The 144,179-nt window shown below is 37.9% G+C and overlaps 1 protein-coding gene across 6 annotated transcripts; it reads left to right on the top strand.

The window, feature by feature from the left end:
• Positions 1 to 42,583: 42,583 nt before the first annotated feature.
• On the top strand, positions 42,584 to 128,236 carry ZNF638 (zinc finger protein 638). Of its 6 annotated transcripts, none has more exons than XM_040223969.1 (29): positions 42,584 to 42,709; positions 55,413 to 56,928; positions 61,359 to 61,420; positions 68,542 to 68,580; positions 69,312 to 69,604; positions 70,694 to 70,971; positions 72,213 to 72,359; positions 73,276 to 73,398; positions 91,858 to 91,916; positions 92,136 to 92,188; positions 96,649 to 96,699; positions 98,372 to 98,443; positions 99,229 to 99,315; positions 99,759 to 99,827; positions 100,355 to 100,392; positions 102,216 to 102,347; positions 104,213 to 104,341; positions 105,519 to 105,560; positions 106,079 to 106,213; positions 108,728 to 108,853; positions 111,356 to 111,393; positions 116,742 to 117,960; positions 118,541 to 118,606; positions 120,464 to 121,418; positions 122,224 to 122,328; positions 124,154 to 124,210; positions 125,549 to 125,638; positions 126,362 to 126,480; positions 127,916 to 128,236. In XM_040223969.1, the coding sequence occupies exons 2-29, from the start codon at positions 55,615 to 55,617 to the stop codon at positions 127,979 to 127,981; spliced, it is 5,964 nt and encodes a 1,987-aa protein (XP_040079903.1). In that variant the 5' UTR covers positions 42,584 to 42,709; positions 55,413 to 55,614; the 3' UTR covers positions 127,982 to 128,236. The 6 variants fall into 6 exon arrangements, with proteins under 6 accessions (XP_040079903.1, XP_040079905.1, XP_040079904.1 ...); XM_040223970.1 differs by having other exon boundaries at positions 42,609 to 42,719; XM_040223971.1 differs by lacking the exon at positions 68,542 to 68,580.
• The last annotated feature ends 15,943 nt before the right edge of the window (positions 128,237 to 144,179 follow it).

The following is a 144,179-nucleotide window of genomic DNA, read 5'->3' as shown; positions in this document are numbered from 1 at the left end:
ATAGTAGTTTGTATCTGTTAATCCCATTCTTGTAAATTTGTTTTCTATGTCTGTCTGTTTCTACTTTGTATATAGATGCATTTGTATTACTTGCACATATAAGTGATATATAGTATTTGTGTTTCTCTGTCTGATTTATTTTACTACACATAATATTCTCTAGGTCCATCCATGTTGCTGCAAATGGCAACATTCATTCTCTTTTATGGCTGAATGATATTCCATTGTGTAAGCCAAGAGTTTGTTGATGGGCACTTAGGTTGCTACACCAATTTATATTGGTGTAAATTAGTGTAAATATAAATTGCTACACCAATTTATATTCCCATGAACAGTGTACAAGGGTTCCCTTTTCTCTACATTCTCGCCAAGATTTATTTGTATGTTAACTTTTGAGGATAGTCATTCTGACCTATGTGAGGTGATAGCTCATTGTGGTTTTGATTTGCATTTCTCTGATAACATTATTGAGCATCTTTTCATGTGCACTTGGTTATTATAAATAATGCTACTGTGAATATTGTTTGTTTTGAATTGGAATTTTCTTTTATCTTCTGGATACGTGCTCAGGAGTGAAATTGCTAAATCATATGGGAGTTCAGTTTTTGGGAATTTATTTATTTTTGGCTGCGCTAGGTCTTTGTTGCTTGTCATGAACTTTCTCTGGTTGCAGTGAGTCGGGGCTAGTCTCCGTCGTGGTGCCCAGCTTCTCACTGAGGTGGTTCTCTTGCTGCAGAGCACAGGCTTTAGGCGCATAGGTTTCAGTAGTCGCAGCACCCGGCTCAGTAGTTGTGAAACAGGCTCACTTGTTGTGGGGCACAGGCACTAGAGCACAGGGTCAGGCAGTAGTTGCAGCACACAAGCTTGGTTGCTCTGAGGCATGTGGAATCTTCCCAGACCCAGGAATCGAACATGTGTCTCCTGCTTCAGCGGGCGGAGTCTTATCTACTGTGCTACCAGGGGAGTTCTATTTTTATAGACCCTAGCTCTAACCTCATACCTTTTGTAAAGGACCTCCATACTGTTTTTGTTAGTGGCTACATCAATTTATATTCCCATGAACAGTGTACAAGGATTCCCTTTTCTCTACATTCTCGCCAAGATTTATTTGTATGTTAACTTTTTGATGATAGTCATTCTGACCTGTGTGAGGTGGTAGCTCATTGTGGTTTTGATTTGCATTTCTCTGATAATTAACATTATTGAGCATCTTTTCATGTGCTTGTTAGCATATCTTCTTTGGAAAAATGTCTTTGTATTATTTTTTTGCCCATTTTCCACTATTTTTTTAAATTGAGTTGTATGAGGTGTTTATGTATTTTGGATATTAACCTCATGTTAGTCCCATTGTTTGCAAATGTTTTCTCCCATTCTGTAGATTGTCTTTTCGTTTTTTTTTGTCTTAATGATTAGGTCCCATATGTTTATTTTTGCCTTTATTTCTTATGCTTTTGGGAGACTGATCTATGAAAATACTGCAGTGGTTTATGTCAGCTATGTTTCATCTGTGGCTTCCCAGGTGGCTAAGCAGTAAAGAGTCTGCCTGCCAATGCAGGAGGCTTGGATTAGCCTCTGGTCAGGAAGATCCCCTGGAGAAGGAAATGCCAATCCACTCCAGTATAATCCCATGGACAGAGGAGCCTAGTGGGCTACAGTCCATGGGATCTCAAAAGAGTCAGAAACGACTTAGCAATTAAATGACAACAACAGTGTTTTACCTGTGTTCTCCTCTAGGAGTTTTATGGTGTCATATCTTACATTTAGTTCTTTAAACCATTTTGAGTTTATTTTTGTATATGAGAAAATGTTCTAGTTTCATTGTTTTACATATAGCTGTACAGCTTTCCCAATACTACTTGTTAAAGAGACTCTCTTTTCTCCAGTGTATATTCTTTGTTATAGATTAATTGAGCATGGGCTTATTTCTGGGCTCTCTATTCTGTTTCATTGATCTATGTTTATGTTTTTTGTAACAGTACCCTGCTGTTTTGATTACTGTAGCTTTGTAGTGTACTCTGAGGTCTGGAAAAGTTGTACCTCCAGCTTTTTCCCTTTTTCTCAGGTTTTCTTTGGCAACTCTGGATCTTTTATGGTTCCATATAAATTTTAGAATTATTTGTTCTAGCTCTATGGAAAATGCCATGGGTGTTTTGATAGGGATTGATTGCATTAAATCTTTGGATTCTATGGTCATTTTAATGATATTAATTATTTCAATCCAGAAGCATGGGATATTTTTCCATTTCTTTAAATCATCTTTAGTTTCTTTTATCAGTGTTTTATAGTTTTTGATGTATAGATCTTTTACATCCTTGGTTAACTTTATTACTAGTTTTTTTTTTTTAATGTGATTTTAAGTGGGTTTTTTTTTTTTGCTTTCTCCCTCTGATATTTCATCATTGGTGTATAGAAAGGCAACAAATTTCTGTGTATTAATCTTGTATCTTACTACCTTGCTAAAATCATTTATTAGTTTCTGTGTGGAGGCTTTAGGGATAGAGTATCATATCATTTGTAGTGAGTTTTACCTCTTCCCTTCCAATTTGGATATCTTTTCTTTCTTCCTTCCTTCCTTCATCCTTCTGTCCCTTCCTCCCTCTTTCCTCCCTTCCTTCCTTCCTTTAATACTGTGTTAAATAAAAGCAGTAAGAGTGAGCATCTTTATTTTGCTCCTGAATTTAGCAGGGAGGCTTACAGCTTTTCACCATTGAGTATTATGTTGGCTGTGAGTTTGTCATAAATGACCTTTATTATGTTGAGATATATTCCCTCTGTACCCCCTCTGATGAAAGTTTTTATCATGAATGGATGTTGAATTTTGTCAAGTGCATTTTCTGTGTTTATTAAGATAATCATATGGTTTTTGTCTTTCCCTTTCCCTTTCTCATTCTTCGTACTCTAATCTGGTCTGGTTCTAGGTCTACACCAACCTATAGATTAGGATTTTTAAAGAGATGAGAAAGGAGATTGACCCATAAAATAAGAATTGGATGCTATGAGGGGACTTCCTGGCAGTCCAGTGGTTAAGACGCGCTTCCAATGCAGGAGGTTGGGGTCTGATCCCTGGTCGGGGAACCCAAATGTCTCACAGTGTGGGCAAAAGAAAAAAATGGAATTGGATGCTATGAAAGAAAGCAATCAGAGAAGGGGAAAGTGCTCTATAAAATTAAATATATAATAGCCAAGATGGAATTCTGAACAAAAGGGAGAAGATACAGTTCTCTTGGTTTGGTGCACAGCTGGGACTTTCCTTCTTGTCTCTCCTAGTTTGGATCGTTTGTTACATAGATCCTGGGTTGCTTTACTCAGTCACTTTGGTGAAAGACTTAGTCCAATTACTTTCTAAGAAAGGATAAAATTTCTAAGTCCTTGTGTGCCTCAGAAATGCCTTTATTTTACTCTTACACTTGATTCTCAGGTACGCTTCTTCTGGTGCTCTTCTTTCTGGTATTCTGAAATTTTATGCTTACATCACCTTACTAAGGTTCTTTTTTTCATTTATTGGGCTTTGACGCTTTCAACCTTTTTTCCCCCTAGTCTGCTGAAATTTATTTTGCAAATTCTTTCTTTCTATTTAAAATGTTCTCTTTTTTCTGGCCACAATTCATGAGTTGAGGGATCTCAGTTCCCTGACCAGGGCTTGAACCCGGGCCATGGCAGTGAAAGCTCAGAAGTAATCACCAGGCCACCAGGAAACTCCCTGTTCTCTCTTTTTCTTTGGTGTTTTAGACCTCCTGAATTGATCCTTTAGTTTTCTTCTCTCTTCTGTTTTTTTTTTAATCCTTCTCTCTGTCTTTTTTTGTCAACTTCTCAAGGAAATTTTTTTCAACTCAATCTTCTAGCACTTTTATTTATTATTAAATTTCGATTATCGTATTTTTAACTTTAACCTTTTTCTCTAATTGCTTCTTTTCATGCATCTGCTCTTACTTTATAGATGTATTTTCTTATCTTTTTAAAGATATTAGTTATAGTTTTATTTTTGGAGTTTTCTTTTGCTTTTTTCACTGTTTCTGCCCATTGTGGTCCTTTCTCTTGTTTGTTTGGCTTTTCTGTTTCTCCAGGGAGAAGCCTCCAGTACTCTGTAGTGTGGGAATAATCCTTGGTGTTGACATTCTGGGAGCAGGGCCAGTGAAGGGGAATATGTCAAGATTACCTGAGACTATCCCCGGGAGTTCCTGGGTGGTCCAGTGGCTAAGACTCTGCACTCCGAATGCAAGGGACCTGGCTTCATTACTAGTCAAGGCATAGATCTCATGTGCTACAACTAAGACCTGGTGCAGCCAGATTTAAAAAAAGGCTACCCCCAAAGTTCAGTGATCTGCTAAGAGGACCTCAGCATGTAGACATACTTGTGTGTGTGTATGCTCTGACACTTTGAGACCTCATGACCACCGTGCTCCTCTGTCCATGGGCTTTTGGAGGCAAGGATACTGGAGTGGGTTGCCATTTCCTCCTCTAGGGTATCTTCCCTACCAGGGGATTGAACTTGCATCTCCTGCATTGGCAGCTGGACTGAGCCACCTGGAAGCTGTGATTTAATACAGTGAGAGGATACAGCATAAAATTGGCAAAGGGAAAAGGTAGGTGAGGCAAAGTCCAGAGGAAAGTAGGCACAAACCTCCAGAATCCTCTCCCACTGGAATGACTCAGGCTGTGCTGAATTGCCCCAGCACTGAACTGTAGCAACACGTGTGAAGTGTTGTCTATCAGGGGAGCTCATTTGCGACTCAGTACCCAGGGTTTTTACTGGATGCTGCTCACGTAGGTACCCTCTGCCTAGCACACACCAAAATTCCAGACTCCCAGAAGGAAAGCAAGTCTTCTGCACAAATCACATTGTTTGTGTTTCAGTTCAATTCAGTTCAGTCGCTCAGTCGTGTCCGACTCTTTGTGACCCCATGAACCACAGCACACCAGGCCTCCCTGTCCATCACCAACTCCCGGAGTCCACCTAAACCCATGTCCATCGAGTCGGTGATGCCATCCAACCATCTCATCCTCTGTTGTCCCCTTTTCTTCCTGCCCTCAATCTTTCCCAGCATCAGGGTCTTTTCAAATGAGTCAGCTCTTTGCATCAGATGGCCAAAGTATTGGAGTTCCAGCTTCAACATCAGCTTTTGTTTGTTGTTAGGTGCATTAAACCACTCTTATCAGTTAGGGGATGGTGGGAACCTTGAAATCAGAGTTTTGCCATACAATGGCTAGCCTTGCAAACAGGCCTTTCAAAAGGATAGCAGTCATAGGCCTACTATGTGAGTTCTTTCCTGCATAGGAATTGAGGGCCCCACAGTTTAACATACAGTTGACATTTGGACAGTGTGGGATTGGACTGTGCAGGTCCACTTGTACCTGAATTGTTTTCAGTAAATATATTGGAAAAATGGAGATTTATGACAATTTGAGAAACTGGCAGAATGAATATCATATATGGAGATATTGTGCCTATCCTTAGATAAGCATAAGGTGAGTGATATTTAATATAAAATGAATAATGTGTTACTTTTTTTTTTTTACTGTTTTATAACTTCAGTTTCAAAGAATTACATTACCCATTACAGTATTGTATGCCTGTCTCTTCCTTTCGCCTAATTGAATCAGCCTATTATCACAGGTAAGTGGTTTCTTTGGAGTAGGAAAATGGCAACCCAGTCCAGTATTCCTGCCTGGAAACTTCCATGGACAGAAGAGGCTGGCGGGCTTCAGTCCACGGGGTTGCAAAGAGTCAGACAGGACTGAGTGACTGAGCACACACACAGGTGTTTTTGGGGAACAGATAGCAATGTTTCTAATATTGTATTATGAATATGACTATAATATTGTATGCCATAAAATTTTATAATGACTTATTCATTAGTGGATAGGCTAACTGTAAAGCAATAGCATTGATTACACTGGGCTACCATAGACAATCATGTTGCTTCTTTGTCATTACTAATGCATGAATGGTTATACCTATAAATATACATTTCTTTTTCACATTATCTTTTCATTTTTGATGTCTAGTATTAGTAATACATTAGATGTCTGCTGTGTTTTGTATCTTATAAGACAATATGATGTAGGTATATACTTTAAACAGGTATATACTTAAAATATCAATAAATACAATATAGTGTTATAAATGTATTTTCCCTTCCTTATAATTTTCTTTTTTTAATGTATTTTTAAAATTTTTGGTTGGAGGATAATTGCTTTACAATGTTGTGTTGGTTTCTGCCATACAACAAGGTGAAGCAGCCATAATTGAGCACGTATCCCTTCTCCATCCCACCCCTTTAGGTGGTTGCAGAGCACCAGGCTGAGCTCCCTGTCTTACACAGCAACTTCCCACTAGCTATCTGTGTTACACATTGTAACGTGTGTATTTCAATGCTATTTTCTCAATTCACCCCACTGTCTTCTTCCTCCCCCACCGTGTTCACGAGTCTGTTCTCTAGGTCTGTGTCTCTGTTCCTGCCCTGCCAGTTGGTTCATTAGTACCATTTTTCTACATTTTCATATATATGTGTTAATATACAATATTTTTCTCTTTCTGATTGACTTCACTCTGTATGACAGTCTCTAGGTTTGTCTACCTCAGTTCAACTGACTCAAATTACTTAATTTTCTTAATACCATTTTCTTTTCTCTAGCTACTTTATTATAAAAGTACAGTACATAATCCATAAAACATAAAAAAAGTGTTAATCAACTGTTTGTGTTATTGGTAAGGCTTGCAGTCACAGTAAGCCATTAGTAGTTAAGTTTTGTGGGAGTCAAAAGTGGTAGGTGGATTTTTCACTGCGTGGGGATAGGGGTCAGTGTCCCTAACCCCACATTGTTTTAAGAAGTAACTGCACAGGGTTTCTCTTAACCTCCTTGTCTTCTGCCTAGTGGCCTATCCTTGTCCTCTACTGGTGACCTGGGGGCTGGAGCCTTTCACCTACTGTAGGGCTGACAGTCACCTGTTTGAAACAGGGTAAGAGAGTGGCTCTGAGTGAGTGAATAGCCAACATTTTGCTGTTGACTTGTCCTATAACTAAGACCACTAATATGGTCTCGGTGTTCTTGAGATCCTTTTCATACTAACGCTTACATGATGTTTGCCTTTTTCTTACAAGCATACAATGGAGTTTTTTAGAGGCCTATAGTGTTATAATATATCGAATGCAGAAATATAAAGCAATGCCACTCTTCTCACTAATTTATTTTTTGTTTTGGAAAATATAGTTATTTTTCCTTAAAAATCATGAGGTTATTTTTAAATGGACTAAAGTTCTTAAATAATTTAAATTTCTCAGTTTTTTCTTAAGATAATAAATCTAATAGCTACATATAACCCACATAAACAAAAGTTCTTTGGAGTATCAGTGCTTTTTAATTATGTAGATCCTTGGACCAAAAAGCTTGAGAAACCTACATATCGCATTTTTCTGAGTCTTGCAATTTGTCCTTTTGCTAGTTGTCTATCTCAACCTGTGTTGTCCAGTTTGGTAGCCACTAGCCACATATTTAACTTTTAAATGTAAGTTAATTAAAATGAAATAAAATAACAATTCTGTTTCAGTCTTACCAAATTTGAAGTGGTCGATAACCACATGTGGGTAGTGGCTACTAAAATGGATGACAGATCCAGAGCATTTTTATCACTGCAGAAATTTCTGTTAGACCCCACTGATCAAAGCTGTTCACATGTAGAAGCTGTTCTTATTTCTTCCCCTTATGCTTTTCTACTCTCACGCTCTTTGCTTACATCATGATAGCTGAGCACATAAACATATATTATTGGTTCATAAAACATTTCATCATCATCAGATGATGGGACAGGCTTTCTTAGTGCACACACCCATATGAAATTATGTAACTCACCATGTCCCATGGCTGGGACATGAACCTAGCCAAAACTCATGGTCTTTTAACTGAGATCACATACCTGGTTTCAGGACTTAATGGGGCTCAGGTTTTTGATTTCTTATCACAGAAAGAATTCAGTGAGAGACAAAGTGATAGGTAAGAAATAGATTTATTTAGACAGAAAACACACTCCACAGACAGAGTGTGGGCCATCTCAGAAGGCAGAGGCCTCAGGATATGGGGTTGTCAGTTTTTATAGGGGTGGGTAATTTCATAGTCTAATGAGTGAGGGGTATTCTAGGCATTGCGGGGAGCGGATGGGGATTTCCAGGAACTGGGCCACTGTTCACTTTTTGACCTTGGATGGCCAGCCTTGGTGCTGTCATGGCACCTATGGCTGTGTGTATGTCATTTATCCTGCTGATGTGTTTCAGTGAGCATATACTGAAGCTCAAGGTTTAGTGGAAGCTGACTTGTCTGCCATCTTGAACCTATTTGGTTCTAGATGTCATGTCCTTGGGCTATGTCATTCTTTTAAATGTTGTGCCCTTACTCTTTCCCCTCTGCTACAGTTGTAACATCTTTTATTTTTTTGTTTATTTTTGGCTGTGCTGGGCCTTCACTGCTGGGAAGGCTAGTTGTGGTGAGTGGGGACTACTGCTCTTGTTGTGGAGCATGAGCTTCAGTCGCTGGGGGCACGCAGTTGTGGCTCCTGGGCTCTAGAGCACAGGATCAATAGTTGTAGCACATGGGCCTAGTTGCTCCATGGCATGTGGGACCCTCCTGGATCAGGGATTGAACCATGTCTTCTGCATTGACAGGTGGGTTCTTTACCGCTGAGCCGCCAGGGAAGCCCAGCTGTAACATCTTAATGATTCCCTCATTTAATTAGTGACTTAAATAAAATGTGTTCATTTTATATCTGTATGCAAATCATGGTTTTACTCATTTTTGAAAAATTTCCTCCAACAGGACATATATCTAGGACAAGAGGGATGGATTGAGTGACCTTACCCAAAGTTTTAAAAAAGCACAGCCTATAGAATTACACAATTCAACTCCTGGCTCTTTGAGGCACTCGGGGCCGCTGCACTGTGCACCTCCGTTGGGAACCATGCACATTGCAGCCTTTGTGAATGTGTTTCACTGCGTACATGGAAGCAGCATCTCCACTTCACAAGCATGCGTGTGGAACTGGAGGGGAGACATTAAAGTGTTAGATGATGAGTCGTGTCTGACTCTTTGCGAGTCCATGGACTGTAGCCCACCAGGCTCCTCTGTCCATGGCATTCTTCAGGCCAGAATACTGGAGGAGTGGGTTGCCATTTCTTTCTCCAGCGGATCTTCCCAACCCAGGGATCAAACCCAGGTCTCCTACATTGTAGGTGGATTCTTTACTGTCTGAGTCACCAGGGGATACTGGATGGAAGTAGATAGGGCATAACCTTTGAAAGAATGATGCAGCCTGCAGACATGACATAACCTGATTAGAAGCAAATGGGTCCAAGACAAGTTGACTTCCACTAGACCTTGAGCCTTAGTATATGCTCATTTTAACACATCAGCAGGCTAAATGACACACGTACAGGCCCCATGCAGTTCCAAGGCCGACCATAAAAGATCAAAAAGTAGGCGATGGCTCAATTTCTGGAAATCCCTGCTTTTCCAGAATAGTTGGAACAATCCTCCCAGTCATTAGCCTATGAAATTACCCAGCCCCTAAAAACTAACCACACCATATTTCCAGGCTGCTCTCTCCTTCTGAGATGGCCCACACTCTGTGGAGTGTGTTTCTCTCTAAATAAATCCACTTCTTACCTATCACTTTGTCTCTCTCTGATTTCTTTATGTGATGAGACATCAAGAACCTGAGCTTCATTAAGTCCTGAACCTGGGTGTATGATCTCAGTTAAGAAACCATGGGTTGAAGTCCCAATCTGGGTTTTGGCTGGGTTGGAGTCCTGGCACATGGGTTCAAGTCCCAACTGGAGTTGCACAGTGTCACAAGGAGTTTAAAGGAAGAGTTCATAGAATGTACACATTTACAGATGAAGACTGTCGGAATGAACATGCAGACAAAGTCTGAACTGGCCTCTTCGACAGTAGAGGGAAATCAGCTGAACCTCTCCCAGTCAGAGTTCACATGCCTAGACACAAGAATTACTTTCCACCACTATCAGTTTTCTTCAGTAGAAACTGAAGAAATAGCTCAACAGCAATCAAAGGCTGCTAAGTTGCTTCAGTCGTGTCCGACTCTGTGCGACCCCATAGACAGCAGCCCACCAGTCTCCCCCGTTCCTGGGATTCTCCAGGCAAGAACACTGGAGTGGGTCGCCATTTCCTTCTCCAATGCATGAAAGTGAAAAGTGAAAGGGAAGTTGCTCAGTCATGTCTGACTCAGTGACCCCATGGACTGCAGCCTACCAGGCTCCTCCATCCATGGGATTTTCCAGGCAGGAGTACTGGAGTGGGGTGCCATTGCCTTCTCTGAATCAAAGGCTAGAATCAGATAATCTGGTAGAGTGTGATCCCAATGCAGCATAGTTTTCCAAAGAAGCACACGTTTTTCTCTTACAAAACTCATCCAGTGAAGTTTGGATTTTAATTTGCCTACCTATGTAAAATTGCTGCAGGGAAGAACCAATTCTGACTCCATGTTGGATCTGTTTCTTTGACTTTATTTACCCTTTGTTTTTTCTTGCCTTTTTTTATTGCAGTCATACATAATGGCCTGCCTCAGGGAACCCTGCCCTGCTACCTGACTGTTGAAGTGCTTTTATTAGAGACAGTCTGAGCTGGCCTACCTGTGAATGGCTGCAGACAAGAAGAAATTAACACATCCCCTCTTATTTTGCAAGATAGATAGAATTTTTTACTTTACTTCCTCACCTCTTCTCCCTCTCTGTTCTATAAAAGAACTTGATATCCAGACCCTGATAAGTTGATATTTGGAGACATTGTTGTTATTGTTCAGTCACTAGCTAAGTCATGTCCAACTCTTTGAGACCCCATGAATTGCAGCATGCCAGGCTTCCCTGTCGGAGAAGGCCATGGCACCCCACTCCAGTACTCTTGCCTGGAAAATCCCATGGATGGAAGAGCCTGGTAGGTTGCAGTCCATGGGGTCACTAAGAGTCGGACACGACTGAGTGACTTCACTTTCACTTTTCGCTTTCATGCATTAGAGAAGGAAATGGCAACCTACTCCAGTGTTCTTGCCTGGAGTATCCCAGGGGTGGGGGAGCCTGGTGGGCTGCCGTCTATGGGGTCACACAGAGTCAGACACAACTGAAGTGACTTAGCAGCAGCAGCAGCAGCAAGCTTCCCTCTCCTTGACTATCTCCCAGAGTTTGCTCAAATTCATGTCCATTGAGTCAGTGAGGTCCTCCAACCATCTCATCCTCTGTCGCCCCCTTCTCTTGCCCTCAGTCTTTCTCAGCATTAGGGTCTTTTCCAATGAGTCAACTCTTCAGCTTCGGCATCAGTCGTTCCAATGAAGATTTGGGGTTGACTTCCTTTAGGATTGACAGGTTTTACCTCCTTGCTGTCCTAGGAACTCTCAAGAGTCTTCTCCAGGACCACAATTCGAAAGCATCAATTCTTTGGTGCTCAGTCTTCTTTATGGTCCAACTCTCACATCCGTAGGTTTGGAGACATTAGTCTGCCATCTTCTTGGGTCAGCCACCTTTCTAAATAAAGTCATATTCCTTGCCTCAACACTTCGCCTCTTGGTTAATTGGTCTGTCATGTGGTGAGCAGAGCAAGCTTGGACCTGGTAACAAAATTATCTATGTGAAAATTCTGGTTGACAAGAGAGGTTACATCTAACATTGAAATGAGTAAATTTGTATTCTGGGTTCATTTTGTTTCCTAGGTTACTTGCTGGTTTTAAGCAAGTTGTTTAGGTTTATAAGGCAAATCAGTGATGAGCTAAGTAGATAATTTAGCTTCTCACTTTGTTCCCAGACTGGTTTCCCTACCAGTGCTGAGAGTGACTGGCAACTTTTAAAAATTCAACACTGCCTGGAGCTTGGAGGACATAATAAGCCTCAGTCCTGTATTTTCACTAGAGAGACAGCCTTTTACATAGTGAACCATTATACAGTGTGATAGGTACTGTCCCAGAGGTGGGAAGGTGTGATTTAGAATCACAAACAAGGAAGCAGTGAAATTTGGCTGGAGAGTTAACATTTTGTCAGGGCTTTGAGGACAACTAGATTAACCAGAATGATTTTTCTATTCATACAAATATGAGAACTTCCAATTGTACTTCTAAGTAAAAAGCCAGTCTCCTAGTTGATCCCCAGATTTAGCCTCCCAGTATTCACATATTGTATAAGGATTGCTCTGTATACCTGTATACATAGTGATGGAAGTGGCCGTGTATAGAGTCTAAGATTTGGTCATAAAAGACTTTGCTGCTTCCATGTGGTCTCTTGGCGTACTTGCTCTGAGTGTAACTGACTGTTGTGTTGTGGGAACACTTAAGCAGCCTGGTGAAGAGGCTCATATGGGAAGAAATCAAGTTTACTCTGGGCCAGTGGCCACCCAGCCAAAGAGTATTTCCTAGCTTCCCTGGAACCTAGGTTTACCTTTGTGACTAAGTTCTTGAGAGCAGAAGAGATGTGCAATTTCCAGTACTTGCCTTTAAAACATACTTTTGCAGTCTTTTTTTTTCATTATCACTACTGTAAGGAGCCTTCTTAGACATTTTTATCCCAGATTGCCCCCATGAAAATTTAATACCATAGGTATATCATATATCTGTTTATGCACTATATGTAAATATCTATGCTTTAGCATTAAAAGGACTAAAGTTTTTTTTGCCCTTCTACCACCCATGAACCAGCTTTTGCCCTTTGGGGGCATTGTGTCCTTGCTGAAAATGCACATTTTAAAGGACTGGTTTTGTTCTCCCCTTCTTCAGGTTTGTTCTCTGTCTTCCTTCTTGTGGACAGAATCGTGTAGTGAGCTAACTTCAGTTAGGCAGACAAAAAGAGAATGTAAGCAACAAAATAGAGGGAACTTGGAAGCTTAGGCAGCATCGCAGCCCAAAGCTGCTGACCTGTGACTAGACAGTTAACTGAGAAAGAAACGTACTCTGATCTCATCAGATTCATATATCGATAATTTGCTACAGTTTTGTTTTGTTGCGTTTTTCAACCATTAGTTTTGTCATAGTAGAGTGTACTAGGAGCACATACAAGATCTTCATGAACATTTTAAGGTACATTTCAGAAACGTGAGAAAAAAATATTTGAGAATTTAATTCTTTAAATTTCAAAAGCAGAGACATTACTTTGCTGACTAAGGTCCGTCTAGTCAAGGCTATGGTTTTTCCATTGGTCATGTATGGATGTGGGAGTTGGACTGTGAAGAAGGCTGAGCGCCGAAGAATTGATGCTTTTGAACTGTGGTGTTGAAGACTCTTGAGAGTCCCTTGGACTGCAAGGAGATCCAGCCAGTCCATTCTGAAGGAGATCAGCCCTGGGATTTCTTTGGAAGGAATGATGCTAAAGCTGAAACTCCAGTACTTTGGCCACCTCATGCGAAGAGTTGACTCATTGGAAAAGACTCTGATGCTGGGAGGGATTGGGGGCAGGAGGAGAAGGGGACGACAGAGGATGAGATGGCTGGATGGCATCACTGACTCGATGGACGTGAGTCTGAGTGAACTCCGGGAGTTGGTGGTGGACAGGGAGGCCTGGCATGCTGCGATTCATGGGGTCGCAAAGAGTTGGACACGACTGAGCGACTGAACTGAACTGAACAGAAACTTCAATAAAATGATAATAGAAGGGGATAAAAAAGGCAAAGAGAGTGGAACAGGAGACCACAGTAATTTCAAGAACCTTTCAGAATTGAAAGTTATTTTAGGACAGTGATCCCCAAAATGTAATCTCTGGGACAGCAGTATCAGTATCATATGGGCACTTACCGGAAATGCAGATCCTTAGGCCTCACCTCAGACCTACTAAATCAGAAACCCTAGTGTGGAGCCCAGTAATCTCTAACAGACTCTCCAAAATGATTCTGATGTGTGTGCAAATTTGAGCAGCATTCCCTTCAAAGAATGGAGATTGCCTTGAAGAGTTAGCCAGTTCAGTGTTGCCCTTCCCTCACCGCCCCTGCTCACTATTTGTTGGCTCTAGGGGCCAGGGGAGATGGGAATGAGATGTGCGAGCAGGGGTATCCTTTCGTCTTGCGGTGACCACCGTTAACATCCTGGTTACCATCTTTTCATGCATTTCTGTACGTGTGTACACGTGCATAGCTTTTCTTTTTTTATGTATGAGATCGTATTGATACTTTAATAGTCACTTTTTAGTTAATTGTTCTCTTCTTACATTCCACATCTTAGCAATGTGGTCTTATATTAGCAAGATAATATATACATTTCAGCAAAATTTAGTTTATAAATAGTTATGATTATATTGCTGCAATATAAATATTATTTAGCTATACTTTTTACGCATATATATATATCATATATAGACACAACCCACAAGTTTTACTCTTTTGAGGTAATTCATTGAATCAAATTTTCTATTGTTGAATCAATTTTTATAATTTATAGTTTGCTGAGAAGTCATGTGTGTTCTTTTGATTTTCAAATTTGTTGTCATGGGGTTGCATGTGATTATCTCTTGCAGTTTATTTCGTCTCTTTTATATCTTCTTTCTTCACCCTCCCCCTCCTTCCCCACTCTTTACTAAAATCAGGGTTTTGGTTTTTTGTTCTTCCAAAGAACGAAGTTTTGGATTTATATATCCTTGCTGTTATTTTTAAAATTTACTCTTACATTTATCAATTCCTGCTTCCTGTTGTATTCTGCTTTTTATCCTTTTTCCTTACTTTGAATAATAATTTCTTTACATTTTTTAAAGCCTATTTAATGATAAAAGCATTTAAGACTCTAAAATTTCCTCTGAGGACTGTTTTAGTTTTTAAAGTAATATCTCATTGGTCTAAATTTTTCTTCTTTTAATCACCTTCTAAATGGTTTATAATTTCATTTCTGATTTCTTTGCTCCAAATAATATTTAGTATTATGTTTGTTAATTTTCAAATATTTACGATTTTAAAAAATCTTTTTACTTTTTGAATTTTATTGACTAATTAGAGAATACAACATGTAAAATGCCTTCTTTAAAATACTTTTCCATTGTTCAGTTTATTTTTTTTTTCAATAATATTTATTTATTTTGATTGCACTGAGTCTTCATTGCGGCAGGCGGGCTTCTATAGTTGTGGTATGTGGGATCTCAGTTCCCCAACCAGGGATTGAACCCCTGCCCCCAGCATTGGGAGCGGAGTCTTAACCACTGGACTATCAGGGAAGCCCCCATCCATGGTTTATTTTATTTTTTAATTGCAGTGTAATTGCTTACAGTGTTGTGTTACTTCCTGCTTATAGTGAAGCGAATCATCTGTTGTTGCTCAGTTGCTAAGTCACGTCCAACTCTTTGTGACCCCATAGACTGTAGCACATTAGGCTTCTCTGTCCTTCACTATTTCCCAGAGTTTCTTCAAATTCATATCCATTGAGTTGGTGATGCTGTCTGCTAACCATCTCATCCTCTGCTGCCTTCTCCTTTTGCCTTCAGTCTTTCCCAGCATCATGATATTTTCCAGTGAGTCAACTCTTCGCATCATGTGGCCAAAGTATTGGAGCTTCAGCTTCAGCCACAGTCTTTTCAATGAATATTTAGGGTTGATATCCTTTAGAATTGAATTGACTGGTTTGATCTCCTTGCTGTCCAAGGGACTCTCAAGAGTCTTCCCCAGCACAGTTTGAAAGCATCATTTCTTAAACGCTCACCCTTGTTTATGGTCCAACTCTCACATCTGTATATGACTACTGGAAAAACCATAGCTTTGAACTACATGGACCTTTGTCAGCAAAGTGATGTCTCTGCTTTTTAATACACTGTCTAAGTTTGTCATGGAGAAGGAAATGGCAACCCACTCTAGAGTTCTTGCCTGGAGAATCCCAGGGATGGCAGAGCCTGGTGGGCTGCCATCTCTGGGGTTGCACAGGGTCGGACACGACTGAAGCGACTTAGCAGCAGCAGCAAGTTTGTCATAGATTTCCTTCCAAGGAGCAAGTGTCTTTTAATTTCATGGCTGTAGTCACCGTCCACAGTGATTTTGGAGCCCAGGATAATAAAATCTGTCATTGCTTCCACATTTCCCCCTGCTATTTGCCATGAAGTGATGGGATCGGATGCCATGATCTTCGCTTTTTGAATGTTGAGTTTCCAGCCAGCTTTTTCACTCTCCTCTTTCACCTTCATCAAGAAGCTCTTTAGTTCCTCTTCACTCTCTGCCACTAGAGTGGTATCATCTGCATATCTGAGGTTGCTGATATTTCTGCTGGCATTCTTAATTCTAGCTTGTGATTCATCCTGTACTGTATTTCACATGACATATTCTGTATGTAAGTTAAATAAGCAGGGTAACAATATACAGCCTTGTCATACTCCTTTCCCAATTTTGAACCAGTCAGTTGTTCAAAGTCCAGTTTTAACTGTTGCTGAGTTCTAACTGAGAAACCCACTGTAGGTTTCTCAGGACACAGTTATAGGAATTAGCTATATGTACACCTGTATCCCCTCCCTCCTTGGTTTATTTTAAATGATATAGCTGCTTGAGTACTTTTGCCCTGTAGGTTTCTTTGCTTTTCATAGAGAAGGATGGAATTACTAATTGACAGAATGTGTGCCATATATTTAACAGTTTTGGTGCAAACTGGCTACAGAAACAGAACAAGAATTTCTTGGCCAAGGGGTTTTCTTATTTGTTAATTTTTTTCTACAGGCTTAGTTTAGAAGAGCTGAACAGTTAGCTCCATTTTGAGCTGAGTTTTCTTAGAACAAGGGCGGTTTGGATGACACGAAGTTGGAGGTAAGGCCATTAAAAAAGCAAAATAAAAACAACTTAGGCTTTTTTAGATGCAACTAGGTGTTCTGGGAAGTTAACCAAAGTTTTGTAAGAGTGTTAAACTCCAAAAAAGAAGGGAGAGCTTATTGTGTAAAAAGACTACTGTTTGCTAGTTTTACTAAGAATATAGATTGATGTTCATAAGACTTAAACCTTATGATGGGTTGGGGAGGGTGTTTGGAGGGGAAGTTGTCCCAAACTGATTACCTGTGGACCATTTGTTGGACTGTAACAGTGTTTTATGTTTAGGATTAGTTGCCAACACTTTCAAATAAATAAAGCAGATTCAGACTTCCCTGGTGGTTAAGTGGTTAAGACTGTGCTTCCAACACAGGGGTCATGAGTTTAGTCCCTGGTCAGGGGAGTAAGGTCCCACATGCCACGACGAGGCCAAAAGAAAAAAAAGCAGATTCACTCACACACACACCCTGCATTCACACACACACACACTACACATACGCCAGTCTGCATTTCCAGTGTTTAAAGATCCCATGAAGGCTGAGATTACTTTAATGTGCTGCTGCAATAGACTGGAGCTGGGGTGTGCCTGTCCCTTTTAGAAAGACACCTCCCTTTGGATGTCTCCACCATTCCTTTTGCCCCTAGTTTTGAGGCTGTCAATAGTCAGTTATCCTTTGTCCTTGTGCTACTGTTTTTTCACTTTAGTTTTAAGAAGGAAGGGCAGTATATTTTGAGTCCACTTTTCTCTCAAAAGTAGGGAAAGAAAAAGGCCTTTTGATTATTAAAAAAAAAAGATTTTTGTTGTGGAAATGCAGAATACTACTGTTTTAGTATGCAAAGTGTATCTGTATCAAAAGAGCACAAATTAAGATGCCATTTTATTTTTTTAATTTCAAAGCAGACGTTATTTTTATTATACGTTTATCTGGCCGGGCCTTAGTGGCGGCATATGGGATCTTCAGTCTTCATTGTGGCATGCAAACCCTTAGTTGGGGCATGTGGGGTCTAATTCCCTGACCAGGGATTGAACATGGGCCTCCTGCATTGGGAGAACCGAGTCTTAGTCGCTGGACCACTGGGGAAGTCCCAAGATGCCATTTTAAAACCAACCATACATAGTAAGCACCATAACTAGTATATGGAAAAGTTACAGTAGGGCTTGTTTTTGAATGTGAAATAAGGGACACTACTACAATATGTAGCTATTTACTTGGTAAGAAAAAAATTCCTGGGCATCAATACCATATAGCAATGGTAAGTACCTAAAGCAATGCCTTTTGAGTAGAGCAGAAATTATGTACCTCAAACAGAAAAAAAGTAAATGTAAATATCATTGGAAATACTGTTTCATAGCATACTGAAGATATGACCAGGTAATATTACAAATTTAAATCATTTGTGGCATTTTTGATTTAAGCTCATGAAAATACATAAAGAGATAATATCACAGTTAACACATTTATGATGCCTGAAAATTTTAATAAATTGAAGACATTTTGGATTTGTTGCCCATGAAATGGCAATATCAAGTGACTCTTACATATGTTAGAAAAGTCTATTAAGATTTAAAGTAAGTGTATAAAAAAAAAATAAATAAATAAAGTAAGTGTATAAAAATATATTAGCTTGGTTATAGATAATGCTCCTAGATTAGTGAATAGTTGGGGTTAGCATTGGATCATGTTAAAAAGTTAAGGCCTAGATTTAATATTTGTTTATTGCAGATTTTACTAGGAATAATTTTAGACTAAATGCTTAAAAAATGCAGCCAAGATAGTAATGATCACCATAAACTGGATACTAATTCCTGAACTTCAGATGGTTCAAAACTTTGAAGAATTTATGGTGTGCATAACCCTAGTCTTTAATGTATAGTTTAGAGATGACAGTGCTTTTTTAATGGTTATAAAAAATCAATCTGTACTTGCATCCAAGGGAAAATCTTTCCTCTCAGTTTACCAGTGATGAATGACTCAACTATTTGGCTCTTTTGGTTGGCATTACAACTCATCTAACTAGTCATCTGAAAAAAAAAAAAGGATTATATTTACAAGGGCATTCAAAAGGAGTGCCATATAATTCAGCTCTCTCTCTATATATATATCTGGCAAACTTTTTTTTTTTGGCTCTGCAGCAGTTCCTGGACCAGGGATCCACGTGCGCCCCTGCAGTAGAAACACAGAGTCTGAACCAGTGGACTGCCAGGACTGCCAGGGAAGTCTGGCAAATATTTTTTAAGAAGTGGTCTGGATCACTTTCACATACTAAAGTTGGTTTCCAAAAGTGAAAATTGTGGCCTTACTGTCATTCCCCCAATTATGGAATTTAAGACTGAATTCTAAGATATTTTTTGATTTTATACTTTATGAAAATGAAAAATTAAATTTTCAGTTAATAAAAATAAGGTGAATGGATGGCTACAAATGAAAGTATTTATTTATTTATTTGACTGTGCTGGGTCTTAGTTATGGCATACGCGATCTTTAGTTGAGGCATGTGGATTCTAGTTCCCTGACCAAGAGTCGAACCTGGGCCCCCTCCATTGAGAATGTGGAGTCTTAGCCACTGGTTAGCTTAGCCACCAGTTATGTCCCCCAAATGAAAGTATTAAAAGCTAAATTTTATAACATCAGAGCATTAGAATTCTGAAATCCTAAATTCAAAACTCACTATGCAAAGCTTCATGTTTTTTTGAAAGTACCTGTGTTTAAGAGGTGTTGTCTTCTTTTTTGAAATCAATTTTTAAAAATATACTGGATTCAAGGGCTGAGTTCTGTATTATAGGTTGCATGCTAACTACATTGACATCTTGGTACAGGGGAAAGGGTGTCAAGGTTTTGGTTCTAGATCAAAAATATATGAACTGCAAGAAAATTTTAATAGTTTCTCTTTTAATTTGTTTTTTATTTCAGTTTCAAATTTATAATATCTAATATCATAATTGCTTGCATTTATGTTACATGCCTAAATCATGGTTCATTAAAAATAATGTTTAATTCTATTTCTGGCATTGAATTTTCTGTTATCTTCATCTCTTCAATTATTTATGTTCTAGCTTGTCCCTCGTGTGTATGTGTGTGTCTCCAGTAGGCGTTGGAATTTGTGACTCTTGTCATAGTTGAAAGGTAAAATGTTAGTTACATCCTTGGGGAAGACGGCAATGAAAATACAGTGATCACATCATTCTAATTAATTTTATACTGTTATCACGTTTCCTTAACTTAGGCATTAAATCTATTTGCATGATAGTTTGTTTCATGGTGGCAGTTTTAGGGAATGAAAATTGAGCATTTCAACATTGTAAGTATATATTAGGCAGCTCAGTATCACGGTACCAGAGCTTTTCCCTTCACCCCTCTCTCACCCCCTGTAGAATCTTCAATGAGAGTTCCCTGTGAAAACTTCTAGGCAAAGCATTAAAAAATAGCACCCCTAAGCTTTGATAGGATCAGAGACTCCACCCAGTCTCAGTTTAGACAGGTAATTCTGTTCAAGTGAGGAACCAGTGGCTGTGCTACTTATGTTTTGTACTGACTCCTGAGATACTGTCATTGCCTCATTGAAATTCTTTGGTTTGGGATCAGATGCGTGTATGAGAAGCTGCCTGGTACTCCCCTCTCCCTGGCAGCGCTATCTTCCCCCTGGCTCTGATGCTGCTACAGCTCTGCCTTCTCAATTGCTTGCTGTGTATTGCCTTTTCATAGAATTACAGGCTTGAAAGAGTGTAGTAAAGCTTTTGACCACAGAAAAAAGTTTTTTTTCTAGTTTCTAAACTGGCCCAAGGAAAACAGAGAAAAAGAGGATGATGGAAAAAGTTCTTCTAAATCTTAAGTAATTTGTAGGTACTGAATTGTCACTGTTAGTATTTCCCTCTTTGGGTGTTTACATTTTAATTTTGCTGAATGTTTAGAAAAAAAATCTATTTATTTAAGAAACAGCTATTTCAAAGGGTGAAATGGCAGCTCTTCACCTTTCTCCTTACTCCCTTTTGACCTTCTTTGGGGTCAGATAGGTATGACAAGAATATGTTTCTGAATCTGTTCTTCGGTAGTTCTCAAATGTGGTCCCTGTGCCAATAGTTTCCTGTACCGCCTGGAAATGTACTAAAAATGCAGAATCTTGGGCCCCATCCCAAGCCTACAGAATGAGAAACACTTGGGGCGTATGTCGGTAGCAACGTGTGATGATTGTGGCATATGCTAAAGTTTGAGAACCACCACTCTATATGACTTGAATTATATCTCTGTTAGCTTTGTACATGGAAACCTATACAAGTTTTAAAACTCCTTTAGTGTCTTCATGCTTTCCTTTCATTGCTTTGGGAGTCTAGGATAAAGTATATATTGTAGGAAACTGGGGACCTTTACCCTAGCTGGCTGGGACTTTTTTGGTTGTTGCAGTCAGTGAACTGCCTTGAATGACAATTACTGATTGTTGAGGTAACGGGTGAGATAGAGATGCCATGGGTACTTTCAGAAGAAATCAGGTCTGGCATCCCAGGAACTAGTGACCTAGTTCTGAGACAAGGCCAAGAGCAGTTATTCTCATCTTGATTAGTAGCGGTAGTTTAGTCACTAAGTTGCCTCCAACTCTGTTGCGACCCCATGGACTGTAGCCTGCCAACTTCCTCTGTCCATGGGATTTCGCAGGCAAGAATACTGGAGTGGGCTGCCATTTCCTTGTCTTCATTAGTTAGTGTATGCAATTCACTGGAGAGAAAAAAAGTCTGAGTATATGACTTTGCATGTGAAATCGTGTGTTCAGTTTCTTTTTATTGTGGTAAAGTATGCATAACATGAAATCTACCATTTTAACCATTTTTAAGTATACACTTCAGTGACATTAAGTACATTCACACTGTTGCACAGCTATCATCACTGATCAGCTCCTGGACTTCTCCATCGTCCCAAACTGAAATTCAGCACCTATTAAGCAGAATTACCCATTCCTCCCTCCATGGAGCCCCAGATGACCACTATTCTACTTTCTTCCTCTACGCATTTGACTATTCTAGGTTCCTCATGTAAGGGGAATGATACAATTTTTGTACCTTTGTGTCTGACTTATTTCACTTAGCATAATGTCTCCAAGGTTCATCTAGGTTGTAGAAGGTATCAGAATTTCATATGTTTTAAGAGCCAAATTCCATTATGTGTATATACCACATTCTGTTTATCTATTTGCCTGTGGGTGAAATTTGGGTTGTTTCTACCTTTTGGCTCTTGTAAATTGGTATACAAATATCCGCTCAAGTCCCTGCTTTCAGGTCTTTTGAGTATATTCTTAGAAGTGGAATTCCTAGATCATATGGTAATTCTCTGGGTTTCCCTGGTGGCTCAGATAGTAAAGAATCTGCCTACAATGCATGAGACTCAGTTTTGATCCCTGGGTAGGGAAGATACCCTGGAAAAGGGAATGGCACCCCACTCTGGTGAGTTCAGTTCTTGGGGTTGCAAAGAGTCATTTAAGTTACTCAAAATCAACTGATTCATGGAGGTAAAGGAAGAGAAATATTTATTATTGAAGAGGGCCAGAGGGACTGCTGTTGCCTTTTTCTCACTTTGTGAATATGCAGTCCATTCTGTAACAGTCTGTGGAAACAGTGTGTAAATAGTTTTAAGGGTCACAAAGAGTCAGATACGACTGAGCGACTGAACTGAACTGAACTGAACTGACCATTTATAAAGAAGAGTTATGCATGATTCAAGAGGTGAGACAAATGAACAGTAGTGGTATTTTTAAACTTTTGGGCAGGAATATTAGTTTTAAGGGAATGTCTCATCCATTGCAGGATTTTTATTTATTTATTTTTGTTGAAGTATTGTTGAGGATGAGATGGCTGAATGGCATTGCCAATGTGATGGACGTGAACTCAGGCAGACTTCACTCCCTGAGGGATGGGGAGGCCTGGCATGCTGCAGTACATGGGGTCGGAAGTAGCTGGACACGGCTAGGTGACTGAACACACAGACACATCACTGATTTATAATGTGTTGATTTCTGCTATATAGCAAAGTGCTTCAGTTGTCTATGTGTTGTTTTTAGTCACTAAGTTGTGTCTCTTTTGCGACCCATAGACTGTAGCCTGCCAGGCTCCTCTGTCCATGGGATTTCCAGGTGAGAATACTGGAGAATACTGGAAAATACTGCCCTTTTCTTCCCCACCCAGGGATCTCCTACAGATCTCCTACATCAGCAGGCAGATTCATTGCCATTGAGCCACCGGGGAAGCCCCTCAGTTACATACACACATTCTTTCATTGCAGGATTTTTAGTACATCTGACCCTTGGCTGTTAAATGCCAGTAGTTCCTGAGTTATTGGATCTATCAAAGAACCACTCCTGTAGATCTTCAAACGTGAGCGGGTGGGGCAGGGGTTAGGAGCATTCTGTCTTGGGCTGTGAACACTAGAAGACCAAAAGAGGAAGAACATAAGAAGGTCATGAAGAAAGAAAGTTGAGTGAAGAAGGATTAGAGGAACTGACCACCTGGTCTTTAGGATTGGTTGCACAAAACTGTGAATGCTGTATTTGAATAAGTAATTTTCAAAGATTTTCTTGACCATAAGGTGGGCAAGCAGGTAAGGTGGGTGCACTCAGGTTCTCTCTGGGGTTTAAGTTGGGCTTTCAGTTGCCAACACCAGGAAGCTGGCAGGAAGTGGACATGTGTCTAAGGGACTCTACAGTCTTCCCCTCTGACCCTCACGCAGGAGTGTTCCCCTGGGACCTGCACTGGTCTTGTCTTGCCGGGGCCACCCTGTTCCTTCTCGCTCTCAGAGGAAGGAAAGGGGAAACGCCCTTGAGGGGGAGACCATCTTTGAGGTGAAGAAACAGGTTAGTGACTAATTTAAGAATTCTGATTTGATATAAAGTGTTATTGGAGTAACTAAGGAAGTGCAGAATGAATTCCGCATAAAGAACTGTTTTGACTGTTATAACTGGAAAGTCGCATAGGTTTCCCCTCAGGGATGGCTTTCCTTTCTGGTTTTGGGCACGGCCAGCCTTGGTCTAGAACTTCAGTAATAGACTGGATTATGCTCAGTTTTGGTCTCCACACTTTTAAAAAGGTATAAATTCAGGAGTCCATAGAAGGGGATCAACATTTTTCCAGAACCCTGCTCGAAGCTTTGAATTTCTCAGTAGCGATACTACAAATGACCACAAGATGGCAACAAAAGGACTCTAAAATGCCACTTTTATTTTTTTTTTTAAGTAGATTTGGAAGAGGCAAATAACAGACCAGATGTTCCTCGATGAAAACAAGAAAAAGAGTTTAAGAATGCATATATTTTAAAACTTACAGAATAATCAAAATGCTTGCTCAGTAAATTTTTGCAGAGTAAATTTGTGGTTGTTTATTGTTTAGGTAAAGAATTTCATATATGTTAAAAGACAGTATTGTGGTGTCACTTACATGTGAATCTAAAAAAAAACACCTCAAACTCATAAAAACAGAGTAGAAAGTAATTTCCAGGGACTGGGTGGGGGCGAGCAGAGTTCGTCAGATGGCATCACTCACTCATTGGACATGAATTTGAGCAAACTCTGGAAAATAGTGGAGTACAGAGGAACCTGTTTTTGATGTGCTACAGTCCATGGTGTCACAGAGTCAGACATGACTTAGCAACTGAACAATGACAGTAACCACAGCTTTATCCATTCCTCTGTCAGTGGACACTTAGATTGCTTCCATGTCCTGGCTGTTGCAAATAGTGCTGCAATGAACACTGGGGTGCATGTATTTTTTTGAATTATGGTTTTCTCCAGATGTATGGCCAGGAGTATGATTGCTGGATCATATGGAAACTCTGTTTTTAGTTTTTTGAGGAACTTCCTTACTGTTCTTCATAGTGGCTGCAGCAATTTACATTGCCACCAACAGGGTAGGAAGGTTCCCTTTTCTCCATCTCTCACCAGCATTTGTTATTTGTAAGTCATAATTTCTTTAGGATCAATTTCTAGATATAAAATTGCTATATTTAGGATGGAGACATTTTTTAAAAAAAGGTTTTGTTACGGTAAATTGCCTTCCAGAAAGACAGCATCCCCATTGATATTGAATGGGAAAGCTCATTTCTGTTCCTTAGGAATAGGCCTTTCTCTGTTAAGCTCCTTCAGTCAGTTTGACTGTTTCAGTCTTGGCCTCTGTCTTTAGGCATCTTCAAGGTGGGAAGGCACAGCTTATCTTCCTCTTGTCCACAGTCTGCATCCCAGAGACTGGCTTACTACCTTGCGGTATATACCTTTGTCCCACCTAGAGTCATTTGGGGTGGGCTGGAGGAGGCCCGGAATGACCTTGACACATCACCTGTCCTGTTTCTATGGCTCTTTTTGGATCCTTATCAGATCTCCCATCATGTCTCCTTCTGCACTTTAGATTTTTTTTTTTTTGGCTGTGCTGGGACTTCATTGTGCTTGCGGGCTTAGTTGCTACGCAACTTGTGGGCTCCTAGCCCCAGACCAGGGATTGAACCTCGAATTGGAAGGCGGACTCTGCACTACTGGACCCCCAGGGAAGTCCCTCCCTTACTTAGCATGCAGTAGAAGCTTTTGCAATGTAGTAAGGTTAGTATATCTGACTCACACTATTTTGGGATTTCTGTCTAGGCAATAAAGGTGCCTCTTTGTAAGGCTATTTATGGTGTTTACTGTATGTTTTCATATAGACCAATTTGACTGAAGCTTGTTCTTTCCTGCCATAAATAGTCAATTATATGACTTAGAATAGTTTCTGACTTCGAGATACAGAAAAACCAATTCAAACAAATTCATTGTTTTACCTAACAGTAGTAGAGTGGACTTCAAACTGGTAAAACTCAGAGGTGGCTCATTTGTCGTTATTGTTGTTGTTGTTTAGTTCCTAAGTCATGTCTGACTCTTTTGTGATCCCATGGACCCCATCAGGCTCCTCTGTCCATGGGGTTTCCCAAGCAAGAATACTGGAGTGGGTTGCCATTTCCTTCTCCAGAGGATCTTCCTGACTCAGGGGTTTCTTTACTGCTGAGCCACAAGGAAGCCCTGTGTCATTATAGAACCCAGGTTTATTCCTGTCTTCATCTGCTATTATCTGCAGAGGCTTCATCCTAAGGCTGCCTTCTCATGGTGGCAGGGGAGCTGCCAGTAACTCTGGAGAATACCACAGACTTCCTTGGTGATTTCTTGGAATAGAGGCAGGGAGGATCTTATTCTACTAAAATGAAATAAATCTTTGAATTTGTTATAGTATTGCTTCTGTTTTATGTTTTGGCTTCTTGGACTGAAGGCATGTGGGATTTTAGCTCCCGTATTGCCTGTGTTGGAAGGCGAAGTCGTAACCACTGGACTACCAGGGAGGTCCCCTTACTTTTAAAAAAAATTTATTTTTATTGATTTGGCTGCACCCGGTCTTAGCTGTGGCAGGTGGGCTCTCCAGCCTTCAGTGTGGCATGCGGGGTCTGTAGCTATGGCACGTGAACTCTTAGTTGCCCCCAGGCCCTCTGCTACTGGACCACCAGTGGAGAAGTCCTTGAATCAACTCCTGTGACCACGAGAATGGAATATTATGACTGGTCATGTGTCTGCTATGGGGGGTGTGGGGGGTGTTGCAGATCAGCCACACGTAAACTACTTCGAAGTGGTTCCCTTCTGGAAAAGGGTTTGGTTACTGGAAGAAGGCAGGAAAATGCTAGGAACGCAAAAATAACAGTTGCTCACTATGATGCAATTTTATTAATAGCAATTCAGAGGAGGTTAATTTGACTGGAGCAGTGGCCTTCAAGTTGTGGTCCCTAGACCTACTGAATCAGAATCTCTGAGGATGGGGCCGTCAGTCTGTGTTTTAATAAGTTCACCAGGTGATTCTGATATAGGATGAAGTTTGAGATCCAGTGATAAAGAGGTTTTCCTCAGGGGCTGTGGAAGTGCAGTGGACTCTCAGTTAATTCTGGGTATAGGGGCATTTCTTATGGGAAGCCCAATATTGTTGGGTCCTAAAGTAGGAGGCAGACCTCACTGTGAGGAAATTTCCATTTTGTACTCTCTAACTTCCTGTTTTTCTTTTTCACTGAAGCCTGTGAAAGCCTTTCACTGTCAGTTTACCATATTTATCCTGCCTCTTTCAGCCACTGTGACTCATCTTTTCTTTCTCCTAGAATATCCCTTTTTTTGTTTTTTGTCGTCACTGATTTAAACCCTGTGTGTGTGCTCTGTGCTACATCACTTCAGTCGCGTCCAACTCTTTGCGATCCTATGAACTGTAGCCCACCAGACTCCTCTGTCCATCGGATTTTCCAGGCAAGAATACTGAAGTGAGTTGCCATGCCCTCCTCCAGGGGATCTTCCCAACCCGGGCATTGAACCCACATCTCCTACACTGGCAGGTGGATTCTTTACTGCCAGTGCCACACCCTAGCCAGCCTTGAAGGTTCAGTTTAAACTTTTCCCTCTTCCAGGAAATCTTACCTGGTAATCTAAATTTTCACACATTTAATGATTCCTTGTATACCAGGTAGCACTGTGGTAAGTACTAAAATAGTCTAAATGAGACTATTTGGTTTAAAGGATATATATGCATATTTTCGGAGAAGGCAATGGCAACCCACTCTAGTACTCTTGCCTGGAAAATCCCATGGATGGAAGAGCCTGGTAGACTACAGTCCATGGGGTCTCGAAGAGTCAGACACGACTGAGCAACTTCATTTTCACTTTTCACTTTCATGCATTGGAGAAGGAAATGGCAACCCACTCCAGTGTTCTTGCCTGGAGAATCCCAGGGAAGGAAGAGCCTGGTGGGCTGCCATCTATGGGGTCGCAGAGAGTTGGACACGACTGAAGCGACTTAGCAGCAGCAGCAGCAGCGTGCATATTTTTAAAGACGCTATTAGAATGCTCTCTAAAATAAAGGCTCTACCAGTTTACATATTCACCACCTTATGAGGATCCTTAGTTCCCTACATTCCCCTCGTCAGTACAGATATCATCAGTCTCTCTAGTTTTTGCCAGTCTGAAAAATGAACTGTATCTTGTTGCTGTTTTAATTTGCATTCCTTTGACTTTTATTATATCTGAACATCTTTTCTTTGTTGACTATTTGCATTTCTTCCGTATTTTTCCTGTTAATATAATACCTGTGTCAGTTTGTGCTTTGTCAGAATATCCTAGAATGAGTGACTTATAAACAACAAAAATTTATTTCTCACAGTCTGGAAGCCCAAGACCTGGTTGCCAGCATAGTCAGATCTAGTGAGAACTCTCTTCTAGGTTGCGGCTCCTATCTTCTTGTATCTTCACATGGCAGAAAAAGAGCATAGAGCTCTCTGGGGTCTCTTTAAGGATACTAATCCTATTCATGAGGGTTCCACCCTCATGACCTAATTACATCTCAAAAGCCCCACCTCCTAAAACCATCACATTTGGGATTAGGATGTAGATTTATGAGTTTGGGGGGCTACGGGGTGGGGGATGAGTGGGGAGGAACACAAATACTCAGGACATAAAATATTCTAAGGCCATTAGTTTTTTTAAAATTATGATAATGGTAAGTTGTAATACTTGTATTATGAAAATAATAAAGTAATAACAGAAAAAGTGATCTTTTTCTTTTGGTGTACTTTTTTTTGCATTTTAACCCACTCCAGTACTCTTGCCTGAAAAATCCCATGGACGGAGGAGCCTGGTAGGCTGCAGTCCATGGGGTCTCGAAGAGTTGGACTTGACTGAGCGACTTCACTTTCACTTTTCACTTTCATGCACTGGAGAAGGAAATGGCAACTCACTCCAGTATTCTTGCCTGGAGAATCCCAGGGACGGGAGCCTGGTGGGCTGCCATCTATGGGGTCGCACAGAGTCAAACATGACTGACGTGACTTAGCAGCAGCAACACATATATAGGTTCATGTAACTGCCACCATAATCCGAATAAAGAACAGTTTTTGGACTTCCCTGGTGGTCCAGCAGCTGATTCCACACTCCCAGTGCAGGAGGCCAGGGCTCAATCCCTGGTCAAGGAACTAGATCCCACATGCCACAGCTATTATAAAATCAGGTGGAGCCAAGCAAAAAAAGAAAAGAACAGTTTCATCATTCCCAAAACTCCCTTGTGCTAGCCCTTTGTAGTCATACTTTTCCTCACCCATAACTTCTGACAACTACTGTTCTGCTCTCCATAACTATAGTTTTGTGGCTTTGAGGATGTCAAACAAATGAAATTGTATAGTCAGTTCAGTTGCTCAGTTGTGTCTGACTCTTTGGGACCCCTTGGACTGCAGCATGCCAGGCTTCCCTGTCCATCACCAACTCCCTGGAGGTTGCTCAAACTCATGTCCATTGAGTCGGTGATGCCATCCAACCATCTCATCCTTTGTTGTCCCCTTCTCCTCCTGCCTTTGATCTTTCCCAGTATCAGGGTCTTTTCAAATGAGTCAGCTCTTCGCATCAGGTGGCCAAAGTATTGGAGTTTCAGTTTCAACATCAGTCCTTCCAATGAACACCCAGGACTGATCTCCTTTAGGATGGATTGGTTGGATCTCCTTGCAGTCCAAGGGACTCTCAAGAGTCTTCTCCAACACCACAGTTCAAAAGCATCGATTCTTCGGCACTCAGCTTTCTTTATAGTCCAACTCTCACATCCATACATGACTACTGGAAAAACCATAGCTTTGACTAGACGGACCTTTGTTGGCAAAGTAATGTCTCTGCTCTTTAATATGCTGTCTAGGTTGGTCATAATTTTTCTTCCAAGGAACAAGCGTCTTTTAATTTCACAGCTGCAGTCACCATCTGCAGTGATTTTGGAGCCCCCCAAAATAAAGTCTGTCACCATTTCCACTGTTTCCCCATCTATTTGCCATGAAGTGATGGGACTGGATCCCATAATCTTAGTTTTTTGAATGTTGAGTTGAAATTGTATAGTATGTGACCTCTTATGGCTGGATTCTTTCACCTAGCATGATGGTTTGAATTCTTTCAAGTTGTTTCATGTATTTGGTCCTTTCTGTTGCTGAGTAGTGTTCACTGTGTAGATGTACTAAAGTTTGTTTATCCATTCACCCACTGAAGAACCTTCCAGTTTGGGACCATTACAAATAAATCTGCTATGGATATTTGTATACAGTTTTTGTGTGAACATAAGTTTTTATTTTTCTAGGGTAGATACTCAGGAGTGGGATTATTGGGGCATACAGTAAATGCATTTAACTTTGCAAGAAAGCAGCAAACCATTTCCTAGAGTGGCTGTATCATTTTGCATACCCACCTCAGTGTATCATATTACCTTACTGCCTTTTACAACAGCTAATTAAAGCAGGGGTAAGTGCCTTAGACTTGTGAGTAGACTAGCATGAGAACTCTGCAGCAAAGAGGATAAGAACACCTCAAAAATTGAATTTGAGATTCTCAAAAAGAAGAGAAGCAAAAGCCAAAGTAGAAGCAAAGCACAAACCTAGAAATATTGAGTCACCTGTGGTAGACTTATTAAGTAGGGAACAATAAGTGCCTGTTTCAGAGGGAGTGAAGAGATAAATCAGCAGAGCTGCTGTTGGATCATGAACAATGAAAAGCTCATAGCCCATTGTTCCTTGAAAAGTGGCCTGGCTGCTGACTTGAAGACTTACACTTTTAATTTTTTTTCTTTTCTGTGTAGCCTTAAACTCTCATTAGTTATGAAAGGAACTTTTAATATAAAAGCTTCATTGAGATATAACGTATATACCGTAAAATCCATCCATTGAAACTATTCATTGTTTTTCATTACTTCAAAAAGAAACTCAATACCCACAGTAAAACAGCCTTTCTTAATTATGGGGACCAAGTATAGTTCCTGCTTATCCCTAAGTAATAGGTTTACTTTTCTTGAATGCCTGTGAATGTATTCAAACAAGACAGTCACAGCCTATTGCCGGAACCAGGCATCAACCTGCTGCTGCTGCTGCTGCTGCTAAGTCGCTTCAGTCGTGTCCAACTCTGTGTGACCCCATGGACTACAGCCTACCAGGCTCCTCTGTCCATAGGATTTTCCAGGCAAGAGTACTGAGTGGGGTGCCATTGCCTTCTCTAGGTATCAACCTACATTCTCAAAGCTGCAAAGCTTATCTCCCACATGTGATTGTTCACTCCCATGGGGTCCTGTGTGATGTCCTCCTCCCCCAGGCTGTAAGTATTAGTAGTAAGTGAGAGCAAACTGCTCTCACTCTCATTTTTCCAGGGTTGGTTGTCATGTGTTCAGTCATGCCCTTAACCCTAAAATGGGCATCCCAACTTCACGAATAGGGCGATTAAGAAGGAAATTAAAACAAGCGCCCAGTAGTAGATTTGAGTAGGCAAAGCAGCACAGTTTAAAATAGTTAATTGAGATTTTCCCATCAGAGGAGAAGGAAGGAAAAAAAAACATATAAAATTTTTAAAAAGAACAAACCCTAAGAGGTATGTGGGACAGTATCAGACATACCAATATATTACAGGAATCCCAGAGAGAGAGAAAAGAGGAAATACAAAAGAAGGACATTTTGAAGAAATAATATACAAAAACTTTTCCAGATTTGGTGAAAGACATAAAATTACACATCCAAAAAGTTTAATGAATTCCAAGCAGTATAAAAGAGGTCACTGGGAGACACAGTATAGTCATATTGTTAGAAGAGTAAGACAAATCTTGAGAACTTCCTTGTAGATTTCTCTCATCTACAGAAAGGAGGTGAGAGAGAAAGGACCTATCTTGTACAAGGATGCCTTAATAACAATGACAGCCAGTTTCTCTTCAGAAACCATCTTGGCTAGAAGACAGTGGGATGACTTGCTAATGTGCTAAAAGAAAAAAATGTCAACCAAGAATTCTGTGTCTGGTAAAACTATCCTTAAAAAGTGAAAGAGAGTCATATTCCTTCGACTGCCATTGCTGCCATCCCCAGGAAGATGGAAGGTGGGAGAGGAGCCTGTGTCACTTGTCACTCAAGTCCTCCAGTTGTCACCCCAAAGAGTTTAAGATAGCTCACCTATGCCAAGCTTGTTAGCGCTTCAACTCGGATCCAAAGTGGTTCCAGGGTTGCATCCAGGGCAGTGTCCACATCATCAGTATTCTCTTTGACTACAGAGAGCTCTACAGTATTTAATGGGGCCCAGAATGTGTGTGTCTCAGCTAATCCAGTGGGAGTTTCCACTGGGTTACTAGAAGCAATAAGCAAGTTGCTTATTTTGCTAGACTAGAGCAATAAGCAAAGACATAGCTACGTAGTTATAAAGATAACTGCAGCCAAATTTATTGACACAGTGCTGCAACAGAAGGGAGATCTGGTTCTGGTGCTGGTATTGAAACAGTCTTTGGTGGCCTTACCATTCGATATGACAGAAACACTTCATGAAAGAAAAACAGTTCTCATATGCTACTCTTGGATTTGCCTTGTCTGAAGCACTGGATCTCTTTTGTTTGGTGGTTGCTTTCTTGATTTTTTTTTTTTTTTTTGCCTTGTAACAGAAACTACTGCTTAAAATGTTTTCATTTGTATGAATTACAGATGTAATTGTGTATGTTACTGTGACTCTGAAAACTATAGTTTTGGTGTTGTGGAATTGTATGTTATTTCCAAAGTCATTTTATTGAAGGTAAAAACAAAAGACAAATGAAGGAGAAATGAAGATATTCCCAGATAAACAAAAACCAAGAGAATTAGTTATTAGTAGACCTTCTTCATAAGAAATGATAATGAAAGTCCTTCAAGATGAAATGAAAGAGCACTAGACAGTAACTCAAAACTATATGAAGAAATAAAGAAAAATACTAGAAGTATTGACAAAGGTAAATGTAAAAGTTAATATTATTGCAAGTTTGGTTTGTAAACTTTTCTTCCTATATGATTTAAAAAGTAAACCTATGGTGTAAAGTAATAACTATAAATCTATATTAATGGGCATGCATTGTATAAAGATGTAGTTGGTGACAATAACAACATAAGGAGGGTGGAGCTGTAAAGAAATAATTTTTTAATATAATCAACATCGAATTGGTAGAAAGTCTATTTTATCTAATACTAATATTGCCTCTTCAGCTTTTTATTACTGGTATTTGCTTCATATTTGTTTCCCATTCTTTTACTTTCAACCTAATTGTTTCAGTGAGTCTGTAGTGTGTGTCCTGTAGACAGCATATACTTGGAGATACATTTTTATCTGTTTTGATTATCTCTGCCTTTTGATTGGATTCTTTAATCCATTCACATATAATATTATTTATATGATGGATTTATGTCTATTTTACTTTTAGTTTTCTATTAGTCTCATAACTTTCCCCCTTCTGTTCCTCCTTTATTGCTTTGTTTTGTATTATGTAGTTGTTTTTCTAGTGTAACATCTTAATTCTTTTAATAATCTTTTTCTTTATATAGATTGTTTTGAATTATTTTCTTAGTTCTTGCTCTAGGGTTTACCGTGTACATTTAGACTTTTCAGAGTCCATTCAGGTTTGTACAGACTTTGTAGTGATATTTAAAAGCATCATTCTTATAGAGTACTAGTGCCTTGCTCCCCTTTTCAGTGCTTTAAAAATAACATTATATATGTTACACGTGCCAAAATACAGTGTTATAAATATTCAGTTCAGTTCAGTTGCTGAGTTGTGTCCGACTCTTTGCAACCCCATGAATCACAGCACACCAGGCCTCCCTGTCCATCACCATCTCCCGGAGTTCACTCAGACTCAGGTCCATCGAGTCCGTGATGCCATCCAGCCATCTCATCCTCTGTTGTCCCCTTCCCCTGCCCCCAATCCCTCCCAGCATCAGGGTCTTTTCCAATGAGTCAACTCTTTGCATGAGGTGGCCAAAGTACTGGAGTTTCAGCTTTAGCATCATTCCTTCCAAAGAACACCCAGGACTGATCTTTAAAATGGACTGGTTGGATCTCCTTGCAGTCCAAGGGACTCTCAAGAGTCTTCTCCAACACCACAGTTCAAATGCATCAATTCTTCGGCGCTCAGCCTTCTTCACAGTCCAACTCTCGCATCCATACATGACCACTGGAAAAACCATAGCCTTGACTAGACAGACCTTTGTTGGCAAAGTAATGTCTCTGCTTTTGAATATGCTGTCTAGGTTGGTCATAACTTTTCTTCCAAGGAGTAAGCGTCTTTTAATTTCATGGCTGCAATCACCATCTGCAGTGATTTTGGAGCCCCCCAAAATAAAGTCTGATACTGTTTCCACTGTTTCCCCATCTATTTCCCATGAAGTGATAGGACCAGATGCCGTGATCTTCGTTTTCTGAATGTTGAGCTTTAAGCCAACTTTTTCACTCTCCTCTTTCACTTTCATCAAGAGGCTCTTCAGTTCTTTTTCACTTTCTGCCATAAGAGTGGTGTCATCTGCATATCTGAGGTGATTGATATTTCTCCTGGCAATCTTGATTCCAGCTTCTGCTTCATTCCAGCCTAGCATTTCTTATGATGTACTCTGCATAGAAGTTAAATAAGCAGGGTGACGATATACAGCCTTGACGTACTGCTTTTCCTATTTGGAACCAGTCTGTTGTTCCATGTCCAGTTCTAACTGTTGCTTCCTGACCTGCATACAGGTTTCTCAAGAGTCAGGTCAGGTGGTCTGGTATTCCCATCTCTTTCCACAGTTTATTGTGATCCACACAGTCAAAGGCTTTGGCATAGTCAATAAAGCAGAAATAGATGTTTTCCTGGAACTCTCTTGCTTTTTTGATGATCAAGCGGATGTTGGCAATTTGATCTCTGGTTCCTCTGCCTTTTCTAAAACCAGCTTGGACGTCTGGAAGTATGGTTGGAGGTTTGTGACATTGTACAGGAGACAGGGATCAAGACCATCCCCATGGAAAAGAAATGCAAAAAAGCAAAATGGCTGTCTGGAGAGGCCTTATAAATAGCCTTGAAAAGAAGAGAAGCGAAAAGCAAAGGAGAAAAGGAAAGCTATAGCATCTGAATGCAGAGTTCCAAAGAACAGCAAGAAAAGATAAGAAAGCCTTCTTCAGTGATCAATGCAAAGAACCCCTTTAGTTAACTTGTCATTTTAGTTATTGTACTTTTTTACCTCCACAATGTTAATGTAAGTTCTTTTTAAAAATTACTTCTCTCTGTTTGTTGACATTCTCTACTTGTTGCAACTTTGTCATACCCTTATTTACTTCTAGCATGGTTTTCTTCAGCTCTTTCAATATGTTTATAATGATTATTATGAAATCTTTTAAAATCCAATACCTGGGCCCTCTTGTAGCCAGTTTCTGTTGCCTATCTTTTTTCCTATGTAAGAGGCACACTGTCCTGTTTCTTTGTATGTCTTGTAATTTTTTTGTTGAAAATTAGAGCCTCTAGATAATATATTGTAGTGAATCTGGATACTGATTAGCCCTCTCCCCTGGGACTTGTTTGTTGCTATTTGTCTACTTAATTGTTTAGTGACTTAACTATTTTAGTGAAACCTATTGCCCCTGTAATGTTCAGACTCTGTACTTGCTCCTTAGAGGTTATAGCCTTCAATGTGCACAGATTGCTCTGCGATGACAGTGTTTCAGTAGGGCTCACTCTGTGTCTTTCCTTGATCTCTCTGTTAAGCTGTCTGCCCCTATTGGTATCACACCCAGATTTTAGGATGATTTTTCTGCTGTTTCTGTCTGTCCCCTGGGACAAATTTTTTTGTAGTTTGGTCCAGTTAAATTTGGCTTCCTTTACTAGGGTACTTTTTTGAGACTAGTCTCTTGACATGTTTTCTGTCCTTAGAAGGCTATTTTAGCTTTTTCTTTTGCTGGTTCTCTCTGTTAAACTTGCTGACCTAACAGTTTAGCTTGCTGTTATTATTGAAGCTATCAGACTTCCTTTTAGTTTCTTAACTCAATTTTTCCATTATTTTTGAGATAATAGAAAAATTGGCTTAGGCTTGAACTTGTCTATACTGTTTTAAATAAAGTCATTTCCTCTTAGCAGAGATTAATAGCTCTCTGTTGTTATGGCTGCCTTTCTGCCTGGGCAAGATTTCTGAGCCACTGTGCCAGAGCAGGTATTGGGCATAGTGGCCCACTTCTTTTGGAATGACAACCCTGCTTAAGAGCAGATCACTGGGTGGGGCGGTAGCCTCTGGTCTTCTTGGAGTTGAATCTCTGTCCTGCCAACAGCTTGAAGGAAAGGGAAAGTGTTACCACTCACTCACATCTGACTCTTCAGGACCCCATGGACTGTAACCCACCAGGTTGCTCTGTGCATGGAGTTGTCCAAGCAGGAATTGCCAAGTAGGTTGCCATTCCCTTCTCCAGGGGATCTTCCTGACCCAGGGATCCAACCCAGGTCTCCCACGTTGCAGGCAGATTCTTTACTGTTTGAGCCACCAGGGAAAGCCCACCAACAGCTTGGGACAAGGGCAGTTAGGGCCACAGTATCTTTGGCCTGCTTCATCTGGGATTGAGCCTCCAATTTATGTGTGTGGTCTAGGCTTAAGAAGGGAGCCCTAAATCTCTATGGTGCACTTGCCTAAAATTTATTCTCTGTAACACAGAGTTAGGAGGGAAAAGAAATGTTGGTGGCTCATCCTTCTGGGGGTGGGGGAAGCCATATCCCTTTGGAGTCAGGGGAAGAAGGAGGCCCATCTTGTCAGTACAACCTAGAGTAGAGTTTCTATCACATGAGCTTGATGGGAGTGACAAGTGAGTGGGTTATGGGTAAAGTGCCACAAACTTTCACTTCTTACCAAGAATTAGTAGATTTTCTTAAATGTTTCTTCATTTGCTATGTACCTTTAGGGCAATTTAGAAAGAATTTAAATTATTGTTTTTAAAAATAATTTTCACCAGTATGTTTGGTTCACTGGGGAGTATGTCTATAGAATTCTTCATGCTTCCACTCTTGAAATGGATCTTTTTCTTGAGTTGCTTTTGTAGCTGGTATGTAGAATCTATACAGAGATGTGTGTGTGCGTGTATGTTGCTCAGTTATGTCCAACTCTTTGTGACCCCATGGGCTGTAGCCCACCAGGCTTCTCTATCCATGGAGTTCTCCAGGCAAATCCTGGAGTGGGTTGCCATACCCTTCTTCAGGGGATCTTCCCAACTAGGGAACTGAACCTGGGTCTCCCGCACTGCAGGCAGATTCTTTACTGGCAGAGCCAACAGGGAAGCCCACATGCAGAAGTATAGTGGTAAGTAATTCATAAGATGAAAATCCTGAAGGTAAAGGATTATTCTCATGTTTTGTGCATGAGGAAACTATTTCTTTGTATTGCTTAGAGTTCAAGTCAAAATTCTGTTATTTCTAAATCCCAGGTGTAAAATAAATAAATCCCGGGTGCTTGTTCACTAACCAATATGCTTTTGATTTGTATTTTTAATGAATTGAGACCCTAATCTTCAGATAACAAAGGCATTTGTTATGTACTGCTACATAAAAAATTTCCCTAAAACCTAATGGCTCAAAACAAAAATATACTTTTATTTTTAATCCTTACCATTTCTTTGGGTCAGGAATTCATAGCTGGGCAGTTCCTCCTTAGAGTCCGTCATGAAGTTGCTTTCATGATGTTGATTTAAGCTGTAGTCATTTATGCTTCACTGAGGCTGGGGGTTCTGTCTCCCAAGTGGCTGCCTGAAACGGCTGCCAATTTGGTGGTAAGTTGTTGTCTGGAAGCTTTAATTTCTCTCCTTATGGACTTCTCTGGCTTTCCCTAGTGTGATGAGTAATCCAAGGAGAGAAGGGAGAGTCAGTCAGAGTTTACCCTTTTCATGGCCTAGCCTTGCAAGTCACATAGCTTCACTTGTACCACATTCTGTTCATTAGAAACAATCTGGTAAATCTAACCTTCCTTCAGAGGAAATGGAATTGGGCTCCCCTTTGTGAAGTGAGAGGCTTCCCTGGTGGTTCAGAGGTTAAAGCATCTGCCTGGAATGCAGGAGACCCAGGTTTGATCCCTGGGTTGGGAAGATCCCCTGGAGAAGGAAATGGCAACCCACTCCAGTACTCTTGCCTGGAGAATCCCATGGAGGGAGGAGCCTGGTAGGCTACAGTCCATGGGGTCACAAGGAGTCGGACATGACTGAGTGACTTCACTTGTGAAGTGAAATGTATCAAAGAATTTGTGGACTGATTTAGAAACCACCTTAAGAAGAGGCAAACAGATTTCAGTCACCATTGCACTAGCTATGATGAAAACTCAGAAAAATAACTAGTTTTCTTGAGTTACTTTCTACAGTTCTCTATATATTATACTTGGATACACAACTTACAGTCTGGCATAAATCCTACAAAATTCAAGTATCAGTAAGAACTATGTTTTCTCAATGTTTATGTTCTGTTGCAGGACCTGAAATGGTGTGGGATTTCTCAAATTTTCATCATGGCCCCTTGTCTATCCCAGTAGTTAGATTTGGATTCTAAAGACAATGGTTGCCCCCAAATTCTGTTAGGATAGTTGCAATTGAGATGAAATGGCGATGAGATTCTTTGTCATTGAAACAAAGCCCCATTTATGTTAACAAATCACAGGATATGTTTGTGATGACTATTCTTTTTCTAATACGTTTAGGCATTGAGCTGTGACTGTGCTGAACAGGCAGAAGCTGAGCTCTGGATAGAGCTGCTCTGTACTTGTCTGACCAGTCAGAAAACAGAGTGGGTAAAAGAAGAGGATGGGGAATTGTAAAATAGAGTGTAGGTGAGAAGAGGATATGGGGTAGGATAGCTTTTTTTCTGATATTAGACATTTTTAGATGGGAATGAGAATATCTGTAAGTGGTCCAAGGAGACTAGATGACATGAAATCCTGGAGTAGCATGAATATAGTAAGTAGACTCTAAAGAGCCTGGCAGGCTACAGTCCATGGGGTCACAAAGGAGTCAGACATGACTTAGAGACTAAACAACAATAAGATTAAAAAAATATTTTGCCATGAATATTGATGAGCATCCTTCAGTTTATAGGAGATTTCCAGACTCACATCTTAATAGACAAGTCCCCTCCCTTAAAAGAGATTGAAACGCAATGAGTTTAGTATCAGAGCAGGGACTAGAAAGATCAGTTCCTAATCTAGTGTTTTATTCAGTGTTTTTATATTGTTGCATTATCTGGTTCCTTGATACCTCTCCGCCTTCAATCTCCCTTACATCCTGTCACCTCAGCTGAGCTGGCTTTTTATTCCTCCAACACACCCAACATGCTCTCTCCTTTTTAGGGAGGACCTCTCTGGTTACCTTATTGAAAGCATTACCCAGCCCTTGCTTCATCATTTTCCTTATTTGCCTTATTTTCCTTTAAAGAGGTGATTACAGTTAAATGAGATCAGATGGGTGGGACCTTATCCATTATGACTGATGTTCTTTTAAGAAAAGGGAGAAACACCCAGAATGCACAGGCATAGAGAAAAGCGCACTTGAGGACCCAGCAAGAAGGTGGCCAACTTTCTTGTCCAAAGAGAGAAGCCTCAGGAGAAATCAAACCTGTCCACATCTTGATCTTGGACTTCCAGCCTCCAAAACAGTAAGAAAATAAGTTCTTGTTGTTTAAGTCATCCAGCCAGTGGTATTTTGTTATGGCAGCTCAAACCAGTATTCCTTGTTTCCCTCCACTCATCTCCTTAGTTATTCATGCTGTTGCAGCCTTGTTGGCCTTCTTGCTGTTTCTCAGATATGTCAAGCTGGCTTTCACCTCAATGAAACACCTCAGTGAAATGTAAAACACCTCAGTGTTTTACATTTACTCTGCTTGGAATGCTCTTCCTCCCACATATCTCTGCAGCTTATGCTTAATTCCCACACTTCAGTCAGGTTTCTGCTCTTCTTAATGATGCCATCCTATTTAAACTTTAGGCTCTGTCACCTCCTGGTTCCCTATGTCCTGATTTCTATGTTTGTTTTTCCTCATACCACTTATCACCATCTGACATGCTACATACTTACTTTATTGTCTGTCCCTCCCATTAAGGGTGGAGATGCCATGAGAGCAGGAGTCAGTGTTGCTTTCTGGTTTACCACTGATACTTTGGTACCCAGAGGGCTCCTGGCACAGAGTAGGCCTTTGAGTAATATTGGGTCCGTTGGTGGATGAACAAATGGCACTGGCCCGTAGGTAGGCAAAAAGATGGGTAGGATAGACTAGAGAGGCCATAAATCCATTTTCATATATAGGAATTTAATAATTTGTTGTCTTTTTTTTTAAAGGGAAGAAAGTGCAGAGAAGGGGGAAATGGTTGTTTACTTAATATTTGGAAACTTCAAGGTTGATGTAATACATTTGAAAGAAGACAAAGTTAGGTTGCTACTTTTTATCATACAAAGAATTCATCTTAGATTAATTGAATGTCTAAATGTAAAAAAGTTATAAAATTGTAAGCAAAAATATAGAAATTTTAGAAGAATTTTTGGATAATTTCTGTGTGTATATGCTTTGGGTTGGGTGGGGTGGTGAGATGAGGCTTCTTAGACCAAAAGCAAACAATTAACAAACAAAATGCCCACACCATTTAGAAGTCATAACAGAATAAGTGACAAATTTGATTACATTTAAATTTTATAATGGCAAAAGACACTAAGAAATAAAAATTGTCAATGAGGAACCAATTGCAACATATTTGACAAAGGGTTATATTCCTTGTATACAAGCACCATCTCTTCATAAAAGAGACAGTCAGCTCATTAGAAATACAAAGTATATTAAAGGGCTTTTTAAAAAAAAACTTATCAGGATCATTCATCCTTTCATCAGATATACACTGATTTTCTACTGTGTGCCAAGTATCATTCTAGGTATTAAGAGATAAAGCAGTAAAAAAATCAGACAAATGTCCCTGACATCATAGAGCTCATGTTCTAGTGGAGGGAGATAGGTAGGAAATAATGAGATAAACTACATGGTATAGAAGGTGATAAGTGCTATAGAAATAAAGCCATGTAAGGGAGCAACATAAAGGAAATGAATATAAGAAGAGTTTAGTGTACCCAACTCTAGGGAAATAAATTAGAAAACTTAGATGGAATGGATGCTTTTTCTAGGAGAATGTAAATTACAAGAATGATTGTGGAGGCAGGAGAGAAATTCTAGTCAAATTATTATATGTCATAAAATATCTAGAGAAAGTTGTTTAAGAGCAACCCCTAGAAAAAGTGCCAGAAGAGCTATTTCAAAGGTGAATTCTACCAAGGTTAAAGAGCAGACAGGACCATTGATTTTTAAACTATTTTAGAGTTTAGAGAAAGAAGTGAGGTTGTAGAGAATGATCATTTGTTAACATATTTAATAACAATGGGAATTCATATAAGTTTTTTGAAAACTGTTGTGTTGGTATCTAGTGAAATTAAATTATCTATCTCCTTTAATCTGGCTGCCTCACTATTGGGATTCTTGCCTTTGGAAATAAAAAATATCAGTTGGTTAGGCTGTTTGTATAAAACAATGTAGTATCAACTTTAGTGTTCAACAGATTGAATTAATTGATGGGTGAGTTATACTATGAATATGTTATGCAACTATTTAAAAAAGAATTTATATGATTTACTTGGAGAAATGTCAATAATCAGGGAAGCAAACAGCAGGCTAAGGTGTAAATCTTTGGGAAAAAAAGAATGAAGAACATTTCCCATTACACACAAGTAACATGTTTGTGTTTGTTTATATGAATATAAAGAAATATATGAAAGGAAATAATCACACTTGAACCTTGATTATTTGGAGTTTTGGGAGAGCTTGGCATTTTCTTTGTTGTTTTTGGCTTGTTGCCTCTATCAAGATTTTTAGTTTGAAATGAATATCCAGTAAGATATTTTATAAAAGACTTTTCTTTCAGCATTTTCTATGCTAGCTTTAACGTGAATAAAAGAAGTACATCTGCTTGGGTACTAGGTAAAGCTGATGCTCGAAACAGGGTAGTTGATATTAATTTGGTGGTATCCAAAAGGCAGGATTTGTGAATTTGACCAGATTTTGCCAATGATTGAATTTTTTTGGTGGTATAGTAGAGTTACTTTGAGAAGTTCTCTCAACGCAAGGTTTTTAATTGGTAAAAGAAAGGTTAAAAATATTTACCACATTCAGTTCAATTCAGTTCAGTCGCTCAGTCGTCTCCGACTCTTTGTAACCCCATGAACTGCAGCAGCCCAGGCCTTCCGTCCATCACCAACTTCCAGAGTTCACTCAAACTCAGGCCATCCAGCCATCTCATCCTCTGTCGTCCCCTTCTCCTCCTGCCCCCAAACCCTCCCAGCATCAGAGTCTTTTCCAATGAGTCAACTCTTCGCATGAGGTGACCAAAGTACTGGAGTTTCAGCTTTAGCATCATTCCTTCCAAAGAACACCCAGGGCTGATCTTCAGAATGGACTGGTTGGATCTCCTTGCAGTCCAAGGGACTCTCAAGAGTCTTCTCCAACACCGCAGTTCAAAAGCATCTTTTACCAAATTAGGTAGGTATTTTTATTGTTTAACAACTCAAGAAAGGATCTTTAAAGTGTTAAGCTTTTAGCTCAATAAGATTTAATTGAATTCAGATTTCCTGACATTTTCAGTGGCTATGATATACCTCGATTATTGCAAGTCTATATCTATTTCTATAACTATATAGAAGATAAAAGGCAGGCAAAGCATTACCATATGCAATGCTAGATGAGTACTATTTATTTTAATGTATTATTGAAGGCAAAAATGATCAGGGAAGACTTCATGGAGGAGGTGAGACAATGCAGGTCTTACATATGCTCGTGATTTGGACAGGACAGTATTGGACAGGCACGGAACCGCAGAGGCACTGATACCGGTGCCGGAGTTTTGCCAGGGACGCCTGAGAGTACCACACGCGAGAGCGCCCCCTTCCGGAACTAAGTTCCTCGGGTCGGTTTCTCGTGTCTACGGGAGAATCCTGTGCCGCGGTACGCAGGCGCGGGCAGCAGATGGGGGCTCGCCAAGGCTCGCCAGACGCGCATGCGTGCGGCTCTCTGGAGGCGGTAGCTTCTTCGGCGTCGAGACTGGAGGCTGAGTGCTAAACTGTGGGGCGCAAATGGGATCCGGCGGTTAGTCGGGTAGGCATAGGTAGGACGGCTGCCTTGTGGGGAACAGGGGGCTGGAAGGCGGGAGCCCAAAGCCTGGGGGTCCTGAGCCTTTCCTCTACGATCCAGGCCGACTATTGTATCTGTGTCGCAGCGACTGCGCACAAAATGGCGGCGGGCTGACGGCGGGGGCGGGAGGAGATTGGGGGACCCCCGGGATGGGAAGGGAGCTTGGCTCCCCAGTCACAGCGTCGGTTCACCGCACTGCTCCGGAGGGTCAGGTCGGGCACCGGGGCTAGGACCCTGCTTCAGAAAGAGCCGCCTGGCGCCTTTGCACTGGGCGGAGGAACGAAAACAGCCCTCCGGCAAGGCCGTGGCTGCCCCTTCCCCATCGGCGCAGGGCCGGCCGGGCCGCGCCAGGCCTGACAGGAGGAAGCGGTGGTGAGGGAGCTTCGCGGAGGGAGGAACCATTCCCGTCGGGCCCGGAGGAGAGGCAGCGGAGCTCGAGCTGAGCCCATTAGCGAGCGACATTGTATAAGGAGCGTGGAGGAGAAGAACGTGCTTGTGTTCGGGGCCGGGGAAGGGGGAGCTGAGGGGAAGGGGGGAACGTACGATGTAGCGGCTTTGGCTGGTCCGGGTTTCCTCTGCCTGCTTTGTGCGGGAATGAAAGCAAAGAGAATGTCGTCTCTGTGTGGGATACGAAGGGCTCATGAACTGCTCTGATACTTATTTCCAGATTTCTCAGAGGAATCGAGAATGTGGATCGCTAGTGATTCCTAGCTTGGGCCCGTTCTATTCAAGTTGGGGGGAGAACGTGTACCACATACAAGAATCCTTGAGGACAGCTGAAACAGATCTTCTGTTGAGATAACCGAATGAGGGAGACTTCTATTTTTACAAGATCTTTAATTGAACTAGACAGTGAAGGCTGCCTCAGGCTATTTCCTCTTAATCTTAAAATTTGCTCCTAGGCGAAATTTTGCGGGGGGAGGGGGGGCGTGGAATAGTATTTTAATCTGGAGGAGTTCTGAAAAAAAATTTGTTATCGGGATCCGGCGACTTAATGTTGGCTTAGCAAACAAAAATTTTTTTTATTTGTTGTAAAGGGTTAATGTATTTTTCAGGGATGTATTAAAATTGATAAACTGAAAAAAACTTACAAAAATGAGTTTAATGAAATTTATACAGAAAAATGAACGCATAATTTACATTATTTCAACATAGCTTTAAATATTGTTGATGAGGTATTCTAGGCTTAGTGGGCTTATGTTGTATTCTTTTTTTCTTTTTGGCAACATTTCATATACACTTTATTTTGTATTCCCATACTTTGTAATATACACTTTTAAATAATTATGTAATATACACTTTAAAATAATACATAATATACATATTTTATGTAATAGACAATATACACTTTTTAATAATTAAAAATTAACACGTTAATACACTAAAATATGCTGGACGATTCCCTTGATTGGTTGTTGAAACCAAGTGAGGGAAAGATAAAACAGTTGGAAGAAATCACACAATCTCATCCGTTTTTATTACTAGCTTTATGTCACACATATCTGTTACCTTAAGTATTGGTTATATTTTAGTTTTGTAACTGTAGTGTGTGGTTTTGTTATGGAAGGTGTATACAGCAGATACTCAGGTTTTAAAAATGCTTCTTAGAATCAGTGATCACTTTGTATTTCATGGCTGTCTTAAAGGTTTTCTCTTGGGTGCTCTTAAGAAGGTCATCTCTGGAAATTTTGTTTTTATGTAGTGAAAGAAAATGAGAGACAAATAGTTTAGTGGAAAGAGAATAGGCTTTGGAATCAGAAGATTTGGCTTCGAATCCCAGTTTTCCTCTTACTGTCTGAGTGAGATGTGGGGTAAGTTATTTTAGTCTTCCTGAACTTTTATTTCTTTGTCTGTAAAGTGGTAATAATACTGCTTCCTGCCTGGAATTATTGTGAGGGAGAAAATGTGTGAAAAGCCCCTATCCTTGGACGCATAAGTAGGTGCTTAATAAATGTTAGTTGTTACTACTGCAAATTTTTAAGTGCTTTGGAAGCATCTTTTCATAGAAAATTGTAACCTGCGGATAGTCCCTCTTAATAAAAGAAGAGGCTTAAAGAATGTAGGTTAAATTGATGGAATTTTGGAGCTGAAAGATCATCTAATCTTTCATTAAAATACTTTGTTCATCTATAAACTTTATGTATACCTCTAGAAGCACGTATCAAAATTGTAACCATTTATTTATATGATTGTTATGCTCATCTTTGTATCTGTCTCAATGCCTAGTTTGTGTTAGACACTCACAGGTCGGGTGAATGAATTCAGCTGATGGTTGCCAGAGTCTGGGTAAGAACACAGGCTTTGGGATCCAAATCATGCTCTGTCTCCTATGACTTAATGTATACTGATCAGGGTTTGGAAAAAAAATCTGTCCAAATGATTAATAAAATGCTTTATATACTGAGAAATAATGCTTCTAGTCTGGGTACCCAGTAACATATTTTGTGCTGTTCTGCAAGTAAACAAGCCACTGAATGTTGAAATCAAGTGGTTTAGAGATCCTCCAAACTGAAAGTAATTACACTTGTGGCTAAAGCCAGTAAGCCCTCTTTATATTTAACTTTACTTACTCTTTCACTGCTTCAACTTATTTATTTACTGTAGTCTGAAATTTGTGATTGAAATGAAAATGAGAGGAAGATAGGTATATGGAAAATAAGAGTAATGGAAAGGAAAAAACCATGGTAGGGAAAAGGTAAGGTATAAAATAAAACACAGCTCTAATGATCAGTGAAAATCAAGAGTAATGGTTTTGTATTGAAAAGAGAAAAAAAGTTCAGGGAGTATAGGAGAAGGAGTTTTTAAGGTGTGTATTTTGATATTTCTTAGTGCTACCTTGGGATACTTACGTTTTGGATTATTTTTCAACTCTTGAGCCCCTTAAATACCAAAATATATTTATTGTTACAGTCTTTAAGTTTTCATACTTTTTCCTTGCCTCATTTCCAGTCCATTTTATTAAACTTGCAGGTGATTTCTTTGTTGTCTCTGCTAATGAGTGACTGTTACCAACATTCTATTCTTTTTAATTTCCTCACTTGTTAAAAAAATTTTTAATTAGGGAAAATTTTAAGCCTATACAAAAGCAGAGAGTATTATATAATGATGCACCCATATACTTATCACCCAGCTGCAACAATTATAATTTACAACAATTATAAGTAAATCTTGTCTCTACTCTCCACCCTGTTATTTTTAAGCAATTCCTATAACATATTCCTTAATTTATAGTTCAGAATTTTTCTCTAAAGTTTTAGAAAAAGACATGCATATCACACCTAAAGTAATAATAATTCCTTAATGTCAGAGATTCAGTTGATTATTCAGATCTCCCCATTTAGTTCTTAAATGCTACACCACCATATTGAAATTTTTGGAAATTACCTAGGTCTTAATGAAAGAAACAGATAACTGCCTGCTTCTTAAGTAAAGCATTTTGTTTATTAATGTAACATTTTTTGAGCCATCTGTTGCATGTCAGGGGGGTTAATTTTAATCATTTTTTACATCAACATTACATGGAGTCATGGGTTAATCAGCTTGCTGAGGCTCACATTTTTAGCACTCCAGGATCAGAATTAAAGCACTGAGTCTAGGGTCTAAGTTCTTAAAAAAAAACCACTATGCTACGTTAATAAATTTTGTTTATGGGAGTTACCCAATTTTGCATGAAGTCACTTGCTGGCACCCTTCGTAGCAGGGTGGGTATCTTCAGATCAGTGGAAGTTTCCCCAAAGATCAGATTATTATGGATTGCATAATGGTCTGACTAACAGTCAATAGTTAGGGAGTGAACATGATGTAGAAAAAGAATAGCCAAATCCAAAAAAGTGCTTAGGGCTGATTTTTTTTTTTTATCATTGCCAACTTTCTGCCTGTAGCCATACTTGCTTATAGTCCTTTTTTGACTGAGTATGTAACCAAGATGTTAGGTAGCCCAGTGTTGGGTCATTAACTATTTTTGAATGAGTTAAAATACTGGCTGACAGGGGAATACCCTATTTCCCTTCCCTCTATCCTTTTGCATGCTTGAGTGTGCATACACACCCTTATTTTTTTCCCTGAACTATTTTGAAAGTAACTTGCACATACTGTGCTCTTAACCTTTATTAGTTTATTAGTTAGTTTAGTAGTTTATTTCGTAAGAATAGGATATTTTCTTCTGTGGCCATAGTACAGTTATCAGTCTCAGTAAATTTAATGTTGATAATTTGTGTTTTTTTTTAACCATTTTCTGATTTTTTTCAGTTGAGCCAATAATGTTTCTTGTAGCAGTTCTCCCCCACTGTAGTATAGGATCAGTCTAGGATTAGGTAACTGCATTTAGTTATCATGTTTTTTTAGTCTTATTTACTTTGGAATGTTTCTGTAGTCTTTTTATCTTTTGTGAGGTTGACATTTTTGAAGAATACTGTTTGCTTTCTTTTTATTTAGTAGAATATCTCTCACTTTGTAATTTTTTTTTACTTCTTTTTTTGATGTTTCCTCTTGAGTAAATTATATGTCCCTGGCCAGAAAAATCAAGTTTCTATGTTCCCCCATGGTAGTAGATCTAGAGATGCATGAAGTCCATCTACCCTTCATGAATTATGATGTCTGAGCACACGTTTGGTCAAAATGTTTTCTTCCCCCTTTAACTAACTGATGATCTGTGGAGAGATTATTTAATACCACACAGATTATTTAATACCATTATTTAATTTTCCTCATTAAAATTTCATTCAGGAGTTTTGCCTGAACCAATCTTTACGTTACGATGTTATACAGTGATTTTCCATCTTAGTAATTCCTCTGTTTACAATGATTGATTGCTATGGAGATATGGACACCTGTTTTTTTCAGTGGTTTGTAATTTATTACTGTCCAGTTCTTTATTGCTTTCTCTTATTACATGTGTATATGTAGTGTGTGTGTGTGTGTGTGTGTGTGTGTATTTATCTGTGTGTGTTTGTTAATCGCTCAGTTATGGCCCAACTCTTCACAACCCTGCAACCCTGTGGGCTGTAGCCCACCAGCCTCCTCTATCCGTGGAATTTCCAGGCAAGACTACTGGAGTGGGTAGCCATTCCCTTCTCCAGGGGATCTTCTTGATGCAGGGATCGAACCCAGGTCTTCTGCACTGCAGGTAGATTGTTTTACCGTCTGAGAACTAGGAAAGCCTGTATATATATATTTATAATCCTGTTTTCCACAGTGAGAATCCTGGTTACCCGTGCTATAAAACATTCACCTAGCCTCTGCTTGATCCCATGGTATATCTGAAGTTATTTAAGAATTAATTCATCCATACCACTGCAAAAAAAAAAAAGGCAAAAAAACCCAGACTACTAAAAAGAGTGAGAATTCTTAAAAGTTATCTTTTCTCCTAAGTCAAATAGTGGGTTTATAAATTACTTGAGTAGTTTCCTTTTTCCCTTTTAATGAGGTATGGTGTTCATTTGAAAAATGAATTAGTTTGCTTTCAGTTTTAGCGTTCCCCTCTTCTTGCCATCCTTTTTTAATTTTTTAAAAAAAATTACTTGGTTAACCTGATTCTGAAAGTCAAAATTATATAGTAAGATGTACTCCATAAAGTATAATTTCCACTTATTTCCTTTCAGTCCTTTCTGTTACCCTTATGTAACCTACTTAATTGTCTCCTGGTTATCCTACTTGTAACCGTTAAGTGGATATGTGTGTCTTCTTGTTTCCATTTTTTACATAAAAAGACATATCAGCTGTTTTGTAGTCTGTAAAGACTTTAAGGCATTTGTCATTTTAAGACATTTGGCCAGATAATTTAGGTATGCTTAATTGAAGATTTTGGATGGCATTACCGATGCAATGGAGATGAACTTGGGTAAACTTAGGGAGATGGTGAGAGATGGATGGCCTGGCATGCTGCAGTCCATGGGGTCTCAAGGAGTCGGACATGGCTGGGTGACTGAACACCAACAAATTTGATTGTGGAAGCCCATTCTAGGCAGGTGGGAACATTTTTTGGCTCATGCACTTCTTGAGGGCAGGGAGGGCAAAGATGCAGTTTTACCTCAAGAACCAACTGGGTAGTGAATGTCTTCAGTACTGTTTACCTCTTGGTCCCGCTTGCCTGTTACATTGGCATTATTTTGTTTCAGTGTTTGTGTTTTCTCACTAAGGTGGTGAGTATGCTGTCAGCTGCATTTTGGCAAGAGTTTTTTCAGTGCTTATGATTTTTCTCATTTCTAGTTTTAAAAAAATCTCAGAAAAGATTTCTTTATTCCAGTTTGGATTTGGTGGTTTCTTTTGGACTAATGTGTTGTATTTTTGAGAGTAGCGAAGTAATAAGCAGAACCACCATCTCAGAGGGGCATCATTTACTGGGAATACTGTGTTGGTAAAGAATCATTTATGTGTGCAGTATGTATATTCCTAAAAAAAGAAAAAAAGCATGTAATTATACTCACATATCTTGTTTATAAAAACGTTTGTGTTCCTGAAAATATCCAAGGTTATTAATGGCTTTCATGGTAATCTATTTCTGATATTGTGCATTATTAGCAAGTTGATCTTCCATTTTCTTTCAGATCTGAAATCATGGTTACCAATCCTTTGTGAAGTTTGTGATGCCCTTCATGATAAAAACAATGTTTCTAGTTTTCTGCTTATTTTTTCTTTGTTTCTTTGGCACTTTCATTGAGGTATGCCACATTTTGGCATTTTAACATCCAGTGTGATATTCTGTATTTACACCTGTGACACCTTCAGAATTCTGTGACTTCCATACCTTTTGTGGGACAAAACTAAAGGTAGAACAGTGTTGGCTGAGTGGATCTGTCTATATATACTAGAGGAGATTAGAAGGTTGAGAACCAGTTAAACTGAGAAAAGCACAGAAGTAACTGGCCAGTGTAATACTTGGCGTTGTTAGTAAGTGTGAAGGTAGATTTTATGTATTCTAAGACACAGTTACTCTGACACAGGGTATTAAATGAGGTATGTGGGTATAAAACTAGAAAAGTAATGTTAATGGTAGTTTTCCTTTTGTGGTACAGTTAGAAGACTTTATTTTATGCATGTCATGAAGATGATTTTTCTTTCCTTTGGGGAAGGTGATCATGAACAGGTATTGCTTTTTTTAATAATTAGGAAAAATAAAGCTATAAAATTTAAATTTTATGTACCTAGAATACAGGATGGAAAGAACATTGAGAGGAGTTCAATTTGTGACCTTGCCAGTTAGTTCTAAGGCTTTACTTAATCATAAACTTGAATTCTCTTGCTTACTTGGTGATTTTAAGCTCAGATGAGATAATGAATGTCAAAATGCTTTTTAAACCATGAAGTGCTTTAAAGTTCAAGTGTGGGGTTTGATATAAATCTTTTCATTGTGAATCTAATTGGAGCCATTATGATCTGCCTAATTTTTGGTGATGCTTTTATATTTTTAGATTTCAGACTTCTTTATCAATACGTATAAAGAAAATGAAGGATTCCTTTCCATCTGAAAGACTGTATCAAAATAGCAGGTAGTTTTTGATTGTGGTAGTGGACATGTCAGAAAGTATCTCAAGGGATATAATGAAATTTTTAATACATCAGGCTATTTCTTCATTTCTGCCTCAAGAATTCAGTTTCTTCTAGATGCTTCCAGAGTTTTTCTCTTTGATATTTTATTGGCTATATCTTGTTTCAGAGAGGCATGTTCTAGTTGATAGGGCACGGAAGATAGTTTTTAACTGCTACTTGGCTTCAGGAGTTCAGAATGTTTTCTGACCATTAAATACCCTGTTTTTGAAAAATATTGAACATAGGAAAAAAAATGTTGATTTAAAATAGCAACTAGTATAGTTCATACAATGAAGTTTTGTGTACCTTCTTCCCCTTCCCATCCATGTATATATGCACATATACAAAACTAGAAGAAATTCCATCAAAATATTAGTTCATTATCAGTAATGATTTTACTGGTAAGGATTTCACCTGCTGCTTTTTATTGTTTTCTTTAACAAGCATATGTTATTTATATCATCAGGAATAAAAGTTCATTTTAAAGGGTGAGTATTATTTAATCACAATTGTGTTCAAAGTAATTAATAATTAAGGACTCAGATCTCAATTCAGATTTTTCTAAGTTAGTTTAACAATGTGTTGATTCTCTGTGAATTTGTTGGGTGGATGAACCTCTTTGTGGCCAGAACTCCTGGAGTTAAATGAAAAAGGCTTTATAATTGTTACCTTCATTTGTTCAGTTGCTTTCCAGGTGTTAATGCCAAATTTACCCTTGTCTTACTAGTTGTTTCTTACCACATTGTTTTTAGGTTATATCAGTTGCATTCTCAAAAGACTTGAAGGTTTGTTTTCTTTGGTGTGGGATAACCTAATTGCTAATAAGAGGCTTTATATCAAGAGCCCTTGGCTTGTTTTGCTTAATTTTACTCAATCTCACAAATAGTTTCTTCCCCACCAAAATAAATATTGAAACAGAGAGGAATGAGATATGTTTGTTATCTGAATGAATGAATTGTTTAATAACAAGTCAGTTGAGTCAGGTGGGAAGGAATGATGTAGGGGAAAATGAACTAAATGAGATTTTAGACTTAAATCTGCATGTTATTCATATGTTGCCTGATAATCATAACAGATTAGCCGATTTTGGCTTTGTTAGACTTCGGTGTGATAATGTTAGATTTGATAGAGAAGTGTAAAGTTATGTTGGTTTTATACTCTCCAACCGTCCTTTTTGTTTTCTGTTAAACATTTCATACTTAATATTTAGCACTTTTTTTTTTTTTTTTTTGGTGGGGAGTAATGTTCAGACGTGTGAAAAAGTAGAGAGGAAAGGTAATAAATTCTTTTGGACCCGTCACTTACCTTCCTCAACAAATATTTTTGCTGGTTGTGCTTCATCAAACTTCCCTCACCCACTAAACACCACACTTCACCCCTGCCAAAATGCATCCTTTGTTTTCTAGATTACTTTAATGAAGATCCCAAATTCTGCATTGCACTTGTTAGGTACAGTAACATTTGATTCTTTAAATACTGGTGCATCAGTGAACCTCTGTGGATAACTATAGATTTTCAGTTTATAATAGTCAAGGAAAAAGTGTTTAGTTGGTTGGGGAGCTTGCCTTTTTCTAGTCTTTTTGCATTTTTGAGTTTTTTTTTTTTCCCCAAAAAGACATTTCCATTATTATGAATTAATTGCTTCAAAACATTTTTTATAAAGCACAGTTAATTTCGGTGGTTGCTTTTATTTTTGGATTTCCAGAGCACCTGTTATATTGTAGTTCTTCCAGGATGGATCTTGTTTTCTGGAGATTTAACTCTGTTCTTCTGAGTCTGTTAGGATAGAGGTTGTATGTGAAAAGAGAAGTTATTTTTATGATTTCTGCTTTTGCTCATCTCTTAGCCCCCCCGCCCCAAATTTAATTCTCCTCTGCGTTGCAAAGATTAAAAAATACTGATGCTTAGGAGTGTAATTTACCTGCCTGAAAGGTCCCTGTTTAATGGAGTGAGGGGAAGGAGAGTGACACTCCAGTTTATTGGGCAGCTCCTTTATTAGACATTATCAGTTCAGTTCAGTCACTCAGTTGTGTCTGACTCTTTGCGACCCCATGAATCGCAGCATGCCAGGCCTCCCTGTCCATCACCAACTCCCAGAATTCACTCAGACTCACATCCATCGAGTCACTGATGCCATCCAGCCACCTCATCCTCTCTCGTCCTTTTTCTCCTGCCCCCAATCCCTCCCAGCATCAGTCTTTTCCAATGAGTCAACTCTTTGCATGACACCCTTTACCAGTAATGCAAGAGAAGACTCTACACATGGACATCACCAGATGGTCAACACGGAAATCAGATTGATTCTATTCTTTGCAGCCAAAGATGGAGAAGCTCTATATAGTCAACAAAAACAAGACCAGGCACTGACTGTGGCTCAGATCATGAACAACTTATTATTGCCAAATTAGACATTATACGTATTTATATTTCATCTAACTTAGTCCTTAACAGTTGGAGAAGGCAATGGAAACCCACTCCAGTACTCGTGCTTGGAAAATCCCATGGACGGAGGAGCCTGGAAGGCTGCAGTCCACGGGGTCGCCGAGGGTCAGATATGACTGAGCAACTTCACTTCCACTTTTCACTTTCATGCATTGGAGAAAAAAATGGCAACCCACTCCAGTGTTCTTGCCTGGAGAATCCCAGGGACGGGGGACCCTGGTGGGCTGCCGTCTGGTGTCGCACAGAGTCTGACACGACTGAAGTGACTTGGCAGTATCAGCAGTCCTTAACAGTAATCCAGAGAGGAAGATACTGTCCCATTTTACTCAGGAGAAAGCTTATGGCCTAGAGGTTAAGTAGCTTGTCCAAAACCTTAATAGTAAGTGGTGAACCTTGTAGAATTCAGCCCCTTCTCATGTGACATACATTACTAGCTTAGAAATGAATTTGAATACTGCATGAATTACTGCATTTATTACACTAATAGCTGAAAGTGTGCCATTGTTCAGTTGCTAAATCGTGTCCAACTCTTTGTGACCCTGTGGACTGCAGTGGGGCCAGTCTCCCCTGTCCTTCACTGTCTTCCTGGAGTTTGCTCAGACTCATGTCCATGGAGTTGATGATGCTGTCCAACCATCTCATTGTCTGTCATCCCCTTCTCTTCCCACTGGAGTGGGTAGCCATTCCCTTCTCTGGGGGATCTTCCTGACTCAGGGATTGAACCCAGGTCTCCTGCATTGCAGGTGGATTCTTTACTATCTAAGCCACCGGAGAAACCCAAAGTGTGCCACAGGAAATGCGCAGAGAGATTCCTTTAGGGTGTGGCTTTGAAACAATCTGGAAGAGTGAGTTTGGTTCAGAGAGCTAGGGGTATTCTAGGTAGTACAGTATGAATAAAGTATGGAAGCAAGAATGTTGAAAGTGGTCAGGAGATGGCATTAGACCCATTTGGCTGTAGGATACATTTTTAATTTTACTTAGTTTTGACTCTGTTGGGTCTTTGTTGCTGCGCTGGCTTTTCTCTAGTTGTGGCAAGTGGGGGCTATTCTTCATTGTGGTGTGCAGGCTTCTCATTGTGGTGGCCTCTCATGGAGCATGGACTCTAGGTGTGCGGGCTTCAGTGGGTGTGGCAGATGGGCTCAGGAGTTGCGGCACACAGGCTTAGTTGCTCCACAGCACAGAATCAATCCAGAGTCTCCTGCATTGGCAGATGGAGTCTTTACCCCCAGTGAAGCCCCTGTAGCAGAAATTTTTCATTAAGTATTATTGGTTAGTAAAATGTGAAAGGTAGATTGAGATGAGATTATATACTAAATGCCAGGTGGACAAGTTTGGACACTATCTTGCAGGTAGCAATAAAGTGGTGAAGGTTTTTATGTAGAGGAGTGATAGTAAAACAAATGCTTTAAGGATATTAGTAATGACAGAATGAATGGGGATGAAGGGCAGCTGTGGTGAGAGTGATGAGAGCTTGCAACAGGGTTGTGATGATGGTGAAAGGAAAAAGAAAATTCTATATTAGAGATTTTGACAAGAATACATAGAATTTTATAGTTTAAAAAAGTTAGTTAAAAATGGAGATTAAGATGCTTTTGAGCCTCTGTGACTGAAGGAATTGGTGTAGAGAACACTATTGAAAATGTATAGTTTGGGAGAAAATTCCAAAGTCAGTAAAAATAGTAGCTAAAAGTTGGCATAAAGGAGAGAGGATGTTGGCAAGTATTTTTTTCCTGTCTTCATAGATAATTTTATTGAATAGTCCTGGAGTTACTGAAGATTCACATGTCTTAACTGAAGCTATATTTTGTCGTGGGCCAGAATACTATAGCTTTGTCAGAAACATGCAGTTGATAAATTTTATTAGTTTAAAAATTTTAAATCATCCCAGCAGTCTCTTTCATCTTATTACAATATTTTATTTAGAAACCTTAGCCTAGGCTATTCTACATTTTCTAAAATTTGATAAACACATGTTGAGTAAGACCTTGTTATCTGAAATCTCTCTTCTCCCAGTTTCCTCAGAACTCTAGAAGATACCCATCCTATGAAGCTCAACTCAGGTATTCTTGACTTCTCCCAGAAATAAATCCATTCCTGATGCTTTTTAGCATTGTTGTAATAATGACACACTCTTTATTTTGTTTTTCCTGTTAGATTGCTTGCACTTTGCCTATTGGAATCATGTTTTACTTGGCTTGAATACTTCATAATGATTGTCATATTAGACAAAAATTTTTAATAAAGTGAATGAATGATTCTGAACTCACTCCTTTCCACTAAAATCAAAAGGGCCGGTGGGGGGAGAGGGGGGAGATCTTTGGTGATAAACAAGAACTGAGAACTTACCGACCACAGCAACTGAATGTATATTTTCACCCCATCCCCCAATGGCATGCAGGATTTGGACACTTCTAAGAAGTTTTAAAAGGAGTTGTAATTGCTGCTCTGCACCTAGGACAGCACCCAGCGCAGCATAGTGTACAGGAACTCTGGCTTGAGGTTTGGGGTTTGTATTCTGGATTCGGGAAAGAAGAGCAAGTTTTTGGGAAAGTTTAAAATCCTCATAAACACTCTAAAAATGTATGAAATGCAGAATGGTTTCATGGCTTTGTTTCAAAATGTTTTACACTGGCTGTAGAACCCACTTCATGAAGTAGTTTGAGTTAAAATGATCTAATATTTGTGTTTTAACTTTCAGCTTTGTGTTATTCTTGGAAAATTTCGCACCACTTGTGAATTCCTTGAACCTGGGCATTGCAAACCCACTTCTGTTGGGCCCATCTCCTTTGCACTTTGCTCAGATTAAGACTCAGTTGGCGCTGCAGCAGCTGAATGCCATTGCCTCACATAGTTCAACACCACCTTATACTTTATTAAATCAGGCTTTCTTGAAAATAGCCATGTCGAGACCCAGGTTTAATCCTCGAGGAAACTTTCCACTTCAGAGGCCACGAGCACCTAACCCTTCTGAGATGAGGCCTCCAGGACCATTTATGAGGCCTGGATCTATGGGTCTTCCAAGATTTTACCCAGCAGGGAGAGCCCGTGGAATTCCACACAGATTTGCCTGCCATGAATCTTACCAGAATATGGAACCACAGAGAATGAATGTTCAGGTAACTCAACACCAAACTGATCCAAGATTGACCAAAGAAAAATTGGATTTTCATGAAGCACAACAAAAGAAGGAGAAGCCTCATGGTAGCCGATGGGATGATGAGCCTCATATATCTGCATCAGTGGGAGTGAAGCAGAGTTCTGTAACGCAGGTTACAGAGCAGAGTCCTAAAGTACAGAGCCGCTATACAAAAGAGAGTGCCTCAAGTATCCTAGCAAGTTTTGGATTATCTAATGAAGACTTAGAAGAACTCAGTCGCTATCCTGATGAACAGCTAACTCCTGAAAATATGCCATTAATCTTGAGGGATATAAGAATGCGAAAAATGGGGCGCCGATTACCTAATTTACCTTCTCGGAGCAGGAATAAAGAAACACTTGGTAATGAGGCAGTTTCGAGTAATGTGATTGATTATGGGCATGCAAGCAAATATGGCTACACAGAAGATCCACTTGAAGTACGTATTTATGATCCTGAAATTCCAACCGATGAGGTCGAGGATGAATTTCGGTCACAGCCAAGTATTTCTGCATCTGTTCCTGCTCCAAATGTGATGTGTAATTCTATGTTTCCTGTTGAAGATGTGTTTCGACAGATGGACTTCCCCAGTGAGTCCTCCGGTAATCAGTCCTTTTTCCCAGTTGAGAGTGGAAGCAAGATGTCAGGTTTACACATTTCAAGAGGACAGTCAGTCCTTGAACCTGTAAAATCTGTCAGCCAGTCCATTAGCCAGACAGTTAATCAGACAATGAGTCAGTCTCTGATTCCTCCTTCTATGAACCAGCAACCTTTTGCATCGGAATTAATTTCAACTGTAAGCCAACAAGAGCGGATCCCACGTGAACCTGTCATTAATTCATCTAATGTACATGGATCGGGAGGAAGTAAAAAGAATTACCAGTCAGAGGCTGACATCCCCATTCGGTCTCCCTTTGGGATTGTGAAAGCATCGTGGCTACCAAAGTTTTCGCATGCTGATGCCCAGAAGATGAAGAGACTTCCAACTCCTTCTATGATGAATGATTATTATGCAGCATCTCCAAGAATATTTCCACATTTGTGTTCTCTGTGTAACGTAGAATGTAGTCATTTGAAGGTGAGTGTTTTTAAAGATCACTGTATCATGATAACTCAGTGCCCAAGTTTCATCTAAATTCTCATATGTATGCTGGTGTTAACTAGTCATTAAGGAAATGGCAGAAATTTTGATTGCAGTGTCAACGCTTAGTTGTAATCTAAGTAACCTGGCCTAAGTATTGAATTGAGTGTTAGGCTTTCTGTATTCCTGTGACTGGGCACACCACATGGATTGTTCCATTTATTTTGAACTTTTGAGAGGTTATCCCAGAGAATGCAACATAAAATTTATATGACACAAACTGTATTTATAAGACAATGTCACATGAGTTACCTTTATCTGAATAAGAGAATCTGTTAGTCTAAAAATAAAAATTTGGAATAAAATATTTGTACTGCACACTTTTAAAGAGACAGTATATTTTAGCCTTGCATGTGTCTACCTGTCTTGAGCTAAAGATAGTTAATGTTGATTTAAATATTATCTAACTCTATGATTCTTACCTGGATTTTTAGTGCTTCATGAGAAGGAGCTTCCTAAGATAACTAAATCCATAGCATATCAAAATTGAGTCAGAATGAATTAGTGGGACCAGCTGTGGGCTCAGAGCATAGAGTGTAAAATGATCTTTAGAGAGAAGAGTCTTTAAAAAACAAAGAAGCCTTAGGTGTCTTCACGGTTAGGAGAGTTAGAATGAAGTATTTTACCGAGGTCCTGAAGAATAACATAGAATATATTGTTTGATAGTAATCACTGGTGGATTTGAGTAGAATTTTCTGAATATGTTTTATTTACTATATATGTTTGGAAACTTACTGTTTCTTCTATTTACTAATGTGAATTAGAGATTTATATTACATGTGACCAGGAAGGAATGTATTGCAGTATTTCCTATGGGAATAAGCTATGATTCAAGGCTGTAGCATTGGTTGTATACTTTAATAGGCTTAAAAGTCTATAGGCATTTATTCCCTTGTTTTTTTCCTCCTTCCAGTATTGTCCTTTTATTGTCTTTTTGTTACCCACTCACCAGGTTTCAGCCAACAAGAATCTGATACCTGGAACTGATGCTTCGGTTAGAAACGTTATTGAAAGCAAAGGAAATCAGCATTCTACCTCATTTTAGCCAGATTTTCTGAGTGCTAATAATAATTGCCTTGCTCTTTCAAAGGGAATAGCAAAGTCTTAAAAAAATCTCAGCACTTAGTTAAAATCTAGTAGTTCTGGCCCAAGTACTGAATTGAGTGTTATCCCCTCTATGTTCCATTTATTTTGAACTTTTAGTCATGATGAATCTAAGAAAAAATAATATCTTAAAAGTTTTAATTTTTATTCTGTTGAATAGAAAATACCCACATTCAGTAACTATTTGCTGGTTACTAATTTTGTACATGATGCTACATTAGGTGCTGGAATGAAAATAAACTACATAAAGTTTACATGTTGTTCTTAAGCAGTTTATACAGTCTCACTGAAGAAAAAAATTAAACACCTAAGGAATTTTTTAAGAATTAGAAGGCAACAAATAGTTTGGTGATTGTAATTGACTTGTTTGGATAGGCTGTAGGGAGAGAGAGATTTAATATTTCTATCTTGATTGCAGTCTTATATCAGTTTAAGTCAGCATTATCAATTTACCAATACTTTTGTGTATTTCACAGTGTATCATTAAAAATTATACTGTCTGGCATCAGAAGACTCCTCTACTCCAGTTAGATAAGACTTGTTCAGTGACTAGATGCACTAAGTCTGTCTGGTCTAAAGTGATCTGGGAGGGAAAACTTCATGGAGTAGGTTGAAGGTGGTTCTTGAATGATGAGTAGGCTTAGATGTGCCCAGGGGAAGAGGGATGACATTTCAGATGGGAGTAACAATGATAAGTTTGAGGGGCCTAGAAAAACTAGCCCAGGGAGTTTAGATGTGAAATGAGAGGCATTAAGAAGCTTATTAAGGTTCTTGATATGTGAAATGACACATTAAAAAATATATTTCAGGAAGATAAATCTGACTGATGTGTGCAAGATGAATAGGAATAAAGAGAGAGAGGGTAGGACACCTAATTTGAGGCTTCCCTAGTTATTCAAGTGTGTGTTGGTGACAGTATGGATTAATATGATAAAAGTACAATAAAAATAAAAATCTTCCTGACCCAGGGATCAAACCTGAGTCTCTGCAGGCAGATTCTTTACCGTCTGAGCCACCAGGGAAGCCTGTAATATGATAAAAAGACATTAAACATTAAATCATTTAATGATTATTAGAGTTCATAGAAATTGATTGCCTTTTTAAATGAACAGATACCTTTTAACAGTCGGAACAGCATAATGGACCTAACGAATTCTTCGCTACTAGATGACAAATGATAGGGATTTGTGAACATGGACTTAGGTAGTATAACCTACCTCTCTTGTTTCTGTGATGTATTTTGCTGCCCTGTAAGTGTGCATGTATTTGACATTATAAATATGTAACCAATAAATATAAATTACCAACTGCAAATTTTTTCTTGCTGAGTAACAACTACCGATGTTACCTACCCCTGAGTCAAAACAGTCTGAAAAAGACAAGAAAATGAGAATTTTTTTTTTCTAAATTTGAGTTTCAGACATCAGAGAAGTCATGCTTAGTTTAGAAGTTATGTCTTTTTGACTGTCAGAGTTGGTTTAGAAGTCTATCCTTGGTTTAAAGCCATGTCTTTCTGACTGAAATAATTCAGTTCAAAAAAATACTGACATAAATGGTTTTTTTAAGTAGTTGGTAGATAAGAGAGTGATATGGGTAGGTATTTTCAAAGTTGGATTCTGGGTCCACTCAAGTCTGCAGTCCTGCAGCATCTTCTGCCTAGTAGTTAATTATTAGTCTTTCTCTGGAGAGGAGTCCTGCTTTTGGACCCTTGTCTTATTGGAGAGTAGAAATCAGGGTGGTGTAGATATATTTACTGAACCTAAAAGTGAGTAATGTCAGTGAAGTGGATGTGTGTGTATGTGTGTGTGTAGAACTGGACAGAGTATGCCTTAAATAACTTTTAGCTGTCAGCATTAGCTGATAGTTGCTATGTCAAATACGTATCTAGTATTAATTATATCTTCATGTTTTTTTTCAAGAAAAACTGAAAGTCTGGATTTTTATATGTTGGCAACTTATTCAAATAAAACACTGTGGTCCGATTAAATCATGCCCAATTTGATACTTGTCAGTGTGTCTAATGTAAACAATATCTAGTTACTATCAAAGACATGGGTTTAGCATACTAAAGACTCTTAACTGCCAGTCTCTTCTAGCTTTCTGTTTCCCTGAGCAGGATATACAGACTTTATTTTTTTGTAATCCACAGTCAGTTCCATGGCTTAATGAAATACTTTAGGGTTTGTCATAACCTGCTGCTGAGTATTGCAAGTAGCATGCACTTGTTTTCAGATAGTTCTTGACAAGGCAGTTTCCAAAATTAGTGTCAACTGTGGTTTTTAACTGGATAGTTCTAGTTTGTCTTTGGCAATGACAAACTAAAATGTTTTTGAAATGGAAATGAATAACATTTTCCTCAAGGAAAGTTTTACAATACAGAAGGAACTGTTCAGTAAGTTTACTACCTGTCCAAATATTGGAGACACAGTAAAATGTTACTCACACTTTGGTTTTAACTGTTTCACTTGGGGGACTTTCTCTTTGAAAATTGTAGTGCCTTTTAAAAAAAACCATGTATCTTCCAGGAGCTTTTTATGGGTGCAAAATATAATCTTAGGGCAGCTTGTGAGTGAAGTTAAATGAGAAAGCATTTTGTTCATTGTAAAGCTCTATATGTAAGGCATATTATGTCTTTGAAATGATACTGCTTTCCACTATATCCTGAAAATAAATGTTTTGATCAGCAGCATTTTTTCATATTTTTACTAATCTTATCCTTTGTCAGTATATAGTGAGTACCTTGTTTGGAATGGTATTGGCCTAAGAGGTAGGATTTTTTGTTGTTAATGTTGTTAGCTTGAAGTTTAGAGTTGTAAGGCATCAAGACTATATTTTGGAGATGCCATTTCAAATATCGTTCTGTTTATAGAGTTCTTGATACTCTGTAGTGTGTGTGTGTGTGTATGTGCGCGCGCGCGTGTGTGTTAATATTTGAGATGAGTTATTTCTGATCCATGCTTTTATTTTCTCCAAGTTTAAATGTATGTTTGACTTCAAAATGAGTATCCATGGATAGGATTTTTAAAATGTTTTCTATAGTTAAAATGTTTTAAAATGGCATCAATGAGTTGATATTAAGTGCTTTTGTTTGGAGTCCTTTTATTTTTGTTTGTAAAATTTTTATTGAGTAGCCATATGGTATTGATAACTAGGTTTGTTTAATTTTTGAAAAAACAAAGGATGCTGTGTCATGTTAACAAGCCTAGTGTCATTAGTCAAATGAGGAATGTTCTAATTTGTGCACTTTTCTCCTTTTACAATAGGATTGGATTCAGCATCAAAATACATCTACTCATATTGAGAGTTGCCGACAGTTACGTCAACAGTAAGAACAATTTTTTTCATTCTTATAGGTGGCAAATTTACAGAATAGTTAAATGTCTCAGGTATGATTGTTTGATAACTTTAGTGTGGTACTTTGGAGAAAAATATTTTTAGAAAGCTATTGCCTATTAGAATACTAATTTTATACAAATATATTTAAACTTTTTCTAAAAGAGAATTAAATACAGTCTTTTTTCTGACTCCTTCCCAGTAGTTAAATTTAATATAATTGGTTCGTTCCTGCTGCTTTGCCTTCCTTGGAATGGTTTATATGTTTCAGAACACAAAGCCTTCCCTTCTGCTATACTTCCCTCTCCTTCTTCCCACCCTTTCCTCAAAGAATAACTAACTAAAAACCACCCAAACTAAACACTAGTATTTAATTTCAGGTCTAAATCTCTCTTGGTTTAGAACCTGTTTTCAGAAAAAAACTCTTAAGTAGGAGATGAATAAGCTAGATATGGTGCTTCCTAACCATTGGTTCTTCAGTTCTTTCACCTTTTCCTTCTTTAAGACAGGGCACCTATGAAGGTAAAAAGTGTGATTTTCTCTTATATCATCTGGAGTTATATAAAATTGTGTTCCCCTAGTATTGTTAAACATGCTGATTCAGTTGTGTGTCAAATTCCTGGTCATTATGCTGATGATAGTAACATGTTCTTGAGCAAATGAATTTGTGACAGCTGTTTTGGTTTTTCATGTTGTTCTTTATGAAAATGTCACCACAATTTTTTTGAGATTATTCATGACTCTCCTAATCATACATGATAAACCTTACTTGGACTAGTTTTTTAAAGTAAGAAAATTTATAAGCTCATTTAACTAGGAAGCTTGAGTGTTTCTAGTTCCAGGAACAGCTGGATTAGCTGCTCAAAATTAAAGTGTCCGTAATACTTTAATTTCTTGTTTGTTCCTTTCTGCTTTGTCCTCATGAGGACACTTCTCCACAAAGCAAAGTGACTCCCTAGTTCCACACTTAAGTGATCTGAATATCTAGCATTCCTGGAGTTAAAAATAAATAAAAGCACTTCTTTTCTCATAAATTCTGTGGAAGTTTTTCGTTTTGAGTCTTTTGGACCACTGTGGGTTAATTGTCCATCTCTAAACCAGTTACAGTGGTTGTAGGAATAGGGTACTATAACTTGGTTGGTGTCATGTGCCTACTCCTGATGTAGAGTGTGATATAAGCCCTACCTGAATCACATAGACTGAGAATAGAGATAGAGTTGCTTACCTATATAGATCTGTGCACAGACATTGGTTGTTATTATAAAGATAATTTGTTACTTGAATTGGACCATACTGCCACTGTAACTGGAAAATCTCTCCTAAAGTCACAAGTTTTCCCACAGAAACCCAGTGGGATGTCTCATTTTTATGAGGCTAGGGGATTTAGATGTGAGAGAATTAGTTGCTGTAGGTAGGCATTAAATGCTAGTTACAGGAGTCTAGCTACGTGCACTGCCATTAATTTTCTACGCCAAATGGCATTTACGCCTACTGAAAGCTTTTTGTGTAGATAAGCCTTTTTTTCATGTACATAGCACCCTGATTTTAAAGCATGTAGTTTCCGTGCCTGCTACTTTGTTGCTCTGTTTTACATTTTTACCTTTTTCAGGTACTCTTGAGTAATTTCTTCATGGCTTTCTGTCTACTGCTCAAAAATGAACAAATGCATTAGATTTGATTAGGTGCTTTGGATCTTTGCAAGACAAAACATATGCTATTTCATTCTTTCTTTTTATAAGCTGCATTGTGCTTCTGTACTTAAATCTGTTTAGTCATTCCTTTACTGGTTAACGTGCGAGTGCTCAGTTGTGTCTGACTCTTTGTGACCTCAGGAACCGTAGCCCGCCAGGCTCCTCCACCCACGGGGTTCTCCAGGCAGGAACACTGGAGTGGGTTGCCGTCTCCTCCTCCGGGGGTCTTCCCGGCCCGGGGATCCAACCCGGGTCTCCTGTGGCCATTCCCTCCTCCGGGGTCTTCCCGGCCCGGGGGTCCAACCCGGGTCTCCTGTGGCCATTCCCTCCTCGGGGGTCTTCCCACCCCGGGGATCCAACCCGGGTCTCCTGTGGCCATTCCCTCCTCGGGGGTCTTCCTGGCCCAGGGGTCCAACCCCACTCTCCTGTGGCCATCTCCTCCTCTGGGGTCTTCCCGGCCCAGAGGTCCAACCCGGGTCTCCTGTGGCCGTTCCCTCCTCGGGGGTCTTCCCGGCCCAGGGGTCCAACCCGGGTCTCCTGTGGCCGTTCCCTCCTCGGGGGTCTCCCCGCCCCGGAGGTCCAACCCAGCTCTCCTGTGGCTCCTGCACTGGTGGGTTTTTGTTGTTTTTTTTTTTTTTAACTACCGAGCCACCTAGGAAGCCTGTACTGATATATATTTAGGTTCCAATTTCTTTTCTTAAGGTTTATTATCTCTTCTCTCTCTTTGTCTTAATTGAATCTTTCTGGATTATGACCAGAAGTAAAATTGATTAACTTGAGAAAAGATAGTACGTTAGCTTTAGTATTAAAAATAATTAACATAATAAAGAGCTATATGCTTGTGTGTTGGACATTCTTCTCAGTGCTTTATACAGTGTCTGTAATCTTCAAAGCAACTCTGTGAGATCATATTTGAACCCTGTGAAGAAATAATATTTCATAATATTAACTGAAATATTATGTGAGAGATACATATAATGATTGTGATTTTACCAGTGAGAGGCAGCTTCCCAGCTGTCACATAGCAAATAATTGGCACAACAATATATCTGTCTAACTCATGGCTCTTTGTTAAAACTTTTTTCCCCTCAGCACTTTATTCTAAAAAGTTTCTAAGGTGCAACAAATTTGAAGGGATAATAAACATAGTCTTCCTCTTTATTAACCAATTGTTAACATTTGATGTGTCTATTGTAGTATACTTTATATACAGTTTTTAAAAACTAGTTGAAAATACATTGCAGACATTGTAACACTTCACTCCTTAATTCAACAGCTACCTCTTAAGAAAAAGGAAAAAATTTTTAAAGCTTGTATTTTATATTGAGATGTAGCTGACTAATGAACAATGTTGTGATAGTTTCAGGTGAACAGGGAAGGAACTCAGCCATAAGAATACATGCCATTCTCCTCCAAAAAGAATAAGGAAATTTTTCTACAGTGGTTATCTGTTAGAACTACAGTGTAACACATGATTAACAATGATTTCATAATACCTTCTAATACACAGACCAAATTCAAATTTTCCCATTTTTTCCGAAATGCCCTTTATAACTATCCTTGCCTATGCCACTCCCCACCCTTTTTGAGGCTATTTTCACAACAGTTGACTTTTGAAATGTCTCGTAGACTATTCCACATTCTGCACCTTTCTGGTTTTTTCCTCTTCATTAAATTCAGGTTGAACATTTTTGTCACAAAAACTTTATAGGTAATATATATACTTATGTATCACATTGAGATATAGATGATGTCGTTTGCTTAGGTCCTTGTTCTTAGCCATTATGTTATATTGTCATGTATTATGCTTCTGAAACATTTTTAAAAACTGGTTAGGTAACACACAGGCAGCAGATATAAGAACATGTATTCTCGTGGTTAACTTAGATCTGAAACATCATTTCACATCTGAAATATTATTACCCCCTCTTGAATTGGAAAGTTCTGGAAATTTAATAACTTCTCTGTGTTGGCAACGAGCTGTATTTCCAGGATCGCACGTAAGAGAAAGCTAAGGCTTACTTGTATTAAGTAACTGACTTTCAGATTGTTGTACTCAGTCATGTCTGACTCTCTGTGGCCCCATGAACTATAGCCTGCCAGGCTCCTTGTCCATGGGATTATCCTGGCAAGAGTACTGGAGTGGGTTGCAATTTCCTCCTCCAGCAAAATGCAGTACTTGGGTGTAATCTCAAAAACAACAGAATGATCTTGGTTTGTTTCCAAGGCAAATCATTCAACATCAGGGTAGTCCAAGTCTTGTCCCAAACACTGATGCCGAAGAAGCTGAAATTGACCTTTTCTTTGAAGACTTACAATATCTTCCAGAACTAATACCAAAGAAAGGATGTCCTTTTCATCATAGGGGATTGGAATGCAAAAATAGGAAGTCAGGAGATACCAAAATAACAGGCAAGTTTGGCCTTGGAGTACAAAATGAAGTAGGGCAAAGGCTAACAGAGTTTTGTCAAGTAGAATGCACTGATCATAGCAAATACCCTTTCCAGCAACCCAAGAGATGACTCTACATGTGGACATCACCAGATGGTGATGGTGACCAAAATCAGATTGATTATGTTCTTTGCACCCAAAGATGGAGAGGCTCTATAGAGTCAGCAAAAACGAGACCTGGAGGTGACTGTGGCTCAGGTCATAAGCTCTTTATTGCAAAATTCAGACTGAAATTGAAGAAAGTAGGGAAAACCAGTAGGCCCTCCAGGTATGACCTAAATCAGATGTCATATGATTATACAGTAGAGGTGACAGATAGATTCAAGGGATTAGTTCTGGTAGAGTGCCTGAAGAACTATGGACAGAAGTTCGTAACACCATTCAAGTGGCAGTGACCAAAACCATCCCAAAGAAAAAGAAATTCAAGGAGGCATAGTGGTTGTCTGAGGAAGTTTTACAAATAGCTGAGGAAAGAAGAAAAGTGAAAGGCAAGGGAAAAGGGAAAGATATACCCAAATGAATGCACAGTTCCAGAGAATAGCAAGGAAAGATAAGGCCTTCTTAAATGAACAGTGCAAAGAAATAGAGGAAATAACTAGAAGGGGAAAGATGAGCGATCTCTTCAAGAACATTGGAGATATCAAGGGAACATTTCATGTTCATGGAAGGATGGGCACGATAAAGGACAGAAATGGTAAAGACCTAGCAGAAGAGATGAAGACGAGATGGCCAGAATACACAGAAAAACTATACAAAAAAGATCTTGATGACCTGAATAAACATGATGGTGTGGTCACTCACCTATACCCAGACATCCTGCAGTGTGAAGTTAAGTGGGCCGTAGGTAGCATTACTACCAGTAAAGCTAGTGGAGGTGATGGAATTCCAGCTGAGCTATATAAAATCCTAAAAGAAGATGATGTTAAAGTCATAATCCCTTATTTATACACACATACATATATATATAACATACATATATATACACACACAGTGGAGGTAACAAGTAGGTTAAAGAGATTACATCTGATAGAGTGCCTGAAGATCTATGGATGGAGGTTTGTAACACTGTACAGGAGACAGCAACCAAAACCATCTCAGAGAAAAATTGTAGTAGTAGATGAAAAAAATTGTTCATGTTTGACAGTTGTTGATGCTGAGTGATAGATACACTGGATTGAAGTTTTTTGCCTTCTCAAATTGTCACACTGATAGTTATAAGATGCTCCAGCTTTCATGTCTGCTCTCAAAGCAGGAGGGATGGTGCAGAAATTTTCTCAGAAGTCTGCCACTGGTTTTGTACCTGTATGTCATTGGTTTGAACCTATCACTGGCTGTCTTCTAAAGAGACTGGGAAAGCAAATTTAGCTTTTTTTGGCCTTTGTTATGGAGGCAGACCTGGGAAAAGGCAGTTGAGAATTGCGTTTTTGTTTGTTTTTGACTGTACTAGGTCTTTGTTGTGGCTTCCAGGCCTCTCTGGTTATGGTACATAGACTCTATTTGGCACACGGTGAGAATTGCTTTTGAGTTAGCCTGCCAACAATATCTGAGACAAATGTCAACAAATAAAAACTGCTTACCTGTAGTTAGTTTTTGACCTCACTTTATTTTCTTGTCAGGTGGCTTGCTGCCTGCATTTCCTTACGTAACTCTCCTCTTGGCTACTGAAATTGTATTTTTGTACATCTGCAATTTAATAATTTAATCGTCATTTCCATTAACATACAGAGTCCAGATTCTCTGGAATAGTTGAAGGTGAAGATGTCTTTTTCTTGGACTTCTATGGTGTTACTTTTCCTCCTACTTTTTCTTTCTGTGATTACCCCTTAATTTCTTTCATTGGTGTATCTTTGCTTTACTCTTTAAGTGTTAGTGTGCGTAAGATTCTGTCTTCAACCCTCTCTTTTCCTCGGTAACTCCATTCTCTGTTTATCTCATTAACTCTTAGTGCTATAGTTGATGCCTGATTTCTAAATATCTCAACACTCATCTTTTTCTCTTATCTAGACATTTATTTCCAGTTGTTTTGCAAACATTCCTATGTTCCCTTCACTTCAGAAATGTTTATTGTTCTCCATTGCCTTTTACTTATGTTCAACCTCCTTAACATGACTTCAAGGACCTTCATAGTTTGTCTCTGAGCTGTCTTGCCAGGTTTTCTGCCTCATAATTCCTTTTTTGTCATGTCCATGCTGTGGCCACACTGGTTCCTGAATAGAACACGTTTGCCTCTAATCCTCCTTTTACGTATTGCCACTGTGTGAAACCTAACCTGATCCATACCTCTTGATAACCCTTTTAAAAGGGCTACCTGAAAAGCAACCTTTTCTTCGAATTGTCCCCTGAGATCCTCTCTGAGGAACACTTGGTACAATATAAGGGGCAGCATTCATGTCTCATTCTGTAGAATGGTGTCCTCTAGAGTTCTTCAGAGTGAGTGAACTGTCTTTAACGCTTACCTAAGCTGTTGTTTTATAGCCCTTCTATACCTCTTAACAGTTTTATGTGTACTTCCTGTTTTACCTAACTAAATGTCAAGGATTTAAAGTATGGGGAATGTGTTTTCTTTTTCCTAGTTGCCTGAAACTTATTATTTATTGAACTAGACACTCAAAATGTTTTACTTTGAAGAAAATATTTATACTTTAATATACTAATAAATCACTTAACTTTTAAAAATCTTTTAAATTTTTTTAAAATTAAAAAAAATTTTTTTAATTAAAAATTTTTTTTTTCAATTTTTTTCGATTTTTAAAAATTTTTTTTTTTGCTGCACCGCACAGCTTGTGGGATCTTAGTTCCCCAGCTAGAGATTGAACCTGTGCCCTTAGCAGTGAAAGCATGGAGTCCTAACCACTGGACTGCCAGGGAATTCCCTTAACTTTTGTTTTGAACAGTATTCTCTATATATTGCAGGGAACGATTGAGCCTTATAATCTTAACTGTTCATTAATATTGTTTATTCTCAAAATAGGTATCCTGATTGGAATCCTGAGATCCTCCCATCAAGAAGGTAGTTATTTTTTTTAATAGTGGTATTATTGAAATTTGATTTTCCTTTAAAAGTAAACACGTACTTTTTTTTTTTTTTTAAGGCACTGTTTTGAATAGAATCTCGTTTTTACCATTTTTATTTTTAAACAGTAGGGAAATGCAACCATCTCTAGAAATCTTTAGTTACCCCAGTTTACCTGTAATAGCTCCCATCTGTGAACTTTTCTTTTTTAGTCTTTTCTGAAAATACTTTATACTTTTATTCTTATTTTATGTTTGTGGGATCTTAGATTATAAATGGCTTGAAGGCTGAGAATGGAGTTTCCCTATTCAGTGTATAAATACAAGTATAGGAGTCAAATATTTGTGGAAGGTGTAATCTCTGTGGGAAAACTGTTGAGAAACATTTGTTATTTCCTAAATTCTTTATATAACTTAATACTTTCAAAACACGATTGGATATAGTAATGATATAGGAAAAATGAAAGAAATTGGTGATACTTATTTGTGAGTAAACAAAACAGGAATGTAAGCAATTAGGTGATCATCTGCTTTGACTGATCCTTATTCATTTACGAAACCAAACTGCATCATAACAAGCAAGTTTTTGCTTTACATAAATACATGGTATTAGAGTTTGGCATTGTTAATATTAATAACTTGATTTTAAGAAGGTAAATCTGTCATTGATATAAATTTAAATTTATATAAAATTGTTGAATCTTGTGGTTTTTTTCTTGCACTTTGTAGAAATGAAGGCAATAGAAAAGAAAATGAAACTCCAAGAAGACGATCTCATTCCCCCAGTCCAAGGCATTCTAGGAGATCAAGCTCGAGTCACAGATTTCGTCGATCTCGAAGCCCTGTACGTTGTATGTATAGACCAAGAAGCCGAAGTCCAAGAATTTGCCATCGTTTTATTCCTAGATACAGATCCAGATCCCGTTCACCGTATCGAATGAGAAATCCATTTAGAGGTAGTCCAAAATGCTTTCGATCAGTTAGCCCTGAACGGACATCAAGGAGATCGGAGAGATCATCAGGTACATTTATGTTTGTGAATAATAAGTACTTATTTTGACTAAACCATTCCATTATTTTTTTTGTTCATTTGATTTTTTATTTCTGTATTTGCATTAAGCTTGAAATGTGACTTACTCTTCTCATGATTTTTTTTTAAATGTTGACATTTTGAGATACTTGGCTCAGCTCTTTTTGAAACTTCTAAGGTTTTTAAGAAATTAAATGTCATAATTTATTAAATTTTAGATCTGTATGAAATTTGACTCACATTACCACCTGTTTCATTCTTCTTCCCTTTATTATGTATCACAAGAAATGTGGGAGAGTGTATCTACACACCCAACATCAAACTTAAAAAAACCAGGGATATACAGATATCTTAGTTTGCCTTAGTAATTGATTATAGACTTGTCTTCCATGAATTAATTTAAAACATTTTAAAATTGTTCAGATTTTCAACGTGTGTCTTAATGTTGGTTTAGTGACCTTTCCAGAAATATTTTTTACAGTTTTTTTCTAAAATCTTTTCAGAGGTCTGTGAGATGTTTTTCCTTTTTCAACTACATATCTCTGAAATTGGATTTTTCTTAAAATATGGTAACCAAAATAGTGTATCCAGCACATTGGATGCAGAATTCTCTGATCAGAGAATTCAGATGTCTTCTTTTAAGCCCAGCATTTAAGTGTTCAGGAAAACAATACTCATCTAAATAATTTTTATTTTGAAAAAGTTTCTTATAAAAATATATTGTTTATGTTAGCATAGGAGTTTTATTATTAAATAATATTTTTAAAATTCTATATTAGTTTCTTTTGTGGTAAATATTGATACAAATGCTCTTTGGAGTCTTCAGTTTTTAATAATGTAAAGGGATACTGAAATCAAAAGTTTGAGGATCTCTGGTATAAGAGAAGCTCACTGAATAAAGGGTCTTCATGTGAATACCTTTTGAGTGAAGAATTAAAGACTAATAATTTTTTTATGTATATTTGCCACTTGTTTGGCCTAACAGTAGCTCAGTGTGTTAAATATTTGGGCAGTTGAGGGGTTATATTATTTTTTTATAAAGTTCTTTTCAATTGAAGTAGTATTTGTGTACTATTAATAGATAGAAAAAAAGCATTAGAAGATGTAATACAACGGTCTGGGCATGAGTCAGAATTCAGTAAACAGAAGCATCTTGAAGCAGCTGATAAAGGACACTCACCAGCACAAAAACTTAAAATCGGCAGTGGAGCAAAGACATCAGTTAAATCTACAAGTTCTGCAAAGAGTGATTCAAATATAGGAGGACATTGTACTCGTTACAAATCAAAGAATCTTGAAGATGATACCCCATCAGAAAGTAAACAGATGGCTGATAAAACTGTTTCTCTGCAACGTAAGGTCAGTAGTTCTTTGTTAGTGAAAGTGTGTACGTACACTTGTTAATATGACAAAGAGAAAACAAAGTTGTTCAGAATTTTTAATTTTCATATTTCTGAGGAAATTGTGATTTATTTTGATATGAAATATTTATTGATTTCTGTTTTGAATACAGGAAAGGTCCAATAATTAAAGTCTTATAGATTACAAATATCAAAAGTGAGAACATTTTGATGGTTTGGTGTTTTTGGCTGACCACACTGATCCGTGTTACAAGTTTTGCACTCTGATTGGGGAAATGGATGTAATCAGTAGTATTAATGAGTTTTTGTAATCTTTGTTAGTAATCTATGAGTGACTGTCTGCTGCAAATCATTTTTACTCTGTTTTATGTTTTTTTATAGTATAGTTCAGAAGCTACTTTGTTGCCCAGTGTAGAATACTAGTCTGTTTTCTGGGTACTAATAGGTATATTTTGTAATATTAACAGATCTTCAAGTGTTTGGGTATACATTTCTCTTAACATTGTCTTTAAACAATTACAGTTCCTTGCCCCCATAGAGCTTATATTTAACAGGATGAACTTACAATAATCAACCTGATATTACAGAATTTTGAAGAAATATTGAGTATAGGGAATTAATTTTGAAAAGGCTAAATTGTTCTGTAACATTCATTTTGTTTCTGTATTTCTAGATGTTAGTAGTGGAACTTTAAAAGTGTTTTTTTGAGTCAATTTTTTATCATAGGTGGTATATAATAAAGTATATTCAAATTGTATACATGAATCTATTAAAATATTATGCCTGTCTAGATATATTTTTAAATTATTGCAACAGACTAAATAAAGCTGTAACTTCAGTGTTACTGATGATGTGCCTTCCAGTTGCATATAGAAAAGCACTCTTTACTAGTTTTGGACAACTTCATAGGTCTTGTTTGTTACGAAATGCTTTTGTACAGAAACGAGCATCTGGGATTGGTTGCCTGTAAATTGCCCGCTGTTGGGTTTGAGTGACAAAACATAAAACATTTCTTCCTCTGCTTTTCTTGGTATTTCAAAAAGTTTTTAAATGTTCTAAAATAATTTGTATAAGCAGAAAGTATAAGAATTATTTATATTTATAAGCGGAAAATATAATAAAAACCTCTTAATAAAAAGATAAGTACTAGGATTAATGGTAGAAAGATTATATTGGGAATTATTGTAACTATACTTGGTCACTTAATTTGGTTTAATTTTCATTCATCTCAAAAAATAGCTTCGGAAGGACCAGTCTTCACATTATGGTCCTGTTCTTCTGATATCTGAATTACCAGAAGATGGCTGTACTGAAGAAGAAATTAGAAAAATATTTCAACCGTTTGGAAAAGTTAATGATGTCCTGATTGTTCCGTACAGAAAGGAAGTGAGTTATTTATTCTAAAAAGTCATAATTTTGTTTTCTAAAGACTTGTCAGATCTTTTAGCTTTTACTTCATATACAACTGTTACTTGAGTTATGTAAATGTTTGGAATTGAATGAACAGGGTTCCTAAATACTGCTTTATATACTTTAGAACAGCACACTGTTTTTTCAGATGATCACACTTTTTCTTTGAAGGGCCAGATAATATTTTAGGTGTTGCCTGTCATAGGATTTCAACTACTCGCTCTGCTATACAACTCTGTTGTAGTGCTTCACAGTCATAGATGATATATAAATGAATACGCATGGCTGTGTTAAAAAAAAAACTTATCTACAAAAAAACAGATGGCAGGCCATAGTTTGCCATTCATTGCTTTAGCACTTCAGTGAGGTGATGTTAAAAAAAAATGATTTTGTTTGTACAGTATTTTTTACATTTGAATTGTAGTTCTGTAACTTACATAGTAAAGTTCTATGAAGTCTACAAACCCTGGAGTAAACAGAACATGAAATTAGGAGGTAAAACAAGAGAACATAGTTGGTATAATTTTCTTTGCTGCAAGAAACCTTAAAAAGGTCAAATTTAACAGCACCTAGACTAGATCCTGCCTTCTTTCCTATTGTTCAGTGAGCTCTGCCTTCCTGTTTCTTACTCTTTAATGATCTTGCCATGGACTGCTTCCTTATCTTGGTAATGGTATAGAAATTCTGTTAGGTTAAATGTCCATTTTGTGTGTGAAAACATCCTAAAGATCAGATTACACTTTAGCAAGAGGTAAAAGTGAAAAAGTGAAAAGAGGTAAAATCAACCAGGACTTGAGGTAATTTCAGTTTTATATTCCACAAGGAAGTATTAAGTCACACAGAGAATTTTAAGGTAGATTTTTGACTTAAGGTATAGTATGTTTCATTTTAGGCTTACTTGGAAATGGAATTTAAAGAAGCAATTACTGCAGTCATGGAGTACATTGAAACAACACCTCTTCTGATAAAAGGGAAAAGTGTGAAAGTATGTGTTCCAGGAAAGAAAAAGTCACAGGTAAACTGAATTTAGTTCTTACGCAGTTCATTGTTGTTGTTTAATTTTTTTTAAAGTATCTTATATACAGAGAAGTGCATAAAACTTAAAATGTTAACTCCATAGACTGTGTATAAATTCACATACACTGAACTTAACTTCGTATATGCGTATGTGTGTGTATGTGTGTGTGTGTGTTGCTTATTTGTGTCTGACTCTTTCTGACTCCGTGGACTGTAGCCCAGTGGGCTCCTCTGTCCATGGAACTCTCCAGGCAAGAATACTGGGGTGGGTAACCATGCCCTCTTCCAGGGGATCTTGCCCACCCAGGGATCGAACCCACGTCTCATGTCTCCGGCATTGGCAGGCGGGTTCTTTACCACTAGCAGCACCTGGGAAGTCCCATATGGGTTTCATAGATGTTTGCTAATTCTGTTACATTGGTATTTTCCCCTACTGGATTGCTTGCCAAAACGGCAAATTGCTTTCCACACAATTAAATGGTAAGCAGTCGAGTAGGGGAAAATATGTAACAGAATTAGCAAACATTTATGAAATCTCTGCCTGGGTCCAAACTACAACCGTGACTACATCCTGCAAGCCCCTTGCATATTTCAGTCACTTATTTGGAGATCAAACCACGTTAATACTTAGAGATTTTCCTCATTCTTTCAAAGTTCTGTGTGGCATTACTTTGTATGAATATACCATGATTATTTTATCAGTTCCCTCATGGACTGCTTTTTAGGTTATTTCTAGTTTTTCGTTACTATAAACAGGACTTTAATTAACTTTCTTGTATATGGCTTTCATAGGCCTTTCTTATGCATTTTGAGGTGATAGCTATAGTGGACTTGCTGGGTGTTAGGATATACTGGAATAGGAAATGTTGGATCACCTGTTAAATAGCTGTAATAATTCACAGTCTGATAATTTATGTGAGTACAGGTGTCTCTCCATTATAAATAACATTTTATTATTTGCAGTTTTAAAATCTAGTATGTAAAAAATGGTATCTAGTTTTTGATGATCATCTTTAATGTTGTGTTTGAGTTGCTTTTTTTTTAATATGTTTATCTGTTGTAGTTTTTAGATTTCCTATTCCCACAAGGTTTTCTATATATGTATAAGGTCTTATAAGTTGCTGATCTCTTTCCTGTGCTATAATTTAGCTTTTGTTACTGTTGTTGTTCAGTTGCTAAGTTCAGAAGCATGCCAGGCTTCCCTGTCTTTCATTGTTTTCTGGAGTTTGCTCAAATTCATGTCCATTGAGTTGGTGATGATATCTAATCATCTCATCCTCTGCTGCCCTCTTTTCCTTTCCCCTTGAGTATTTCCCAGCATCAGGGTCTTTTCCAGTTGAGTTGGCTCTTTGCATCAGGTGGTGAAAGAAAGTATTGGAGCTTCAGCTTCAGCACCTATCCTTCCATTGAATATTCAGGATTGATTTCCTTTAGAATTGACTGATTTGATCTTGCTGTCCAAGGGACTCTGAAGAATCTTCACCACCACAATTCAAAAGCATCAATTCTTCAGTGCTCAACTTTCTTTCTGATCCAACTTTCACATCCATACACAACTACTGGAAAAACCATAACTTTAACTATACATACCTTTGTTGGCAAAGTGATGTCTCGGCTTTAGGTTTCTCATAGCTTTCCTCCCAAGGAGCAAGAGTCTTTTAATTTCATGGCTACAGTCACTGCAGTGATTTTGCAGCCCAGGAAAATAAGATCTATCACTATTTCCATTGTTTCCCCATCTATTTGCCATGAAGTGTTGGGACCAAATGCTTGCATCTTAGTTTTTTGAATGTTGAGTTTCAAGCCAACTTTTTCACTCTCCTCTTTCACCCTCATCAAGAGGCTCTTTAGTTCCACTTTACTTTCTGCCATTAGAGTGGTGTACCATCTATATTTTTGATTGAGTTTGTTGATACTTCTGCTAGCAGTCTTGGTTCCAGCTTGTAATTCATCCAGCCCAGCATTTCATATGATATACTCTACATATAAGTTAAGTAAGCAGAATGGCAATATACAGCCTTGTCATACTCCTTTCCCAACTTGGAACTGAACTGTTGTTCCATGTCCAGTTCTAACTGTTGCTTCTTGACTTGGATATAGGTTTCTCAGGAGACAGATGAGGTGGTCTGGTACTCCCATCTCATTAAGAATTTTCCACAGTTTGTTGTGACCTACTTAGTCAAAGGCTTCAGCGTAGTCAGTGAAGCAGAATTAGAAGTTTTTCTGGAACTCCCTTGTTTTTTCCATGATCCAGTGAATGTCGGCGATTTGATCTCTGGATCCTCTGCCTTTTCTAATCCCAGTTTGTACATCTGGAAGTTTGCAGTTTAGGTACTGCTGAAGCCTACCTCCAATTTTGAGCATAACCTTGCTAAATGGGAAATAAATGTTTTAGCTTTTGCTTGTCTATAAAGCTTTTGATTTCTCCATCGAATCTGAAGGAGAGCTTTGCTGGGTAGAGTATTCTTAGTTGCAGGTGCCTCCCTTTCATCACTCTAAATATAACTGTGCCATTCCCTTGTGGCCTACAGAGGTTATGCTGAGAAATCAGCTGATAATCTTATAGGTGTTTCTTTGTTTGTTATTTGCTTTTCCCTTGCTTCTTTGAATATTTTTTTTTCTTTGTCTTTAGTTTTTCTCAGTTTGATTACTGTGTGTTTCACCATGTTCCTCCTTGGGTTTATCCTGCCTGGGACTCTGCTTCCTGGGACTCTCTGTGGACTTGGATGACTTTTTCCTTCCCCATGTTAGGGAATTTTTCAGCTATTACTCTTAAGTATTTTCTCAAATCCTTTCTCTCTTCTCCTTTTGGTACCCGTATAATGTGAATGTTGGTGTGTTTAACGTTGTCCCAGAGTTCTCTTAGACTGTCTTAATTTCTTTTCATTCTTTTTTATTCTTTACCATGGCAGTGATTGTGACCATTTTGCCTTCCAGGTCACTTATCCATTATCTGCCTCATTTACTCCACTATTGATTCCTTCCAGTGTATTTTTTCTCTGCAATTATTGTAGTTTTCATCTCTGTCTGTTCTTTAGTTCTTCTGTGTCTTCTTGTATCTTATTGATCTGTGCCTCCATTCTTTTTCTGATATCATGTTTCATCTTCATCTTCACTATCATTATTGTGAATTCTTTTTCCAGTAGTAGGGTGGCCATCTCTACTTCACTTAATTATTATTCTGAGGTTTCATGTTTCCTTCTTCTGTGACATATGACTCTTTTCTCATTTTGTCTAACTTTCTGTAGCTATTTTGTAGGCTACAGGATTGTAGTTCTTGCTTTGGCTGTTGCTCTCTGGTGTATGAGGCTGTCTTAAGCGATTTGTACAGGCTTTCTGATGAGAGGGGCTGGTTCCTCCCCTGTTGTAGACTGAGCTGCGTTTTGTCCCTCTCTTGGGCAGGGCCATGCTCAGGGAGGTGGGGTGTGTTCCTGTCCTATTGGCTGTTTGGCTTTGAGGTGACCCACCACTGAAGCTTATAGGCTGTTTGGTGGGACTCATGCGGGCCACTAGAAGGACTCATACCAATGAGTACTTTATAGAATTGCTGCTTCCAGAATCTTTGTTTCTGCAGTGAGCCACAGCCATCCCTGCCTCTGCAAAGGGATCTTCCTGTAGTGGGCAGGTAGGTCTGTCCAAGTCTCTACGGGGTCCTGCTTTTTTCCCCTGAGTCCTGGTGCGCACAAGACTTCATCTGCTCCCTTCCAAGAGTGGAGTTTCTGCTTCCTCCAGCCTTGTGGAATTCCTGCAGTCAAATCCTGCTGGCCTTCAAAACCCAATTCTCTAGGGACTCCTCCTGTTACCAGACTCCAGACTGGAAGCCTGACATGGGGCCCAGAACTTCCAATCTTGTGAGATAACTTCTGTGGTTTAATTGTTTTCCCGTTTTGTGAGTTGCCCACCTGGTGAGTATGGGATTTTATTTTAACATGATTGCACCCCTCCTGCCATCTCATTGTGGCTTCTCTGTCTTTGGATGTAGGGCATTTTTTTCTGGTAGGTTCCAGCTTTTTTTTTTGGTCACTGCTTCTTCAGCAGTTAGTTGTGATTTTGGTGTTTTCCTAAGGAGGTAAATTCATATCCTTCTGCTCTACCAACTTCAGTATTGACTTTAATTTATTTGTTTTTTCAGTTTTTTAAAATTGAGGTGTAATGTATTTACAGCTAGTCTCTACTGTACACAAGGTGACTCAGTTCAGTCGTGTCCAACCCCACGGACTGCAGCACGCCAGGCCTCCCTGTCCATCACCAACTTCCAGAGTTTACTCATACTCATGTCCATTGAGTTGGTGATGCCATCCAACCGTCTCATCCTCTGTCATCCCCTTCTCCTCCTGCCTTCAATCTTTCCCAGCGTCAGGGTCTTTTCAAATGAGTCAGTTCTTTGCATCAGGTGGCCAAAGTATTGGGGTTTCAGTTTCAGCATCAGTCCTTCCAATGAATATTCAGGACTGATTTCCTTTAGGATGGACTGGTTAGATCTCCTTGCAGTCCAAGGGACTCTCAAGAGCCTTCTCTAACACCACAGTTCAAAAACATCAATTCTTCAGTACTAAGCTTTCTTCATAGTCCAGCTGTCACATCCATACATGACTACTGGAAAAACCATAGCCTTGACTAGATGGACCTTTTTTGACAAAGTAATGTCTCTGCCTTTTAATATGCTGTCTAGGTTGGTCATAACTTTTCTTCCAAGGAACAAGCGTCTTTTAATTTCACGGCTGCAGTCACCATCTGCAGTGATTTTGGAGCCTCTCAAAATAAAGTCTGTCACTGTTTTCATTGTTTCCCCATCTATTTGCCATGAAGTGATGGGACCAAATGCCATGATCTTAGTTTTCTGAATGTTGAGTTCTAAGCCAACTTTTTCACTCTCCTCTTTCACTTTCATCAAGAATCTCTTTAGTTCTTCTTTACTTTCTGCCATAAGAGTGGTGTCATCTAAAAAATTAAAAAAAAAAAAGAGTGGTGTTATCTGCATATCTGAGGTTATTGATATGTCTCTCGGCAATCTTGATTCCAGCTTGTGCTTCTTCAAGTCCAGCGTTTCTCATGATGTACTCTGCATAGACGTTAAATAAGCAGGGTGACAGTATACAGCCTTGACGTACTCCTTTTCCTATTTGGAACCAGTCTATTGTTCCATGTCCAGTTCTCACTGTTGCTTCCTGACCTGCATACAGCTTTCTCAAGAGGCAGGTCAAGTGGTCTGGTATTCCATCTCCTGAAGAATTTTCCACAATTTGTTGTGATCCACACAGTCAAAGGCTTTGTCAATAAAGGTGTAGTCAATAAAGCAAAAGTAGATGTTTTTCTGGAACTCTGTTGCTTTTTTGATGATCCAACAGATGTTGGCAATTTGATCTCTGGTTCCTCTGCCTTTTCTAAATCCAGCTTGAACATCTGGAAGTTCACGGTTCATGTATTGCTGAAGCCTGGCTTAGAGAATTTTGAGCATTACTTTACTAGCGTGTGAAATGAGTGCAATTGTGCAGTAGTTTGAGCATTCTTTTGCATTGCCTTTCTTTGGGATTGGAATGAAAACTGACCTTTTCTAGTCCCGTGGCCATTGCTGAGTTTTCCAAATTTGCTGGCATATTGAAAGGCAGTACTTCACAGCATCATCATTCAAGATTTGAAATAGCTCAACTGGAATTTCATCACCTCCACTAGCTTTGTTTGTAGTGATGCTTCCGAAGTCTCAATTTACTTCACATTTCAGGATGTCTAGCTCTAGGTGAGTGATCATACCATCATGGTTATCTTGGTCGTGAAGATCTTTTTTGTACAGTTCTTCTGTGTATTCTTGTCACCTCTTCTTAATATCTTCTGCTTCTGTTAGGTCCATACCATTTCTGTCCTTTATTCTGCCCATCTTTGCATGAAATGTTCCCTTGGTATCTTTGATTTTCTTGAAGAGATCTCTGATCTTTCCCATTTTGTTGTTTTCTTCTATTTGCATTGATCACTCACTGAGGAAGGCTTCCTTGTCTCTCCTTGCTATTCTTTGGAACTCTGCATTCAAATGGGTATATCTTTCCTTTTCTCCTTTGCCTTTCGCGTCTCTTCTTTTCTCAGCTATTTGTAAGGCCTCCTCAGACAACCATTTTGCCTTTTTGCATTTCTTTTTCTCGGGGGTAGTCTTGATCCCTGCCTCCTGTATAATGTCCCGAACTTCCATCCATAGTTCTTCAGGCACTCTGTCTGTCAGATCTAATCCCTTGAATCTATTTCTCACTTCCACTGTATAATTGTAAGGAGTTTGATTTTGGTCATACCTGAATGGTCTAGTGATTTTCCTTACTTTCTTCCATTTAAATCTGCATTTGGCAATAAGGAATTTATGATCTGAGCCACAGTCAGCTCCCGGTCTTGTTTTGCTGACTGTATAGAGCTTCTCCATCATTGGCTGCAAAGAATATAATCAGTCTGATTTCAGTGTTGACCATCTGGTGATGTCCATGTGTAGTCTTCTCTTGTGTTGTTGGAAGAGTGACTCAGTTATTCTCTTTTATATTCTTTTCCATTATGGTTTATCACAAGATATTGCATATAGTTCTCTGTGATATACATTAGGACCTTATTGTTTATCCATTCTAAATGTGATCACTTGCATCCACCAACCCCATACTCCCAGGCCATCCCTCTCCCTCCCCCCTCCACCTTGTCAACCCCAATTCTGTTCTCTATGTCTAAAAGTCTTTCCATTTTACAGATAGGTTCATTTGTGCCATATTTTAGATTCCACCCATGTGATATGTGATAATTGTTTTTCTCTTTCTGACTTCACTTAGTGTGATAATGTCTATAGTTGTATCCATATTGCTGCACTTGGCATTATTTCATTTTTTATGACTGAGTAGTATTCCATTGTATATATACCATATCTTTGTCCATTTATTTGTTGATGGAAATTTAGGTTGTTTTGGTGTCTTAGTTCTTGTGAATAGTGCTGCTATGAACATAGGTGTTCATGTGTCTTTTTGAATTACAGTTTTGCCTGGATATATTCCCAAGATTGCTGGATTATGTGGTAATTCTGTTTTTTAGTTTGAAGAGGAACCTTTTTGTTTTCCATTGCAGCTGTACCAGCTTACATTCTCATCAGCAGTACAGGAGGTTTCTCTTCTCTACATCCTCTCCAGCATTTGTTATTTATAGACTTTTTAATGATGATCATTCTGGCTGCTGTGAGATTGTACCTCATTGCAGTTTTGATTTGCATTTCTGTAATAATTAGTGAGGTTGAGCTTCTTTTCATGTGCTTACTGACTATCTATATCTTTGGAAAAATATCTGTTGAGGTGGAGAATTAACTATTGAGATCTTTTGCCCATTTTTTGATTGTTTGTTTGTTTTTTTGTTCTTGAGTTATATAAACTGTATATTTTGGAGATAAGCACTTGTTGGTCTGATCATTTATAGAAATTTTCTCCCACTCCATATCTTGTCTTCATTTTTTTGTTGTTGTTGGGTTTTCATTACAGTTTTCTTTGCTTTGCAAATGCTTGTAAGTTTTATTTTATTTTTTCTTTTTCTATCTATTACCTTGGGAGACTAAAGAAAAACGTTGGTACCATTTATATCAAAATGTTTTTGCTATGCTCTCTTTTAGGAGTTTTATGATGTTAAATAAAACTAGACACTGAAGGTGGCAGAGCAGAAGGATATGAACTCACCTTACAAAAACGCCAGAATATGTTTTAAGTCTTTAAGCCATTTTGAGTTCATTTCTGTGTGTTGTGAAAGGGTATGTTCTTACTTCATTTATTTACATGCAGCTGTCCAACTTTCCCAGCACCACTTGCTGAAGAGACTGTCTTTTTCCCATTGTTTATTCTTGCTTCCTTCGTTGAAGATTAATTGACTGTAGATGTATAGGTTTATTTCTGGTCTCTCTCTACTGTTCCAATCATTTGCATGTCTGTTTTTATACCAGGTGCAAACTGTTTTGTTTACTGTAGCTTTGTAGTATTGTCTGAAGTCTGGGAAAGTTATGCTTCCTGCTTCCCTTTGGCAATTGTGGGTCTATGGTTCCACATAAATTTTTGAGTTATTTTACTTCTGTGAAAAAATGTCATGAGGGGGTGATTTGATAGGGATCACATTTAATCTGTAGTTTTCTCTGGATAGTATTTCTATTTTAACAATGTTCTTTCAATTCAAGAGCATGGGCTATTTTTCAATTTCTTTGAATCTTCTTTTATTTCTTAATATTTTATAACTCTCAGCATGTAAGTTTTTCACCTCCTTGGTCAAGTTTATTCCTAGGTTTTTAAATTTCTTTGGTGAAACTTTTTTTCCTCATGGAAGGTTTTTTTTTTTTTTCCAGTTTATTTATTTTTAATTGGAGTATAATTGGTTTACAGTATTGTGTTTGTTTCTGCCATGTATCTTTTGGTGAGATTTTAAAGGACATTCTCTTTCTGATATTTCATTGTTACTGTGAAGGTAATGCAACCAATTTCTGAATGTTAATCTTGTATCCTACTACTTTGCCGAATTCATTTATTAGATCTATTCGTTTTTATGTATAGTTCTTAGGGCTTTCTATATATGTATCATGTCACCTGCATACAGTAACAGTTGTACCTCCTCGCTTCCAATTTGGATCCTTTTTATTTGTTACGTGATAGGAATTTTTATCTTGAATGGACATTGAATGCTTTTTCTGCATCTGTTGAGATGATCATGTGGTTTTTGACTTGTTAAATGAAGTCGCTTAGTCGTGTCCGACTCTTTGCGACCCCATGGACTGGGGCCCATCAGGTTCCTCTGTCCATGGGATTTTCCAGGCAAGAGTGCTGGAGTGGATTGCCATTTCCTTCTCCAGAGGATCTCCCCAAACCAGGGATCGAACCCTGGTCTCCCGAGTTGCAAGCAGACGCTTTACCGTCTGAGCCACCAAGGAAGCCTTTTGACTTGTTACTGTGATGTGTTATGTTGATTTGTGTATGTTGAACCATACTTGTGAACCTGGGGTGAATCCCACTTGGTCGTGTTATATATGCATCAATGATACTGACCTGTAATTATCTCTTTTGATGGTTTCTTCCTCTGGTTTTGGTATTAGAGTGATGGTGGCTTTATAGAATGTCTTTGAGAGTGTTCTCTCTTCTTCAGTCTTTTATATTCTTCTTTGAGAGAATTTGTCTATGACGCCCTCTGGTCCTGGGCTTTGTGTACTGAAAGTTCAGTTTTGTTTGCCCTTTCAAAGAACCAACTCTTGATTTTGTTGACTTTTTTTTTCGCTATTGTTTTCTTCATCTGTATTTTATTTCTCCCCCACCCCATCTTTATTTCCTTCCGTCTTCTGACTTTAGGTTTATATTTTTAAAAATTCTTCTGTGTAGTAGATTAGGCGTTTTACTTGGGATATTTTTCCTTGTTTTTGATGAAGACCTGTATCACTATGAACTGGTCTCTAAGAACTGCTTTTAATGGATTGCAGAGGGCTTCCCTGGTAGCTCAGATGGTAAAGCGTCTGCCTACAATATGGGAGACCCGGGTGCAATCCCTGGGTGGGGACGATCCCCTGGAGAAGGAAGTGGCAACCCACTCTAGTACTCTTGCCTGGAGAATACCATGGATGGAGGAGCCTGGTAGGCTACAGTCCATGGGGTCACAAAGAGTCAGACACACAGAGTAGCTTCACTTCACATAGATTTTGTATGTTGTGTTGTCGTTGTTTGTCTCAAGGTACTTTTTAATTTTCCTTATTGAACCCTTTTTTCTTTTTTAAGTAGCATGTTATTCAGTCTCCATGTAATCTTTTTTTTTTTCTTGTTTCCTTTGGTTGATTTCTTGTTTCATGCCATTGTGATCAGAGAAAATGCTTGAAATAATTTCTGTACCCTTAAATTTGTTTAGGTTAGTTTTGTGCCCCAGGACATGTGGTCAATCCTAGAAAATGTGTGTGCACTTAAAAAACATGTATATTCTGTGGGGTGTTTTGGATGCAGTGTCCTGAAAATATTACGTCTTACTTTTCTGTTGTAACATTTGGGACCTCTGTCTGGAAAATCTCTCCATTGATGTGAGTGGGGTGTTAGTCTCTTACTATTATTGTCTTCCTGCTGATTTCTCCCTTCATATCTGTTAGTTATTTATGTATTTGGGTGCTCTTAAATTATGTGCATATTTGTTGATGAGTGTAAAATCTTCCTCTTGTATTGATCCTTTTATCATTGTATAGTGTCCTTTATCTTTGTAGCCTTTGCTTTAAAGTCTGTTTTGTCTGATAGGAGTATTGCAAGTCCCACTTTATTTTTGCATGAGATATCTTTTTCCATGCCCTCACTTTCAGTCTGTATGTGTCTTTTGCCCTGAGGTGGATCTCTTGTAGGCAGAATATTGTAGGCTTTTATTTTTTAATCCAGTCTGTCACTCTTATTTTTTAAAAAGTTTTACACCTGATAGTGTATATCCCCTCTTCATTTTTAAAAATTAATTAATTTTGGCTGTGCTGGGTCTTTGTTGTGTGTGGGCTTCTCACTGGTTTCTTCTTTTGTTGCTGAGCACAGGCTTTATGGGTGCTGGTTCAGTAGTTGTGACACACAGACTCATTAGTTGTGGGACCAGGCTTACTTGCTCTGTGGCACGTGCAGTCTTCCAGCACCAGTGGTCGAACTTGTGTCCACTTCATTGGCAGGCAGATTCTTATCCAGTGCACCACTAGGGAAGTCCCACTCTGTGTCTTTGGATTGGAGTATTGACATTTAAAGTAATTATTGATTCATGTATTTATTGCTATTTCTTTTTTTTCTTTAAAAAATTTATTGAAATATAGTTTATTTACACTTTTCATTAAAAAAAAATGAAGTGTAGTTGATTTATGTATTGCCACACCAAACTGTGTTTTCCAGTTGATTCTTTGCTTCTTCCTTTTTTTTACTTTTTTTGGTTTGATCATTTCCTTTTATTCTGCCACTCCCTTCTGGCCTGCAGTATTTATGTATCGAAATCAACTGATAGCCTTTTGGAGGTTCCCTAGTAATGAACTCTGTTTTTGTTTTGCTGCCTTTAGAATTCTCTCTTTATCTTTAACTTCTGCCATTTTTATTATGTCTTGAAGTAGGTGTTTGGGTTCATCATGTTTGGGACCTTCTGTGCTTCCTGTATCTGGATATGTTTCCTTCTTTAGGTTTGGGAAATTTTCAGCCATAATTTCTTCAAATACATTTTCAGTCCCCCCTTTTCTTTCTTTTTCTTCAATATCTGCATAGACTGGCCTGTGTTATATTCCCCCGTAGGTCTCTTATATTGCTTTTTTTTCATTTGGCTTTCTGTCTGCTCTTTTGATTGGGTACTTTCCATTAGTCTGTCTTCTAGGTCACTTATTCTTTCTTCTACATTATTCATTTTGCTATTTACTGCCTTGAGCTCAGCTTTCATCTTGGCAAATGAATTTTTACATTTTACCTAGCTCCTTTTCACAGTTTCTAGTTCTTTTTTTTTTTTTTAATAATAATCTGTATTTCTCTTGATAGCCTTTTTTAATTCCTTCAGTATTTTCATTATCTCCTTTTTCAACTCAGTGTCTGTTAGACTGAAGAGTTTTGTTTCATTGTTCCTTCAGGGAAATATTTTTGATATTTTGACTGAGTGGTTTCTTGGCTTCTCATTTTCCTTGTATTTGTCTTAGTTCGAGAGTTTAGGAGAAACAACTATCTCATGTAGTCTTAAAGGGCTATTTATAAGCAGAAACATCCCTGTATAGCTTGTGTGGGTTTTAATATTTTTTTGGTGTGAAGGCTGTTTTTGATTTGGATGCTTGCTGTCTCTTTTGTCAGCATGTGCTGGTTGTTACCACCTTGATGAGGGATATGCAGGTGCATAGATGCTCGACTCATGCAGGTTCCCAGGAAGGTAGGGGCTGCAGTTGTGTTCCTCTGCAGTGACGGTGTTATTTTGCAAAGCCCCAGAGAGGTGGGGCCTGTGGTTGGCATTGGGTCATGAAACCCTTGGCAGCAGTGACAGGCCTCACATGCTCCCAGGGAAGTTGACCCTGAGTGTGGACTCGGAGCAGTGGCAAGCCATGCAATTTCCTGGAAAAGTGGGGGCATTGACCTGCATCCATCTGTGAACTCTTGGCAATGGCAGTGGCACCAGTCCGTGCCTACCTCTGGAATCTGAGATGGCAGCCACAACTTGCACCCACCCCTGGAATTTGTGTGGGGCGCCTGTGAGCATATGGAGAAAGAAGCTTCTGTGACATCCCTCTCCTCTCACACCCCCTAACAGTGGTCCCTTATCTCTGTGAAGGACCCAGGCTTCTTCTTGGACTCCATCAGTTGTGGTGTACTACCTCGTAGCCCCTTCAGACTGTCTTCACACAGCCAACTCCAGTCTTGCCCTTTGGGCCTGACCTCCAAAGCCCAAGCCTCAGGACACAAGCTCCACCTGCCCTACTGGTTGAATGGATGAGCATCTTAGGCTTTGGGGAGCTGGCCAGCACCAGCAGTCTGTTCAGGTTTCTCTTGGCTTTGTCCTCTGCACCTCTGTTGCTGAGCTCTCTCTCCTCTGAGGCTCCATTCCTCCCTCTCTGTTCCAGCTGATCTCATCAGTGAGGGGACTTCCCAATGTGCAGAAACCTTTTCCTCTTTCACAGCTCCCTCCCAGAGGCACAGGTCTTGTCCTGATTCCTTTCTTTATTTTCTCTTTTCTTTTGCCCTTCCCTGTTATGTGGAGATTTTCATGCTCCTTTGGAATTCTGTCTTCTGGTATTGTTCAGTAGATGTTCTTTGTAAATTGGTCTACATGTAGATGTACTTTTGATGAATCTGTGGGAGGAGAGTGCTGCATCGTATTTCTCACATTTTTCTATTGGGTTATTTGCCTTTTAAAAAATGTTCATCTGAAGGTGTTCATTATCCTAAGATACTAATTTTGTATCATACATGAGAAGTATTTTCTTTTAGTCTGTTGCTTATATGATACGTAAAGTTCTTTTAATTTTGATGTACTCCAGTTTTATTGCTTTTTTACTCTTAATGGCTTTTTCCTCTTATTTTAGAAGACCTTTATACCAGTGCCAGAAAGATATGTTTCCATTATTTTTTAAATCTGTTATTTGTTATACAGTGTGTGAATGATACGACTGTTTGCAAAATGGATAACCAATATACCCAACACTATTTATGCCTTATTTATCTTTCCTCATTGATTTGTAAAGCTGTCTTGTGTATAAATTATCCTATACACATAGATCTGTTTCAGTCTGTTTATTTTCATATGAATACTGTATAGTTTAAATTTTTCTAACTATAGCTTTATAATAGTCATTTTTCTAATAGAATTGTTTTTCTTTGTTTTCTCCTTCCATGTATTTTTGCTTAATCTTAAACATTTACTCCTACATATTAGATTTAGAATCAGTTTGTTCTCTAAAAAACCTTAATGGGCATTTAATTGGTACTGTACAGAATTTGTATTGATGTATTTACAGTACTAAATCTTTCTGTCCAAAACCAGGTTTTATTTCTTCATTTATTTAGATTTCATTTTGTGTCCCTCAGCGAGTTTTTACATTTTTTTTCCATAACATTCTTTTGTAATGTTTCCATAACATGCATTTTGGAAGACATGTTAATTTTTATTTATTTGTATATGTCATAAATATTATTTCAATCACTATTAAAAGAGTTTTATTTTTTATGTTTTCTGGTTAGTTATTATTGGAGTAACCCATCATCCCGGTTTACTAATACTAGGTACATACATGCCCATCGCATTGTCCCATTGTCCTAATTTGAATAATGATTACATGATGACCATTGTCATTACCACTTTAGAAGTTTTTTCATTTTCAGTTAACAGAAAACTTCTCCAGTGGTTTATTAAACAAATAAGAGGTTTATTTATAACAGGAAATTGGCTGGTGAGTGATCTGTGGCTGATACAACAGCTCTAAAATATCTTTAGGAACCCAGCCTTTTGATTTTTCTAATTCATTGTCATTAGCGTGTACTTTTTCATCTTTTTTGTAAGATGGTTGTTGTACCTTCTGGCATTATTTCAATCTTTCAAACAGAAAGAAAGGAATGTGTCAGGAACACAATGAATTTTTAGTGTCCCTCTTCCCCTCCGCACACACCCCCAAGAAGGAGGAGTTCACCAGCAACTTCCACCTACATTTGATTTATCAGAACTGTGACACATGTCCTCCTCTATGGCAGAGAAGAATAAGGGGAAGCAAGAATTGAATGCATAATTTAATAATTTAAACTTTATTTTGAGACAGTTAAATGTTATTCAAAGTTTTCAGCAGGGCTATGACAGTGAAATCGACGGATTTGAAAAATTCATCAGGAACTGATCGGCAGAATGAATTAGTTGGGCAAATGACTCTGAAGGCAAAGAAAGCATGTTGATTAAAGGAAAGAAGAGAAAAGATCACTGAAATCTGGTTAGGGCACTCATCTAGACAAGTAAGAGTAGTTAAAAGTTTGGGGTAAATTAGTAACCTTGACAATAGAAAGAAATAGCTTTTATACCATTGACTCTCAAGCAGGACTAGCTGACTATTAAAGTTTTAAATGTGAGATCAATATTCTTTAATTCTAAAATGTTTAATCTGGGAAAATGACCGAGTAATGATACATTTAGGGTGTTAGAGTATTTCAAACAGATTAAAATAATTCTCTTAGATGACTTTTTTATAAGGTTGGTAAGGCAGCAGTGTAAGTTGAATAGTTCAGTCATTTACTATTTTGATTTTCATAATAATGAATGGCCTAAGTATCAGCACTGAAAACTAGAAAACATGCCATCTACCTGTCACAAACATTGATGTTCTTCAGTTAAACATGGTTTGAATGGTGCTGAATTAAAGCCTTCAAAGGTTTACTCATGAGTTCGCTCTTGTGATTGACTAGAGGGAACCCCCAACAGAACTCTGGTTATGGCTTCTTCAAGGTTAGAAGTTTATGGGACAATCTTTTGGCCTGTTACCATAGGGGAAGACATTAAGTTTTCCTGTCAGAGCAAGCACAAAATAGACTGGAAACTCAAACTAGGAAAAAGAAGGTCAGCCCTATAGCTTTCTTGGTCTACACCTTAATTTTGGCATGAATAGTTAAAACCATGACAAAACCTTTCTGCCCATGTTTGATGTTTCATGTTAGGACTGCCTTGAACTCCGTGATTCAGAAAATATTCTCTTCATTTTGCTACTTCTTGGAATCAGTAGTAAAATGTTAGAGAAAAGGTAAAAAATTTCTACAGCCCTGTATTACACCTGAAGGATTAAAGTATGGTTCTGCACAGTTCTGGTGACAAACTGTCTGACAAATAACTTTGTGTTTAATTACAAGCCAGCATAGACATGAGTCTTTAACAATGATTCTTAACCAGTCTGCTGAAAGCAAGCATTCTCCTTTTCCAGAAAAATGGGCACATGTTGGTACTCAAAATTTTCCTTAAGGAAGCAGGAGCTCTTGATACAGAAAAAAATATAATCAGAGTTTTCAACAGACAGAAGGACCTTTGCAGTTATAAAATAGTGCTACGGCTCTTCAAGAAAACAAAACAGAAAAAACAAGACTTAAAAAACAGATTTACTGGTTTCAGCAAGATTCATGGTGACATTACATCTAAAACCTAGAGCAAGCAGTTAGCTTAGATTTAAGAAAACTGCATGGAGAACAAAAACAGTGCCAGGAAGCAGTGCATAGTGGTTTGAGCATTATGGAAAATCTAATTAATAACAGATAAAACTGAGGATATACAATCAGTTCAGAAGAGAATTTAGTTTCATTTTAATTCAAAAATTATTTCTTGGGACTTCCCTGGTGGTCCAGTGACTAAGACTCTAGGCTTCCAGTGCAGGGGGTGTAGGTTTGATCCCTGATCAGGAAACTAGATCCCACATATGACAACTAAAAGTTTGTGTGTTGCAACTAAGAACCAGCACAATCCAATAAATAAATATTTAAGGAAAGAACTATTTCTTAAACATCTTTTGTATGTCAGCCATTGTGGTACATGCAGAAGATGCATTAATGAACAAGGCGGATGTGCTTCCATCCTTCTTAGGACTTAAGAGTCTATTAGTAAAGGTTAAAAAGTCTAATTTTAATGAAGAAGTCATGGTGGATACATCTAAGAGACCCAATCTGCATATAACTAGGATTCCAGAAAGAAAATACCACTTAAAAACTGGTGAAGATGTTAAGTTTCATAGTTAAAGGTGAAAGCCCTAGTGATCCAGGCAGAAACTATGTAAATGTAAAAAGAGGTAGACCAGCCTTAGATAGTCAAGCAACTCATTCTCAAGGCTGAGTGAAAAAAAGATTGTCCATGGGATTGCCAGAGTTGGACATGGTTTAGTGACTAAACCACAGAGAGTAATAAAACCATTTAAACATAGAGTGCATGTATGCTCAGTTATTTCTGACTCTTTGCCACCCCATGGACTGTAGCCCACCAGGCTTCTCTGTCTGTGGTATTTCCCAGGCACGAATACTGAATACTGGGTTGCCATTTCTTCCTCCAGGGGATCTTTCTGGTCCAGGGATCAAACCTGAGTCTTTTGGATCTCCTAAATTGGTAGGCAGATTTTTTTTTTTTTTAATTACCGAGCCACCTGGGAAGCCCATTTAAACAGGGTAAAACACAAATAGTTGTATCTTTATAAAATAGTATAATTTGTTAAAAAAGAATTAAAAAAAATAACTTTGTCCTAAAATAATGTCATCAAAAATTAGCAGGTAAGCCAAGGTGTAAGGGCTTTTAAATTTATAAGAAGAAATCAATAGTGTCTTATTTCTTTTGAAATTGGAGATACCTTAGTAGAATGGCAAGGAGAAGGCAATGGCAACCCACTCCAGTACTCTTGCCTGGAAAATTCCATGGACGGAGGAGCCTAGTAGGCTGCAGTCCACGGGGTCGCACAGAGTCGGACACGACTAAAGTGACTTAGCAGCATTAGTAGAATATAAGCAGAAGGATGAGTATCTTCTAAACTACTGGGGGTAAGGGAGATATTTGGATAAAATCCCATATGGCACAAAAGGAAATGGTAAAGATGCCTCCAAAGAACAGAAAACATAAAATGACAGCAATTATAAGTTCACATCATTTTAACACATATTTATTGGATGTTCACTAATTGCCAAGCTTAAAGAGCAATGCACCTTTCAGTAAGGTAGTTATGGAAGGTCTCATTAAAAATGTGAAAAGGAGGTGAAGGTGTAAATTGTTCCTTGAATTGGGAGCATTCCAAACAGCAACTGCAGAAGACTTCTCAAGTCCATGCCTATGTAGTTTGTTTTGTTTTAGGAGTTTAAAGGGTGCCTGGGATTGAAAGTAGTTCAGTTCATCACTTCAGTCGCTCAGTCATGTCCGACTGTTTGCCACCCCATGAATCGCAGCACGCCAGGTCTCCCTGTCCATCACCATCTCCCGGAGTTCACTCAGACTCACGCCCATTGAGTCAGTGATGCCATCCAGCCATCTCATCCTCTGTCATCCCCTTCTCCTCCTGCCCCCAGTCCCTCCCAGCATCAGGGTCTTTTCCAATGAGTCAACTCTTCGCATGGGGTGGCCAAAGTACTGGAGTTTCAGCTTTAGCATCATTCCTTCCAAAGAAATCCCAGGGCTGATCTCCTTCAGAATGGACTGGTTGGATCTCCTTGCAGTCCAAGGGACTCTCAAGAGTCTTCTCCAACACCACAGTTCAAAAGCATCAATTCTTCGGCGCTCAGCTTTCTTCACAGTCCAACTCTCACATCCATACATGACCACAGGAAAAACCATAGCCTTGACTAGATGGACCTTAGTCGGCAAAGTAATGTCTCTGCTTTTGAATATACTATCTAGGTTGGTCATAACTTTTCTTCCAAGGAGTAAGCGTCTTAATTTCATGGCTGCAGTCACCATCTGCAGTGATTTTGGAGCCCAAAAAAGTAGAGATGGCTTTAAAGAGATATGTGGTGATTTGGGGGTAAAGAATGGGTGAAATAAGTAGAGTAAACTTAAGTATTAGCTTTTTTTCTGAGTGTGATGAAAGGTTTTGAGTTTAGGAGTGGCAGTTATCAATCTGGTTCTATGTTAAAAATGAAGTGAGGGTGGTTGAAAAGCAAAGACAGAAGCAGAGACCATTATGAGTCTGTTAGAGTAATTAAAGCAAAAGATTGTGATAGATTGGACCAGAGTGATTGTAATTAGATATCAGAAATGGTATGGCACTATTAGAAATGTCTTTGAAAGATAGTGATAAGAAAATGTCAGTAAGTGATAAAAGACAAGATGTAGAATTACACTGTATAATCACAAGTTGAAAATATTTTATTTCTGTCTATAAATAGAAAAGGTAATTAGCATTTTTACTTTAGGGTAAGATTTTTATTTGTGGTTGTACATGTGTATAGATTTCATATGCTTTTGTGTATTTTGTATATTCCTTTTTATAATTTGAGAAGAGGCTTAAGGTTTTCAAAATATTTTTCCTTCATAGAACAAAGAAGTGAAGAAAAAGATGTCAGATTCAAAGAAAACATCTGCATCTACGTTAAAGTAAGTAATTCTATGATTTTCTGTATGAGAACAAATAGGCATATGAATTAAATTTTAAAAGTTTTGACAACTACATTTTTAATATATTTTAATCTCCCTGACTCAAATAGGACATCATTCTAATTGAATTATTTTGAACTTTTTTAGATTTAAGCTTTGCATCTTTAGAAGATTTTGGTCTTAGAATTTCTTTGCTAATTTTTTTTTTTCTTTTAATAGAAAAGATACAGATGCTTCCACAGCTATTGAAACTGTGACTGCAGCTTCTACTAGTAAGTTGTTACTTTTAATACTCCTCCAATATGAGTATATTTTGTCAGTTTATTGGAAACTTCTTGCAAGGTGATGCTAGGAAAATAGTATTCATTGTGCTTTAGTAGAAGGGATCCACATTGGCCCCTGTTTTAAGCTAGTGATCCATTGAAGAATGCCCATATTCTTCACCCTTGTATAAATGACCCCTTACCCTTTCCCCCAGATTACTTTTTCAGTCTCTTGTCACACAAATGTACATTATGTTTCAGTTACTTAGAGCAGTTTATTTTCCAGCTGTTCTGTCCTATTTCATTTCACAGCTCTTTATACTGTCCATTCATGTGGAGTCATTGTCTAAATTCCAGTTAACTTTACTTACTAACAACCTGCTCCAGTATTCTTACCTCCAAATCCCGTGGACAAAGGAGCCTGGTGGGCTGCTCTCCATGGGGTCGCACAGAGTCGGACATGACTGAAGCAACTTAACATGCGTGCATGCATTGGAGAAGGAAATGGCAAACCACTCCAGATCTTGCCTGGAGAATCCCAGAATAGAGGAGCCTGGTGGCTGCCGTCTATCGGATTGCACAGAGTCGGACATGACTAAAGCGACTTAGCAGCAGCAGTAAGCACTTCTGAAGTACCTACTTGGTAGGTACCAGGCCTTGTGCAAGATAATGAAAATACAAAGCCAATTAAAACTCCTTTTGGAGGGTCAAGGTGGAGCAAATTCCAATTTATTCTTTAAGGCCTATCTCAGAAAATGCTTCTTTTTGATTCCTTTCATGACCCTTAGACAGTTCAGTTCAGTTCAATCACTCAGTCCTGTCTTACTCTTTTTGACCCCATGGACTGCACTAGGACAGGCTTCCCTGTCCATTACCAACTCCTGGACCCTGCTCAAACTCATGTCCATTGAGTCGGTGATGGGATCCAACCATCTTATCCTCTGTCGCCCCCTTCTCGTCCTGCCTTCAGTCTTTCCCGGCATCAGGGTCTTTTCTAATGAATCAGTTCTTCACATCATATCTTTGATCTGCTTGCAGTCTAAGGGACTCTCAAGAGTTTTCTCCAATACCATAGTTCAAAAGCGTCAGTTCTTTGGCACTCAGCCATTTTTATGGTCCAATTCACACATCCATACATGACTACTGGAAAAACCATAGCTTTGACTATACAGACCTTTGTCGGCAAAGTAACGTCTCTACTTTTTAACATGCTGTCTAGGTTTGTCATAGCTTTTCTTCCAAGGAGCAAGCGTCTTTTAATTTCACGGCTGCAGTCACCATCTGCAGTGATTTTGAAGCCCAAGAAAATAAAACCTAGCACTTTCCACTTTTCCCCCACCTATTCACCGTGAAGTGGTGGGACCAGGTGCCATGATCTTCATTTTTTGACTGTTTGAGTTTTAAGCAAGCTTTTTCACTCTCCTCTTTCACCTTCATCAAGAGACTCTTTAGTTCCTTTTTGCTTTCTGCCATGAGGCTGGTATCATCTGCATATCTGAGGTTATTGATATTTCTCCCCACAGTCTTGATTCCAGCTTGTGCTTTGTCCAGCCCAGCATTTCGCATGATGTACTCTGCATATAAGTTATATAAGCAGCTGACAGTATACAGCCTTCACATACTCCTTTCCCAGTTTTGAACTAGTCTGTTGTTCCATGCCTGGTTCTAACTGTAGCTTCTTGACCTACATGCAGGTTTCACAGGAGGCAGGCAGAATACCAAGGTGGTCTGGTATTCCCATTTCTTGAAGACTTTTCCACAGTTTGTTGTGATCCACACAGTCAAAGGCTTTTAACATAGTCAATGAAGCAGAAGTAGATGTTTTTCTGGAACTCTCTTGTTTTTTCTGTGATCCAGCGGATGTTGGCAGTTTGATCTCTGGTCCCTTTGCCTTTTCTAAATCCAGCTTGAACATCTGGAAGTTCTTGATTCATGTACTGTTGACGCCTAGCTTGAAGGATTTTGAGCTTGACCTTGCTAGCATGTGAAATAAGTGCAATTGTGTGGTAGTTTGAATATTCTTTGGCATTGCCCGTCTTTGGGATTGGAGATTGGAATGATACTGACCTTTTCCAGTCCTGTGGCCACTGCTGAGTTTTCCAGATTTATTGGCATATTGAGTGCAGCACTTTCACAGCATCATCTTTTAGGATTTGAAATAGCTCAACTGGAATTCCATCACCTCCACTATCTAGTGATGCTTCCTAAGTCCACTTGACTTCACATTCCAGGATGTCTGGTTATCTAGATCAGTAAGATCCTTTTTGTATAGTTCTTCTGTGTGTTCTTGTCCCCTCTTATTAATCTCTTCTACTTCTGTTAGGTCCATGCCGTTTCTGTTCTTTATTGTTCCCATCTTTGCATGAAATGTTCCCTTGGTATCTCTGATTTTCTAGTCTTTTCGCATTGTATTGTTTTCCTCTATTTCCTTACATCATTCACTTACGAAGGCTTTCTTGTCTATCCTTGCTATTCTTTGGAATCTGCATTCAGATACTTATCTTTCCTCTTCTACTTTGCCTTTAGTTTCTCTTCTTTTCTCAGTTATTTGTAAGGCCTCCTCAGACAACCATTTTGCCTTTTTGCATTTCTTTTTCTTGGGGATGGTTTTATCATTGTCTTGTGAACAATGTTATAAACCTCCATCCATAGTTCTTGAGACACTCAAGCAGATCTAATCCCTTGAATCGATTTGTCACTTCCATTGTATAATTGCAAGGGATATGATTTAGGTCATACCTGAATGGTCTAGTGGTTTTCCCTACTTTCTTCAGTTTAAGTCTGAATTTTGCAATTGGAGTTTATGATCTGAGCCAGTCAGCTCCCAGTCTTGTTTCTGCTGACTGTATAGAGCTTCTCCATCTTTGGCTGCAAAGAATATAATCAGTCTGATTTCAGCATTGACCATCTTGTGATGTCCATGTATAGAGTCGACTCTTGTGTTGTTGAAAGAGGGTGTTTGCTGTGACCAGTGTGTTGTCTTGGCAAAACTCTGTTAGCCTTTGCCATGCTTAATTTTGTACTCTTAAGATCAAGCTTGCCTGTTACAGGTATCTCTTAACTTCCTATTTTTGCATTCCAGTCCTCTATGAAGAAAAGGTGTTAGTTCTGTAAGGTCTTTCAGGTCATCATAGAACCGTTTCACTTCAGTTTCTTTGGCATTAGTGGTTGGAATATAGACTTGGATTGCTATGATACTGAATGGTTTGCCTTGGATAGGAACAGAGATCATTCTGTCATTTTTGAGATTGCATTTCAGACTCTGTTGTTGACTATGAGGTCATCATTAGAACCATTCAACTTCAGCTTCTTTAGCATTAGCGGTTGGGGCATAGACTTGAATTATTATGATATTGAATCATTGGCCTTGGAAATGAACTGAATTACTAACATATTGAATGGTTTTCCTTGGAAACAAACTGAGATCATTCTGTCATTTTTGAGACTGCACCTAAGTGTTGCATTTTGGACTCTTGTTGACTTTGAGGGCATTCCATTTCTTCTCAGGGATTCTTGCCACCAAGAATCAGATACAGTGATCATATGAATTAAATTTGCCCATTCCTGTCCAGTTTAGTTCACTGATTTCTAAAATGTCAGTGTTTACTCTTGCCACCTCCTGTTTGCTACTGCTGCTAAGTCGCTTCAGTTGTGTCCGACTCTGTGCGACCCCATAGACGGCAGCCCACCAGGCTTCCCCATCCCTGGGATTCTTCAGGCAAGAACACTGGAGTGGGTTGCCATTTCCTTCTCCAATGCATGAAAGTGAAAAGTGAACGTGAAGTTGCCCAGTCATGTCCAACTCTTAGCAACCCCGTGGACTGCAGCCTACCAGGCTCCTCCATCCATGGGACGTTCCAGGCAAAAGTACTGGAGTGGGGTGCCATTGCCTTCTCTGATCTCCAGTTTGACTACTTCCAATTTACCTTGATTCATGGACCTAACATTCCAGGTTCCTATGCAGTATTGTTCTTTTCAGCATAGGACTTTTACTTTCACCACCAGACACATCCACAGCTTGGCGTTGTTCCTGCTTTGGCTCAGCGTTTTCATTCCTTCTGGAGCTATTTCTCTGCTCTTCTCCAGTAGTATATTGGGCATCTATCATCCTGGGGAGTTCATCTTTCAGTGTCATATCTTTTTGCCTTTTCATTCTGTTCATGGGGTTCTCATGGCAAGAATACTGAAGTGGTTTGCCATTCCCTTCTCCAGTGGACCACATTTTGTCAGAACTCTGTACCATGACCTGTCCGCCTTGGGTGGCCCTACATGGCATGGCACGTAGTTTCATTGAGTTAGAGAAGGGTGTGATCCATGTGATCAGTTGGTTAGTTTTCTGTGATTGTGGTTTTCATTCTCTCTGCCCTCTGATGGATAAGGATAAGAAGCTTATGCCAAGTTAGCTCTTTCCTAAATGTAAATGATATTTTTTGTAATATGTTATTGATGTATTCTTTTTACTATTTTAGCCAAAACTGGACAAACCAAGACATCTGCAACCAAAGTAAATAAATCTTCAGGTATGTTTTCTATATTAGGATGTTAGACATATTAAATTATTTAAGACGGTTTTGTCAGTAGTCTTGGATTTCATGTGATAAAGTGTTTGCTGAGTATATACCAATTTTTGAAATTTACAGTCACCTAGAAGTTTTGAGAGGGCATATTTAGTAGACAGTGCTCTTTTCCTACAGTTATTACCAAAATAAAATAATTTAACTGGCAAAATATTTCTCATGGTGAATTAGAAATATTTCCCTTTTTCTCTTTTTGGTCTTCTCTGTTTACTTTTCTTTTATAAAATAGTCCAGATAACAAACTTATGGCAAATTATGTTCTACTTGCCTTCTTTGTAGGCTACATTATATTTTAAAGTAACTAATTTAATTTTTTTCTCCTTGCCCTAGTATTTATCCCCCGTTCTGTTTTTCCTATACTAGAAGTAGTAAAGTGAATTTCTTTGTGGTAATAGCGTAGAATAGTGAAAGAAACACCTTAAGGGTTCATTTGGGCTAAGGTTACTGCAGTGTGACAAAACTCGGGCATGACTAGGAAATGACTGGTTAAATGACAATATAAAGATTAGTATTTCTCTTTTTGAGCAAAAATTAAGGTCTCTCTTTGGATATGAACAGTGGATTTGTAAGCTGTTTTGATTAAATATTGTAGATGTCATAATTTCTTTTAATAACTTTTCAAAAACATGATCATATTTTCACAGAAGGGCCTGTTAAATAGGGTGATTACCACCATTGTTTATAAATAGGGTAGTATGCACAGAAATCAGTAAATTTCCCCAGACTTCACAATTTAACGTGGAATTCAGCTTGGATTTAATGACTTCTGATCCTGAGCTTTTTCCTCATACACTGTCTTGCTACTTGTTGATAATCCTGATTTTAAGAACTAAACCTCTTGTTGCTCTCTGAATAAAAAAGGTTCAGTTTTTCTTGTTCTCTGGCAGTCTTTTTAATGACACTTAGATGATCACAGTCTTTATATAAACATCATTTTGGAATATAGGCAACAGTAATATATGCATATGTACAAAGTGTTAAAGTTCAAAAAGTTCTGTTAAAATAGGACCCATTATGAATGAGTCAAAACAATCTTGATGTGGCCTGATTGTGATACAGGTATTCTTAAGGGCTTCCCTGGTGACTCAGCTGGTAAAGAATCTACCTGCATTGCGGGAGATCTGGGTTTGATCCCTGGGTTGGGAAGATCCCCTGGAGAAGGGAATGGCTACCCACTCCAGTATTCTGGCCTAGAGAATTCCATGGACTGCATAGTCCATGGAGTTACAGTCAGACAAGACTGAGCGACTTTAACTTTGAAGGGCTTTTTAATCGACTGGGAGCCAAGGAAGTGTGAATTGGGAGGTCTTAAATATAACTCTTTTTGAAACCATTAAAGCTATCATAGAAATGTTTTTATATCCTGTAGTTACTAATTTTGCTTCTAGTTGATTTGATTTAAGTTACTTGCCTGAATGCTATTTTTTAAGTACCCAAAAAGGGAGGTGAATTATCATTCCTAATTTAGCAAATGATCTGTATCCCTAAAGATGATAGCATTTTATGTTTTGAATAAAATATAGTCTGTTGCTCTTATATCCTTTGTGAGGTTCTTTCAGTATTGTTGATACTAGTTAATAAATAAACCAGTTTTGACTGAGCTTTTGTGATTTAGGGAAGTCAGCGGGTTCTGTCAAATCAGTGGTAACAGTAGCTGCTAAAGGTAATAAAGCTTCAATCAAAACAGGTAAGACTATTGAAAGGCTATATTGTTTATTCTTAATTCTGTTTTAAAGAATATAATATATCAAAAGCAAGTTTTAAATTTATAGAATTTGTATCTAGCAGTAGCAGTATCTAATAACATCTTGAAAAGTTTAGTAGATACTTCTTTGATACTTAAAACTTAACACACATACAACTTTTGTTTTTAGGTGCTTTGGTCTTTGACAGTTTTTGCCATTGCAGATATTTTTGGAAACATTCTGACAGCTGTATAATATTAGGCTGCTATAACCACTTCCCCTCTGTTTAATCTTTCTTTTCCTCATGTTTTTAGAGTTGTCACTTCATATTATCTTTCTCAGCTTATAGAACTCCCCTAATATTTTTACTTTAAAGATTTTCTTTCCATGTTATAAGAATGTATCTTCCATCAAGAAATGGAACACTAAGTTGTAACATGTTGAAACTAACATGATCTGTTTATTAATATATTTTCTCAGTAGACTAATATAATTGTAAAGAATCTTTGTGGAAATAAAATAGAATTTTTGTGTGTGATTTTGGTTTGCTTTTGGCACATGAGGATCAAATTTGTGAATCATTAATAACCCTTAACAAAAATTATATCTCAATTTATATTTTCTTTTAATCTTATTGGTAAACAGATATTGAAAAAAATTAGAAATACATGGAAAAGAGCTACTTTTATAATGAAGTTGAACTACTTATTTACTGACATAGTAGTATGAAACATGCTAAATGACTGAATAGAGCCTTATAATAATGGTTCAACTCTACTTTTAAAAGCAAAATCTGGTGGAAAGAAGTCTCTGGAAGTCAAAAAGGCTGGAATTGTCAAGAACAAAGATACCAGTAAATCTGTGAATGTACCAGGTAAGCTTGAATTGCTATCATTCAGTGCTTTTGTTTCATTAAATCCTATCTGTATACATTGGAGGTATATTTCGGAGTAGTTGCTTAAAAATCAAGAGGATTGTTTTGTGTTTCAAAGGAAAATTTGTGTTAGCTTTGTCTTTAATTAGGTCAGCTTATGGAGACTTGAAATAACAAAATAACCTAGCTTAAGTTCCTGTTTATATTCATTACTGTAATTGTATTAGTGTGTTTTTCTAGACTAATAAGAGCTCAGCTGGTAAAGAATCCACCTGCAATGCGGGAGACTTAGGTTCGATCCCTCGGTTGGGAAAATCCTTTGGAGAAGGGAAAGGCTACCCATGCCAGTTTTCTGACCTGGAGAATTCCATGGACTGTATAGTCCATGGGGTCACAGAGTCGGATGTGACTGAGCAACTTTCACTTTCACTTTAATCTTGCAGAAAGCTCTGAAATGAAGACAAATGTGGAAGTCAAAACCACTGAAAATGGAGCTAAAGAAACTATTTCAGGTAGGTAAATAGAAATTTTAGTTTTTTGTCTTACGTTTAAAGATAAAAGATTAAAAATAAATTTTACTAAGGTTTTTGTGTCATATATATATGTAGAAGATATATATATTACATATATAATATATATAATATAACATATATAATATGTTGGAAATGAAAACCCACTGCAGTATTCTTGCCTGGGAAATCCCATGGACAGAGGGGCCTGGTGGGCTACAGTCTATGGGGTCGCAAAGAGTTGGAAACAGCTGAGTGATTCAACAGCAACAACTATAGGGTTATACCTAGGTGAATTTAAGAATATTGTGATTCAGATCTTCACCTTATCTCTTGATTTTGCTCTCAGAAGAAATAAAACTGAATGTATTATTTAAAAGCCAGTAACTGTATCCTACTTAAATTTCTCTGGTCTTTTGCCTGTTATATACATTTTCGTTAAGCTACTATTTAATCCATTGTGGAATAAAGTTAGATCTTGATAAATAAAATACATTTGTATGAATTCTTCTTTTATTTTGTATCTTCAGCTGCTTTGGAGGCCACAGAAAATGAACCAGTCAACAAGGTCAGTTTTTAATTTCACTTTTTTTTTTTTCTTTTTTAAGCGTAAGAGATTGTGACACAGTGTAGTTTTCTTACTATAAACCTAGGTAAAAAATGTACATATAAGGAAGGTATGGTGAAAATCCTGGTCTTTTGTGACCTTGTAAATATGTTTTGAGTTTAAAAATCTTGAGTTGCAGAGTAAATCACAGAAATTTAGGTGCAGATTATCATAAATAGATGTATATGTTATTGAGCATTTCTTTTCACTGAGAAGAAAGTATTAGGCCAGCTGGGTTTTTGAGTAGAAAAACAACAGAATTTTGGGAAATTTCTTTTTTTCTTTTTTCTTATAGAAGCAAATGGGAGATATGTTAATACTTAGAATACCAGTTAAATTTTGTATGTTAGAGGAGCAGGTGGCGTTTGCAGTTCTATTTCAAGGGCATTAAGTTCACTTTGTTTTTCTGTGCTTTTATGTGTCATTTTGAATATGTTAAAATTTCATTAATTTAGAAATTAGTGGTTGAGATCTTGAGACCCTTCAGATGCTGAAGATAAGTTCATATTAGAATGGTTGCCCTATTCATCAAGTAGTATTTAAGTAGTATGTGTTAACTTACTATTTTGGTTTGAGAAGAATATCAAAATATTCTACTGCTGTTTAAAGCAGCAGTAGAATATATAGATTTACTTATTGCATTCTAGAAGAAATCATTTGCGAACACAGTTTGCATGCTGTTTAAAAATCATTGTCAACTGGCTTATGAAAATTATAATTTCCTACCCTCTCAGCCTCCAGAAAGAAAAGTTACAAGTTGCCAAATTTACTATAATGCACTTTTGTGGATTTCACCCAACATCCACTAAAAGAAAAGTTGGCATTTTGGGGGGAGTCATCTTGAAGAATAAAATAGATCTAAGAGAAGAGAAGGCAGAAATGAAAGTATTTTGTAGTGATGATTGGGTTATGGGGTAAGGATACTAAGAGACTAGGTAAGCTTTTTTATATTGCTTAAAAGGGATTATTTTACTCAGTATGATCAAAGAATATGCCCTGATTTCCAGTAGTCATCTGTAGATGTGAGAGTTGGACTGTAAAGAAAGCTAAGCACAGAAGAATTGATGCTTTTGAATTGTGGTGTTGGAGAAGACTCTTGAGAGTCCCTTGGACTGCAAGGAGATCCAACCAGTCCATCCTAAAGGAAATCAGTCCTGTATAGTCATTGGAAGGACTGATGCTGAAGATGAAACTCCCATTACATTGGCCACCTGATGCAAAGAACTAACTCATTTGAAAAGACCCTGATGCTGGGAAAGATTGAAGGCAGGAGGAGAAGGGGATGACAGAGGATGAGATGGTTGGACGGCATCACCGACTCAATGGACATGAGTTTGAGCAAACTCTGGGAGTTGGTGATGGACAGGGAAGCCTGGCGTGCTGCAGTCCATGGGATCGAAAAGAGCTGGACACGACTTAGCAACTGAACTGAACTAAGCTGATTTGGAGCTTCAAATATTAGCATCACAAGGCACAGGAATGGGAACAGTACATGAGTTATAGTCAAAGACAGGCAGCGTTATGGTTTTAAACTTGTTTTTTAAGTAGTGGTTACAGAAGAGAACTAAAGACCTTGACTAGATGACAGAATTATTCTGTATACTTAAAGAGTGGGAAAATGCAATTTGTTTTGTTTTTAATTTGTGGTTTAGACCAACTTTCTGAATTAATCAGAGTATTAAATACAATTTAAATACTAACAGTGATCTGCAGTGTAAAACTTAAATATAACTTAAGTACATAACAGTTAAGTTTCAATGTCAATTCTTAAATTTGTTTTGAAGGAAACAGAAGAAATGTGTATGGTACTTATTTCTGATTTACCTAGTAAAGGATATTCTGTTGAAGAAGTTTCCAACCTTGTAAAACCATTTGGTGGTTTAAAGGATATTTTGATTTTATCATCTCATAAAAAGGTAAGAGTTGAAAATAGTTGTGAATTCATGTTGTCTGCAAGCGTATTTTGAAAAATATTAACTTTACAAAACTTGAAAGGAAGGGTTTAAGAGCAACACCTCAAAATAAGCTGTCTCAAGCTAAGGCATTTTAAAAATTTTGTATTTTTAAAATATAAAATACAGTTAATCACTTAAAGTTATTCTATAATCAGGTTTAGTTTTATGGTGGAAAGGATGGATTTCCCCATTAAAAATTTGCTTGAACATTTAACAGAAAATACTTTATATAATAATAGTTTTTTAACAACTTACAAAGTTTTGTTTAGCTATCTTTACTAGTATTTCTGCTTTTTATTTTTTTACCATTTATATTCACATGGGAAATAACCATTTTCAGACTCAGACTGATGGAGTCATCAGTACATAGAACCAGCCTAGTTTTATCTGTATGTCTTCAGTTTTCTATAATAAGTGTTTATTGCTTTTGTAATTTTGAAACAAAATGTGTTAATAATGAACAACTTGTAGAAGATATTTATAGGTCATGAAAGTTCAGAGAAGTTTAAATAATGGAAACAGCACCCTCAGAGTGGTGGGAAGTAGCATTCTTATAGAAAGGAGTTGGTGATCATTAGAAATTTTTGAGAGTCAAACCAGTGTACTTAAGAAAACAAAGAAGGAAGGGATAGTAAGTGTAAGTAATTATATTCAGTTTTACCTTATATCAGAAGTAGATTACTTGAATGGGTGCACAGTTCTACATTAAAAGTCATTGAATTGTACACTTAAACAGGTGAACTTTATGATATGTAAACTATATTTCATTAAAGCTATTTTCTAAAAAGCACATTATTTATAATGTTTCGAGACGGATAAAAATTGAAAAAGAATAAATTTTTTAATAATAAGAATTTTATGTGATAATACATTGAAATAGGGGGGAATTGTGAAACTCTGGGAATGAATAATTCAGATTCATAGCTTGCATCATATACCGAAGTAAATGTGCATAAACATAAAATCCAAATACCAATATAGATTATTTATGCCTAGTTTTGATTAGAGTTGAATAGACAAATAAGTTTTTGGAGATTTAATATTTTTCTAGATGTTATGTGGAAAAATATCAGATTCACTCATAAAATTTTAAACATTTTTGAAATTAAAATTAACATAAAGCAAAATTGAAATAAATGATTTTTAAAATATTTGTGTAAATGGGAAACAAAAGATTTGTATGAACATGCTATAACATACTAAAAGTTTGATAAATATGCTGGCTAATGGCATAAAGAGATAATTCATTTTAAAAAACTATAACTATAAATAAAAATATGGACTGTTTTCACCTCATTAACTATCAAACGTATGGAACAAGGTTCAATCGTTTTACTTACCCAGGTATGAAAATTAAAACCAAATTGTATGGTATTCCAATTTTATACTTAAGAAAATAACAGAACATAATTTGATAACCATTACACATTTCTTTGGTTCTTTCATTCCTCATATTTCTCATATTTTGTCAATCATTGAATTTGTTTACTTGATTCATGTTCATTTAATGTCTGCTACATGCTAAATACTGCTCTAGGTAGTAAGGATATAGTGATGAATAAGATAAATAAGATTTCCTTAGTGTCATTTACTACAGTGTCCCTTGTTATTCCTCTTTAGTATTGCCTTATGAGTTCAGTCATTATTTCTTGGTTTTAGTTGTAATGTTCTTAGTGTATAGGTCTCACCTTTCTAAGGAATGCATTTTTTATTTTAAAAATATTTGGTAAGTTATGAAATTCATCTGAGTCTTAAGTATTAAATTTTTTAAGGAGAAGTAACTTAATAAGACTTTTTTTTTGTTCTTGTAATTTCTATTTTAAAAGGCATTTGTAGAAATAAATAGAAAATCTGCAGATTCTATGGTAAAATTTTATACCTGCTTCCCAATATCAATGGATGGAAATCAACTCTCAATAAGTCTGGCTCCTGAAAACATGAATTTAAAAGACGAGGTAAATAATATATTTACCATCATATTGACTAGAATATTATTAAAATTTTTAATCAAATTTATTATAGTCTGTTTTGTTTTCTAGTTTTCTTCTTTAGGTCATGTATTTCTTCTCAGACACTAAGAAAGCATCTCCCTGTTTCTCCATAGTCTCCCATCTCATTGTTTGAGAGTTACTTCCCTACTGGGGGAATCCAATCCCTCATGTATGGTGGAAGGGATTATTTCCTTTCATTTCTCATAACCAGCTGATGCTAGGTCTGATCTGTTTTAACTCCTGAAATTTCTGGAATTTGTTCTCTCTTCATCCCATTCACCTGTGCTTCACCTCTTTAAAACTCATACTAAAAATAGTTGTTTGTTATATGCTCTGCCTTCAGTTTTGTCTCCCTCAAAACCTTTTTCACAAAGTCATGACACTGGCATAAAATTCAAATTTATTTGAATTTAACTGATTTAGAAATCCTTCATTGTTTCTGTGTGGCCTGCAAACATTTACTGCTAAGAGGCATGAAGCAGAGATACTAGGAATCTCTAGAGAAAGGTGGAAATGCATGTCTTTTGAAAAAACCTTCCATAGAGAATCATTCTAATGTGATATAATTGCTGGGGTAGTTTTATAAATGTCAGCATTGAAGAGAAAAAAAATTTAAGAACTCTTGTCTCATAAGGTAAAGTTTGATTTCTGTACAGTTAAGGCTTTCATCAGCTAGCTTCTTCCAGCTTTGATGTCTTTGTGTCGTACCACTCTTGGCCTCTTTATATAATTCAGTAACATCAAATTGCTGTACACTTAATAACCTTGTGATGTTTTTTCCACTGGCTATATCTCTGTTCTCATCTTCGAGTTTGCTTTGTAATTTGAGTTCTCTTACTGTCTGCTAAATTAGAGCTCTTATTCCTTGTATGTGAATTTGAGTGTCTTTCCCTAAATGGTACCCCCTTACTAGTCTTTAATGTTCTTAGGGGAGTAAGAAGAATTAAAGTCTATGGTCGGGTGTGACTTAAATAACTTGTAGGAAGAGGGAAGGATTTTTGGAAGGAACAGAAATTTTGCTTGGCTCTCATTTTATGAGGTAGTTCTTAATGCTTGTTCATATTTTATTATAAATCTTGACTAATTAAATATAAATAAGAAAGAGTGTGCTCCTTCAATCTTCTTTATTTTGCCTTTCTAGGAAGCTATATTTACAACCCTGATTAGAGAAAATGACCCAGAGGTAAATTTTGCATTTAAACGCTTTTGTACACTTATTTAATTGATAAAAACATTGTTTGTTTTATTGTTTTCATCTGTCAAGAATTAAAATCTTGGCACCAGCTTTAAAATATTGAAGTGATGGAGATGTCATATGAGTCTTCTCTTGGTAAAAAAAAATAAGAAATAGAGGATAAAGGACTCCCTAATGTGAAATATTTTTTAGATTCTGGAACCATATTAACTGAGTTGGATAAATATTGGGTATATTAGGTATTTTGAGTAAATGTTATGTTGATAGAAAAAAGATTATACTTCCTTATTTAGTATATTGTTTCACTGATCATTCAGATATAAAATTAATACCACATTTTCTTTACCTATATAGTCATTTTCTTACTCTTGCAAGAGGATGTCACCTGACCTCTGAAAAATTAAGTTATCGTTAATCTGTGTTTTATAGATTGATACTTAAGCTGTGTGTGTGTGTGTGTGTGTGTGTGTTTCTAATGCTGTCTCTTAAAAAAAAAAAAACTACAGGTAAATATAGACAAAATTTACGATCGATTTGTACATCTTGATAACTTACCGGAAGATGGACTTCAGTGTGTACTTTGTGTCGGACTTCAGTTTGGGAAAGTGGATCACCATGTATACATGAGTAATAAAAACAAGGTAACAAGGGCCCTTCTATTTTAGCTGTATATCTTGTAGAGAATATGTTCAGTTCAGTCACTCAGTCGTGTCCGACTCTGTGACCCCATGAACCGCAGCACGCCAGGCCTCCCTGTCCATCACCAACTCCCGGAGTTTACCCAAACTCATGTCCATCGAGTCGGTGATGCCATCCAGCCATGTCATCCTCTGTTGTCCCCTTCTCCTGCCCTCAATCTTGCCCAGCATCAGGGTCTTTTCCAATGAGTCAGCTCTTCGCATCAGGTGGCCAAAGTATTAGAGTTTCAGCTTCAACATCAGTCCTTCCAATAAACATCCAGGACTGATCTCCTTTAGGATGGACTGGTTGGATCTCTTTGCAGACCAAGGGACTCTCAAGAGTCTTCTCCAACACCACAGTTCAGAAGCATCAATTCTTCGGCACTCAGCTTTCTTTATAGTCCAACTCTCACATCCATACATGACCACTGGAAAAACCATAGCCTTGACTAGATAGACCTTTGTTGGCAAAGTAATGTCTATGCTTTTGAATATGCTGTCTAGGTTGGTCATAACTTTCCTTCCAAGGAGTAAGCGTCTTTTAATTTCATGGCTGCAATCACCATCTGCAGTGATTTTGGAGCCCAGAAAAATAAAGTCAGCCACTGTTTGCCTGTCTATTTGCCATGAAGTGATGGGACCGGATGCCATGATCTTCGTTTTCTGAATGTTGAGTTTTAAGCCAACTTTTCCACTCTCCTCTTTCACTTTCATCAAGAGGCTCTTTAGTTTCTCTTCACTTTCTGCCATAAGGGTGATGTCATCTGCATATCAGAGGTTATTGATATTTCTCCTGGCAATCTTGATTCTAGCTTGTGCTTCCTCCAGCCCAGTGTTTCTCATGATGTAGAATATGTAGCTGAACTCTATATTCAGTATGGTCTGCAACTTTTAATTCAACTTCTGAACTGTAAACATTATTCAGCCTCTGAGCAGAATTATAATATACCATCTTATTTTCTCCTGGGCGGTAATAAGAAGGAAGAACTCCTAGTTTTAAGGGGAAATAGAAACTTGCACAAGGTAGAAAGGCAATGTGTGCAAAGACCATTATCTTATGGGGAAGTTTAGACTTGAGTTCATCTAGCCTTAGGTACCTTTGTGACCTTAGCTAAGTTATTTACACTTTTAGTTCTTATTTGTAAAAGGAAAGAATGTCAGCCAGGTATTTTCTAAAGTCCTTTCCAGTGTTAAAACACACAGAGATAACTCTGTTAAGTTATATGTAAAGAAGTAGAAATAATCATTCCTTATTTTCATAATTTGGCTAAAGCCAAAAGGATAAATCCTTTTTACATTTGCTGTACCCTCTATCTTTTCTTAATTCAGCCATGTGCCCATGAAAATTAAGGCTTCATTAACTACATATTGGGGCTTCCCAGGTGGCTCAGTGGCAGAGAATCTGCTTGCTAATGTAGGAGATGCAGGAGACGTGGGCTCAATTCCTGAGTTGGGAAGAGCCCTAGAGGAGGAAATGACAACCCATTCCAAATCCTGTGGACAGAGGAGCCTGGCAGGTTGTAGCCCATGGGGTAGCAAAGAGTTGGACATGACTGAGCAGACACGGACACAACCGTATGTTACCTAGAAAGTTCGAAAGGTTTTTATAGCAAACTTGACAGTATTTGCTCCATAAAATATACCTGATCTACAAAGCAGAAGTGAAGTGAAGTTGCTCAGTTGTGTCTGACTGTTAGTGACTCCATGGACTGGAGCCTACCAGGCTCCTCAGTCCATGGAATTTTCCAGGCAAGAGTACTGGAGTGGGTTGCATTTCCTTCTCCAAGGGATCTTCCCAACCCAGGGATCGAACCCCAGTCTCCCGCACTGCAGACAGACACTTTACCGTCTGAGCCACCAGGGAAGCCCGATCTACCAAGTAGTAGATACTAATTCCTTTGACATGTTTAAGAAATTTCTTTAATTATGTTTGTCAAAGTTGAGTAGTGTTAACCATATTTACATTATTGTTCAGCCATCACCACTCTCCATCTCCAGGGCTCCTTATAAACTGAGACTTCCTGTCCATCAAACAGGAACTCCCCATCCCTCCTTTTCCTAGCTCCTGGCAACCATCACTCCACCATTCATATTTTTGTCTCTCTGAATTTGACTATTGATACTTTAGGTACCTCATATAAGTGGAATTGTACAATATTTGTCCTTTAGTGTCTGGTTTATTTCACTTAGCATAATGTCTTCAGCGTGCTTTGTAGCCTGTGTCAGTATTTCCTTTTTGAGGCTGAGGCTGATAAAATATCCCATTATATGCATGAACCACATTTTATTTCTACTCATCTGTTGGTTGACACTTGTGCTTTTGCCTTTTGAATGTGTGAATAATACTGTATGAACATGCATGTACAAATACTTGTTCCAGTTCTGGCTTTCAATTCTTTTAGGTATATATTAAAAAATGAAATTGCTTGATCTTATGAATTTAAGAAACTTAATATTTTTTTGTTCTCTCCAAAGGCAATTCTTCAGTTAGATAGCCCTGAATCTGCTCAGTCAATGTACAGCTTTCTGAAACAAAACCCACAGAACATAGGTGACCATGTATTGACCTGCACATTATCTCCAAAGATGGACTCATCAGAGGTAAGATTATTTTGTATCAGTTTTTGTTTATGCTTTTAGAAAATGAAGGAGACATAAAGGTTATTCTCCCAAAGTTAGAGGATATAATCTGAAAGTAATTTTGAAAATTATTCTTGGGCAGTAGTCAAACTGGTCATGAGTTTAGATAGTTTGTTTTAAAATTTTATTTTGCAATCACTATTCCAGTTTTTATAGTTTATGGAACAGTGTGCATTTGTCTAAATGAGAATAAATTGAGGTAATCTTAGGAAATGTAGCATATATGGTCATTTATGCAGAGCAATTCAGTATCCATAGCATGATTATCTCCAGAATGCAGAGTCTACACTGAGTCCATTTTTACTTCCTCCTGATAGAAGTTTGTTTTTTTCTTTTGTTTAAATTACTTATAAACTCTCTTCTTATATAAGAAATAAAATTTTACAGTTTCTTGGCTTGCACCACAGTAGAAACACTGTCGTCGTGTTACTCAGGTCATATAACTTAGTTACTATTTGTTGAATCTGCTCTCAGAGCTGTTTTTTCTCACACTCTGTTCTGAATTTTTGATCATTTGCTTTGTAAAGCACCTGTATACCTCTGCTTTTCTTTTTATTGGTCTTCTGAGTTACTTCTGTTATTTCTTGGACTCTGTATCTCCTATTCTCTTGGATTACTTTCTGTTTGCTGGAATACATTGCCAACTAATTTTCCCAGAAAGTATGTGTGGCCAGTAGACCTTTTGAATCCCTGCATATTTGGAAATGACTTCATTTTTCTCTTACTTATTTCATTGGTAATGTGTTTAGGTGAAGAATTCTTTGCCCATGCTGTTCTTTTATTGTTTGTTTTTTTAGTGGAGCAGACAGACTGTCGATAATTCACACACACACATATACACCTTATCTATTGTAAAATAGGCTAGCTGTAATATAGTGTGTGTGTGTGTCAGGTGGTTAAAAGTGCTGTGAAGTACTGTGGAGACAAATCAAGATAAAAGGATACAGAGTGCTAAATGACTGGGTATGCCAGGGGGATATGTGTATTTTAGACTGGTCAGGCCCCTCTGAGAAAGAATTATTTGAGAAACCTAAAAGAAAGAAGAGAGCGAGCTCTATACATGGCAAGGAGAAGAGGTTTTTAGAGAAAATAAGCACTAAGGCCTTAAGGACAGTTTGGTGATTTGGGAGGATCAGTATGATTAAGTACAGTGAACAAGGTTTTAACTTGGTTTGGATTTTATTTCCTATGTTCTGCAGATCTAAAAATTATTATGTTCCTTCACCTGAGGAAAATTTTTCTCTTATGTCTTTGAATATTCTCTTCAAAGTTTACTGTTCTGTCTTTTGAAAGTAGCACTTGTACTGATACTTTGGATGCTATATCCTATTGAATTTTTAAAATTTTCAGAACAGTTCTTTAGAGAGTATTCTTTAGAGCTGTTTTTAAAAGAGTTCTCTGAAATATCTTCAGTCAGTTTTGTATGCTTAACTTGTTCTCTCTTGTGCATTTGTTTCTCTCTTACTAATTTATGAATAAAGAAGCAAGTTAGCTAATACAGGTATCTGGTATAGATTTCCTTCACTATCATATAGGTTGGTTTTGTTTTCTAAGAAGTTTTCTTTAACAAGAGAAAACTGTAAGCACTGTGGATAGGGTTTATACTGCCATCTCTAGTTTTCTTTATATATCATTACAGTGTAGATGCAGTACCTTACCAGGTATCCTAGTAAAGAAGGCCTTTACTCTGGGATGTCAACTCTCACACCAGGAACCTCTCTAGAAATATTATTCCGTTTTTATATAATACAGTTCTCTGCTTTTAATCTGACAAGATCTAAAGAAAGATCATTCTCAATTCAGCACACATGATTCCCACAGAAAAAGCCTCCAGCTAGTATGTAAAAGTTCTGAAACGTGGATATTTTTGCTGTTTTGTTCAGTGATGTGTTAAGTGCCTGGATCAATGCTTAGTACATAAGCACTGAATTTTAATTCCTGCTTCTTTCATTTTGGGCTCCAGGACATTGCTTTCTTGGTGGTTCAGATATATGTTTAAAAGGATTGTTGTTAAAATTTGTCCAGCATTTCTATATGTTTTATATAGAAAGCTTTTTAAGTCAACTAGTCTCCCTTCTTAATAGAAGTCTTTTAAAATTATAATTTCACACAAAAAAGATGTTGGTATTTCAGCTTTTTATTCTTAGCAGAAGTGGCATTGCCAGGCTTTTAAAGTTAAAATTTTTCCTATTTACTATCAGCATTATGGACACTTATTTTTCTCATTAATTTCTGTGTATCATTTATTCTGTATAACCTTATTTAGAGCTCTTTAAAAATGGGGAAAAAAGTTCTAGAACATAATTATATGGACACTGAGAACTACCTGTTTTGATATATTTTTAAGGTATGGTTTTGTCTTTTTTAGCTTAGATTTTTAAGAACTGAAAGCACTGCAGTGATGAATTAAATATTTGAAATCCAGTAGAATAGACGCTAATAAAATACGGAATTATATTACAGGTGAAAGCTGAGAAAGACTCAGAACTAGGAAAGGAAAGGTATGTTTCTTTACTTTTGCTACCACTTTTTATAAGTTGAATTACTGAATTTTATTTCTATATTTTATGGTAATTGTTTACTTATTATAAAAAGTTTATCTTTCATGATAATTTTGTGTGTATATGAGTGTTGTCAGGGTGTTTTTTGTTTTGTTTGAGGGTTTTAGGGGCCTATGTTTGACTTTGGGGCTTTTTGTTACTGTTGTTTTTGCTCTCTTTCAGATATTTACTGAATTTTTTTTTTTAAGGAAAAGAGAATGTATACACACAGTTTGTATTGAATATATAAATTTGACTTCTTTATAAAATGTTTTACTAAGACTTGAACAATTCAACTGTGTTATCATTATTTGGTAGACTTTTCTATTCCAAAATAGTTACACACAGTAGTAAATTTTCAGTTTTTTTGTAGAACCCTTTGAAAGTTCATTGAGTTTTTAAAACAAAAAAGATACTATTTAGTGTGTATTTTGGTATAAAGCAAAATAATAGGTACACTGCTTTGTATTTTCAGAGGTTGAAAGTTTGTTCTTCAGAGTCTATATAACTAGTAACTCACCACTTTTTTGGACCACATATGGTATATCCTGTGCTTAGTGACTTTCTCATCCTGATAAATATCATACTCATTACCACCTTTGTCCCACCGCTGAATAAACCCCCGTTTTACTCCTCATCATTGAGAATCACTCATTGAGAATTCTTTCCCTTTTATAGTATGGAGTTTACCCTTATTTCTTAGTCAGTGGTAGTAAGAGCTTATCAGTTTGAAGGAGGAGTTTGAATGTTTAAATATGGGAAGTTTATCTTACTTGATACACTGCCTAATTATAAGATGCCTGAAAAACAGAATATCTTACAAGTTTTTGTCTCAATTTTTATTAAATGAAACTTTGAAATGATAAAGCTGATTATAAGTATATTTATAAGCAATAGATTTGCTATATAGGTTCACACAGACTTTTTTAAGTTGCACATCATTGTGCCAGTTATATTTACATGCCTAAGAAGTAGAAACCAATAGCAGTGTTTGCTATAAAAGCCTACAAAGGGCTGAATAACCACACAGTGCCACATGTGGTAGTATAAATAGACCTGCAGTTTGGGTACAGTAACTGGCTGGTAAGTAAGTAGGCTCTTCCAAAAATCCACTTTATATATTTCATTTGACAGTTTCTTTCCTGTGTGAAAGAATAGTTATTGTGTGTGTTTGGTCATTTTCTCTTTCATTGTTTTGACTTTTAAAATCAGATGTGTCTTAATTTACAGATAGTTGTCTGGGCTTATAAAAAGAATTTTTAAGGTTCTAGTACTAATTTTTAATTTCCATTTTGCAGTAATTTTTTTCTGATATATATGACATTAGAGAACAGAGATGTGGGATATTGCTGAATACTTCACGTTCTTTTTTCTCTCTTTTTTATTCACATTTCTTTATTGGAGTGATCCTGAGAAAATACTGATGCTTGTTATTTTTTTTTGTTAAAGCACTTATGGATACTAATTCATTAATGTGATCCTCTTGTTTATAATTAAAGTGTTTGCTTTTTAAAAGAAATCTCACATGGATATATTAATAATTTGATAAAGTTCTGCATTTTACCTGTTCTAACTGGCCCCCATGTCAGCATTATTTATCATGTGATTAAGACTGCAAAATGAAGTGTTTGCAAGTTCATTAATAATGTTGGGAAAAACTCAGTGGCTGTAACTAATCTTCAGTATTATGTCTCATTCTAAAGTTTCTCGGAAGTATGTTGTTGTTCAGTTGCTAAGTCGTGTCTGACTTTGCGACCCAGTGGACTGTAGCACGCCAGGCTTCCCTGTCTTCTACTATTCCTCCTGGAGTTGGCTCAAACTCATGTCCATTGAATCGGATCAGTGATGCCGTCCAACCATCTCATCCACTATCGACCCCTTTTCTTGCCCTCAGTCTTTACCAGCATCAGGGTCTTTTCAAATGAGTCAGCTCCTCCCATTAGGTGGCTAAAGTATTGGAGATTTCAGCATCAGTCCTTCCAATGAATATTCAGGATTGATTGCCTTTAGGATTGACTGATTCGATCTCCTTGCTGTCCAGGGGACTCTCAAAAGTCTCCAGCACCACAATTTGAAAGCATCAGTTCTGCTGCACTCAGCCTTCTTTATGGTCAAACTCTCACATCATACATGGCTACTGGAAAAACCATCGCTTTGTACCTTTGTCAGCAAACTTATGTCTCTTAATATGCTGTCTAGGTTTGTCAAAGCTTTTCTTCCAAGGAGCAAGCAATCCATTTAATTACATGGATGCAATCACTATCCACAGTGATTTTGGAGTCCGGGAAAATAAAATCTATCACTGTTTCCACATTTTCCGCCATCTATTTGCCATGAAGTAATGGGACCCAGTGCCATGGTCTTCATTTTTTGAATGTTCAGTTTCAAGGCATCTTTTTCATTCTTTCACCCTTACCAAGAAGCTCTTTAGTTTCTCTTCACTTTGTGCCATTAGAGTGGTATTATCTGCATATCTGAGGTGGTTGATACTTTTCCTGGCAGTCTTGGTTCAAGCTTGTGATTCATCCAGGTCAGCATTTCATATGACATACTCTGCATATAAGTTAAAGAGACAGGGTAATAATATATAGCCTTGACTTACTCCTTTCCCAATTTTGAACCAGTCTGTTCTGTTCTTGACCTGTTACTTCTTGACTTCTGTTTCTCACAAGGCAGGTAAGGTGAATGAAGTAGATGTTTTTCTGGAACTCTCTTGCTTTTTTGATGATCTGACTGATGTTGGCAATTTGATCTCTGGTTCCTCTGCCTTTTCTAAATCCAGGTTGAACATTCGGAAGTCCTTGGTTCATGTATTGTTGAAAACTCGCTTGGAGAATTTGGGGCATTACTTTGCTATCGTGTGAGATGAGTGCAGTTGTGCAGTAGTTTGAACATTCTCTTGCATTGCCTTTCTTTGGGATTGGAATGAAAACTGACCTTTTCCAATCCTGTGGCCACTGCTGAGTTTTCCAAATGTGCTGGCATATTGAGTGTAGCACTTTATCAGTACCATGTTTTAGGATTTGAAATAGATCTGCTGAAATTCCATCACCTCCCCTAGCTTTGTTCTTAGTGATGCTTCCTAAGACCCACTTGACTTTCACACCCCAGGATGTCTGGCTCTAGATGAGTGACCATACCATTATTGTTATCTGGATCATTAAGACCTTTTTTGTACAGTTCTTCTGTGTATTCTTGCCACATCTTAATCTCTTCTGCTTCTGTTAGGTCCTTACAGTTTCTGTCCTTTATTGTGCAAACATGGAAAGTGTCTTTATGGGGTTAATCTTTGATCTCATGGCCAGCTTTTATTGTATACCTTCTCTGAAGGTTTTGAAACCCTGGTGTTACGGTGGGGTGGGGATAGGACGGGGATGGGAAATTAGATACCTCTGTACTGAATCCTGCCTTCCTGAAGTCCTTTTTTGGTCTAGTTTCCAGAATATGATTTTGTTTTCTTTGATCTTTTAAGAGACTGATTTTTTCACTCTGGTGTGAATAATTTCACTTATTTGACTTCTCAGACTGACTCTCCAAGCTAACTTGGTGAACACTGAAGCTTTTTCCATATTAGCCAGAAAACTAGATACTATTTGAATCCTGAGAAGAAAGCAGTATAATTTTAAAAGACTGACACACAAGAACAAATATAGAATTAAGCTATTTTCCCAAGTAGGCTTATGCTGTCTGTCAGAAGTGTGGATGTGCATAATGATTCATTATGTTAAAAAGATAATAGCTTTTTAAATTTATTGACAAAATTGAAATATGGTGGACAGGAAGGACTTGCTATATCCTAGAGCCAGGAATCAAAATCACCATTTTTCTCTTTCTAAAGCCTGATAAATTGGTAGTTTCATATAGCCCTAACTTGTAAAGCCTTTAGGGTTAATGTGCAGTTCTGTAATGAGGCAGGAATTTGAATTAAATCATTATTAGAAATCAGTCTCTTAAAAATGAAACTTATAAATGAAGTTATAAATTTATAATTTAAAAATGAAAACTCACTTTTTGAGAAGTAATAATTACATGACTGCTTTAATTGAATATCACAGCTTTTTCTTATCTTTGTCATATTTGTGCTTGCCAGCAAGTTTTTTCTTGACTTGTGTTAGAATTTGGGACATAAAAAATCAGCCATTTTATATTTTAATATAAGGGATATGAATTATTTCAAATAAAAGTCTTTAAATCTTTTCAGTATACAAAGGATAGCTTATACATGTGATAGAATATTATTTGATTAAAGTCTATGGTTACTGACTTTTTAATTTAAATATTTCTTGAAACTCTTTGCCTTAACAGCTTTCCTATTCAAGAGGTGTTTCTCTGATCTCATTGGAATTTTAAGTTTACCATCTTTGAGGAAGAGAGAAATTGTTTATTAGCTCATATGATTAGACCCTAATGTATAGCAGTTTTTCCAGACTTTTGAAATATTAATAATATCTCACGGAATATTTTGCAATATTATCTGTATTACGCAGATAATACATCATCTTGCAATAACTGAAGAGTAGTATATCTTTAATTATTCTCTATAACTGGAAAGATTTAATGTCTTTCTTCTTGTGATATAGCAATGGCACCTACATACTTTATAATAAGACTACATGTTTATGTAAAGGTGATCTTATCAGCTTTGCCACTAACTTTAAATTTCTGACAAGAGTATTTAAAAGATATTTCCCAAGAAAGTTTTCTTGTAAGTATTACTAATAAATACAGTTCTTGGGAAATTAAAAACAAATCTGTTTCACATCCTAAAGAAAGAGGTGACATGTTAAGAGTGTGAACTTGCACTTTCTGTTTATGTTCCTGTTTGGTAAGGCTCACTTAGAGAATTGTAAATTTTAAAGCATGAGTCATTAGTTTTATGAACCATGAACGTATTTTACTGTTGGGAAGCTAGGATCTAATAATAATTTGCAATGTCTTGAACTCACATTTAACCTTCTAATATTGGGGGATGGGGGGGATGACACAAAAGGGGAAAAAATGGTTATAACTTACATGGGTAAAAGGTTCATACCAGTGGTTATAATATTGCCATTATTTCATTGAGCTAAAAAGAAATCATTACTGCAGTGGAGGCTCTTTTTAAAATTTTACTTTATCTGTATATTTACATCAAAACTTCTTAAACATTTTAATGTGGATAGACTGGATTTCCCAGTGCTTATCGCTATTGCATTAGGAAGTCTTAACAGTTACCATAGGCAGGGTTATTTATAATGGTTGAACTCTCATCATAGTTTGATTTTTGTTTGTGTTTTTGTTTGTATTCTTTTGTTTTTAAATACTTTTAGCCCTGACTTGAAAAACAGTCCAGTTGATGAAAGTGAGGTGCAAACAACAGCTGATAGTCCCTCTATTAAACCTAGTGAGGTTGAAGAAGAATCTGTTCCCAACGTTCAAACAGGAACTTTTATACAGCAGAAAGAGCCTTTTGAGGAAGAACCAGAAAAAACACTGTGTGTCTCTGATTTTGCTCTTGAAACATTTGAAGTTGAAACTCAAGGAGAGGAGGTCAAAGTGGAAATTCCTCTTGTAGCATCCACGTCAGCCAGTATTGACTTATTCACTGAAAATGTAGGGGACTCTGTTTTAAATCAGCAGGTGTATACCAGTGACTTTGAGAAGGAAGAAACAGAAATTATTAACCTGGAAACAGAGTTATCAACATCTGATAATACATTTATAGAAGAAAAGAACATCAAAGGAATTCTAGAAGACTCTCCAGCTGAAGCAGATTTCTTTTCTGGGATTACACAGTCTGTGATAGAAGCTGTAGCTGAAGTAGACAAACAAGAAACTGTTTCAGAAATAGTACCATCTACTTGTGTTGAGGCCTTAGTACCTGGAATTTCCACTGGGGATGAGCAGGCAGTGAGCATAAAGGGAATTTCTGAAAAAACTAACATGGATGAGGAGGAAGAGAATGAATTAAATACCAAGGAAGCCAGAATGGATCTGAAGATAGGAAGAGAGAAGGCTGAGAAGAATGATAGGCTGGTTACAGAGAAGCTGGATAAGGTTGTAGCTGCAGTGAAAGAAAAACCTGCAGAAAACTCAGTGACCAAGGCATGTCCAAATAAAACAGTGGTTCAGGCCGATAAGCCTGATGAAGCTAGTAAAATTAGTGCGCTGGTTGCATCGAATGCATCTAGCAGTAAATCAGGCCTCAGGGCTGATGTGGTCTCTTCCACAAAGGCAAAAGCTACAGCTTCAAAGTCTGAAAACCAGAAAAGTTTTCTAAAATCTGTACTCAGAGATCAAATAAATGCTGAAAAGAGGCTTTCAGCCAAGGAATCAGGTCTACTTAAACCTACAAGTGCCAGGTCAGGCTTGGCTGAAAACAGCAGTAAATTAAAACCCATTCAGAGCGGTGTTACCAGAGGAAGCAGTGGAAGGATCTCGGCCCTGCAAGGCAAAGATTCTAAACTGGATTACAGGGATGTTACAAAACAGCCTCAGGAAACAGAGGCCAAACCTTCCATCATGAAACGGGATGACAGCAACAATAAGGTGAGGAGGGCAGGAAGAGCCAAGTGTCTTTGATTAGTCTCTCTATTGTAGCTAAGGAGTAAGAGATGTAATTCCGCTTTATACTTTCATCTCCTCACTCCTTTTGCACCCAAGCTCTCTTTTCCCTTTCTTAAATGACTCCATTGATTTAAGCCAGTAGACACTTGGAATAATAAGCTCAAATTTGTAATTTATTAACATGTGAAAACATTATTTGGATAAAATATGGTCAGTAATAAAACTTTGCATTTAAAAAAAAATTCTGCAGTGAATCTCCTGCAGTGATTTAACATCCTGCTTCTGAAATGGGAAACCGTTTTCTCTTTTAAATTAAAGCTTCATTTATCAACTTACTGATAGGACATTGTAGCTATTGAGAAGAAAAGATCAGTAAAACTAAGTTTAACTACAGTTTATGGAGATGATTGTTGACTTCACTTGGAATACCTATTAAATATTTGTGTCATTGAATGTGTTTGGGTAATATTTGCTTTCTGCACTTTTTTTTTGTTTGTTTTAAAGGACATTAATAATCTAGTTGTAAATTCTGTTTTTCTGTGTTTCTTATTTAATATTTCAGACTTTGACAGCTCAAAACACTAAGAATCCTAAAAACACCACTGGTAGAAGTTCAAAATCCAAAGAGGTAAGAAACAGTCCACTAATATGGACCCATCTGTTCCTTCATTCCGTAAGAGTTCGTCTACCTTGTAACTTGTGTCTCTCCTATAATAATTAGCTTGATAATAGAGCAAGGGACAGGAATGAGATATTTTATTTTTGACCTTACTACCAGTTTGTTTTCTGACCTTGAGCTAAGCTAAATAGTTGGTGTTCTTAGTGTGGGGCAAAAAGTTATACAAGGATGGAAAGGGAATTAGAAAGGGAGACACTTCCAGTCTCTTCTCAATAAGAATAGGTTGTAATACAGAATAAAATCTTGTGTGTAAAGGAGATTGACTTTTGACTGGAGTCCTCTCCAATTTGTGGTCCTTTCGGTATGGTTCAATTTACCCTAACTAGATGGGTTCTAAGATTTACTTTCTGGTTAGTGACATCTACTGCCAAATAAACATACTATAATTTTTATTTGGCTGTTTGGTATTTTAGGTTTCTCTTACTCATAGATTATTTTTTCAGTTATTTTACTTTTTTCTTCTGGTAGGGGATAAATTTGAGCCTATTTTATTAGAGCAAGGAGAAATGTTACTAGCTTAAAAACCCAGAAGTAAGGATTATGGTTTGTTTCATGGCTTAATAAATTGATCATACAGTTGTGTACAGATTCCTCCTCCTGCCCCCAAATTAGTGGGGTATGTATTCTAATGCCATTATTATGTTTGCTAGTAATTGACCATTGATAGCATACTAAATGTGTAGGAGGCCTGCCAGGAATTTATTTTCTTTAGTATTAGCACCATTTTTCAAATCACAGATAACTGTTTCTTTTTAATTTTTTTTATTGTAGTTATATTTGTCATTAAGTCTTAGTAATAAGTTTTCCATGTAACTTTCTCAAAACATAAACCTTACATAGGCATACCTTAGAGATATTACAAGTTTGGTTCCAGACTGCCATAGTAAAGTGAATACCACAAGAAAAGTGAGTCACATGAATTTTTTGGTTTCCCAGTGCATGTAAGTTATGTTTATGCTATACTGTACTCTGTTAAATGTGCAGTTGCATTGTGTCTTCAGGAAATGTACATACCTTAATTTTAAAATTCCTTATTGCCAAAAAATGCTATTATCTGAGCCTTCAGTAACTTAGTAACTTTTGTAAATAGAAGCATCAAAGATCACTAACTAGGGATCATCATAACAAATATAATAATGATGAAAAAGTTTGAATAATGTGAGAATTAGTGAAATGTGACAGAGACATGAAGTTAGCAGATGCTGTTGAAAAAGTGGAGCCAGTAGACTTGCTTATCACAGGGTTTTCACAAATCTTCAATTTGTAAAAAATGTATCTGCAAAGTACAGTAAAGCAAAGTATGCCTGTATCTTACTATTGCATATCTTAAAATATGTATTATATGTGTACATTCATCACTGGAACAGTCTAGTTAACTGTTAACTTTCTAGTTTCATTTGAAGTGCTTTTAGTAGTCTGTGAATTCTCCAAAACTCTCGGTAGATATCATTTAACATATAGAAGCTGTAAGCTTTTACATTGTATTGTTTGATAGGTGATTTAAATGCAGTATTTTTGTGCGTCATATTTTAAAACTCATACATCATTTAGGAAATAATTGTAATCTTACTGAAATTGGATTGATATTGTTAGGATTTACCTTTGGCATTGTTTACTCTTTGGCTTTTGGGGGCTTTGAAAAATAATTTCAGCTTTAGGAAACATCTCTGCTGAAATTCTCATGCCGTCTCTTGAAATTCTCACAAATGATAGATACGTCATGCACATTTATTGAAACTATTTGGGACCTAGCCAGTTATCAGTAGTTGTTCACAGTTCTGATTTTTTTTTTTTTTTCCCAAACAGGAACCTTTATTTCCATTTAATTTGGATGAATTTGTTACTGTGGATGAGGTTATAGAAGAAGTAAATCCTTTTCAAGTCAAGCAGAATCCACTGAAGGGAAAAAGGAAAGAAGCTCTCAAAAACACCCCTTCGTCTGAATTGACCTTGAAGAAGAAGAAGGGAAAGATGTCTGCTCCTCGTGTGGTTGAGGGAGAGTTATCTTTCGTAACATTGGATGAGATTGGGGAAGAGGAAGATGCAGCTGCACAGCTAGCACAAGCTCTAGTCACTGTGGATGAAGTAATTGATGAAGATGACATAAATGTGGAAGACATGGTTAAAAATTCAAACTCACTTCTTACATTAGATGAGTTAATTGATCAAGATGATTGCATTTCTCACAGTGAAACTAAAGATGTTACTGTGCTGTCTGTGGCTGAAGAGCAAGATCTTCTCAAACAAGAACGCTTGGTAACTGTGGATGAAATTGGGGAAGTAGAAGAGCTACCTTTAAATGAGTCAGCAGATATCAGTTTTGCTGCTTTAAATACTAAAGGAGATGAGGGAAATACTGGAAGGGATTCTATTGGGTTCATTTCTTCTCAGATGCCTGAAGACCCTTCTACTTTAGTTACTGTAGACGAAATACAGGATGACAGCAGTGATCTGCATTTAGTGACTTTAGATGAAGTAACTGAAGAGGATGAAGACTCTCTGGCAGATTTTAACAACCTTAAAGAAGAGCTTAATTTTGTTACTGTTGATGAAGTTGGAGAGGAAGAAGATGGAGACAATGATTTAAAAATTGAGTTAACACAGAGGAAAAATGACCATCCCACTGATAAGAGAGGTGATAGAAAAAAGAGAACTGTGGACAAAAAGAGGACAAAACTTGAAGCTTTGTCTCAAGTGGGCCCAGTAAATGAGAATGTTATGGAAGAAAATCCGAAAACCATGATTGAAAGACGTTCAGCAGGTAGATACTTAGACGGGGTAATTTTTGTTTTATGAGAGGACTACATTTAAATTTTTAAAAATATATTTTATAGTATTACCGATAATGTCATTGTAGCCAACAGATAGTTGTGGCCAAGTGATATTTTCCAAAGAAATATGTTCAAGATTCACAAAGTTGTCTTAGTTCAGATCTTAGGCCTAAGTTACTGTATCAAGAAAAAAATAACAAAAACAGAAGGCAATCTAGGGTACCCAGATTAGAATTGGAATGACAATGTTATATTTGTATTACTGAGAATAATATAGCTTTTGATAAGTAGAAGGCTATTTATATCTGACTGCCTCCTAGTTTTTGCTTAGACATAGAATTTGGGAAAGTTCGTGAAGGTCCCATTTCACTTTTAAGTAGTATTTTGATGGTATACAGTGATAGGGCAGTTCACTTTTAGTACTTTAGGGAGAGCAAGATAATTTCCAATACGGAAATCTTGAGTGATTTAGCCATACTGAGAGTAAAAAATACTAGAAAGATCCCACAGACTTGTGGAACAAAATAGAAAAAAAATGTGTGTAGATTCTTTAAGAAAAGCAGGTAGGGAAGTGTAGTTTTGGTCAAGAAATGGGAAAATAAAAGGAGAATGCTTAGACTAATGCTGAATGTTTTAAAATAGGATTCTCCTATTTTTTTAAAATTAGAAATAGGTTTCCTTTCCAAATTTGTGTCATACTGTATTTTTTGTAAAGAAGTATTAAAGTTGTTATTCATAATTAAAACTAACTTAAACACTGTTACTGTTGTAATAAATTAGACTTTCTCTTTAAAGCTACAATGCCAACCAAGAGAGTTAGAATTGGAAAAATGCCACCTTCAGAAAAAGCTGTTACAGTGGAACCAGTGAAAGATGAAGAGGGCTTCCAAATTAGTGAAGGTAAAGTAAGATTAATTGAAGTGGGAGAGAGAGTAACACCACATGAGGTGGTGGTGGTTAAAGTTCCAGAGATCTACTAAGAAAAGTGTCAAAAAAGATTGAACAGGGCAAGGGATGGGAGTGAGGGCAGGCAGCCTGTTAATAATTAGATCTGGGTAAAGATTTCTTTGGAAGGAATGATGCTAAAGCTGAAACTCCAGTACTTGGCCACCTAATGCGAAAAGTGGACTCATTGGAAAAGACTGATGCTGGGAGGGATTGGGGGCAGGAGGAGAAGGGAACGACAGAGGATGAGATAGCTGGATGGCATCACGGACTCAATGGACGTGAGTCTGAGTGAACTCCGGGAGATGGTGATGGACAGGGAGGCCTGGCGTGCTGCGATTCATGGGGTCACAAAGAGTTAGACACGACTGAGCGACTGAACTGAAATGAACTGAAAGGTTTTTATTATTGCCATTATAGAGACTATTGGAGTGGGATAATAGAATAATAGGTGATCCTATTGTAATTTGTTACTAATTTTCATGGAAATGATCCATGAAAGGTATTCTGACCATGCTGCAGCATCAAGTAGGGATTGTTTACTAGCTAACTCTAACTTGTGGTCCAAGTTCCTCGCTTTGTGGATGCTGGCAAGTAGCCAGCCAGTAAATTAAATAAGATGTCTTAATAACATTAACATAATTTATGTTGAAACAAATAAGAAACCGTATCTAGAATACTCCAGTTACTTAACAAGTACTTGTTACTATCTATGTTATGTGTGTTAGTCACTTCAGTCCTGTCTGACTCTGTGACCCCATGGACCCCAGAGAAGCCTGGCAGGCTTCTCTGTCCATGGATTTTCCAGGCAAGAATACTGGAGTGGGTTGCCATGTGCTTCTCCAGTGTCTGTTATATTCATAGCAAAATGCTAAATTCCTTGTACCATTCTCTTTGCAGCATCCTCATTGCCCTCTTGCTTTTGTATCCCATGTTCTCTAAGGAAAAATGACCCAACTGTGATGCAGTCCAAGCTCATTGAGCTAGCTCTCAACTGGGTCCTCAGTGCTGTTCCACAATTTATTTAGGCCTCCTTCCTTTCCCATTTCCTAACCAGGTGTAATAAAAACTTGAAACCCTTCTGCTTTTTGTCAAACTGGATAAAATTTTTTTCTTTTTAGTCTTACTTGATTTCTGTGTATCATTTGTTACTGTTGATCACGTGCTGTTTCTTGATGCTCTCTCTCAGCTAGGTGGGTACTCCTCCTTTGTCTATTCTTCTCCGTTAACCTCTCCTTGATACCAAGCCATAGTCAGTGGTTTTGTTGTTGTTTAGTTGTTCAGTTGTGTCCAACTCTTGTGACCCCTCAGACTGTAGTATGTCAGGCGCCTCTGTCCACAGGATTTCTCAGGCCAGGTTACTGGAGTGAGTTGCCATTTTCTTCTTCCCAACCCAGGGGTTAAACTGTGTCTCCTGCACTGCAGGCAGATTCTTTACCACTGAGCCACCCCGGAAGCCTATCAGTGGTTTTACTAACTGAAAAATGCTTCTAGCATGATTTCATCAGAGCTTTCCCCCCTCAGGATTTCTCTTGTGATGCGGCAGCTTCAGCTATTAGCTTGCTTAGTACTGCCTCATGTCCATAGAAAAATAAAAGAAAGGATCACTTCTTTACTGCTTCTGTAACCATTTATTTTCATTATTGGGCAATATGTTTGATGAAGAACCTAGCTTAAGAAAATCATTTCTTAAAACAATTTTAAATTTAAAATATTTGTTTTAATCTTTTAATTATTATCTAACTCTATATATTAATAATACGTGGTATTGTTGTTTTTAATAAAGGTGCCTTTGGAATGGTAGGAGCAAGTGTGTTTGAGAAAGCTTGTTACTCTGGTAAGGGAATAATTTCTTACAGCAAAAGACTGGAGGCTGTTTTAACCATCAAGTCAAGAAAAGGGAGACAGTCTTTTAAATCAACTCTTTGGGACTTGACTGTTAAAGGAATAAAAGAAGAGTAAATAATGAATTAAATAGTTTCTAGCCATCCCCTCAGATGTGGTAAACAGTGGCCCAGTTACACGGGGAGAGCACTGAACTTGAAATCACAAATCTCCCATCACTTCCTGGCTATGCAACCTTGAACAAAATCAGTTCTTACCTCTTGGTTTTGCTGTCTCCATTGTGGAGAAATACGGATAATAATGATTTGACCTGCCTATCTCACATGTGTTAAAAGCCAAGTGGGATAAATATATAAAAGATTTGTCAAGTGCTATATTACAGTTAGGTATTTCACCTACTAAGGGTAACTAGAATTGCCTGGAACCAGTTTTGGGTTTTGTCCTCCCCCAAGATCATATTATGCAGTCTGCTCATAACATTGAGTGCTTTCTTAGTTGTTAATTCACTTTGCTGGATTTGAATGTTTGTAATTTTACTTGTGATTCAGTCTAACAAGGGTCTTAGTCCATCAGTGTAGACTCTGTTTTTCTTGGTTGGAATGCCTTCTATAGAGGCCATCAGAATTACTCTCTGCTCGTGTGCTTTTCCCTTTACTCTGCACTCTTCTCCCAATCCAGCACTTTTGCATACACATGCTAACTGTTATCCATAATGTAGAACTTGAACTTCTCCCATTAACCTTTGAATTTTTTCTGGAATCATGTATAAATATGCTGTTAAACTTTAGTCCCATATCCTTAAGTCCATTTAATAAGGTTGAACCGATTTACCCACTTATTCCTTATATAAAGACTCTTGGAAAAATAGTTGGGTGAGAAAGGTTTACTTAGAGAGATGATCCATAAATTAATCTTCAAAGGCAGAGATTATCTGATGTTAGCCTTGCAAAATCTAGAAATGGACCCGTTTGCAGTGAAGGAATGGAGATGCAGATGTAAAGAATGGACTTTGTAGACACAGTTGAGGGAGTGAGTGGGATGAATGGAGAAAGTGGTATCAACATATATACACTATTGTATGTGAAGTGGATAGTTGGTAAGAAATTGCTGTATAACACAGGGACCCAGTCTGGTGCTATGTGATGACCTAGAGGGGTGGAATAGGGGGAACAGAGTGGGGAGGCTCAGGAGGGAGGGCATGTTACGGCTGGTCAGCGTTATTGTATAGCAGAAACCAACACAACTTCGTAAAAATTAAAAGACAAATCTGTAAATCTATTTTGAGTAACTTTTTTTTCTTTGAAAAATTTAATGACTTTGGTTGGTGAAGAATCTGGATTAGAGGATTCAGAACCAGAAAAGAAACGCAAGAAGACTGAGGACTCTTCAGGGAGATCAGTGGCACCTGATGTCCCTGAAGGTAAAGTAAAAATGACATTTTTCCTTATCCACGTGAAATAAAAATTCAGTATCATATAAGTATTCTGTTGTTTAGGTAAGTAATGTGGCAAACTTGCATGGATGATTAGAGAGGAAATTAACAAGTTTTGTACACTAGCATTTCTGTGTTTTTACCTGGCAAAGATAGTTTTATTGCACTCTTGAAGTTTGGGATATGTTCTCTCTTTGTTGCTCTGGTAAAAATTGAGTTATACTTTCCCAGACAGAAATTACAGTTGAGTATTAGGACATGCTGCAAAAGCTTAGCTAGCAAACTTTGTTCATGGCCAGCTCAGATGAGCTGGGGGGCACCTTCTTTGTTTACCTAATATATTCCTCAAGCATATGGTTGCCTGTCATTTTGCCTCTTCATACCGTTATACCGTTTCTTTTTTAAAAACAAAACAAAACACACAGTGGATGCTTAAGAGATTTATTTCAAAGACTGCCAGATGCTTTCCCAGTGCCCTGGCATCCTGGAAGCCCTGGAATATTGTAGGATTCATTTAAAAATAAAGACCTGTTTCATGATTAGAGATTTAATTGCTCTTGGCCACTATGCTTGTGTGTATATATATAAGTGTATGCTGTGCTTAGTATGTTGGTCACGTTTAGATAAATTTATTAACACAGCTATAGAAAAAATATCATTGATTTTTTTTTTTTCCTTCCTCTTCCCCTTCTCTCTCTCTGAATTTTCAAGATTTAGACTTTCTTGTACCGAAGGCTGGATTCTTCTGTCCAATTTGTTCCCTCTTCTACTCAGATGAAAAAGCAATGACAAATCACTGCAAGAGTACACGTCATAAGCAAAATACAGAGGTAAGTTTTTTTATTCTTTACTCCTCATAGAATCTTCAGGTGTTGTTACTACAGTCAAAGTACTGAAGTGTCCTTACAAAATGTACATTCTTTCCCCTTTAAAACAACTTTTTAAGGTTTGTGCCAGTTTATTTGTGTCCTTCACTGTACTTGCCACTAACTTCTAGTTTTTATTCCTATTTTCTGGTAACATTTGCCAGAATAGATTTTGTGTATTACTAGTCCCATGTGACATTCCATTAAAGTGTGGGAAACTATATAATCTGATGCCCTATTGCAGAGTCATGGACACATAATGTATTAATGTTTTGGACTTGTCTAGCCAAAGAATCCACTTAACTTTATTTAAACCATTTCCTTACTACCACTACCCCCTTTTAAAGTCGTATATATCTTTGGGAAGCGTTTAGATTACAACCCCAGAGAATCATCATTAGCCATAGTTGAAACAGTGGTCCTCATTTCCTCCTGAATGTTTGAGAGTTGCTCTATGTATCCTCTATATTTAATTTGTGGCACAGACACTCACCTAACATTATTTGAGCTGTTATTTATTTGCTGGAAGCTTATTCAGTCCCCCAGTCAACTTAACGAGTATGTAAACCCAAGGATCTAATCCCCAAGATCACATGGCTAGTTAGGGGCAGATTTAGGATTTGAACCCACTTTTGTTTTACTCTAGGCTTGTGCCCTTAAACATTGTGCTGTGCTACCTGTGCTCTTAAGTTAACATGTCACTTTTCCACTCGAAATCTTCCACTGGCTTCATATTACCCTTAGAATAATATCCAAACTTCTTATTGTGGGTCTTTAAGGTCCTATATGATCTGATTCTTTTCTGCTTCTCTGACCTCCTATTATTGCTCACTGTGTTCCAGCTTTTTTTGACTCTGTTTTATTTTTCCTATATTAAAGGCCCCTTTGCACCTTTATATTGCTATTCTTTTACCCTTTCGTGACCCCTTTTGTCTAACTGGTCCTTCATCATCTTTTAAATCCTAGCTCAAACAACAGCTTCCCTGAAAGGCCTTTAACAGAAAAAAGACCTAGCTAAAATAGAGAACTCCTCCCACCTAAAAAAGAATCAGTCTCACTTACTATACTGTCTTTCTTTCCCTTATAATACTTACTGCCACCCCTGAAATTATCTTAATTGTTTATTATTTCTCTTTCCCCACTAGAATGTGAGCTCCATGAGGTGAAGGGTCTTACCTATCTTGTTGACCACTGCGTCCCCAAGCATCAATATAATGCATAGTATATCATAAATACCAGATGATTGATGAAGGAATGTTAATCTAAGGCACTATGTTTCCTTAATCTTTATTTTGTCGGATCAAGCTTATTAAATTGTAAATACAATGAAATGTGTTAGGTATAATTGTAACACAGCAAAGCAACATCTAATAAATATATTATGAATTGCTTTTAACAGAAGTTCATGGCCAAGCAAAGAAAGGAAAAGGAGCAGAATGAGGCTGAAGAAAGAAGCTCTAGGTGATTGAGGGGGTGGGGGGAAGAATTCATTAGAAATTTGTTTAGGGTCCAGTTGATTTGTGTATTTTTGTTATCACTTAATTTGTAATTTTTGTTTCAGAAGCAAATATTCATGTTGTACAAATTTCTGATTGCCCTTGATGTAGAGAGACTGATGGGGAAAGTATGATGGGTTTGATTTTTATATCAAATCATCAGGCATGGAGAAATATCTTTTAGAAGTGTTAAAATAAATGTTCCTACTGTATATTTAAAATAATCATGTTGTGTTTGTGGCTGATTTATTAAAGACTTGCTTGCCTCTGGTTGCAGACAGGCTTCTCTACAACCACCGTGACTTGGGGTGCTTGGGGATTCTTCTACCGTTACTAGGAATCAAGGCATGACAGTGTTTGGCTTTGCTTCAGCTATCCTTGTACAGGTCAAAGATTTCTTAAAATTTTCAGTTTTTCTGGATAAAATTTAATTATGGCATGCTTAGCCCAGGTAGGTTTGAGTAAAACTTTGCTTGACTTTTTTTAATGGATTAGAAAGATACTTTTTCTGCTTCTGGTAACAGTTTTTGCCAGGACCCATTTAGGGTGATTCCTAGCAAGTCATTTAATATTACCTTGAAACTGTGAAGACAGAACAGCCTTTACTTGCTGTAGACCACAGGAATTGCTTTGTAAACCATTTGAATTATTATTGCATATGTTCGTAGGGAGTTGTAAAGGTGCAAAAAAGGAACTCACTGAAATTGTTAGGTGCTGGACACAGTCCTGTACTGTGAAGTTGTAGATGAAACCGTGCTTCAGACATAAGCCTACTGACTTTGAATTTTTAATATCTGATCCTTCCATCTCTTAATATTGCTGTTGTTTGAGTTGCTGTCATATCTGCCTCTTTTGTGGCCCTGTTAACTGTAGCCTGCCAGGGCCCTCCATCCGTGAAATTTTTCAGGCAAGCATAATTGGAATGGGTACCCATTTCCTTCTCCCAACCCGGGGGTCAAACGTGTGTCTCCTGCATTGGCAAGCAGTTTCTTTCCCATTGAGCCACCAGGGAAGGCCCTCTTTTTATTAGAATGCACCAGTTAACAAAGAGGGTGAATGGAAGGAAACAAAAAACAACTATTTGTTTAGATCTGTTACTCCCATAACAGCGCGCATTACCTCACAGTCAGCAAGAGAGAAATGAAGAACACAAGACAGCATTTTTCTGTTGTTGCTCACCACACTAAGTGCACACTCAGTTCACACTTAACCATCATAGCCTGAGCAAAATGGCATATTTTACCACATGTCACAAACTAAGGAATGGTGTGTGGAGAGGGATGGCTTGTGAATGCCAAGAGTCTATTATAATTATTAAAACCATATAGATGAATGAGGTGACAAGAGAGAGAAGAACTGTTAAAAGATTGGAGTATAAGGTACTGGCAGGCACTTTCACTGCCAAGGCTTGCATTCATTCACTCCCTGGTCTGGAACTTCTATTTTTGGCTGTGCCTTTGCCAGCAAAGGTCCATCTAGTCAAAGCTATAGTTTTTCCAGTAGTCATGTAAGGATGTGAGAGTTAGACTGTAAAGAAAGCTTGGCACCGAAGAATTGATGCTTTTGAACTGTGGTGCTGGAGAAGACTCTTGAGAGTCCCTTGGACTCCAGAGAGATCAAGCAAGTCAATCCTAATGGAAATAGTCCTGAATATTCATTGGAAGCTGAAACTCCAATACTTTGGCCACCTAATGCAAAGAACTGACTCATTTGAAAAGACCCCGATGCTGGCACAGATTGAAGGTAGGAGGAGAAGGGGATGACAGAGGATGAGATGGTTGGATGGCATCACCGACTTGATGAACATGAGTTTGAATGAACTCTGGGATATGGTAATGGACAGGGAATCCTGGTGTGCTGCAGTCCATGAGGTCACAAAGAGTTGGACACAACTGAGCAATTGAATTTAACTGAACTGTGGCTTTCAGGATCTCAGTTACCCAACCAGGGACTGAACCCAGGGCATGGCAGTGAAAGCATAGTCCTAACCACTAGATCACCTGGGAATTCCCTAATCATAAGAGTTTAAATGTGAAACACTTATTTCCTTCAAATTAGTTATCGGGACATTGAGATTCTAAATTAAAAGGAGCTGTTAAGGTGTGACAGTAGAGTAGAGGGGATTTATGTGTTTCATCCTAGTAACAGATGTTGATGTTTTCACTATATGTAGTAACCAGTGTCGTCTCTGCTGCTGTCCGTATTTAAGACGGGGAAGTTTTATCTTAGCGCTCCAAATATGAAAGATTTTTATTTATTTATATTCCCTCCGGCCCCCCCCCCCCCCGCCAATAAGCATATATTCTTTGCATATAATCTTAGAAGTATTCTAGACTTTTCCAGAAAAGCCTGGAAATATCTCCCTCCCTTTATTCGCACTACACACCTGGACTGTCATTTGCATAGTAGTTCTGCTTATAGTTAGTTAAGGGATATAATTGGATTGCAGCTTTTATCATTTCATCCTAGTTTGTATCATTTCTTTATCTAGACACCCGAGCACAAAAAGGTTGTGTTCAACACCTCTATAAAAGCTTTTAGATTTTTTTACCCTTTCTTGCACAGAATGTGGTGGAAGTTTGCCTCTCCAAAATAGCTCCTTTTGAGTTCTTTTTTTAAAAAATGTATGAGTCAGGTTTTAAAACTTAAAATTTTTATTTTAATGTTTTATTATATGATTGTAGAAAATATCAAGCATTTTAAAAGAATGCAGTAATTTTATCTATACATTACCTAATTACCTAGTTTCACTTCTCATATTATTGTAAAGTAAATTTCACCATTTTACCCATAAATGTTTCATTATGTATTTCTAAAAGATAAGGATTCTTAACATAACCAATAATATGATTAAAAATATTTCTTAAATAAAAATCAAGTTCAGATTTTCTACTCTTTCATAAATGATTTTTCTTTTACTGTTTGAATCAAGATCAAAGTTAGATCCATATATTGTTGGTGTTCATAGGTCTTTTAAATTATTTTTAATATATAGACTCTCTTCTGGTATTTTATTTAATGAAGAAATGAGATATTCAGTTCTGTAAAGCCATGCTACTCAGAATTTGGTCTTTGGATCTAGGGCCAGTCCACAAACTGGTATTAGTACAGAAAGTGTTGAGAAAATTTATCACAGTTTGACAGAGACTATCTGTCTCTTGGATCTAATAATTTTTAAAATTGGGCTTGTATTTTTTTGTGTTTTTTATTTGATTAAAAAAATTGTACAAATATTAGTCTGTGATAGATTGAAAAATTAGGGGTAAAAACTAAACTGATCCATCACATAGTTTGAGAAGCAAATTTTAAGTATTTGAATTAATAAATCTTAGTATATTTGTTGCAAAACCTTTGCAATATTAGCCCGCTGATATTCAAATTGTTTGATTTTTGGCCTTTTTGATTTGACTTTTAATTCTTTTTAACAGGACACAAGTAATTTTCATAGGTCCCTTGCTATTCGCATGTGAAGGTTTTTGCAGATTTGCTTTGTATACCTCCTGCCCTAGATCTGAAGTCAGCCATTTCTTAAAGAACAGTGGCTGTTTAGGCTGTTCATTGCTTGTATTTGGTTATTGCTCTTTAGTAGATGGAACTTGGAATTATATGTTTTGGTTTTTAAATAAAATGCATCATGGAGACCTCCCTGGTGGTCCAATGGCTGAGACTCTGCACTCCCAATGCAGGTGACCCAGCTTCAACCCCTGGTGGTCAGGGAACTATATCCCACATGCCACAACTAACACCAGATGTATTTAATCTCTTCTGTCATAAATCTAAATCTTTCTTTCTCGTATGTTAGAAATTCTGATTCTTAAGGACATCAGTTAGAATTAATAATACGAAGAGCACAACCAACAATGTGATTATTGAAAACAAAATTTTAAAAGCTTTTCCATATCAATAGCAACCATAAACAGAATGAAAAGATGATCCTCAGAATGGAGAAAATATTTGCAAACAAAGCAACCAACAAGATTAATCTCCAAAATAACTGGGCTGGCCAAAAGGTTCTTTCAGGTTTTTCTAACCCGAGCGAACTTTTGGGCCAAACCAATACAGAAACAGCTCATGCGATTCAATATCAAAAGAAACAACCCAACAAAAAAACGGGTGAAAAATTTAAATAGACATATCTCCAGAGAGACATACACATGGCCAAAAAAGGACATGAAAAGATGCTCAGCACCATTAATTATTAGAAAAATGCAAATCAAAACTACAGTGAGGTATCACCTCACACCAGTCAGAATGGCCACCATCCAAAAATCTATTAATACTAACAGTAAATGCTGAGGAGGGTGTGAAGAAAAGGGAAACCTACACTGTTGGGAAGGTAAATTGGTATAGCCAATTTGGAGAACTGTATGGCAGTTCCTCAAAAACCTAAAAATAGAGCTACCATATCATTCAGCAGTCCCAATCCTGGGCATGTATCTAGAGAAAATCATAATTCAAAAAAATACATGCAGCCCAGTGTTCATTGCAGCGTTATCTACAATAGCCAGGACATAGATACAACCTAAATGTTGTTCAACAGAGGAATGAATAAAAGATGTGGTACGTATCTACAATGGAATATTAATTAGCCGTAAAAAAAGAAAGAAATGACCTGATTTGCAGCAACATGAATGGACTTAGAGATTGTTTCAAAAGTGAAGTAAGACACAGACAAATACATGGTATTGCTTATAAGTGGAATCTAAAAAATGTTACAAATGAACTTATCTACAAAACAGAAATATGTATTTGTATAACTGATTCACTTTGCTGTATACCTGAAACTAACGCAACATTGTAAATTAACTGTACTCCAATAAAAGTTAAAATTTTTTTCTACTTTCCTTTCACTTTGTCTTCAAAGTATAGGGCTTTCAGGTCACCTCCAATAGTTAATAGTTATGCTGCCATCTAGATTAACATTGAGGTTTATTTAATTTCATTTTTTATTTCTAAGGGTTACCTTTTCAATTTAATTTTGTGTTACAGAAAACATTTTACATGGTTCTAAAGTCACACTTAAAAAGAAGCCTAGCTTCTATCTCTATTCTCTTGGTTGTCTTTCTGATACAAGTAACCTTTCTTTGTTAATTTTGTAATATGTTTTTATGTATATATACAGAGCCATACCCATGGGATAATCTAATAGCCTTGTGCCGTTGATTGCTAACCTAAAAGGAGATCTCGTGCATGCCTGTGTGCTCAGTCATGTCTGACTCTTGTGACCCTGTGGACTGTAACCCACTAGGCTCCTCTGTCTGTAGGATTTTCAGGCAAAAATGCTGGAGTGAATTGCCATTTCCTACACCAAAGTATCTTGCCGACCCAGCGATCAAACCCATGTCTCTTGGGTCTTTGTCCTTGGCAGGTGGATTCTTACCACTGTGCCACCTGGGAAGCCCAACCTTGAGGGGGATCCAGTGACAATAAAAACAGGTTGAAGGTGGAGGAGCAGCTGGGAATATCTGAATCCTTTATAAACATAAGAGGAGGGGATTTGCCAGATGCTGAATCTTTCATATATTACAAAAGTACTGAAGTTAAAATTACATGTTCCATGAGCTGAAGTACATCTTTTAATAAAACTTTAGTATTTTTTTTCTTAAAGGAGTGGTTTTTATAATAAGATCTTTAGAAGATTTGAAAGGAGAGAGTGGGAAGTGGAAAACGTATTCTGTGCTACAGAATCCATGAAAAAAGGGAGATAGGGTTCTGTGATTGACTCTTTACCATTTTGCTCTGCCCTGACATCTATGAATCTTCATCAGCAAAACATTACAGGCTTCTGAGGTATTTGCTGAACTTTTTTTTTTAAAAAAAGGGTATGTGTGTATATATTGTATATAAATCATGTTCCTGTCTTTTTCAAAGGGTTATATGGTAACAAAAGCATAAAAAGATAGTTGACAGCTTCACCTATGCTAAATGCTGAGAGGTATAGATCTTGAGAGTTGGAACATATGGAAAAGTAAAATATGGAAGTAACATGGAAAAGAAAAACTACAACAAAGAGGAGGAAGTTTAGTAAAATGGAATTACACTGTTGTAAATTTTTATGTTACTTGTGAAGTGGTATAATAAGATAGATGGTGATAAATTAACCATCTACCACCTAACCAAAAAAAACCAAAACTGATACGTTTAAAAAGTAAACAGAGCTTTTTTTCGGCCGGAACTGCCATCTTCCAATGATTCGCCAAGATGACCAACACAAAGGGAAAGAGACAGGGCACCCGCTACATGTTCTCCAGGCCTTTCAGAAAAAATGGAGTTGTCCCTTTGGCCACATGGGAATCTACAGGAAGGGTGATATCGTAGATATCAAGGGAATGGTTACTGTTCAAAAAGGAATGCCCCACAAATGTTACCATGGCAAAACTGGGAGAGTCTACAATGTTACCCAGCATGCTGTTGGCATCACTGTAAAGAAACAAGGGCCAGATTCTTGCCAAGAGAATTAATGTGCGTATCGAGCATATTAAGCACTCTAAGAGCCGAGATAGCTTCCTGAAACGTGTGAAGGAAAATGATCAGAAAAAGAAGGAAGCCAAAGAGAAAGGGACTTAGGTTCAGCTGAAGGGCCAGCCTGCTCCACCCAGGGAAGCATACTTTGTGACGACCAATGGAAGGGAACCCGAACTGTTGGAGCCCATCCCCTATGAATTCATGGCCTGATGGGTGTAAAAATAAAGACCTGGACTGTAAATGTGTTTCTCTTAATTGAGTAGAGGTGTTGTGTCCAAATTCAGTGGGTAATGTCTTTTCAAATTTAGTGTTTTTTTTCTTCCTGAAAGGTGTAAGGTAGTTTGTTTGGTATGCTCCATTTTTTAATAAACTGCCAGATATTATTTATAAAGTAAAAAAAATAAAAGTCAACAGAGAAGATGAATGATTGCTAAAAAATAATCTAACCCCCCCCCCCAAAAAGGAAGGGGCAAATAAAGGATTAAGTTTTCTATTTGAAAACTTACAGAAAGATGATAGACTTGGATCCTATGTATATCAATAATTTTATGAAATGTCAATGGACTATACATTTCAATTGAACTGGCATGAACTGAAACTGATTGGCACATCCTCACTTGACCAGCTTCTTGTAGTGGGCACTAAACTTGTAGATGAAGGTTTTACTTTTCTTAAATTTTAAGTTTTCATACAGAGAAAGTAATAAAACCTGTGAGGAAACAACTCCAGTGACTGTAGATGTATAATTCATATGAAAATTCTTTCTTACGTAAGATGAGCTAATTTATCAAACTAGACATTGGAACTAGAGTCAGGAGTGAGTGAAAAAAAAAATTGGTAGAGTGTGGACTTGTAGTATTTAATTCTCATAATCTGGGAGTATGTGGAATATGAATCTTATCTATGTACCAGAATGCTAAATGTTTTGCAGCATTCTCAGTTAATCTTCGAAATAATCCTAGGAAATAGATGCTATAATAATTCCCATTCTACTTAATGAAGAAGCAAGCTCAAAGAGTGACTACATCTAGCAAGTGATAGCACTGGGATTGAAAACCATTATCCTAGAGCCCCATGCTTTTTTTACCCTTCAGAGTTCTGGTCAGCTGATTAAACTCCTTAGCGTCATGAGGAAGAGAAATTGATAGATAAACATAGTGATGGAGTCAAGAGAAGGAAGGAGGATGGCCTTCCTTGCATAGGGATGGAGTATTTTGTTTACTTGCAAAAGCATTAGTGGATAAGGTGGAAAATCTTGTTAGCTCACTGGTAGGAATGGTCTCTGGTAGGGTAGGGTATTTTATCACTAATATTGTATAGAGTTGCCTGTGGTAAATGATGATGATAAAAAGCAGTCATACTCAGTTTTTATTATTTTAAAGTATTTTACAGACTTCCCCTTTCCCAGCTGGGCCTTTATGGAATAGACTATGCCCATTGCTCTGCCTTTGTACACTCCTGCTAGTGGGCTGCGTCCCCCTAGCAGGGGCGGCCCTGCTGCATCTAGGGTGATTCCTTCAGCCTGTAAAACAGCTGCAGCCTCTGAGCCTCTCCTCACTTGCCAGGAAAAGCTTCCTTGTGGGCAGGAGGGGCACCTTGAGTTTGTTGGTGACTTTTTGAAAAGATTAGCCAGAGGCTTGAGTGGAAGTGTAATTCATGCATCACCTCTTCCTAGGCTTGGTTGCAGCGAGGACAGCCTCTTGACTCCAGGTGTGCGTAGGCCCCAGAGGTGGTGCTAGTCATGATTTAAGGACCAGAGAAGAGATGCCTGGCTTGTAACAGACACTGCAGGGACTGACTGGGACCTGCAGTCAAGTGTTATCTCTCCTGTTAGGGCCCTGTTGTCTGAAACTTTCTAATTTTCAGTCCTCTAGCTCCCAACAGTGGAGAAGGCAATGGCACCCCACTCCAGTACTCTTGCCTGGAAAATCCCATGGACAGAGGAGCTGCAGTCCATGGGGTTGCTAAGAGTCAGACATGACCGAGCGACTTCACTTAGAATTTTCACTTTCATGCATTGGAGAAGGAAATGGCAACCCACTCCAGTGTTCTTGCCTTGAGAATCTCAGGGACGGGGAAGCCTGGTGGGCTGCCGTCTATGGGGTCGCACAGAGTCGGACACGACTGAAGTGACTTAGCAGCAGCAGCAGCAACTCCAACAGACCTGTTGCCACCACCTTCCCATGGCAAACCCCTGTGGTCAGCTGTCACAGCCAGGGAAGGAGGGAGTCAAGACACCTCAGGGATGTTGCAAAGGTGAGGTTCAAACTTTTGCATTGAAATACAACTACTCTGCGGTTACAGAAGTGGCGCCATACTTCACTGTGAGCTGCTGAGGCTCTTGTTTAGTGTGACCAAGCCAAGTTCGTCTAACTCAGAATATTTAAAGCTACATTATGTTAGAAAACTGAGGAACACTTAGACAAAAGGAAATGGAATTCAACAGAACAGTGTTGAATCTCTGTTCTTTTCTTTCTTTGAGCCCTTGAATAAGTAATTAGCTTGTACTTCAGGACTTTCTTACTTAAATACATTGTGTCATTAAACTTGGAATCATACCTGTGACCTACAGTTTGAAGGAAGGCAAAAATCATGCCTTCCTGTGTTCACCCAGGGCGCCTTTCTCCTTGAGTAGAAGAGCTGACTCTGTGCGACCCCGTAGACGGCAGCCCACCAGGCTCCCTGTCCCTGGGATTCTCCAGGCAAGAACACTGGAGTGGGTTGCCATTTCCTTCTCCAGTGCATGAAAGTGAGAAGTGAAAGTGAAGTTGCTCAGTCATGTCCGACTGTTCGCGACCGCAGGGACTGCAGCCTACCAGGCTCCTCCGTCCATGGGATTTTCCAGGCAAGAGTACTAGAGTGGGGTGCCATTGCCTTCTCCGGTAGAAGAGCTTAGTACCTAAGTATTTCAAACTTCCAATCTTATCTGTCCAGCATGTCAATTAAAGGGACATATATGGTAGCTCCAAGACCTGAGAGAGAAGGGTTGATGTGGTGGGTAAGTGAGGTTTAGAGGTGGGAATGAAAGGTACTTAGGAGGGCTTGTATATATGTGATTACTGATGCTTGCTTGTGAAGCACTCATTTCTTCCCTTCTAGGTAGTCCTGCCACTGGGGACCAATGTGGAAGCCACCCTACCTCTGGGTTTTCAGTTCTGAGAACTAACACATTTTCTTAGGTTTTGTCAGCATTCTCTCAGACTCATAGCTTTAGATGTAAAGGTAAGGAATTTGAACTTCATCCCATTGTCAAGGGAAAATTTGCAGAGTTTTGAGAGGAAATCCCATATTTAGGAAAATCACATTTACACAGTGATTTTTACATGCTACCTGCTCTGACACTGATGTAAGGGAAAGGCTTTTTTTCCCCATATTTTCTGTAATGTAATATTACTGCTTTCCTTGCTCATCTGTGGCTGATGTCCACTAGTCTCTTATCTCTTTCTTCTTCTCAGCCTTACTTCAAGCATCCACACACACAGTAAGTGTCATGTCCTGTGGATAACCCCAGTCCGCTCCCTCCGACTCCGCCTGAGCCCTAATGCCAGTGGTTAGGACCTCCACACTGACTAGTTTCCATACTTTTCAGGCTGTTTGTTGTAGTTGTCTTGACAGTGGAATCTCAGTTCTGAGAGGGCTGTCATAGGTCACCAAGAGCAGTCCTCAGAAGCTTGAAATTCTCCATGGCATTTCTATCAGAGTATCTGTCCATTGAAGGAGTATTTTCTAGGGCCTGGGTGCTCCCACTGTGGACAGTTTCAGTTTTAGATCTAGTTATTATAATCCTCTCTTTAGAATTTGAGTGTTATAAACCTAGACATAATCTAAGAGAGAAGTCCTTCAGGTTAGGAACTGTTAAGATATTTTTGTTTGGCCTTCCAGGTCCACTCTACCCTTTCTCACCCTGCTTTCTGCCTAGGAGGCTAACCTATATGAACTGCACCCCTTGCTTTTCCACTTCTTAGTGGCTTTGAATAATGAGGAGCCAGGGCAAGAGATTGAATAGAATGAGGAGTATTTCTTCTGGCTCCCTCCCTCCCTGCAGGATCACCTCAGACTGGCTTTGTACTTCAGCCATAGATCAATATTTTTTATCAAGGCTGAGTGTTCTTTATAGGAATCTCCATTTAGGTTCCAGTAGCTAGTAACTGCTGATACTCATCCTAAGGTGCTGAACTACCCATTGTTCCCCCAGAGCCTTCACACCTTTATTAAATCTTCCTCAAGTTATCCTAATATCAGTATGCTATTTCTTTTTTTCTTTTCAAACTTTAAACTTAATTGTATTGGGGTATAGCCAGTTAACAACATGGTAGTTTCAAGTGAACAGCAAAGGGACTCAGCCATACATAGACATGTACCCATTCTCTCCCAACCCCCCTTACCATCCAGGCTGGCACATAACGTTGGGTAGACTTCCATGAGCTATATAGTAGGTCCTTGTTGGTTATTCATTTTGAATATAGCAGTGTGTACATGACCTTCTCAAACTCCCTAACTATCCCTTCCCTACCAGCAACCATAATTTAATTTGCTAAGTCTGGGAGTCTGTTTCTGTTTTGTAAGTGAGTTCATCTGTATCATTTGTTTTTAGATTCCCCATATAAGGGATGTCATATATTTTTCCTTCTCTGCCTGACTTCACTCAGTTGACATCCATGTGTCAATCCATGTGGCTGCAAATGGCATTATTTCATTCTTTTCAATGATTGAGTAATATTCCACGGTATATATGTACCACATCTTCTTTATCCATTCCTCTGTTGATGGACATTGAGGGTGTTTTCATGTCTTGCCTATTGTAAACAGTGCTGCAGTGAACATTGGGGTGCATGTATCCTTTCATATTTTTTTTTCCTCTGGTGATATGCCCAGGAGTAGGATTGCGGGGTCGTGTGGTATCTCTAGTTTTAGTTTTTTAAGGACCCTCCATACTGTTCTCTATAGTGGCTGTACCAATTTACATTCCCTCAACAGTGTAGGAGGGTTCCCTTCTCTCCACACCCTCTCCAACTTTTGTTGTTTGTGAAATTTTTGATGATAGCCATTCTGACCAGTGTGAGGTGATACCCCCTTGTAGTTTGATTTGCATTTCTCTAATAACTTGTGATACTCAATATCTTTTCATGGGCCTGTTGGCCATCTGTGTGTCCTCTTTGGCAAAATGTCTGTCCAGGTCTTCTGCCCATTTTTTAAGTGGACTGTTTGTTTGGATGCTGTAAAGTGTCATAAACTTTTTAAATTTTGGAGACTAATCCCTTACTTGTCATATCATTTGCAAATATTTTTCCCAGTCAGTAGGCTCTCTTCATTTTGCTTATCGTTTCCTTTGCTGTGCAAAAGCTTTTGAGTTTAAGTAGGCCCCATTTGTTATTTTTGTTTTTATTTCCATTATTAAGTGTGCTGTTTCTTACTGAGACAGATTGAAATCAGTATTGCAAGTGGCTCTAGGAAACTATTCTTCAAAACTGGGCTACCAGTTCCTTTAAACTGGCTATATTAATATCAGATAATTATACTTAAAGCAAAGTGTATTACTAGAGACAAAGAGGAGCATTGCATGACAATAAAAAGATCAGCCCACCAAAAAGATGTGGCAATCTAAATGTTTAAAACCAAGCAAGAAAGCTTTAAAATACATGAAGCAGAAACTGATAGAGCTAAAAGGAGAAGTAGAAAAATCAATTATTGTTGGGAACTTCAACACCACACTCTCACTGATTGATAGAATTGCTAGAGAGAAAATCATCAAGGATATAGAAAAACTGATGAAAATCATATCAATAGGAACTAATTGGCAGTCATAGAACACCCAGCTATAGCAGAATACACATTCTTTTCCAGCACATATAAAATGTACACCAACATAGACCATAATGTGGACCATCAAACAAACCTTCACACATTTGAAACAATCAGAATAATACAGAATAGGCTCCTTGACCATAATGGAATCCCACAGAAATCAACAACATCATGGCAATAAGAAACTCACGAACACTTGGAAATTAAACAGCACCCTTTAAAATAATCTATGGGTCAAAGAAGATTTTTGAAGGAAAAAAAGGAATGAAGATGAAAACATCAAAATCTGTTATTGTTCAGTCGCTAAGTCACATCCAACTCTTTACAACCCCATGGACTACAGCACACCAGGCTCCCCTGTCCTCCACTATCTCCCAGTTTGCTCAGATTCATCTTCATTGAGTTGGTGATGCTATCTAACCGTTCAATCTCTGCTGCCCCTCTCCTTTTGCCTTCAACCTTACCCAGCATCAGGGTCTTTTCCAATGAGTTGGCTCTTCGCACAGCTCCAGGATTAGTCCTCCCAATGAATATTCAGGGTTGATTTCCTTTAGGATTGACTCGTTTGACCCCTGCAGTTCAAGAGACTCTCAGGAGTCTTCTCCAACACAATTCAAAAGCATCAAAATTCTTTGGCGCTCAGCCTTCTTTGTGGTCCAACTCTCACATCCATACATGACTACTGGAAAAGTCACAACTTTGGCTATATGGACCTTTGTTGGTAAAGTGATGTCTCTGCTTTTTAATATGCTGTCTAGGTTTGTCATAGCTTTCTTCCAAGGAGCAAGCATCTTTGAATTTCATGGCTGCAGTCACTGTCTGCAGTGATATTGGAGCCCTAGAAAATAAAATCTGTTGCTATTTCTGCTTGTTCCCTATCTATTTGCCATGAAGTGATGTGACCAATGTATGATCTTAGTTTTTTGAGTGTTGAGTCAAGCTGGCCTTTTCACTCTCTTCTTTCACTTTCATCAAGAGGTTCTTTAGTTCCTCTTCACTTTCTGCCATTAGAGTGGGATGCCATTCTGGCAATCTTGATTCCAGTTTGTGATTCATCCAGCCTGGCATTTTGCATGATATACTCTGCATACAAGTTACATAAGCAGGGTGACAGTATACAGCCTTATCATACTCCTTTCCCAATTTTACAGTCCATTATCCCATGTTTGGTTCTAGCTGTTGCTTCTTGACCCACATACAGGCTTTTCAGGAGGCAGGTAAGGTGGTCTGGTATTCCTGTCTCTTTAAAAATTTTCCACGGTTGTGATCAACACAAAGGCTTTAGCACAGTCAATGAAGCAAAAGTAGATGTTTTTTGGGAATTTCCTTGTTTTTTTCTGTGATCCAATGAATGTTGGCAATTTGATCTCTGGTTCCTCTGCCTTTTCTAAATCCAGTTTGTACATCTGGAAGTTCTTGGTTCATGTACTGCTGAAGCCTAGCTTGAAAGATTTTGAGCATAACCTTGCTAGCATGTAAAATGAGTGCAATTGTATGGTAGTTTGAATATTCTTCGGCATTGCCCTTCTTTGGGATTGGAATGAAAACTGACCTTTTCCAGTCCTGTGACCACTGCTGAGTTTTCCAAATTTGCTGACATATTGAGTACAGCACTGTACTGAGGGAAATTTAAGTGCTTACTTTGTAAAAGAATTATCTAAAATCACTTAAGTTCATAGTTAAAGAAGCTAGAAAAAAAGAGCAAAAGAAATTATAAAGAACAGAAATTAATGAAATAGAAAAGAGGACTATGAGAGGGAAAAATTAATGAAACAAAGCTACTCCTTTAAGAAACCCAACAAAGTTGATGAACCTCAGCAAGATTCACAAAAAGACCACTTCCCTGGTGGCTCAGATGGTAAAGAATCTGCCTGCAGTATAGGAGACCCAGATTTGATCTGTGGGTTGGGAAGATTCCCTGGAGAAGAGACGGGCTACTCACTCCAGTATTCTTACTTGATGAGTTTCATAGACAGAGAAGCCTGGTGGACTGTAGTCCATGGGGTCACAGAGTTGGACATGACTGAGAGACTAACAAAAAGAAGACACAAGCTACTAATATCAGGAATGAAAAAGGAAATGTCACAACAGCTACTGTAGTTATTAAAAGAATAATAAAGGAATACTATGCTCAAATTAAAAAACTCAGAAGAAATGGACAAGTTCCTCAAAAATCTAAAGCCATCAAATGAAGCCAAGATGAAGTAGAGAACCCGGATAATGCTAAAATTGAATCTGTAATTAAAACACTCTCAAAAAAACAAAACAAAACAAAACAAAAAACTCCAGGACAAGATAGTTTCCCTGAAGAATTTTTTGAAACATTCAAAGAAGTACTTTATACAATTTCTTTCAGAAAGTAGAAGTAATACTTCCTGACACATTTTATGAGAGATTTATTCCAGATGCAAAGCTGGTTCAATATGGAAACTTATCAATATAATCCAATATTATCAAGAGGCTAAAGCAGGAAAGAGCCATATCTTTTGATTCAGAAATGATATTTAACAAAATTCAGCACCGATTCATGGTTTAAAAGAAAACATTAAAAATAGATGGGAAATTCTGCAGTCTCATAAAGAGGATCCACTTTGGAAAATCTACAGGTATCATACCACTTAACACTGACAGACTGTTCTCCCTCTCAGATCCCAGGTAATGAAAGCTGGCCACTCCCACATCTGTTATTCAACATAGGACTACAAACTGTAGCCACTGCAAGAAAAAATATATACATAAAAGCACAAATTAGAGGAAATAGAAATCTGCAGATCATATGATTGTCTACATAGAAGACTCCAAAGAACCTACAACAAAACTTCTAGAACTACTGTATTAATTCAGTAAGATATATGAGCAATAAAAAATGAATTTTTATGTATTTTCTATTTACTGACAACAAAAAGTAGAAACCAAATTATTTTCAAATTCGGTACTGTTTACAGTTGCTCCAAAGAAAATGATTTAGATGTAGAGGTACGAAAACATGTACAGGATCTGAGGGTGGGACGAATGGATAGAGTAGCATGGAAACATATACAATGCCATGCGTAAAATAGACGGCCAGTGGGAATTTGCTGTATGTCTCAGAGCTCAAACTGGGGCTCTGACAACCTAGAGGGGTGGGATGGGGTGGGAGGTGGGACATATGTATACCTGTGGCTGATTCATGTTGATGTATGGCAGAAACTAACACAATATTATAAAGCAATTATCCTTCAATTAAAAATAAATTTTAAAATATGTTCAGGATCTATTTTGAAACTTACAAAATGCTGATGGAAGAAATTAAAGGGAGACCTAAATAAATGGAGAGTTTTATTATGTTCATGGATTGAAAATTTTAACCCAGTAAAAATGTTAATTTTCCTCTAAATTTTCTATAGGTTGGTGGAATTCCTATCAAAATCCTAGCCAGCTTTTTATTTTTGTAGACATAGACAAGGTTGAAGTGAAGGCACTTAGTTGTGTCCGACTCTTTGCGACCCCATGGACTGTAGCCTACTACACTCCTCCGTCCATGGGATTTTCCAGGCAAGAGTACTGGAGTGGGTTCAACTGTATATATGGGACACATGAAGTTGGAAGAGTGGAGAAAGATTGGCCAAGATGCTGGAGTAGAAAGACCTTGAGCTCACCTCCTCTCTTGGGCGCACCAGAGTCACAAATACTTGCAGAACAACCATTGGTGAAAAGACCAGAGCCTATCCAAGATAAGAAAATGACAAATCATTTTCTCATGTTAAGTCTTAGATTTAGGTGCAGCGATCACTAGAGCATGGTACTGGTAGAGGGAGAGGTACAGAGAACAATGAAACAGAATAGAAAACCTGGAAATAGACCCGTTCAAATATACCCTATAAATTATTTACAAAGAAGCAAAGGCAATCCAATGGA

This window comes from Oryx dammah, unplaced genomic scaffold (genome assembly GCF_014754425.2).
Source record: "Oryx dammah isolate SB20612 unplaced genomic scaffold, SCBI_Odam_1.1 HiC_scaffold_25, whole genome shotgun sequence".
Lineage (NCBI taxonomy): Eukaryota > Metazoa > Chordata > Mammalia > Artiodactyla > Bovidae > Oryx > Oryx dammah.
The sequence above is the reverse complement of the archived record's forward strand: the minus strand, read 5'-3'. Positions and strand labels throughout refer to the sequence as shown.

Bases quoted from the DNA above. Each gene is read 5' to 3' on its own strand.
- ZNF638 (XM_040223969.1), top strand. From the start codon at position 55,615: ATGTCGAGACCCAGGTTTAATCCTCGAGGAAACTTTCCACTTCAGAGG. The intron at 92,189-96,648 runs GTAAGTTGTTAC...TTACTATTTTAG, and splicing joins TGTGACTGCAGCTTCTACTA to CCAAAACTGGACAAACCAAG. The intron at 121,419-122,223 runs GTAGATACTTAG...TTCTCTTTAAAG, and splicing joins GATTGAAAGACGTTCAGCAG to CTACAATGCCAACCAAGAGA.